The 128,096-nt window shown below is 38.6% G+C and overlaps 5 protein-coding genes across 5 annotated transcripts; 3 read left to right on the top strand and 2 right to left on the bottom strand.

The window, feature by feature from the left end:
• Positions 1–300: 300 nt before the first annotated feature.
• On the bottom strand, positions 301–12,885 carry LOC140151943 (uncharacterized). The gene is made up of 11 exons (XM_072174248.1): positions 12,670–12,885; positions 10,095–10,238; positions 9,498–9,632; positions 7,949–8,272; positions 7,143–7,445; positions 5,189–5,491; positions 4,366–4,686; positions 2,740–2,777; positions 2,179–2,324; positions 1,547–1,712; positions 301–863 (listed from the first exon to the last, which is right to left on the bottom strand). Exons 1-11 carry the CDS (start codon positions 12,728–12,730, stop codon positions 663–665), a joined length of 2,142 nt encoding a protein of 713 aa, XP_072030349.1. The 5' UTR covers positions 12,731–12,885; the 3' UTR covers positions 301–662.
• A 5,153-nt stretch (positions 12,886–18,038) lies between these two features.
• On the top strand, positions 18,039–20,913 carry LOC140151944 (uncharacterized). Its single transcript, XM_072174249.1, has 3 exons — positions 18,039–18,995; positions 19,605–19,845; positions 20,692–20,913. The coding sequence occupies exons 1-3, from the start codon at positions 18,104–18,106 to the stop codon at positions 20,888–20,890; spliced, it is 1,332 nt and encodes a 443-aa protein (XP_072030350.1). The 5' UTR covers positions 18,039–18,103; the 3' UTR covers positions 20,891–20,913.
• A 416-nt stretch (positions 20,914–21,329) lies between these two features.
• Positions 21,330–23,171, top strand: LOC140152348 (uncharacterized). Its single transcript, XM_072174652.1, has 2 exons — positions 21,330–21,579; positions 21,723–23,171. The coding sequence occupies exons 1-2, from the start codon at positions 21,330–21,332 to the stop codon at positions 22,334–22,336; spliced, it is 864 nt and encodes a 287-aa protein (XP_072030753.1). The 3' UTR covers positions 22,337–23,171.
• Positions 23,172–30,215: 7,044 nt separating this feature from the next.
• Positions 30,216–52,156, top strand: LOC140153595 (uncharacterized). The gene is made up of 8 exons (XM_072176378.1): positions 30,216–30,448; positions 39,174–39,506; positions 40,294–40,425; positions 42,336–42,578; positions 43,338–43,369; positions 44,324–44,475; positions 48,140–48,323; positions 50,223–52,156. The coding sequence occupies exons 1-8, from the start codon at positions 30,376–30,378 to the stop codon at positions 50,427–50,429; spliced, it is 1,356 nt and encodes a 451-aa protein (XP_072032479.1). The 5' UTR covers positions 30,216–30,375; the 3' UTR covers positions 50,430–52,156.
• A 1,370-nt stretch (positions 52,157–53,526) lies between these two features.
• LOC140153596 (ATP-dependent RNA helicase TDRD9-like) lies at positions 53,527–116,191 on the bottom strand. Its single transcript, XM_072176379.1, has 37 exons — positions 115,899–116,191; positions 109,145–109,266; positions 100,195–100,343; positions 99,801–100,022; positions 97,642–97,764; positions 95,765–95,845; positions 94,900–95,070; positions 93,422–93,525; positions 92,945–93,003; positions 92,657–92,714; positions 92,183–92,325; positions 90,589–90,693; positions 89,601–89,698; positions 87,628–87,759; positions 86,638–86,800; positions 86,365–86,428; positions 85,667–85,778; positions 84,760–84,813; positions 82,955–83,071; positions 80,474–80,581; positions 78,992–79,092; positions 78,223–78,324; positions 76,820–76,951; positions 74,218–74,299; positions 71,637–71,744; positions 71,090–71,221; positions 69,666–69,755; positions 68,713–68,838; positions 67,584–67,715; positions 66,307–66,432; positions 65,592–65,662; positions 63,642–63,848; positions 63,076–63,214; positions 62,013–62,119; positions 59,746–59,812; positions 58,744–58,913; positions 53,527–57,377 (listed from the first exon to the last, which is right to left on the bottom strand). Exons 1-37 carry the CDS (start codon positions 116,087–116,089, stop codon positions 57,200–57,202), a joined length of 4,446 nt encoding a protein of 1,481 aa, XP_072032480.1. The 5' UTR covers positions 116,090–116,191; the 3' UTR covers positions 53,527–57,199.
• Positions 116,192–128,096: the final 11,905 nt, after the last annotated feature.

The following is a 128,096-nucleotide window of genomic DNA, read 5'->3' on the forward strand; positions in this document are numbered from 1 at the left end:
GTGTATGTTGGTGGGATGAAAAGCCGACGATCAATTGAAAATTTTGACGTTTCGTATTGAAGATATGGAATTTTTTCCCAAAACACAAAAAAAAATTAGGTCTTTTTGGGAAAATAATCCATATCTTCAATATGAAAGGTCAAAATTTTCAATTGATCGTCGGCTTTTCCTCCTAGCTACATACACTATTATATATCATTAGATTTATCAAATTTACTTCGAGGACTGTTATTATATATCAAAATATGAAAAATATCAAATTTTTATAATTTGTCATAAAATTTGTATTATATCGTGAATTTCAAAAATGAAAATTATTTGATATCAGAAAGACATTCTTCGCATTCAGAATGCAATTCGATATGTCTGATGTGCTCTCATGTCCCACAAAAATACTGTCGAAACGCTCAAACAACACTTTTGTAAAACGTCTTGTTGTTTTTGAGTTATATTGTAAAGAGGGCTCAAACAACACTTTTGTAAAATGTACATAGGTCATTAACAACAATAAATCAAGTAAGTTTTCAAAGTATATGATTTGTAGAATGAACTTTTGCAAAACATAAAAGCGTTATTTGTCAATAATATATTGATTTAGATAATGAAAATCGTAAAATGATAGAGAGTGGAATTCTGCTTGGAACGGAGTATTTGTCTGCAAACTACACGCCGCCTCTACAAGAATAAATGTGGACTTGTTTCCACTGCATTGGTATGTTGTTCGTACCCATTGCTCCAGCTGCTTGGATATTATATATCAAAGCCGACACGGTGCGTCTTTCTTTAAAGCATTCACACAGTACTCCTGCACAGGAATCGGTTTTGCATTCTTCGTTGAAAGCCCATTGGATTCGATTGTTGATCTGCAATGGAATGACAAGCAAACAAGAAAAATACATAATACTAAAAGTATTCTTCATCTTGTAACGCAAGGGGATGTGGATGATTTCGATTTTACCATCATTCAGGAAGTACGCTCTCTCAACACGTGATATTCAAAATTCCCGCGCCGAAAATTTCCAGTGCAATGACGTCCCAGCAATACAATGAAGGCTGACAACAATTGAGCACAAGTAACTATGACGTCATTGCACTAGACAATTTCGGCGCGGGAATTTTGAACATCGCGTGTTGAGAGCCGGCTGTTTTTATTCAATTTTATGGTCAATATGAGTTTATTTTAAACAAAACCATGTGACCATGTGATAATTATTTTTCTAACATATAAGTCATAATGTTGTAATTGCCGGAGATATCTTTTATCATCACCTGTACGGCGAATAGATGAGTTGACCTCGATGTTACTAACAAACGCAAGGGACTGCCAATAATTATATCGATATGCTTGAGCGAACTGCGTACAACCACTACATTGTTAAATTCGCCGTAGAAGTGATGATATAACAGGATTAACTACCATAGCAATAGGTGAATACAATTTTTAAATATATTGCCCTGCACTACAACCCACTACAAGCAGGTTGCACTCATCACCTATGTATGTCTGCAATCAATGATTTATTACAATACCGCTGTTTTCATTTACCTCGACAAGTTGACCAACATATCCAGCATGATTCATATCGTTCTCACTGACGGTAACAAGCATAGTGGACTTCGGGAAAGAACTCTCGCAGATTCTTGAAGTTGCACGTCGACGTCGACGTTGTACATCTCTGGCTATGTCTTCCTCGACAAAGAGATCAGAGTACCTGTACAAAGTACATGACATGGAAATTTAATGTGATTATATCAAATATTGTAGCATGTCATGAACAAACTACACCCTTAGAACACTGGGTAAGAAACCAGTTGGTTAAGATTTTTCACCCAACGTTGTGGTAAATTTTACCTCACATCGGGTCAGTAATTTATCCAATATTGGGCAAAATTTTACCCAATATTTGGTAAAAAACTTACCCAACCGCTGGGTGCCATATGAATGAATGAATGAATGAATGAATGAATGAATGAATGAATTAATTAATTAATTAATTAATTAATTAATTAATTAATTAATTAATTAATTAATTAATTAATTAATTAATTAATTAATTTATTTATTTATTTATTTATTTATTTATTTATTTATTTATTTATTTATTTATTTATTTATTTATTTATTTATTTATTTATTTATTTATTTATTTATTTAATTAATTATCAATCAACTTGTACCTCTCTAGTCCTTGGAGTATGGCTCTTTGTTCCGGCGTTAATTCAGGTATGATTTCACGGCTGTAAATCTCCGGTTCACGAAATCTCTCGCTATCAAGCAAAGTATCTGCTTGTAATTGTTCGAAGTTTTCCATGAACTTCTGCCACTGTAATATAATTTTTTTAAATCACAGTCATCTCCTTATCATTCTCATGTACCCACATCTAAACCTGGTTTTCTCATAATGTCCGAGGCCTGAGTCCCGGTGCTGCGTGCAAAACCACATACTTTTGAGAACTATGTAGTTTTGTATATGAAAATTTACATACTTTTCCAAAAGTATGTGTAATATGTATCAATCAATCAATCAATCAATCAATCAATCAATAAATGGTTTTGCTTGTGCTATAGTACATACTATTGGACTTCCCCGGCCCCTTCCCCGCCAGGCGACAAAATAAAACAAGCACGTGCTATTAGTTTTCTGATTTCGCACTGTATGCGGTTGAACAATTTCAATAACAAATACATGTTGCTGTTGCTCTTATTTACAGTTTATTTTTTACGGGATAGTGATTTACCTGCTCAGGTGATAGCGACAGTGACTCTGGCTCTCCGGCTGAAAAAGAAAACCACCTGTTAGTTTAGCTTAGTTTTGTGTGCTATCAAGTTCATATTGGCCCACCCACAATGGAAGACCATGGAAGACTCATCTGACCATGTTCTACAATAGATGAGTTGACCTCAATGTTTATCAACAAAGGCAAGGGACTGGTATGTTTGAGTGAACTGCATATACAGCCACTACACTGTCCGTTCATACTACGCCACAATTGTTTGCGGTGCGGTGCGGTGCGTTGCCGATATATCGATTACTTTTTTTTTTTTTGAACACAACTCGTCGCATTTCCAAGTTAAAAATGCAGTTAATTTTATTGCGATACCGCAATGCAGTATTTTTCAAAACGATGCAGTGCGGTAACGCACCGCACCACAAAGCAATTGCATCGTAGAATGAACCAAAGATACTCAATACGGACCTTTATTGTGATGTGGCGGGAGTTTTAAAGGGCAGGTCTATTGCAAAAACAACATCATATCATTGGCAAGCTAATATTATGAGGACAATGAAAATTACTCTTTTTTTGAGAAAATAAGACGTTTAAAATTGATATTCCGCAAAAACCAACTTAAGCGGTGACTATTTCCATGCTTCGAACGAGACAGATTTGGCCTAGAAAAACGGTGATGTCATAAAATGAGATGTGCCCGCTGTGAGAAAAGGGACTATAAACGCTCTCAATGAACAGAATGTATACTGTTGTTGTTCACAGAAAAAAACTCCAAATTAAGTATTACAAATTTAATGGTTTTTAAACATATGGATAAAACCAGCCGCTTCTTTTTTTTTTAAATATATATTAGTAAATAATTGTGATATTACAATTCATATGTATATCAATATCATGAGAAATATTAGGCCTAAAAAATAAATACATAATTTGAGCTAGAATTTCATCTGAGACTAGCATATAAACCGTGTTAAGTCCACAAACTCGTGTATCTGATTTCCTTGTATATTGCAATGCTATAGTTTCAGTTGGATGAAATATTACAAAGCAAACGCATAGTAACAATACTGTGTGAGCTTTGTTCCGAAATGAGAACAATAGTCTGCATATTGTTATGCAGCATTGTTATGGTAAATGATAGTACAACTCATTGTTGCTAATGTCAAACTTGTCAAAGTGATTGTGATTGTATGATGACAGCATGATATAGTGTTCGCTTCATTTACCTACGTCATCAGCCAAACGGGGGCAGAACACGTACGCTTCAACGGGGGAAGAACACGTACGAGGCTGAACTTTACCCACACAATTTCTCCTTTTTCAGGAGAAATACGCATAAAAAAATTGCAACAAGTGTCAACTTGTAATGTAATAATTATTCTCTTCGAATAGAGATAAACTTGTTTTTGCAATAGACCTGCCCTTTAAAACCACTGGTCCTGAACAAAATACTGCCAGGTAATGACGTTACAGGTCAACTCATTTATAAGTTGCCGATTACCACCGTCAGCTGCTGCTGGAACCGCCTCCCGAAGACAATCAAAATCCCCGTCAAAACCATTGCTTTTAATGGGTGAAAGGGTTAAAAACACTTGCTCATGGGAAGAAAACTGTGAGCACACAGACACAACTTACCAGATGGAGTAACAATTTCAGTAGGAATTTCCAATTGTGCGATTTGTTGATTTCCACTCGCTGTCTCGGCAATCACAGCTATATTCACGGAGTACATTGTACCAGCAGCAAGATTGTTGAATGTATAGGAAGCACCTGGTTGAGCATTGATAACCATTGATACAGACGACCCTGTTACAGTGTCTGTAAGAGTAACTAAATAACCAACAAGCATTCGACCCTCTGGATCATTCGGTACGGTTGATGGCTGATCGCCAGGAAAGGTAATCCGAAAAGAGCTGCCTGTTATTCTATCTATTACAGGGGCTATCGTTACCATGGCTACAGGAGAAAAGAAGCAAACCATGGGTGTACAGTTAATGGAAAGTAGTCATTACTTTTGAAAGAAGTTGTATGGATCAAGCCACTGCCTTCTGATGGTCAGGTAATTAAGCACAATATGCCCTGATGTATTGCCTTTTTCATATTTTCAGAAACAATAAGGTTTTGTTGTTTCTTTCCTTCTTTTTTTTCTTCTCCTGTTTTTTTCTTTCTATCTTTCTTTCAAACTTTCTTTATTTCTTACTTTTATTTCAATTTTTTTTCTTTCTTTCATTCTTTCTTTCTTTCTTTTCTTTTTTCTTTCTTTCTTTTCTTTCAGACATCAATTATATTCAGATATTAGATTTTTTGAACCAATTGCTCACTTCTTATATTTTCTATAATATCGTCCTTCACAATCACCGTTGAATACTACCAATTCGTCAGCTTAATTTGCCGATGCTACAAAGGTATTTTTTGCAAGTTAATTAGAAGCGGTAGTCATTAAGTGCAAAACTCCTACCTGGTGTGCAAATATTTTGATTACTGTAACCAACTGACATGACTTCCTGAGCTCCAGAAATTGTACCTCTGAACTCCACTCTGAAGCAAGATCCTGGTACCAGACTTCTCAGTGTATCTGAAGCTCCTTGAGTAGCACTAATCACCGCGGTTGTCACGGGTATATCAGAACCAATAGGATATGCAATGAGGAAGTATGAAGTTACTGGACCACCTGGCAATACCGGTGCTGGTCCTGGGAAAGTAATTCGTGCCGAAGTACTCATAATTTCGTCAATCACCGGTTGAACTACAACAGGTGGTACTGAAAATTGCAAAACATTTTGAAATGTAAAAAATAATATGCTTATATATATTTTGCTGAAATATATTATTTGGTTAGTTAACATGGTTGGAATGCAACTATATCAAAATAAAGTTTATAGTTTGAAATATATAACTAGATTAAAAAGTATAGGTATTTGGTCAAAATAATTTCGTTGATAGTTGACCAAATACCTCATACTTTTTAATATAATTGACATTTTTCAAACTGTATACTTTATTTTGATACACCCTGTATATAGATGGGTCATAAAGAGTGTGTATAGCAGTGTTGTTATCTGGAACAACAACCTAATCAATCAATCAATAAATCAATCAATCAATCAATCAATCAATCAATCAATCAATCAATCAATCAATCAATGTTCAACAGCGCACATTAACTCAAAGATTACTGCTGATAAGCATAAAAGTGGCTCTTCAGGAGCTGCCTTTGAATAACTCAAATTGAAGCACATCAATCAGATGGAAATTGTCCGTGAAGTCACGGCTTTCTTTGTTATACAAGTGCGAAAATTTTGTAATCAATGCGTTGTTTAATGGGAAGCCAGTGGAGTTCATTTGCGAGTTCTGAAGTGATGGAGTTAATTGCGTTTCCTGAAAATCAGTCTTGCTGATGTGCGCTGCGCATTTTGAAGTGTCTTCCGTAGATGAAAGTTGGCAGTTTTATATAATTTTTAATTCCGTCAATCCTTGGATTGAACGGGAAATGTTAAATGTATAAGCCCCTTGTAAATTGTACAAACTTTTAAATATCGACCAAATAATTATTCGAAAACAGTCGATCAATTGGACTTCCAAGAATATGGAGCAAGCAGGATATTGGACTGGAAGCATGTGACCTTGGAACTGTACATTAGGACAGGAGCATATGGAGAGCTGTCGTGGTTTGGGGGAAATAAGCGAGAAATAAACAAGATATGTTTCTATTTGCTTCGCACATGTCGAACCAATAGCGCACTTATTTCCTTTTCTTTTCTAATCACATCAATCACAATGACGGTTGAAATTCTTTTCAAATCAATTTTTAAGCTTAAAGGGGCATTTCGTGATCCACAGCCTCATCCCCCCACTTTTCTCAAAAAAAGTTGAGATTTTTATATCACTGGAAATTAATTAATTAGATTAATTCGTTTTGCAAAGATATCGTGAAATTTGAATTTCGTTCTGGTGCACCAGAACGAAATTACAACGCATTGTCTATGGAGCAGTGTAATACACATAATCATGCATAACTCGCAAACGCAAAATCGGAATCAACTGAAATTTTGGGGATAGGTTTTTTCGTGGATATCTACTGAAAAATGTCATAAAAAGAGGATGCTAGGATCACGAAACACTCCTTTAATTTGACCGATGCTACAAAGGTGTTTTCGGCAAGTGAATTAGAAGCACGAAAAACAGTGGCATGATCGACGGGAATTATATAAATATAGGTTCGAATTTCAAACAGCCTAATCGCGAAACTCCCGTGGCCGAGTGGTTAAGGCACAGGTCTCGTAAACCTGAAATCCTGGGTTCGATTCACAGGCAAGATCACTTTTTCTGCTTGTCTCCTTTATTATTTGTGACGGCGAACCTGATAAAAAAAATGAATTAGAAGCATTAGTCATGAAATGTAAAACTCTTACCTGGTGTGCAAATAGTTTGATCACTGTAACCAACTGGCATGAGTTCTTGGTCTCCAGGAAGTGCTCCACTGAACACCACTCTGAAGCAAGACCCTGGTGTGAGACCACTCAGTGTATCTGAAGCTCCTTGAGCAGCGCTAATCAGCCTGGTTGTCACGACTGTATTAGAATCAGGAGGATATGCAATGGTGAAGTATAAAGCCACTGGACCATCTGGCAATACCGGTACTGGTCCTGGGAAAGTAATTCGTGCCGAAGTACTCATAATTTCGTCAATCACCGGTTGAGCTGTAACAGGTGGCACTGTAAATTGCAAAACAAGTTGACATGTAGGAAATATAATGAATATATAAATATGAGGCTAATAAAAAAAAGAATCAGAAGCAGTGGCGTATATTTCTTGGCGACTGAAATTGTGAATTGTTGACCCCATTGTGTGTGTGTGTGGGGGGGGGGGTCAAAAACAAACCATTTCTACGCACGTATTTGTGGCCATATTAATGCTTCAATATTGCCAAATTTGGTTCATTGTCATAGAAGGCAAAATAAACAAGAGGGATGAAGCAATTTGCAAATTTTTGCAACATATTATATCAGTATAAAAACATTTTTTGAATGGTTGACCAAAAAATTTTTTAACCAGCGGCGATTCTGCACACTGTCAATCATATTCGCCATCTATTTGTTATCAAAATCCAATTTAACTGCAAACACCAAAAATACTAAGAATGAAGTGAGAGTTCAACTTTCACAAACAAAAACAAAAATCTGAACGACGGAGATCAATATTATTAGTAAGAACTCACCACCGGCAGAAGTGTTAAATGTTTGTGAAGGAAGATCAACATTAAATGGCTGTGGTTGTTCACCGGTCCTTCTAGATACAACATAATCTGTGTCAATTGCGTAGGTAGTGCCAGGAGTAAGCCCAGATATGACGTAACTGCCAGCAGTTGCTGGCACATCATCAAAAGCCAATGGTTGAGATCCGTCAGCGGGGTTGAGAGTGACATTGTAGTTTGTAATCACAGCATCTGCATTCCCTTGGAATACTGGTGGAGGTTGATTCCAAGTGAGGCGTACAGAATTGTGTGTAATTAGATCTAGTGTAGGTTGTGGTATTTGGTTAGCTGTAAATAAGATGAATTTGTGAAGCTTTGTGATGATGATGAGGACAAAGCAAAAAATAGATTTTAAATGAGCAAAGTTACTACTCGGAGCGGGGACACTCCACACTAAGATGAACATTATGTGCAGTCCTAAAAATTAGTGAATTTTAATGCCTCTATATGGCCTTTCGATACTTTATAACATTTATATTTCTCATTTATGGGGGAACCATCTTGAAAAATGGTATACACCTTGGATTTTAAATGGGCTCTTGTTTTTCCTAATAAGTGATTCAAAGGGAGGGCAACTGCACATTTTGATGCTTGCATCATGCAGTTATTGTTGCCTACATGTATGCACACAACACAGGGACACTCACAATAGGCAATTGACCCCTACTGGTAGCGCTGTATCGTAGATATAGGAGATGAACTAGTTAGCGTCATATATAAAAAAGTATAACAGCTATGATTTTAGTACTTGCTTTATGTTTCAATTACTTATTCTTTTCAAAATATCTGAATTTTCAACATGGTACAAACTTTAATAACGGGGGACCATACATTTGTATGAGAAAGAAATCCTACCATCCAAACTGCCGTGTTATTCCAATGCACATTTTGCTTCACCGGGCCGCCCTGGCTTGGTCGCATTTGGAAGAAAGGTGTCACGAAACCGTAATAGGTACAAATTTAGTACTTTCAGTCAATTAAGTATGGTTTATTCTCTACATGTCAATCTTTAAATCATTGGCATAGTCCTTATAACGGGGGACAGCCTTGATGAGTAAATGACAGCAAACCAGTGAAAAATACCCCAAAACTCGGTCAGTGGAGCTCCGCCCGTACATGTCAATAGCGTCATTATCGATTGGATTAGTCGACCGTTGCGGATAATTCGATCGCTCATTGGATTAATATTATCACGTGGTAATAAATTTGCATTGGGCAATCGATTACTATAATGGTTTAGTACTGCATATCTCGGTTTAATCTTCACTACGCGGGTTTATGGCTGGAAAGGTCACGGTGAATTTGCCGTGGACATAACTGCACTATGGTATGACCAATTTGATCCTTTGTAACATTTATATTTGGTCATTTAATGGCTGTCATCCTAAATATGACAGCCATCTTGGATTTTGAATTAGAAGTCAAATGGTGCGTCCCTAACTTACCCACACTGAAGTTGGAACATAGATTTTAAAAGGAACAGAGGCCCCTATCCGGGATTTCGTAAACTCACTGTTTTGTGATTGACAGTATTGGTCACTGATACCAGAGAGACAGTCGCAGTTAATTCCTCCAGATGCTCCACTACTTTGTACTATGGTGCATATTCCTAGGCTGTAACAAAGGTCCTCATCACAAGGTGTTCCAACTAAAACAAAAAATGGTGCAGTTATTGCAGTTCTGATCTGCTCTTATCTTTTCTTTCCTCTCTGCAACTCTGCAAAAATGGCTGTAAAGACTACCCCCGATGTATAATTAGGCATACAATATTGAATGTTTATGAGTAAAATGGTAAGAATATATTCCCGCTGAGTTGAATTGAACAGTTCACATTTTAAGGACAACGAAATCAATTGAAATATTTTAAATGTTTATTTTACACCCGCGCGTGGAAGTTAACGCATCCGGGAACAAACACGAGTGGAAATTAGCGTTTTTCGTTGTGATGATAGACCCTACCCTCTATTTTCTTTCCTCGCTGTGATTTTCCAGGGTTATCTTGTGGTCCGGACACCCAGGGCTCTGGTATTTTCCTGCAACGGAACTACGTAGGAAAAACGTCTGACGTTTACGCTCCTAGGTTGAAGTATAATAATCCCATGTTACTCACCCTCACAAGAGTCTTCATCTCGACTGTTCAAACAGTCGATAATACCGTCACATACCCACGGGAGAGGTACACAGTCTTCATAAGATTCATCAGCGGGGGCTACAGCACATCTAAACCTCAACGCTATAAACCCATCACTGCAAACTGAAAAGATAAAAGGACAAAACAATGAAGATTTCTTTATACGTAGATGCGAAGTGAGATAACAAAGAGGTTGCGATTTCCAAACGTGCTATCAAACGCCCGTACATCTATTCAAAATCACTCTCATTCGATTTTGTATAGATCTACGGGCCGGGCGTTCAGATACGTACGTTTGTAGTGGCGTTGATTTCTTTTTTACATGGGGGATGAGGCTGGGAAAGGAAAAATTTCTTGAAGTATTTTGAATGCAGCACCTTTTAGCGACAGAATAAGTGTATGATAGAAATGCGCGCAAAAAACAAATTGGCATATTGAAGCTACACTGGTGAAATATGCTACAAAAGTGGAATAAATTCGAGCGAAGCGTGAAAAAAAAGGGCAATATTTAGGCTGAAATGGCCAAATATGCGGTTAATTTGGCATGATTTGGTCAGAAAACCACATACAGGATTCAACAGGAGGGTGATTGTATGGCTCATCCCCTCTATCAAAATATTGGGGTGATTTATTCCCCCCAGATCTATGCCTATGTACGTTTGGTACATAGGCATAGTACCAAAGGTCAAAATTTTCAATTGATCGTCGGCTTTTCATCCCACCTACATACACTTTAAGTATAAATCATCAGATTTATAAAGTTTACTTCGAGTACTGTTAAATATCAAAATATCAATTTTTAATCATTTGCCATAAAATGTGTATTGCATTGCGAATTTCAAAAAAATCAAAATTATTTGATATCAGAAGCACATTCTTCGTATTCAGAATGCAATTCGATATGTTTGATGTGCTCTAATGTCCTACAATAAATACTGTCCAAACGTTCATACCCCACCCCTTAACATCAAAGTATCACCGCAAACATGTCAACTACTGAGTGATTTACTGTGATTAAGGTCGTTGGGCATGTCATTGATAAAAAGCAGAACCAATGGGACCAATGATCAGACCTTGTGGAACGCCAGATGATATAACATGAGTTGAAAAAATGGAAATATTTACAGAAATACATTGGGCAGGGTACGTTTGGTAAGATATAATTGAAATTAGCTATTTACATCATCGTTAATACCCAATGAGTCCAACTTCTGAATAAGCAACTTATAGTTAACCATGTCGATCGTTTAATGTCAATCATTTTAAGAAGAGCAAGTGCAAGTGGATTGATCATTTCAAAAAGCAGATTAACCATAATTTTAAGTTCCTTCATTAAGGGAAGGGGTATGAACGTTTGGACAGTATTTATTGTGGGACATTAGAGCACATCAGACATATCGAATTGCATTCTGAATACGAAGAATGTCCTTCTGATATCAAATAATTTTGATTTTTTTGAAATTCGCAATGTTATACACATTTTATGGCAAATCATTAAAAATTGATATTTTTGATATTTAACAGTACTTGAAGTAAACTTTATAAATATGACGATTTATACTTAAAGTGTATGTAGGTGGGATGAAAAGCCGACGATCAATTGAAAATTTTGACCTTTCGTATTGAAGATATGAACTTTTGGGGAAAAATCCATATCTTCAATATAAAAGGTCAAAATTTTCAATTGATCGTCGGCTTTTCCTCCCAGCTACATACACTTTAAGAATATATCATTAGATTTATAAAATTTATTTCGAGGACTGTTATATATCAAAAATTTGAAAAATATCAAATTTTAATAATTTGTCATAAAATTTGTATTATATCGTGAATTTCAAAAATGAAAATTATTTGATATCAGAAAGACATGCTTCGTATTCAGAATGCAATTTGATACGTTTGAGGTGCTCTCATGTCCCACAAAAAATACTGTCGAAACGCAATAAACGCTCATTCTAGATCCCTGAAGTAATTTGGAGCGAACAGGTAAAATATGCACTGGCCAAAAGTATTGCAACATCGCCGGCTGAAAAAATGAAGAATTCGCCAATAAGTTGAAAATTCATGCAAGATCTTGTCGATTTTACAATACGTACGTTCAAACCCATAGTTTAAGGGTAGACGAGGTATTGTTGGTCGAAGCAACCTAAAAATCGATTTTCATTATCTAGATCAATATATTATTGAAAATTAACACCTTGATGTTTTGATGTTCTACAAATCGTATACTCTGCAAACTTGCTTAATTGTTGTTAATTAGTTATGTACGTTTTACAAAAGTGTTGTTGATTCAGCCCTCTTCACAACGTAACTCAAGAACCGCAGCACCTATAAAAGTATATCTGTGATATTTTAATTCTTCTACACGCTCGCTATGAATTGAGCAATGCAGTTTTGCCAAAGCTCACTACCATTCGTAAGATGCTGTGAACTACCAAATCACAACAGTTTAAAATAATTAATAACCTTAACCCCGATGCTGGTGGATTTTTAGTTTCGTTTTTGATAATCAATATTTTCTGTTAGTTGTGATTACAAATAAATATTTACTTACCAGCTGCTGATGTTTTTGTAATTACGGTTGCCAAAACCAAGACAAGAATTCTGCCGTCCATACTGATAGCTCAAAGTGTGATATTGGTGCAGGAGAATTACAGTATTTGGTGCTGGGTGAAAAATCAACACCTAGCCATGCACTCACTAGCCCGAACTTGAATTATATATAGAATCAAAGTGCATTTATACTTCAGTCGCTAGCGGTACATAATGCCAAAAAGTCAATCCTGATCCCGATCAGTGTTTACGCAGAGGCTATATGTCTCATTTTTGGCCCAGTGAAAATAATATTTAGCCCACACAAATTTGGAATGCTGTATTACAATTAGTCAATTTCAGGAGTTACTGAGCCAAAATTGGGCCAATTTGTGGAGAAAATGCTTCATTCGGTGCACCCAATTTCCAGAGAGAGTAAACACTGATCCCGATACGACCATTCATGTCGCTTTTGCACGGTGTGATGCAGATGATTGACCAAAAGTCAACAAATCGTCGCTGTCGACTGAACTATCAGCTTTATGAGTTTGGTTCACCAATTTTACCACGTTTGCAAAAATATGACTGAGAGCAATGGAATGAAATCCATTTACTTATATTTCGATTTGGCTAATTAGCTACGAATAGCCCTTACTAGGAATACTACGCAAAAACTATTATCTATTCCGGCTCCCGTGACACCTCATTAATTCCCAGGTCATTTGTATCCTAGATAACTTGAATATCGGAACAAATAAGCCTAACAAGTCTGAAATATGTGCACCTATTATACCACCCATACAAAATGCTTTATAGTTGAATCGCAAAATCTAAATGTCATAAGTCGTGAACTTTTCAAATTTACCAGAATTTAAGTTAAAACCATCCATTTCAAAAAAGCTGCATGCCAAATGATATAGGCTATTTAATATACACTTTATTCTATTCGCCCATTGGACGGTTCCGCTATACAAGGAGATCCTCGAACTGGCAAAAGACATGAAAAGAAGAATCTCGTAACTTTACAATTTTTTTTACCTTTCATGTATGCTGCCAGATATAAGGCTCTCCTTGGATCCTCGGCTGAATTGTGCACCATTAATGGATTTCCCACATCCGATCTTTTTAATGATCGTACTCCCTATGTCTAACCCGTTTAACCGGGCTATTCCAATTGAAATCCACTACCCCTGTGGAAGATTTTGGAAATCTTCCACAAGGAAAATATGTTTTTTAAATGTAAATGGTCAGAGTTAATAATTTTGAAGCCCATTCTTCCACTCTATTATGGCTTTACCTATATCTTTCACAACTGGAGTGGGTATTTCAAATGAAAGTTTATTGACTATTCTATTGACTCATACTCCCTCTGTGGAAGATTTTAGCTAAATATTCCACAGGGGTAGTGTGGATTTCAAATGGAATCGCCCACTATGAGTCAAATTCATACATTCTTTGTTCTATTCCAGTGGTTCTATATTATGTAGTCAGCGGTTGCTTGTCATTACATATTGTTTGAGAGCCCTGAAAACATGCAACTGAGTGCACATTAACTCCTTCCACGCGGGTATCGACTGCAGACGACAAGTTTCAAATTTTCTTTAAAAATGCAAAAATTTCAGAATTGTACATTTTAATGACCATATTTTGGAATAGGCATGAAAAATGCATTAGAATGAGTACAAACAAGCCTAGTACCGTATTGGTTTGGTGGTTAGTGACTAGTGAGATAGCTCTTGATATTTTGAAAAAATATCTCAAAACTGTTGCAGATCTGTTATGTTGCAGCCTATGGGTTAAGCTACCATACGGTATACATTGAATCCATTATTTTCAAGTAAAATTATCACGGATTTGAGAGCACTATCACTCACCTGACATTGGGGATATCGTAGGCTGTTCAATCCATATTTCAAACCGTGGTGTGAAATGCGAGTGTGGGAAAGTTTGAATGTTTCAATATTTTTTGAAGGTCCTTATTCATGGTGTTAGTTATTTTAGTGCGTAATATTAAAACCTGGGATTTATACTATTCTCAATTATAGCATATCCCAGTGGGCACACCTGACGTTGTATCAACGTTAATACAACGTCGCAAACTTAACCTGTGCCCACTTGGTATGGCTAAAACCTGGAAGTTGTGCTATCTTTAGGAGATAGTATATGACTAAAGCATGAAAGTTTTGCTATCATCATGGCTAAATCTGAATTTGTGATATCTTCAATATGGCTACAACCTGGAATTTGTGTTATCTTTAGTAGATAGCATAATGGTTAAAACCTGGACGTTGTATTATATCTTCAGTATGTAGCATATTGGTTTAAACCTCAATTTTTGATAACTACAGTGGACAGCACGTGGCTAAAATTGTTTTACCCTATTGCTATGGTAGTTAATTTGATTATTACAACACTTCTATAGCACACTCCATTGTGTGACTGTGTAATGCTTATTATCTGATTTTCACGGTATACGCGGTATTGGATCCGTTATCAGCATGACGACGAAGACCAAAATAAATCCCTCTTTCGGAATGACTGGGCACTTGTGGCGTAACCCAAAATATCTCCTTTGTTCAGTGGCTGAATATATAAATATAATATCTTCGCTATGACTCCAAATTGGCTGACTCCAATTCAATTTTGTGAATAGCCCAACAGGGATTTTACATTATGCAATACAATGGTCACATAATTTGAGCCATATGGGGATTTCCAAGATCCAAATATAGATATGATTGAATTTGTTTTTCTGGTCAAAACAGAATTCCTCCAGTAATGTTATTATATACACTAACTCTTGTATGATTACTTAAAAGGGGGTTCCCATCTCTCATGATATAGCTTTAAATTGTAAACAAAGTTAAATGATCACTAAATTACTCAGGGTTCAATTACACGTGACTATTTGTTTTCATCAAGGTTCTTCAGCGGTCTGCCGAATTGACGCTGTTATAGCGTAATCACGGAAGTTGGGTTCTGATTGGCTAATTGAATCACGACATCAACATATCGGCATCTGATTCACCGATCAAGATGCGTAACGTGTGACCTAGTTATTTTTACGCGATAATCTGGAAGAACAGTTGGACATTACTGAAGGACCTTGCCGAATATAGTATAGAACCCAACTGACGTTCTCATTCGCAAACAAATATTGTAGATTGCCACCTTTTGGCGTTCGGACGAAATATGTGTCGCGTCACTTTGTGTTTTCTGCGGATAAACGAGTGTTAATCGTTTTATCTTACCTTCAAACTCTGTCGACTGTAGTTGCACTTGTGAGGTCTATCTCTGAAACAACCTCGTCCAGTGTTGGTTTAGATCGTTTTTCATTGTAACATTTTCCTACATCGTCTGCCAGTAAAACAAAAAATTACAAATTGGTGGTTTTTCAAACGTCGAAAGGAAATACGTGTAAATCGAAGTGGAGTAAATTACCAAATATCCATCAAGTTGGACATATTTGGAATAGAAAAAATGGAGTTGGAGTCTTGTCTTGTCATGTAGGTGTACTCTCCCACGCCCCAAAGTCCGAGCTATCTGGACAGGATCCTGGAACCTAGGATTGATTGCAGATATCAGAACCGGGGATGGTCCCCCCTCTCTTTTCGAATAGCTCTAACACTTAACGTGCACAGGGTTTGACTCTTCCTGAACACGGGACCAACGGCTTTACGTGACGAAGCACATACACTACCTATATCTACACGTGATAAGCAGTGTATGGGGGCGAGAAGAAATTCTTCAATTAAATTCTGAAATTAAATAACTGAACTTAATTGAATGATTCCCGACCATATAGGAACTTTTAGGGAGGGAAGAGAATTTTCACCTAAGGCAAGCCCAAGGCTCGAACCCTCGATGAAGGACTTATAGTAATGTTAGAAAACTTGTTTGAAACAAAGGAATAATGAAAGAACGCAAAAATCAACCTTGATTTAAGTTAAAGTCGGTTTCAGATCTCTGTCTTTATTGCGCACGGGTATCGCAGTAAAAGACTCCTACAAATAAAACAATTGTTGCGATTCACTTCATTTTTAATACAAGCAAGGAAACATATTATTTTCGATGGTCTATATGAGTGCTGAGCATTGACTCTATTTTAATTGGGCAAGATCAAAGGCCCTAGATACAAAATCTGTTCTATGGGTGTGGGGCAATGACAGTCACTTCCAAACTGTCAAATGAGCTGGATGGCTGCTATACCAGGCTGTTGAGGTCAATGCCTAATGTCCACTGACTGGAAACAGCATACAACAAACAAAGAGCTGTATGGTGACCTTCCAATGTTTAATATCAGACAAGATCAGGGAAAGAAGGACTCGGTTTGCTGGTCACTGCTATAGAAGCAAGACAGAGCCTGTATCTAAACTGGTGCACTGGATTCCGAAGCATGGGAAAAGAAAACAAGGACGGCCTGCCCTAACATATGTCGACTTTCTAAGACACGACACCGGCAGTAGGAAACGAATTTGGAGAAAACCTTCTGTTAATAAAATACTATGCTGAGCCACCAGCCTGGGTGGCTCACGCTCCAGTAATTTCAGATGTTTGAGCTAAGTAATACATCAAAGAATGTCTTCCAATTCATGAAAACAAATAGATAATCAGCTTATCGGATTAAAAGCTTAGAAGGAAGGTCTTGTTGCTCAGCGAGTGTTTGTAATTATCAGAATGTTTTCTCCAAATTCATTCTCTAATGGGACTGACATGACAACAGCAATGCAAGACATGATAAGGGACGCACCATTAGATATTATCGGGGGGGGCTAGGGAGTTTGGGTAAGGCAGAAATTTTTTTTTTTTTGTCGTCGAAGGCGGCGAAATTTTTTTTTTTCGCTGCCTTTGGAGGCAAAATTTTTTTTTTCGCCGCCTTCGTCGGCAAAGTTGTCTTTTTTTCAATTTTAATGTATACCTTTATACAGAGCTGGGTAGGGGAATTTTTTTTTTTTTTTTTCATCAGTGAGGCAAATTTTTTTTTTTTACTCATCAGTGAGGCAAATTTTTTTTTTTTACTCATCAGTGAGGCAAAACTTTTTTTTCAAAAACTCCCTAGCCCCCCCTGATAATATCTAATGGTGCGTCCCTAACAGCAATGCAAGACATGAAGATATGGAGGGCCATCACAGTTCGAGGAGACACTTCTCGACATAAGCAAGTATTTAAAGCAAGATACAAAATCTACTATTTTGCACTGTACACACGATTTTGTATCCATAGGGTCTTTGAAATTGCTCAATAAAAATTGAACGTGTGAGCCGCATTATAGGCCTAGTTTCATTTCGGAAGATGAGCGTCATCGATGTTTCCGCTGAGAATACCCGCTATAATAGATCATCCTGTATTGCTATATGCCTATTGTAGACTACTTAGTATCATAGACTAGACCAACATAGAATCGTGCATAGATCAATGAAAACTATTATTTTTAAATTCTCTCAATTAAAAAGCCAATGGCAGTTATAAAACAATGTAATCTACAATTGCATGAGGTAGTCGGACGTGGGGGCTTTGGACTCGTACATCGAGCAACATTGCGAGACGAAAGAGACGGAAAAAGCCACGAGGTTGCTGTGAAAAATCTTTTCTCATCAACAGATGAAACAGAATTACAAATGTTGACAAAACTTCGGCATCCGTATATTATCAGACTACTAGGTTATGTAAAAGAACCTTCTAAAACAATTAAAGGTGGAGATGACTTTATGCTTGTTCTTGAATTCGGTTCTGGTGGTTCTTTGAGATCATACTTGGATAGAAATGACAGTGAATGTCCAGTTTCTGTTCAACTGCTATTTGACTGGATGAAGCAAGCTACTTTACCTATTCAGTTTCTCAACGAAAGGAATGTCCAGCATCGTGACATTAAGTCTCCAAACTACATCATCGCAGAAGGAATGATTCTAAAGCTGTCTGATTTCGGCACAGCAAAAGAAGTGAAAGGAACCCGCACAACTGGTTACGTCGGTACTCGACGGTGGGCGGCTCCAGAGTATATCAAAGATAGTCATCTGTCGACTAGAAACGACATCTATCCACTTGGTTTGGTGTTCTGGGAGATGATGACGAGAGAGATCCCATTCCATCAATACAGTGATAAAATGGAATATCAGTTGATGCAGGCAATCTGTGAGAAAAAAGAGAGACCTATCATCCCTGCATTCTGCCCGCAAGAACTGGCAGATTTGTTGAAACGTTGTTGGGAGGAAGATAGAAATAAGAGACCCACTCTTGATGAAATACTTGAGGTCATTGATTCTGTTGGCAAATCGATGGACGGATCTGCTTCCAAAATGAAACCAGACACCGTGAACGCTGCTACACAAACGATCGACAAATATGCGGGTAAGCTGGGTTTCAAATCAAGTTGCAAGACTTCATTGATACTTAATTTCATGATATCTTATATAGAGGGTAACCATTATTCAGTGGCGTAGCTAAGGGACATGGACAATGAGCAGTGCGGGGCCCTTTTAACATCTCCTTTATCAACCTTATCATTAACCATTTCACTTTCGCTTTTGCTTAGGGCCCCTGCATATGCTGAACCCTCGGGCCCCGTGGACTTTGTCCACCCTGTCCATCCGCTTGATAAGAGCCCAAGACCTCTTTTGGAAGCATCCTGGCTACATGTAAAGATATGACTCTGTGTACACGGGAGCGACGTTTTTACATCCCAAATTTGACTCAATCCGTGTCATATTTGACGATATTCTGGTGTTTTTTTAGTGTAGATAGAGTGTAAGTCTATCAGAGGTCCGGTTTTAATCCCTACATAATTATGTTAACGACAATTTGTTAAACTAAGTTACCACCACCGGGCGTTGTACCCGGGACCTCATGCACTAGTCGTGTATCCTAACAAATGCGTCACTCTCTTCCTAGCCTTCATTTCGCATTCAAGAATATTTTGTAACATTTTATTTCGTTAACTTTTGTTACTTTATTTTTCAGACAAGCAGATCAGTGCACAAGAACACAGCAGGTGTTTCATCTGCAAGAGTCCTCCAACAGACGCAAGAGCACTTGATTGTCTTCATGAGTTCTGTCTTGAGTGCCTTCGAGAATGGATGGACTCCGGCAATGGAAATGGTGCTGTTGAACTGATGTGTCCGAATTGCCGCAAACACACTCATCTTACATCCAAAGGAGTTGACGGCTTACCAAACTATGTGCATCTAATTGAGGACAAATTGTAAGACTTATCAACAAACGTTTATAATGTCGGATATATAAAAGATATGACGTTTTAATAACATTCAGAAAACATTATTGCAAACGTGATACAAGCTGGGGTCTATCTTCCAGCAGTAAAGTCTATCTGAATTTTGATGATTTTTACGATCCTCTGGATGTGCAAATCACTGAATGTTTCCATGTAAATAATGTAATGCTGGTTTCATACTTTTTGCCGCTTGCCGCTGAGCGGCATGACGCTTCATCATGCCGCTTGTACTTTTCTATAAGCGGAGCGGCACACCGCTGAGCGGCAGCGGCATGACTCTGAAAGTCACTCTTGCCGCTCAGCACCGCTCCAATCGTATTTTGTTCTCATACGTCAGAGTGGCATATACGACATATGTTCTCATACGTCAGAGTTGACTTGAATTCAACTCCCAGCGGTGCTGCCGCCGCGGTAGAGCGGTGGAGTGATCTATATATCGGCTTGCCGCTGGTCACCGCTAGCGTTTTTGGTGAGATTGCGCAGTGTAGTAAAATCATCTTCAGAGCGGCAAAGCGGCAAGCGGCAGAAAAGTATGAAACCAGCATAAGACGTGACAATGGGATCTAGGAAAGCACGTCTTGATTTGGTGTCTTCTGATAAGAAATGTCTTGCTGGAAGACACGTGGGCTATGTTTCAATAATTATTGAGCATAAATGCATTCCCTTAGCCGTTTATATTTTTTCCAAGTTTTGTATTGTTGAAGGAACTTAAAGACATGCATGTCTGTTTGCAAGACGCTAAATTGTCAAAAGCTTACCAAGACACCCCTGGTATAGTTACATCTCTGTGACATCCACTTTCTTATTTTAATATAGGAAGAACGTCCATATAAGCAGGTTGCAGACAGCAGCAGCAAGTTCTTCTGGCATAAACGACTCCTTTGTTTTACTAGCAGACGTTGTAGGAAAATGTTACAAAGAAAAACGTTCTAAACCAACACTGGACGAGGTTCTTTCAGAAATAAACCTCAAAGTGCAACTACAGTCGAGAGAGTTTGAAGGTAAGATAAAATAATCAACACTCGTTTATCCGCAGAAACGTGCTACCTTCCTCTCTACAGCCTTACTCACTCACATTTGACTTTTTCCCACAATAAAAAACACCTTCTTGTTTTTACTTTTGTTTTGTTCAAGTAAAAGAAGAAGATGACGATAAGTGTCCTGGGACTCCTGGGCAGAAAACAATCCCTGCTGACAAGACTACAGAGAAGGTAACGGAGAAGGTAGGCATACCGAAAGTAGACACTGCCGTAGATTCACCAGCATCTAGCACAAACCTTCGCATTATTCAAACAAACCAAACGTTTAGCAAAAGCAAAGCTCTACAACGTGCCATCGCAGATGTTGACAAATTGTACAAAGACGTCGCGGTCGAAGTGTCAGGAATGCAGGTTCTGATCCATGGAGCAATCGAACTAGAAACCAAAGTTGTGGAAACTATGGTACGGAACAGGATGTCAGACACTGCTGACAAAGCTACTCCTTCGACTATGAAAAACAGACCCGTTGGACGAAGAAATGGGAGACTAACACGTGGTAACATATTGAAAACTCAAGAACACGGTCACTCGAAATCTGTCGACGATGGAAGACCTTTGTCGCGAAGATTTTCTCATGATGATGAAGGCAGAAGTACAGAAGAAAGATCAGCAGCTGATTATAAAAGATCCCCATCAGTTGCAGCTAATTTCCTCGGTACAAAAGGTAGGCTCTTTGCATATTATTAATACGTGCCAGTGCAGGTGTATCAATGGTCAGAGTCTTATCATTCCAATGCAATCTTTTGTCTCGAAAAAATTTTTATCGACTTACATAATAATTCAGTGTTTTTTCTATTTTAATTTCAGAACCTCTTGTGTTTAAAAGTGAAATACTTTCAAATAGGTCGGTACATCCACGTGACAAAATGAGCGACGCTAAATCGGAGGGAGAGAATCGTACTAACACTCAAGCCCCAGATCGTTGGAGTTCCGCCAACATGGCCAAGTTCCAAGGTACCCGTGGTAGATCAATGAAGAAAACACACAGGTCCAAGAGACCCCGAAGCCTTGACAGAAACATGAACGATATTCCACTTACGGTTCGTGAAGGTGGTTTTGGCAGTGGTCATAGGATCAGATATTTAGAAGATGTGTCTGTACAGAAAACACAGTCAAAAAGTCGTAGCAGATGTGGTCCATTTGTACTCGCTCAACAGCAGGAAATTGCCACTGAAGAACTACGACCTGATGCCGGACTCACTTTTGCAAGAGTTCCTGTCATCAGTCCACGCACTCTCCAGATGCAGAAAATTGTCGGTGCAAGTTCGTACAATTCTGGAGACTACCAACCACTGAACAAGATTACAAACCCGGGATCCGTGAAAATCACAAGACGCTCTCATCATGCCCTGAAATGGAGGCTTTTACCAGACGTTTATGACAGGAAGAATGATTGTACACTGCCGGAAAACACAAAGTGACGCGACACATTTGTCGAGATTCAGAACTTGTCCGAACACCAAATACCAATGAGAACGTCAATGGGGTTTTATAGCCTACTAATCAGCAAGGCCCTTCAGTGGTGTCCGACTGCTCTTCCTGATTGTCGCGTAAAAAAGAATTAGGTCACACATGAGGTGTCGATGTGATGATGTCGTGATTCAATTAGCCAATCAGAACCCCAATTCCGTGTTTACGCTATACCAGCGCCAAATCGGCAGACCGCTGAAGAACCTTGCTGAAAACTATGGTAGATTCTAGTCATGTGCAATTGTGATGTGTCCTGAGTTACTGAGTAATTTAATTTGATCATTTAATTTTGTTTACACTATTTCATGTGAGATGGGAACTCACAAGTAATCATGCCAGAGTTTGTGTATAATGATATTTCTGAGGGAATTCCGTTTTGAACAGAAAAGAAAAACAAATTCAATCCTACATATTTGTGGATCTTGGAAATCCACCCATATGGCTCAATGCGACCATCATGACCATTGTATTGCATAATATAGAAAATCCATGTCGGGCTATAATAAGGTGAATGTTACAGCACGAATTGGAAGCTGCAATTTTTCAGTTTTACAAGTTTGGTGTAAAAGGTAAAAGCAAGAGGTTTTCGTGGCAGATTTCAATAAGCATGAAGCATGCTGCATGTGATCTATGTATGAATGTAGTGCAGCAAATGTGTTTACAAAGTTGAATACTTGGAGTCGATGGAGAGCTATTCTTGAAGTGCAACAAGTGAATAGTGAAAGTAACGTCATTTTGAGTGTCGTCATTGCCAAAGGATTTATATTGTTGTTGAATTACAAAGTTGGAGCACAGTGTCGTCACATGATTGAGTGCAACAGTATACAAATATTGACTGCTATGAGGGGCACAGTTAAAATTATAGGCCCGAGGTGATGTCAAAACCATGACTATGCCCGAAGCGAAGCTGAGGGCATAGTCATGGTTTTGACATCACCGAGATTCTTGTCATCTGTTTGGTTAAAACTTAGCATCGGTTTTGGGAAGAGAAATTAAAAGTTTCAATGCGAACGGCACAGATTACAATCTGCGATCATTTCAGTGGGATTAGTGAGTTTCAGTGTGATTATTGAAATGACCTTGGACACTAATCACACTGAAACTCACTAATCCCACTGAAATGATCAAATTTTCAGTGAGTGTTTCAGTGATTATTTTAGTTGTTATTACAGCCTCCGTTTTTTCAGCATGTTCAGTGTTCATTTCAGATGTCAGTGCTTTTTTTCAGTGATTTGATTTCATTCGCCACTTGCACGGTTCCGCCATTATGCACTATGTGCGGGAGAGCCTCGAACTGGCAGCATACATGAATGGGAATTGAACCAGTCATATAACATTCTGTGTAAGGTTACGTAATTCTTCCTTTCATGTATGCTGCCAGTTCGAGGCTCTCCCGCATATAGTGCATAATGGCGGAACCGTGCAAGTGGCGAATAGTGATTAAAAGCTTGAAATAGTAATTTCCAGTAACTAAATAGCGCCACCAATTTGGTCATAAATAGATGCATTTTATATCCGAGAAAGCTATAAAAAATGCTGTAAAATTGAATAATTTTGTAAAAGAGGTGAAATTAAAGTTTAAAATACAAAAAGGTGGCGACAGCGTCGGCTTTCCCTGTGTATTACCCTGCACTAACATGGCGTCCAATGGCGTCTCCCGGGCGGGGCCATTTTGGAAAAGTAAAGACAAATGCTGCTGCCACCACGATAGTACTAAAAAGCTACGTAAAAAATATGCGTAGTGCTGTGGAGACTTACTTTAACATGACGTCACGAATATGCTAATTAAAGAAAAATGCTGCTGCCATCTACGTCCACATGTTGCAAGCGTGACGATCGCCTGGCCTCACGTCGACGAACGGAGTTTCAAGTCCATCGCACTACGTGCTCTATATACTTAGTCCATGATAATTACATGAAGGATCGACCCAATTATCAGCCTATGATTGATCTCTTGAGTACAGTCGCTTCTAGTATGGATGACTCTGCATCTCTTCAATGACACCACCATCAAGTGTTAAGTTCTCTCTTTCTCTCATCGTTCCTTTCATCTGATATAATCTAGATTTTGGTCTTCTTGGTGTTCAGCAGTAGTCCCCTCTTTTCTCTTGCTGTTTTTTACTGCTCTCAGAAAGTCCAGTGGCTCTTTTCTGGTGTCGTCTGCGTACCTCAAATTTGTAATTCGCTGACCACCAATCTTCACATCTCCTTGGAATTCTCCTAGCGCTTCTCTCATTATTCTTTCAGCATGGATGTTGAAAAGCTGAGGGGACAAGATGCAACCTTGTCTATACCTCTTCTAATTTTGAACCACTCGGTTAGGAAGACACTTCTCTCTCATAATGTTCCAAATGTCTTGATGGTAAACATAGTAAAATGCCTTACTGTAGTCAGTGAAACACAAGTACAGTGGTACAGAGTGTCACCTGCACTTGTCAATGATGTTCCTGATATTAACAATATGGTCTTTAAAGCCTCTTCCAGCTCTAAATCCTGCTTGTTCCTGGACAATCTCACTCTCCAGCCCCGGTCTCCAGTTTCTTTGTCATCATCCAATTGATTATTTTCAAATGAACTTTGCTGCCGTGGTAATGAAGCTAATGGTTCGGTGATTAATGTCTCCTTGCACCAATCGCTGGGCCATTCCAATTGCCTCCATATCTTATCACACAAATTTTTCCAAATGATGTTTACTCCTTCCTCTCTATAGATGCCTTCCATAGCTCTACAGCAATCTCGTCAACACCTGGTGATTTCCCGTTTCTGAGTTGTTTGATTGCCTACCTTACTCCACTCTTCAAGATGGTGGCTCAATCTCTGTCTCCATGGGTCGTTTGTTTCTTGGAGCTGCCTCAGTCTTTTGATCATAAAGCTGGTTGCAGTATTCAGCCCATCTTGATGTTGGTGCGTTCAGTGAGCGTTGTGCCATTTGCATCAACATGGGATCTAACTGAAAACTTTGCGTGGGTTCCTTGACCAATGCAAATATACTTTCGTTCTTTGAGTGTTCCCAGTTTCTACATCTCTTCGCACTTTTGTCCACAAAATCTCGCTGGTCTTTTATTATGGACTTCTCCACTTCTTTGTGATGTTTTCGCCACTCAACGGTTTCCTGAGCTTCCTCTCTTGCTGGCTTCCTGTCTCTTATTCGCCAAATTCAGCGACCTCTGGGATATCCACGTTTGTTTCCATCTCTTTCTCTTTGGGACGGTTTCCTTCCCACAATTCGTTTGGTGTCTGTTCCTAATTTGCTTCTCTCAGCAGTATCTGGAACTTGTTCCTCACAGAGATACAGTGAATTGTTCTGGCACATTACCCACATCATACCTGACTGGTGGTGCCTCCTTCGAGTTTTCTCTTTCTATCGGCTGACTTCATTGTCCATGATTCTGAACCATATGATGCTATTGTGAAGGAAGTGACTTGACCGTGAATCAGGAACCGCATTTCGTGCCATTGTCGGTTATTCCTTCATGTAATTTTACACGAAATTAGGGTTAGGGTTAAGGTTAGGGTTAGTTTAGGGTTAGGGTTAGTTTAGGGTTAGGGTTAGTTTAGGGTTAGGATTAGGGTTATGATTAGGGTTATGATTAGGATTATGCTTAGGGTTAGGATTAGGGTTAGAGTTAGGATTAGATTACACGAAATAATTACATGAAGGATCGACCCAATTATCAGCCAATGATTGATCTCTTGGGTACATGGAGTTGCTTCTAGTATGGATGACTCTGCACCTCTTCAATGACACCACCATCAAGTGTGAAGTTCTCTCTTTCTCTCATCTTTCCTTTCATCTGATATAATCATGATTTTGGTCTTCTTGGTGTTCCGTAGTAGTCCCCTCTTTTCTCTTGCTGTTTTTTTTACTGCTCTCAGAAAGTCCAGTGGCTCTTAGTTCTGGTGTCGTCTGCGTACCTCAAATTTGTAATTCGCTGGCCACCAATCTTCACATCTCCTTGGAACTCTCCTAGCGCTTCTCTCATTATTCTTTCAGCATGGATGTTGAAAAGCTGAGGGGACAAGATGCAACCTTGTCTGACACCTCTTCTAATTTTGTAGTCAGTGAAACACAAGTACAGTGGTACAGAGTGTCACCTGCACTTGTCAATGATGTTCCTGATATTAACAATATGGTCTCTAAAACCTCTTCCAGCTCTAAATCCTGCTTGTTCCTGGACAATCTCACTCTCCAGCCCCGGTCTCCAGCTTCTTTGTCATCATCCGATTGATTATTTTCAAAAGAACTTTGCTGCCGTGGTAATGAAGCTAATGGTTCGGTGATTAATGTCTCCTTGCACCAATCGCTGGGCCATTCCAATTGCCTCCATATCTTATCACACAAATTTTTCCAAATGATGTTTACTCCTTCCTCTCTATAGATGCCTTCCATAGCTCTACAGCAATCTCGTCAACACCTGGTGATTTACCGTTTCTGAGTTGTTTGATTGCCTACCTCACTCCAATCTTCAAGGTGGTGGCTCAACTTCTGTCTCCATGGGTCGTTTGTTTCTTGGAGCTGCCTCAGTCTTTTGATCCTAAAGTTGGTTGCAGTATTCAACCCATCTTGATGTTGGTGCTTTCAGTGAGCGTTGTGCCATTTGCATCAACATCGGATCTAACTGAAAACTTTGCGTAAGTTCCTTCACCAATGCAAATACTTTCTTTCTTTGAGTTTTCCCAGGTTCTCCATCTCTTCGCACTTTTGTCCACAAAATCTCGCTGGTCTTCTATTACGGACTTCTCCACTTCTTTGTGATGTTTTCGCCACTCAACGGTTTCCTGAGCTTCCTCTCTTGCTGGCTTCCTGTCTCTTATTCGCCAAATTCAGCGACCTCTGGGATATCCACGTTTGTTTCCATCTCTTTCTCTTTGGGACGGTTTCCGTAGCTGCAGGAAACACAGCTTCTTTCATTCATTCCCACAATTCGTTTGGTGTCTGTTCCTAATTTGCTTCTCTCAGCAGTATCTGGAACTTGTTCCTCACAGAGAGACAGTGATTTGTTCTGGCACATTGCCCACATCATACCTGACTGGTGGTGCCTCCTTCGAGTTTCAGTCTTATTGTTATATGCAACAAGCATTCGGTGGTCGCTTCCACAGTTTGCACCTGGTTATGTCAGGACACTATACAATGATGATCGCCATCTGCGTCGTATGAGGATGAAATCTCTTTGATTTCTCACCTTGCCGCCAAGACCCATCAAGATTCATAGTCTGCGTGAATGCTGCTGACTAACGTTTTGCCGATTGTGGTCATTTGCTTTTATTCCTCTCTCCCAAACCGATTTTTCCTGTCTCCCATCAAAAAAGGATGTTTTTGCTAGAGATTTTATCCAATGTGTCCTATGGTTTCATCAGATGACTTGGATGTTGGTGCGTACACCTGTGTATTATTGTCGTGTTTAATGTGTGACCTTGTAGCCTGAAGGCAATGATCCTGTTGCTGATTGGGTTGAAACCTATAAAAGATTTGGCTGTTGTTTTGTCTATACACCAATCCGAGAGCGTTTACTGTATTTGGCCCTCTATTGACGGCAACACAGATGTACCAGAGCGGGAGATTTAATTCGTAATTCAATACTCATGCCTGTGTGTATTGAATATCACTGTTGTGTACAATTCCCGGGTAGACCTACAATTCTGTATAACACACAATAAATAATGGATGGAACCCCCGACCTCGGGACACCGCAGTTTTACGTCGGGGACACCGCAGTAATGGCGAAGTCAGATAGGTGTATAGTTACACTAACTCCATGCTCTCTCTTTCCATCCACTCCCCTTACCCGAGTACACAACCGTGTAGCCATCGTCGGTAGTAGAGAGACATTGGTGTAGCCACCATATTTCTGAAATGCCAAGAACACTGATGTCTTGCTTTTCCATACGAGTTGTGACGAACTGGACCCATTATGAGCTGGATAAGTAACATTCCTATAAATCAGTGTATTTTATTGAATCTAGATGATTGTCCATTCATGTTTATGTACGAGAATATTATCAAATCATACAAACAGATGAAGAGGTTTACGCATCATACACTGGAACATGGAAACATTAAAACATTGACAAACTAGCGCATGAGATCAAATTCATGATGCTTAATCGGTATTCTTAATATAGCAATATACAGGGGGAAAGAAGAATTACGCATCGCACAATCATACTTAGCTTTTCATTAAAGATTTAGGTTTTGTTAACTTAAACAAACAGTGTGTTGTGTCTTTCCGACTCGTAACACAATCCACTGAAGATACACACTTAAAAATACGGGGTCAAATATGCACCGGCTAAAAATAAATTGACCCTGTTTCATTGCAAACAACCACTTTTTTCCAATAGTGGTTGTTTGCAATTAAACGGGGTCAATTTATTTTTAGTCGGTGCATATTTGACCCCGCATTTTTAAGAGTGTATTTTTTTATTTCAATCTTAGTCATGTGCTATCTTATTATACTTTTTTGATGGCATGCACTATCTATCACGGATTCAGATGTAAGAAAATTCCAAGTTTTAATCAGATCATGCTATCTAGCATGTCATCTATCTACTGAAGATAGCACAAATTCAGATTTAGCCATTATGCTATCTACTGAAGATACCACAATTCCAGCTTTTTACCATATGCTATCTACTGCAGATAGCACAACTTTCATGTTTTTTTCCATATGCTATCTACTGAAGATAGGACAAATTCTAGGTTTTAGCCTCATGCTATCTACTGAAGATAGCACAACTTCCATGTTTTTTCCATATGTTATATACTGAAGATAGCACAACTTCCATGTTTTTCCATATGCTATCTACTGAAGATAGGACAAATTCTATAGTTTAGCCACATGCTATCTACTGAAGATAGTACAACTTCCAAGTTTTAGCTATATAATTGAGAATCTCAGGATTTAATATTACGCAATAAAATTACTAAAACCATGAATAAATAAAAAATATTGAAACATTCAAACTTTCCTATACTCGCATATCACACCACGGTTTGAAATATAGATTGAACATCCCACGATATCCCCAATGTCAGGTGAGTGAAAAGTGCTCTCAAATCCGATAATTTTACTTGAAAATAATGGATTCACTGTTCGTACTTGATATGGAAGCTTTTTAGACCCATTCAGTGATCCCAGCGCAAGTGTAAAAAAATTAAAATTGTTTATAATTGCTTAAAAAGTCATTCAAATTGTCATTATGTATTTTTGAAATGAAACATTTGGCAAAAAAACAAACGAAGAAAACAGCAGTATTGACGAAGTTGACATGTAGTTAATTTATATACTGTCAGTATGTAAATTACAGATTCATATAAATACACGGCTTTCGGCCGAACTATAAATGCTGTGCATTCAGTTGCATGTTTGCAGGGGCCATGTGGATTGTGGAAGCCAATTACCAAACAACTTGAGGGCTCCCGGCTCTCTCTACCTGAGACGAATATAACTTACTTGTCTCACGGTGACCGGTCGCGGTCTCAGCTTTATGCTTCTGCAACTGACAGGCAACCACTGATCCAGGGACGGTGAATCTGATCTACTACTGGAATATTAAAAGAATTTTTATTGTGCTAATATTATTTGGCACGCAAACATTTTGAAATGAAAGAACAATAATCAACTCTTGTCTGGGCACAAAGCAATTTTCTTGTAAAATATGAGTACATTGTATCAGGGCTTCTTCATAGTTGTAACTTAAAGCCGGATTTGAAAATTACATTGCATTTTGACATCCGTGTATTTTGCAATTCAACTAAATAATGAATGCATTTCTGTGTGACAGCGGGTCATATGCACCTGTAGTTCCCCGTTTGCCTATTATTCGCAACCATCCATCCAAATCTACCAGTTTGGCTGGGACAATGGCATGGCAGTTTGATTCTAAAGCTCAAGTTCAAGGATTATTACATGCATTCAGTACCATTACCCAGTGTGGTTTGTCTAGTACGTTTTTCTCTAGCATGCACTTGTACTGATGTACGTTCAGTATGGGTAGCAAACTTATTATCGGTTTGTTTTTGGCAACCGTAATTACCATGATTACCCAGGTATCTGCAAGGGGTAAGTGGGTTATTATTTTTATTATTCAGTGACGGGTTACTGTTGTTGCCCGTCTTGCCGTTGTTATTACTGTTGTACAGTAGTGCACTCAGAACGTCATTTTATTAGGCACCGTGTCGATTAGACTATGCCACAGTCGATTTTTGATAAATAAAAATATGTTTTTATATAATTAGTGACAGTAAAAGTTTAATACACCTATGCCTATGTTATTGAATGCAACATATCTTGGCATAATTATACTGGCTCACTTCAATTCTGAACAGCTCTGGACTTTGGAATCTACCAGTTTATTGATCGCGAAAACCCGAGTAAAAATCACTTGGGAAAATAACAAACAGAGAGGGAGAGTGAGTACGGTGACTGAAAAAGTCATAATTATGTGAAAATTTATCAATTGTACACAAATTAACACAAATCAGTTTTCTGCCTATGATGAATAGCAAAAGTGTGCAAGTGGACTCAGTGGCGTAGCTGGGATTTTTTCCAGGGGAAGGGCAAGCCTGTATGGGGCGGGGACCCAAATCCACCAAACAAACATTTTGCCGCCCCTTCCTCAAAAAGGTTGACCCAATTTTTTTTCGGTGGTTTGAAAAGTGAAGAGCAAAAAAGAAAAAAAAGGAATACGAGGGATGGCGACTTCATTTTGATATGATATAGTTCCATTTTTTAACAAAATTTTAAAAGTGTTCAAATTATACCCGCACCTTATATCGTTGGCCTATGGATTCTCTCTTTCTCTTTCTTTTTGCCCTTTTTTCCATCTCTCTCACGCCTTTATTATTTTGCCCTGCGCTAGGGGGGGGGGGCAATGGGGCGGGCCCAAATAGGTATTGCCAGGGGGGCAAGTGCCCCCCCCCCCCCGCCAGCTACACCACTGAGTGGACTACGGAGATGTTTACGCGCCAATCGAATTCGGTGATGAAATGAGCGAAATAATGTGACGTTTTGTGAGCTACACCTTTTCAATTTAAAATAAATTTCCTCGGTCAAATAAAAAGCAATAATCACAAGAAAACCATAATGCTTGATACCATGTTTTTCTTTTTAAATCCTGGTGTTAAACTCAGGTGTGAAATTAAGTCATCTAGTGTAAGAGTTTCGATTTGACAACCAGTGAGCTCTTTTCTTTTGGGAGGGGGAGGGGTCAACTTCTTAGCTTTTCAAAGTAACATAATTTGCTCATAACTTGCACATCATACGCGCCTATATATCACAGTTTTGTCAGAATTTCGATTTTGATTGCAACATTTTTCACTTCCAACTCCCAATTTGTTCAGTGATCCCAGCGCAAGTGTAAAAAAAAATAAAATTGTTTATAATTGCTTAAAAGTGAAGTATAAGTCATTCAAATTGATTTTGATATTTTTGAAATGAAACATGCTATCTACTAAAAAAACAGCAGTATTGACGCAGACTAATTTATATACTGTCAGTATGTAAATTACAGATTCATATAAATACACGGCTTGCGGGCGAACTAATGCTGTGCATTCAGTTGCATGTTTGCAGGGGCCAGGTGGAAGCCAATTACCAAACAACTTGAGGGCTCCCGGCTCTCTCTACCTGAGACGAATATAACTTATTGGTCTCACGGTGACCGGTCGCGGTCTCAGCTTTATACTTCTGCAATTGACAGGCAACCACTGATCCCGGGACCGTTAATCTGATCTACTACTGGAATAAAGAATGTTCGGTGTGAAATTAAGTCATCTAGTGTAAGATTTTCAATTTGACAACCAGTGAGCTCTTTTCTTTTGGGAGGGGGAGGGGGTCAACTTCTTAGCTTTTCAAAGTAACATAATTTGCTCATAACTTGCACATCATACGCGCCTATATATCACAGTTTTGTCAGAATTTCGATTTTGATTGCACCATTTTTCACTTCCGACTCCCAATTTGTTCAGTGATTCAAAGTAACATAATTTGCTCATAACTTGCACATCATACGCGCCTATATATCACAGTTTTGTCAGAATTTCGACTCCCAATTTGTTCAAATCAATGGAGATTTGGTTGTATCCTTACACTTGGGAAAAATTGCAATTTCAAAACAAAACGGTATTTGGGTAAATTTTATTTTTTAGATAGATGCACTATTTAATCCTGCACATTATGACACCACATTGATTCCAATGTGACCTCAACAGTGCTCAAGAAGTAAGTTACAAGCATTTGATTAGACGAAGGTCCCGTTTTAAAAGTGACAAACTGGCATATACAAGACGTAAAAAGATTCCAACAAGCGCAACAAAGAGACCACACAGTTTCTTCGATGAAGCTTTATTTAAATCAGTTTCTATTTCAGTTTTTACTTCTCTGTACTTTTCATAACTTTCATATTTTATTTGTCAGTTCTTTTGTTTCGGTTTTCTTTTGTTCTTTTTGTTAAAAAGGCACGCATGCATTAGCCATTCACCACTCTCAAACCAGATGTCTAGTCCGTGGATTTTTGAATAGGCCAGTTTGTCACTTTTAAAACGGGAATTTCATCTAATCAAATGCTTGTAACTTTGCTCCTTAAAGTCACATTGGATTCAATGGGGTGGCATAATGTGCCGGATTAAACAAATAAATTTACTCAAATGGTTTAGTTTTAAAATTAGGATTTTTTTCAACATATTCAAATGTAAGGATACTTTTTGGCGCAGTATTATTCGAAGTATTGAATTAGTCATTATGGCAGTTGCAAGTGAAAAATGGTGAAATCAAAAGGGATATTATGACAAAACTATAATAGGCTATATAGACCCATACGATGTGCCTTATAGAGTTGGGAAAAATCTTTCTTTAGCGAATTATATTAGTTTGAAACAGTTAACAACACGCTCAAGGGCAGTTCAGGTATATCAAAACAAAAATCTTACGCCAAAAGACACAATTTCATGCCTCATTTTAACAACAGGATTTCTTTAAAGTATATCCAAGCACTGTGGTTTTAACTGACATAACTGAAAAAACAATACTATTGTTGTTTTTACTTGACCGATAAAATCAATTGTATAAAGCAATTATATCGATCGTCGATCGACTATGCATATTAATACAATAGAGGGTGGGTAGTAGAGTTCTGAGTGAGCGTATGCCCAGCAAACACAAACAAGGTTTTAAAACGTGGTTTTGGTCAAAACGTTTTTAAACGTTATTAAAATAACATTTGTCGGTTTATGAACACGTTTTTAAAAAACACTACAACATTGAAAATGGAAATATTTTGCACGTAGGCTTACTTACGGAACTGGCTTATTAGTCCGGGTCCGGGATAACATCAAGGCTGTTGTTGACAAGGCTGTTGTCGACAATATTGTCGACAAAGCAATTTTGATTGTCGACAAACATGGAACAATTGTTGACAAAAACTAGTCACTTAAACATTAGCGATATGCTTAAAATCGCCATTATTTACCCCACTAATAACGGCGTCAGTCTTTTATCTCATTCGTGAGTGTTCAGTGCAGATTATTCTGATGATGCGTATAATATGGGTATATGGTAATATTTTGGTGTCAATAAATGATGCACAATGTGGTCTCTGAACTTGATAATTTGACTATATTGATCTATTGCTTTGTCGACGTCGGGTCTTGAAATTTGGCCATTGTTGACAATGTAAATACTTAATTCTACTCGTTGGTCGCCGCTTCCGCGGCGACCTCGAGCTGTCGCGGCTTCGCCGCTCCCACTCCCTCGGCAAAAATCGTGAGTCGTCTTTGACAAAGACTACTAGTTAACATTAGGTTTTATTGTATTTTGGGTTAGGATTAGGGGTACGATAAGGGTTAGCATTAGGGTTAGTGTTACTGTTAGGCACATGTTAAGTATTGGAATTAGAGTTATGGTTGGGTTTAGGGTAACGATTTTATGATGTTTGGGTTAGGGATTAGGTTATATGTTAGGGTTAGCGTGAAGTTTGGGTTAGGGATTAGGATATGTGTTAAGCGCGCTTCAGACTCCGAGTATTGTACGTACAATATTGTATGTACAATATGTACGTTATTTAATCTATTGCCATTCTATTTCCAGTAATGTTTAAGTTCTACCGAATGTTTGATGACGAAAAATCGATAATATGTTGCATACAATATCTAGCAGAAATATATTATCGATTTTGCGTCATCAAACATTCGTTAGAACTTAAACATTACTGGAAATAGAATGGCAATAGATTAAATAACGTACATATTGTACATACAATATTGTACGTACAATAAAAAAGTCTATATACTGCTTTAGGGTTTAGACTTATATAGGGTGAAGTTTGGGTTAGGGATTAGGTTATATGTTAGGGTTAGCGTGAAGTTTGGGTTAGGGATTAGGTTATATGTTAGGGTTAGCGTGAAGTTTGGGTTAGGGATTAGGTTATATGTTAGGGTTAGCGTGAAGTTTGGGTTAGGGATTACGTTATATGTTAGGGTTAGGGTGAAGTTTGGGTTAGGATTTAGGTTATATGTTAGGGTCCGGGTGAAGTTTATGGTTAGGGTAAGGGTTTCGGACTAATGACACTTCGGGCCATCTACCTGTACTATATTTAGCTCATCTTTTTCCACTTTTAGCCATTTAAAAACTGCAGTGTATTATCCATTGATGATATAGAAAATTGGGCCAATAATCGTATTTATATCCCGGGATTTATATATTTATATATTTTGTAGTTACAACAAGAGTAAACTTGGATGAAACCATCACTATACAGGTAAAGTGTTCAACTAAAAAGGAGCAGAAATATATTTAAATGTAGTAAAGTTTGGCAATTAATCCATCACAGATCTGAATTGAGTGATGGATTAATTACCAAAATTCACTACATTTAAATATATTTTGTGGATATTTAATTTAAAGCTGAAACTATACCAAAACGAAATTGGCGGGTCTTTCCCTCCTTGAGGCAGAAATGGCATCCTTCATAGCAAGCCTTATGTTTTCCTTTATAGACCCCATACTTTTCCTCTCGAGTGTCATCTTTACTTGTCTCAATATTTGAGCGAAAACATCGCGGATAGTGTCGCAGCGACAGGGGGGGCACGTGCCCTAGCGCGCCCTCTTATAAGGGGGTAAGGCGCCGAATTGACTAATTCAGCATCGATTCTGCGTCCCATCCAAGCGATGAAAATCAATTTTGAAAGACCGAAATTCACTGAACTTCATTATATCCAAAATAAACTTCGTGGTATTTGTGATTATTTCAAGAATAGGGAGGGGAATTATATTAGGCAGGCCCCGGTCGCCACAACCCCTAGTATAGCTACGCCACTGAACATCGCTAGGTCACGCTTCCCCTCAGATTTTGCCTAAAAGCTTCGATTTGGCATGCGCAAAACATTATTATTATACAATAATGTGCTCAAAATCACCTAACTTTTTTTTTTGTACGTGTGGAGAGATTTCAACGTTTTGTTACCTCGATCATAGATTTTAGCTCCGGGCCGATCTATTGTATTCTTCTTTTGGAATTTGTCTCTTTTATATCACTGACCGTGAATGTGCAGCGATCCTTGGCCTTAGCATATCTGGCATAGCATTCCCAGCAAAAACAAAACATTTTTGACATAAAATGTTGCTAACGTTTTTCTATTATACTCAACATTTAAAGTGATGTTCGGTCAAATTTGAACTTTGTTATTCTTTGTTACAAAATAAAGTAACATTAGTACTGACTGCCAGGAAGATTGTCTTTCAATTTTAAGCTGAAATAATAAGCTGAGGTGCGGCGAAAGACACTTATATGCCTAACCGCTTAACGATATGGTGTTCTGTGGAGTACCAATTCTCGTATATTGACTGTACTATCGTTCCGGTCTACACCACGCAATAAGCTGATTTGGGACATAACAACAAATATGCCCAAAAATCAGGTTTGAACACAATTTTAATTGTGTTCAAAAAACCAAGTTAATTTTAATGGATCATATAGATAATATATGGCTTTGAAATGTTTTACAACCCATTTTCAAAGCTATTTCGCCTATTGATATATTTCAATCTTTTAACGATTGATGATAGCAATCAATCTAAAATAGATTGAAAAATAGATTAAAATGGTTTTTGGTTTGATTCTAACTCTTTTTGTAGACTTATTTCACTGTCCAATCATGTGTACAATGTACTGCCATGTCTGCCAAATGGCATGTGGTGGATATATTATCTAACTTTTTTAGAGTGAATATTTTCTATCTTTTTTTTCCAATTGGAAAGCATTTGTCCCTAATTCAGGACGGCAAAAGATTGAAAAACAATGAAAACTAATCCTTTCTACTGAGAGTTCAATCGAAAAGATTTGCCCTAACTTTAATCACTAAAAAATTGAGAATCACTCCTTTTGAAAAAAAAAAAAAAATCAAATCACACGACTGAATAATACAGTCGAAAACGATTTGTCCCTAATTCGGTTTGGCAAAAGATTAAAAATTCAATCTTTTAGATTGAATATTCAATCGGGCAATTTAAAATGCTGCGTGCATGATCCGTACCAAGAAACGTTATAAACGTAAAAGAAATCCCAAAGTTAAAAAATATGATCATCTTTGTTCAAACTTGGTCCTACATGTATTATGAACAGTCTTATTTCGTATTTAATAAATTCATATTTTCGCGCTCCTGTTCTTTTCTACTAAAGTATAAAGTTTGTTTATCCTAATTTAATTTTAACATTAGACGTGAGGACCGTTAATATAGAGAGTTTGTGAAATGAAGTTTGAAAATTTACTTCAACTTCCACGGCAACTGCACATATATCGCTCAATTTTACTTCAACGCAAACGTCTGATTTTAGGTCAACAAATAACGCAATTCAATATTATAGCAAGGCAAATGTGGTAAATCTGTTGGAAACTTTTTTGACCGAAGTGTTCCTTGCAATACTTTTTTCAAATTTTATGTCATTAAATGAAAGAGCACACTTAACATATATTGGCCTAATACCGGTACTACTAGCTACATTAGAATGAACAATGGCCAATTCTCAATTGCAAATCTTGTGCAAAACGTTACTAACTATTTTCGCCCGTTTTGCCATTTGTAAATTATTATCATCAAGGAACTATGACTTTGCTAAAAAGCGCTTACAAATTGATATGAAACAGCACACTGAATTTGATATAATTCACATGCTTTGCATGCATGACAAGCAGTAAATTCGCTGTCATGAACGGGCCTAAACCAAACATATCAGGAGATGAGACCGGCAGAAATTCTCCCAGTGACATTTTCCCAATATGAAATTTAAGTAAAATTAAGTTTGGCAGAGGCGGGGTTCGAACTCACGGCGCACCGCTTTGGATACTCTATGAGCCTAGCGCCTTAGACCGCTCGGCCACTTGTCTTGTTGGTATCCATTTGAAACTTATTTGAACATATAATCGCAACTTCAACATAGGCCTACCACGTGACAAGCAAAGGCAGAAAACGTACCATATTTTGGAATTTTATTTGCCTAAAAACATTAATTAAGAAATAAAGGGTAATGCATGATCCTTTACACGAAAATAATGTGTCCGAGGCAGTAAAAACGTAAATAATGGGTGAGGCGCAGCCGAACCCATTATTTAAACGTTTTTACTGCCGAGGACACATTATTTGCGTGTAAAGGATACCGGTAATGCTGCACCCTTTATTTCTATTCTATTACCACAAAATAGTGTGATTTAAAGAGAAAATATCAAATTTTTTGCCCAAATATTTCAAGTTGTTTACCTCAAGGTGGAGCGCATGTACGCGTAGCCAAAGCGTATGCACATTCCAATAACACAACCTAACATTCCATTCTCCCCTACGGGCAGGTATGCACATACAATAACACACCCCTGACATTCCATTCTCCCTACATAAGCAGGTGTGCTGTGCGCTCTGCTGTGCGCTGTGATGATAGAAGAACATAAAGTTCGTTGCCCTTGACACTTTATCGCTAATTAATGGTCTGTCACGTGACGCGTTTCAACAAATCACAGTGCGCGATTTTGAATAATGGGTCGTGGGGGTAATAGAATGTGTATTATAGCGCTCAATTGTTGTTAACTGCGTGTTCTACATACAAAAATCCGACAATAAACATGATAAATGGGCGCCTATATGGCCGGACAATACATTATATCGATTTTGACACGTGCTCGTGTGTCAGTACATTTCCATGGTCATACTATATAGAAACCTACCATTTTTCTTGTATACACGTTCGATGTTTTTATCAATCATATAAAAAAATCCACATTAGACCCCAAATGTTTTTTCAGGAAATAAAAGATTAGATTACCATAAAAACGAATCAGTAATCTTTGGTGGGGTCTAATGTAATTTTTACATAGAATTTTCAACGTTTTTTCTATCCTTATTCTTGCCCAATTAAAAAAATATTTAGGCGTATATAAAATTGAAATAAAATTCTCTGCCTCTTAAATGACATCAAATGCGGGGGGTATCACGAATCGTTATATATGATGTGCAGTAAATATTCATATATTCTTTTATACATAGGATGCTTCAACCTTGATACAAAAAATATTTCATTGAAAACCCTCTCACTCGGCTATTTAAAAAAGGTAACCACGCTTCCCTAGAATGTGCAATAAATTAGCATTAAAAGTTTTCTTATTTGAGCAGCATTCTAGAAACTCTTGCCGTTTGGCGAAAAGAGGAGTAGGTACGTCTCGTCCAATATTTTATAACTCATAGCTCGACCAATAAATATGGGCTCAACCGATCCAATTTTATATCATAATTTTGTTTCTTTCAGTGACGATACAGTATTGTCCTACATCTGATATCATAGCATATGCGGGGAGTAGGGACTCTGCAAGTGTGACTTGGGAGATACCTAGAGCATATTCTGATCGACCAGGTGTGCCGCCATTTTGGACTCACGAAAATGCGCTGTATTTTGATACTCACGGGCGACAGCGGAAACTCCCCAAAAGTAGTGGGCTATTCCATACTGGGACGTATCGGGCTTCTCCTACTCAATATGTAGTCCAGTATGTATGGTGTGACGAGCCATTGCTAACAGGATGTGCAGGAGGCAGCTGTTGTGCGTGGTGCACATTTAACTTTCGTGTTCAAGGTGGATCCAGTAAGTATATAGGTTAAATTAAATTAAAAACAAACAAACAAACAAACAAAACAAACGAAAAAACAAAACAACAACAAAACTGAAAACCCGATGATATCGGTGTCCGTGAGTGATGAATGAGAATACGGTCTGCGGAGAGATTATTTTGACTGTCCCACTCCTTCTGAAGTTTGCCCTAACTTAACAATTAGAAATCATTATATACGGCAGCCTTGACTTCATCTTCCCACGTCACGTGTCCTTCTGAAAGCAATAATCATAGGCCCTAAGTCTGACGTTTCTCAAGCGTGTTTCCCCTTCGTTGAGTTTTCGGTTGTGCCGATCTGTGATTGTGCCCAGCATATATTCGGTTATTGTGCGGCTTAAAAAAGTTCGCGGCGTGCGGCTTTGGTGTCGCTGCGGAAAACACTGCAGCAGATTTGTCCAAATGTGTCTGTCGCAACGGTTAAACGCACATAAAAGGCGTCAAACCCAGGGTCAAACTAGCAAAGTAAGTAGGCGCGAACCCGCACTCTTCTGGATTCAAGACCCATTTACTGTAGGCCTATGTACTTCAGAATCAGTGTCTTTTTACATTGGGTTTTAAATTGTCACATAATGTACTAAGTCTCCCACGGGATCTTTCATAATGACTATAAAACTACTGCATTGTAGAAATACACTACCAGAGGTGACAGTTAATTCAAATTAATTAAGTTTTTATTGTTATTTTTTATTATTAATCGTTAAAATATAATATTATAGCTTTTATCATTAGTGTTATTGCTGCTGTTGTTATCATTTACAGACCCTGCAGATCCGTGTTTAACCGCACCATGTTTGAACGGGGGCGCGTGTAATGGTTTTGCAGCTACAGAAGGCAGGGATCGTGCATACACCTGCACATGCCCAAGCAGATATACAGGAGACAATTGTCAGAGTAAGTTGCCTTTACTCTTCTCGTCTCTAGTCACTATCACTAGGATCCACAACATGCTAATTAAGGCACAGATCTTTAACCACAATACATTTGTACATTCATTGAATGACCTTTGAAAATTTGGGTACGAAAACTCATACTCTGTAACTTGAGGTCAAATTTGCACTATGATTGTTTGAGGTTATTGAACTTTGCTACGGGATGAGGCCATTGTGGTCCATAGTGTATATACAGCTTCCTCCTAGTATCAGAGCTTGTCAATACCACCATCACCTAGGTTCAATCCAAGCGTATCGGGGTCTGGCAGGACTGATAGTCTCACAGAGTCGTTTTATAATGACGCGAGTATGGATCAATGGTAAAACCCATCATTGAAAAGTTTGTCCTTGTTGGATCGAAGTAGACCGGGGGATCGGAGTCTCGGAGAGCGTGTGGGCTGGGTTCAAATTGATTAAAACAAGGGAGGGCCTGTCAGATCAGCACCAAATTAGGCTATGTAGGCTTATTATGTAGCCTGTATACACATACGTATTTCAATTATAGCCTTAGCGCTTTTTACCAATCTCAAAAGCGCAGCAGCTGTTTATTGTGGATATCAATATTGGTTCACTTCCACCAAGAATCGGCTGCTTCATACAGCGTCAACGACGTGCATCTGTACTTAGATTGGGAATATGCAAACAGTGCCAGAATATATTGGGACATACAGGGGTTATCACTTCCTCCAAGAATTGACTGCTTCAGACAGGGTCAACGGCGCACATCTGTACTTAGATTGGGAATATCCAACCAATACCAGAATGTATTGGGACATACAGGGGTTATCACTTCCTCCAAGAATCGGCTGCTTCAGACAGGGTCAACGGCGCACATCTGTACTTAGATTGTGAATATACAAACAATAGCAGAATGTATTGGGACATACTGGGGTTATCACTTCCTCCAAGAATTAGCTGCTTCAGACAAGGTCAACAGCGCACATCTGTACTTAGATTGGTAATAGGTACCAGAATGTATTGGGACATACAGGGTTATCACTTCCTCCAAGAATCGGCTGCTTCAGACAAGGTCAACAGCGCACATCTGTACTTAGATTGGGAATAAGTACCAGAATGCATTGGGACATACAGGGGTTATCACTTACTCCAAGAATCGGCTGCCTCAGATAGGGTCAACGGCGCACATCTGTACTGACTTAGATTGGGAATATGCAAACAATAGCAGAATGTATTGGGACATACAGGGGTTATCACTTCCTCCAAGAATTAGCTGCTTCAGACAAGGTCAACAGCGCATATCTGTACTTAGATTGGTAATAGGTACCAGAATGTATTGGGACATACAGGGTTATCACTTCCTCCAAGAATCGGCTGCCTCAGACAGGGTCAACGGCACACATCTGTACTTAGATTGGGAATATGCAAACAATAGCAGAATGTATTGGGACATACAGGGGTTATCACTTCCTCCAAGAATCGGCTGCTTCAGACAGGGTCAACAGCGCACATCTGTACTTAGATTGGGAATAAGTACCAGAATGTATTGGGACATACAGGGGTTATCACTTCCTCCAAGCATCGGCTGCCTCAGATAGGATCAACGGCGCACATCTGTACTTAGATTGGGAATATACAAATAATACCAGAATGTATTGGATATACAGGGGTTATCACTTCCTCCAAGAATCGGCTGCCTCAGACAGGGTCAACGACGCACATCTGTACTTAGATTGGAAATATCCAAACAGTGCCAGAATGTATTGGGACATACAGGGTTATCACAAAATCATTATTATCATTGTCAAAATCTTGCACTGTAGTGTTCATTACGTAAAACATGTTACTGCCCTCTCGGGAAAACATTGCAATTGATCATTTTTTCTAGTTTTTTTATTTTGTTTATCTTTCAAGCTCTTAAATCGGATACAGTACCACCTACACTGTCGTGTCCACCAGATCAAACCGCCATGAGTGAAATAGCAAACGAGCCATATAGAGTGGAATATCCTAGTGCCACGTCTAGCCCAGGTGTTACGATTACTTACAACAATCCATCTGGAAATTATTTTCCCTACGGTACGACTACGGTGTACGTGACGGGCGTAGATATTAACGGCAATGTCGGAAGGTGTACATTCAGAGTAATTGTAACAGGTATAATTTTGCTCATTTTGTTCTTGCCACTGATGACAGAATAATTGGGCTATTCCATTTGAAATCAACACTCCCCCTGCGGAAGATTTTGGAACTATTTTCCACAAGGGTAGTATGAATTTTAAATGGAATGACTGACATTGACAGCTCGATTTGAAACTCACCTCCTCTCTGTGGAAGATTCATGGTGTATGAAATGCAAATGGAGCTCACTTATGTGTTGTTCATTCCATTTGATATTCATACTCCACATGTGGAAGATCTTCTACAGGGCATAGTGAAGATTTTAAATGGAACAGCCCATTATGAAATTGATTTGGATTGTAAAACCATCAACATTCAATATTTTGAGTTTGACAATATAATTAATATTATTTTAGTGAATACACACAACAACATTTTAATATCGTCACCATGGTTGGTATAAGTCAAATAGAAGTCATAACTTCAAGTGCAAAGACTTGGCAAAAGTCTAAGTATTTTCAATCTTGAGAACAGGCTAATATCATGTTAATCGATAATTAGTTATAATTAGAGAATAGCAAATATTAATATAGAATGCACAGACTAAATTAATCATTGCACAAGTTTTTGGGTATGATTGTCTAGCACTAAAACACCCTAAAATGCAATGTTCTTTCAGTTTTTGACCCTCATTCTCAAAAAATCTTGAAACATTTGAGCCTAAATATCTATAAAAGCCTAATATCTAAACCCTTATCAACTTATGAATTAACGAGTGGTTTTCTTTTTTTTCAGCCGGAGAGTCAGTGAGCCTATCACCTGGACAGGTAAGTGTATCCTAGATGAACTGTAAATAAGACGGATACATGGTTATGCTTCGATATTCGAAAGGTTCATTACTCGAATTTACGGTAAGGTACGTTATTCAAGGACCGTTATTCGAAGGGTCATTACTTCAATTTACAACAAGGTTTGTTATTCGAAGGATCATTACTCCAAAGGTGCATAATTCCGAAGGGTCATTACTCCGAATTTAAAATAAGGTTCGTTATTCTGAAGGGTCATTACTCTGAATTTAAAACAAGGCACATTATTCTGAAGGGTCATTGCTCCAAACTTAAAATAAGGCTAGTTATACCGAAATTAAAACGAGGCTTGTTTTTCGACTCGATTTTGTTTTTACGGCGAACACCTCCACAACATTCAACATACCACATGTCCGTTTTAACTACTTTTTTGTTATATTCCAAGGTGTCAATTATCTATTCACAATGTTTAGCAGCACAAAAAAAATTGATATTTACATTTTGTTGCTATTTCAAAGGGGGTCAATGTCAGTCCCCCGTGTTGTTGAACAAAATATGTTCCCTTTGACGGACCAATGATAAAGTTTCCATGCAATTTTTAAGGGTGTTTTTAGGCTCAAAATGTGTTAACTACCTGCCAAAAAAACAAACATTTATAGCCCCTGCCCCCCATAATGCCAGACCCCCCCCCCATTTGGTCCACCCAAAGAAGTCACATAAATGTCACAAACTTTGATGGTAGGGTAGGGGGATGGGCGATGTATGACTGGGATGGGCTACTGGGGATTGGGATGGTACTATCTGACTTTTTTCCATCAGGTTTAAACTTTTTTTCTCAAGGTTAATCTAGGCTATATGGTTTTAGGGCAGGGTGTAAGGGCAGGGTTGGAGAATGTGGAAAATTATGGGGTGAATATTAAATGGAACGAATAAATGGTTATGTAAACAGTCCCATTTTTTACAATCATTTTACAGATGAATGAATTTATGGATAATTATGGTGACCTACTAAATGATGTACCGATGAGTAACGGAATGTTTGATAATGAGAGCATAGCGGAACCGCAGATTTACGGCCGCCAAATCCTTGGATTAACACAGGTGCAACAGAACCTGCTCCTACAGAGGTAAATTTGTAAGGAATATTTTTTTAACACGCTGGATTTTTCTTAAGATATTCCGATATTCAGTGGCGGCACTACGGGGGCAAAATATTATTCTTGCCACCCCTGAAATTCACTTGCCCCCCCCCCCCAAAAAAAATTCCTGGTGCCGCCACTGCCGATATTTTGACAGACTGGTACAAGAGGGATAATTTATATTGAAAAATAAAGGGGTCAAAAGGTGACACAGTACCGGGGGCTGCATTGATGTGTGCAAGGGGTCCCTTTTGGTGACATGTGATAAAAAAGAGACGTCTTTATCAGACAAAATAGTTGCTAGGATGACAGAATTGAACAAAAACAAGGTCTTAAAGGAGTAGCATTCTCTTTTTGTGACATTTTTCAGTAGATATCCACGAAAAAAACTTATTCCCAAAATTTCAGAGATTCCGATTTTGCGTTTGCAAGTTATGCATGATTGTGTGTATTATACTGCTCCATAGGCCACTGTTGTAAGTTCGTTCTGGTATACCAGCATACCTGCCAACATTGAAAACCTAGAAAACAGAGCATACTGCAGTTACTGTCCGCTTTTCCTATACACAATACACAGTGCTCTTTCCCATTGACGCGTGACCTCTACAAATAGCCCTACGTTAAAAGTATGGGGATATGACTAGTTAACGTCGCTGTGTGAAAAATAACCGGCCAATATTAAAAGTACTCTTCTAAAGTTCTAGAAAATATAGTTTTTAACATGTCCTAAATTTTTAGCTAATTTAGATGTTTGGAAATATTCGTACTTTGGTGTTTTAGTTAATGTTATAGGTAATAGTACATTGCCTAGTTAACGCCGGTGTGTGAAAAATAACCAGCCAATATTAAAAGTACTCTTCTAAAATTCTAGACAATATAGTTTTGTAACCAGGGCTCGAAAAAATGTTAATTTCGCGGGAAGCAAGCTAAATTTCCCACAATTTATAGCATGTTTTTATATACAAAAAAGACACAATTTCCCTCCAAACACCAACATTTCCTGGGAATGAGCTTCCCCAATTCCCCACTTTTTCGAGCCATGTTTGTAACATGTCCTAAATTTTTAGCTAATTTAGGTGTTTGGAGAGGGTCGCACTTTTGTGTTTTAGGAGGATATGTAAACGACAGATAACACCAAAAATATGAAGAAATTATTTCCAAACCGTGTTAAGTCAACAATCATTATGTTGCTCATTTTCAAGAATGCTGGTTTACAAAAAGCAGGCAATTGTCTCATTTCGTGAACAAAGGTACACATACCATTGTTTCCTTTATAATCGGTTACCCAACTGAAGCTATAATACCAGCTTTATTGCGATATCGCACATGAAAACAGACACTTGTGCACAACCAGAGAAGATCCGATTTAATCAGTAGAGCTGTTTCAATGAGTGTTATCTTGGTTTAATAGCTTTTAATGGGGTTAAGTCCTGCAAAGGTCGAGATGAATTCTACTGTAGACATGACTGCATCATGGTGCATGGCGAACGTAGGGCGCGAAGTGCCCGTAGTATTGCCTCTGACGGCGGGGGTCCAGGGGCCCGCTTAAAGGCCCCTGGTGGGGTCCAGGGGCAAAGCCCTGGTGGGGGTTGAGGGGGGCGAAGCCCCCCAAAGCTGGAGGGTTTCTACACTGTAAAAACCCTTCACAGAAGACACATTTTATAGAAAAACAACAATAAAGAACAAGGTGAAAATGAAGCCCTAGGCTTTTATACACTTTGAGGAGGGATTTATACTCCATATCTAGCAACAATTTCAACACATATTTGATGAATACAACCTTTGAAAAAATGTGAAAAAACATTCTGGGACCTGTTAGCTCTGTTTTTACAACTTTGAAAAATATGCTTCCTTCACACAGAAAATCAGTGTGCTTTCAAAAATGCAGTTTCCTATACTTTTGTACATAACGATCATTCGTTGAAGCGATTTTTTGGCTTTATAACAAGGCCTACGTGACTGATAGGACATTGATATGATGCACAATACAAAGGTGAAAATTTGTATTGGGACCTGTTAGCTCTGTTTTTACAACTTTGAAAAATATGCTTCCTTCACACAGAAAATGTGCTTTTAAAAATGCAGTTTCCTATACTTTTGTACATAACGATCATTCGTTGAAGCGATTTTTTGGCTTTATAACAAGGCCTATGTGACTGATACATGTAGGACATTGATATGATGCACAATACAAAGGTGAAAATTTTTTTTTAAATCAATTTTTTCTTAATTTTTAAAGTTTTTACATAACGCCTACGTGACTGATAGGACACTGATATGATGCACAATACAAAGTTAAAAATTCAGAAAAAAAGTTTTTGTTGACTTTGGAGAACCACTAGACGTATTCTGAAGTGCTAGGATCATTCACAGTTAATTCACAGTTAATTTGAAAAAAAATTAGTTTGTTATCCTTAATATGGAAACCACTAACTAATGTTTACCTCTTCATCTATCACATTATTATACATGCATTGGTTTTCCATGCATTTATAATAATGTGCTAGATGAAGAGGTAAACATTAGTTAGTGGTTTGCATATTAAGGATAGGAAACTGTAATTTTTTTGTAATTTTTTTCAACTGTTTTCAAATTAACTGTGAATGATCCTAGCACTTCAGAATAGGTCCAGTGGTTCTCCAAAGTCGCTGAAAACTTTGGAAAAGAAATAAAATTAAAATTAAAAAAAAAAAAAAAAAAAAAAAAAAAAAAAAAAACTCGGAAATCGGAGTAACTCTGCGAAAATCGGAGTAGTTGGCAGGTATGTACCAGAACGAAATTCAAATTTGACGATATTTAATCTGTAAGAAATTTTTTGGTACATAAACATTATTTAGCCAGAGCTTTCCAGTGGTATAAAAATCTCAACTTTTTTTGAGAAAAGTGGGGGATGAGGCTGTGGATCACGAAAATGCCCTTTTAAATGATGTATGATGTTTTTATGAAAAAATACAAGATCTGGTTAAAGGCGCTATATAAAACACCGATATTTTTTTTTTATAAAGAGCACAGCAGGTGTGACGCTGTGTGATGATACAGCAAAAAACCCTTTTACTTCAGCAAGCATAGTGAAGGACCAAACAAATATAAAAGCAACAATTACACATTTTGGCAACAGGTATAATTTCAAGTTTTGAAGATACACATTTTTTAGGGGGGGAAACAAATGTGTATCTTCAATACCAAAGGTTAAAATTTTCAAATGAGGCTCGGCTTTTCCTCCCAGCTACATACACTTTAAGTACATATCATATGAGATTTATAAAGTTTACTATTCGAGGAAAAGTCAAAAATATAGATTTTTAATAATTTGCCATAAAATTTGTATTATATCGCGAATTACAAAAAAATCAAAATGATTTGATACTATCAGGACATTACTCGTATTCAGAATGCAATTTGATGTGTCCGATGTGCTCTTAGGTCCCACAAAAATACTGTCCATACGTTGCTATCCGATCCCTTAACATCATTATTTCTGTTTAAAATGACCAGAAAACCTTCCTGGCAGTTGTTGCTAATATTACGTCATAATTATTGGCAAAGATTAAAAAAACAAATGAAAATTTGACCTAAATGGTAAAATGGTTTTAATTGACACATAAGTGTTTTGATCTAAATCACACTGCACTGTCCATATCTTGTTGTACAGGTATCCTGATCTCTTTGTACAAGAACATATAGCGATACCAAGAGATAGGCAACGACGTCAAACTCCCGGTCAACCTCCAGTTCCATCCAGAATCTGCGAGAGCTATTTCCCGCCGACCACTATGCTCGTCACCATCAGTGGTACAGACTCGAATCATGCTGGATATGTTGGTCAGCTTGCCAGGGTAAATGCAATAAGGGACGAAATCAAAACTCGACTGGCGGTTGACTGCCGCTTCCGTCCGGTTGCTATTGTTCTAGACAATGGTAACCGGACGGAACCGGGCGGTCGAGTTTTGATTTCATCCTAACTTTTTCCTGCTCATTCCAAGAAATCACTGATAAAGGGTGTTTGTTTTTGAACCACCTGATCTTCTGGCATGAAATTTGGAGAAATCATTCCCAAAGTTAGTCCATGCATCAGATACGATGAACCATCTTGGTTTTCCTTTTGCTGCGCAGAATTAGCTTAGCACAGAAATCTTTTATTTGAAGGATTATACAGCTTTATTACATAAGCTGATGATACACCCATAATCTAAGGATATAGTTTGGATTAATGGATTCCCGTAATCTCCCGTAAGCATCGTGCAAATCATGTTAAATTTACTGCATTTATATAGTGCAGTTCAACAGCATCATTATTTTTGGGAAAAGCCTGGGGGGAAAGGTATAGTTAAACTTTTACACAGGGGTCAAGTTCAAATTTGCTCTGACCTGGTAAAAAGAATACTTGTGCGTTCCTCTAATTTTAAGGATTCAAAAAGTATAGTTTAACCCAAGATGTACGCTTATAGAGTTATGCGCAAAGAGGTAATATTGTCATTATATCTAATTTTGGTTCAACTTGTGGCATAAATGAAAACTGAAAACTGATTTAGCTGAGAATAAGCTAAATCGCTATTGTAACTTCCGTTTTTTTAGGACACTTTGCCCTTTGACCTATCTGGAAAATTCAGAAAAATTCGGGTTTTGTGCGTACAAAATATAATTTAAAACGTGTTACTAGAATAAAAACAAACTTAAAAAACATTATTATTAAATGAATGAATTATTTTAATATTTTTAATGATAACATTATGACAATAATAAATAAATTATTAATAATTGCAGCAATTTTCCCGATAGGTCAAAGGACAAAGTGTCCTAAAACTGCAAAAACTGTCCCACAATGCATTGCAAACTTCCAATGCCGATTGGGCTTATTGTCTCAAATTATTTGTCTTTCCATGATAAATTTTCACAGAATGGGGTCAAAGGTTTCAAGCAAGGGTCGACCTATTTCGTTCTGTGGGTACCTAAATCGGTCAGAACTGACGGCACATGATCATTAGAGTTTATACTATCATGATTATTAAAGTATTTTGTGCTCTTGATATTTCGAGGGTTGAGAGCCAGAAAGCGTCATCTCACAATCACCTGCTCCAACAAAATGAGCATAAAATCACCAGGGCACTATAGAAAATACAGTCCATTAAGGGGGTACTACACACCTGTGGTAAATGTGTGACTATTTTTGCATTTTTCTCAAAAATAATAACACACTGGTAACAAAAGTTATGTATATTATTGGGGCAAGGAATCCAATTACTACACTGAAATTTCAGTGACTCAAGACAAGCGGTTCAATATATGATAGGAAATGAGGTACATTCTAGCGGTACCTCTTTTCTTATTATAAATAACGAACCGCTTGTCTTGGGTCACTGAAATTCCAGTGTAGTAATTGGATTCCTTGCCCTATAATATACATAAGTTTTGTTACCATTGGGTTATTAGTTTTTGAGAAAAGTGCAAAAATAGACACAAATTTATCGAGGGGTGTAGTACCCCCTTAATCATGACAAAATTTAATAAAACCCCAGACATTGTACAGGAAATACTGATTTTGAAGACCAAAGCAAGGGGCCAACATAATGCACCAACATGACGATGCGCGAGATTTTACTAATTTTCCAGCTTTTTTCGTGACATTTACTACCTAGGCGTGAGACCGTGAGAAAGTGATACAATGCACAATGCGTGAGAGTTGACAGCCCTGATTATGCTCCAATTAAATTGTCTTGTTTGCTTGTCATTTGCAGGCCAACGACCGAATCCAATGGGCTTTCAACGAGGAATGTGCGCTGCCCTACTGTACTGGTGTAAACCAGATGTGCAGTTGCTTTAAAGAAAGACGTACCGTGTCGGCTTTGATATACAATATCCAAGCAGCTGGAGCAATGGGCTCCAGCAATGTACCACTTCAGTGGAAGCAGGTCCACATTTATTCTTGTAGGGGAGGGTTGTAATTTGAAGATGTTCTTTTAAAACTCTTTTAAAAATTAATGTGTATATAAGGTGATAAATACCTTTTGGAATCTGCTTGGTTTTGGAAACATAATAAGTAACCTACCTCAGAAGTCCATTCTTAATAAATACTAAATAGAAACCTTAAGGGGGTACAACACCCCTGTGGTAAATGTGTGACTATTTTTGCATTTTTCTCAAAAAATAATAACACACTGGTAACAAAAGTTATGTATATTATTGGGGCAAGGAATCTAATTACTACACTGGAATTTCAGTGACTCAAGACAAAGTTTGTACTCTATAACATTATTTATTTAAGGCTTTTGTTTGTGTACTTTAAGATGTTTTTATTTTTACTTTGTAAGCACTACGAGCTTGTCATAAGGAACAGCGCACCAAAAGTTTTCTGTTATGTTATGTTAGTTCAGTATATATGATAGGAAATGAGGTACATCCTAGCGATACCTGATTTCTTATCATAAATAACGAACCGCTTGTCTTGGGTTACTGAAATTCCAGTGTAATAAGTGGATTCCTTGCCCCTATAATATACATAACTTTTGTTACCACTGTGTTATTAGTTTTTGAGAAAAATGCTAAAATAGACACAAATTTATCGAGGGGTGTAGTACCCCCTTAAGCAATGTACAATTTACAGTGATTTTAACATTCTGTTTACAAATGTCCTTCAACACCAGACATGTTTCACACATCCCACAATGACCTATTCATTGATGAAATTCTCCTGTGTGCATTCAAATGCATTCACACAAGGAGTATGACCCAATGGAACAGTGCATGATAGGATTGGGATACTAGAATATAAAATAAGGTCTCTAGACAGCTACAACTGTGTTTCATATTTTCCTGCTGCTTGCCGCTCTGACGACGATTTTGCTTTACTGCGCAGTCGCACTAGAAATGCAAGTAAAATGGCAACGGCAAACCAAAATGAGAAAAATAAATAGTTTGTCTGTGTAGCACCAGTTCCGCACGGCCCTGCACCGGCTGAACTAGGCTACGTGCCCACTTTATGCCGTTGTCACGACACTCGCATTGTACGCTCACGATATTGAGCATTGCGACTGCGCAAAGCAAATTCCACTTTTCCGTGCAAAAACAGGTCATTTTTGCCTGATGATCGCTGTGTTAAAGCGTGCGTGAAAGCAATCGATGTTGCAATAAGGAGCACAACATGGTAAAAACGTTTTTTAATCAGGTAGTTTATCAAAAGTTGGTTCTGATTGTTTTTTTTAATCAAAAGTTTTGGTAGAAACTGTCCATACCATTACATAGAGGTGGAACAAGAACGACTGCCATCCACTGGAAATATATTATTATCTTTATGATGGCAAATTTGGTGAAAAATTTAGTTTATTTTAAGGCAAAATATTTTGGGGGGCAATTTTGATCCACTACTCTTGAGGGAAAGTAGTCAATTCAAAAACCATGGCAGCAGATTTTATTCCTGTTCAACATGGCACACAAAAAGCAAACATTCACCATAGACATTTACCATGTTGCATACTGTGGAGTGTACTAGCATAGTGCTCTTTGCAAACAGCCTGGATACTGGTAAAAAGTGAAGATAATAGTAATTAGTATATAGTATATAATTATGTGAAACTGGATTTATTGTGGTGTACGTAGGAGCACACTATATATCTATCGAACAATTTTGTCCTCTTATTTTTTAAATAAAATTATACCCAGAGTCGCTTGTTAACACTCTTTTAAACTTGAGTTATTGCTTATCTATGTCTATGTAGTATCTGCACTGTGCTTTACCTTAAAGGCCCTATCAGTGATTTGCTTATCCGGACAATCATAAAAATCATCAAAATTCAGATTTTGGTACCCCTTTAATGACCTTTGACCCCAAATCTGTGGAAACCCCATAGGCCCCGGCTATACTATAGCCAATGCCAATGTCCAAGTCCCACTACTTTACCATGTTATCTGTAGAGAAGAAGTATTTATTTGTAAAAATCACATTTTCAGCCAAAATTACTCAATCATGATGTTTGACCCCAAATGAGACATGTCAAATGTGCTTCATTACATCTTCTCTGGTCTGAGGTAGTAAAGCTTTTGCCCAAGTTTAGCCACAATCAGTCAAATAATGAAGCAGATAGAGCAAAGTATAATAAAAAAAAAACCTTTTAAAGGGTTAAGCAGCGCCAAGGATTTATCATTTAAATATTGGTCCAATGCAAAACCCACCCATATACCAAAATCGCTGAAACGGTACCCTAAAATCGTGGAACATCCCCGTATACCTCCAACCAGGGAGACTCCCCCCACGTATATTTTGTATCGTGTATGATCATGAGAATAATTGAATATTTCCGGTAACCCACTTGCTTTTCATTGTGTTTATAACACTTTTTTTAATCAAAGTTTTTTACTCCCGTCCTCTATCAAAGTACAATCATGACATGAACTGGCGGCACGATAAAATAACATTTTCAACCTAGTTTTTGACCCCATCGTCTCCATCTAGCAAGATGAGCACCCCTATACATCAATCATCGAGATTGAAGAATGCTTTGCCAATCAATAACCAAGGAACACCAAGAAAGTTAAAAAGTCTAATGGTTTTTAAAACAATTATAGACATTTTAAATGTTTGGGAGAAGAAAATGAAACCAGCAAAGTTTTCTTGCACATGCATGCATGCAGACACATTGCTTATCTTGTTGTATAACAACCTTGACCATACACAGCAGGAGCCCATTAAGGTTGCTAGAAGAGGAAAGAAACAGGGACACAGCTAGCCTTTTAGTGGTGGGGTGGGACAAAGCCATATTATTGTCCCCACTTGTCAATTTTTTGCCCCACTGTGGGGAAGGGGGACAAAGCCACATTTTCGCTACTTTTGTCAATTTTTTGTATCATTTTAATGACACTTTACTGTTTGCCACACCCATTTTATCCCTGAAAAATGTCTGGGTGAAGGCAATTTCTATTTGCCATCCCCAAACTCCCCTAGGCTATGCCACTGGAAAATAAGAAAGAAACCACTGCAAAACAATAGTCCAGCCGAATTACCAGCTGTTGTAACATATACAGCGCACAATGACAAGCAAAATACTATTGAGCTTTTTCTCTCAATGCATTTAATCTGCAAATATTTGGTGAAAAGAACAGAGAAACCCTTTCCACATGAACATTCAAAACATAACTGTAAAAAAATGACTTGAAGAGTTATCAAAATATAGCACTTTTTAAAACTGTACATATAAAGTTAATTTGTACACGTCACTTTTCTTACATCTACATCTACATCATGATTCTAGTTAAACACAGAAAAAACTAAAAGAAAATCATCACAAATTAGTTGACCAGCTTTGTAACTTGGTTAGTTTTTTCTACCTTTACCAACAAATAATATTAACTCGCATATCGTATTGTCTGTAATAAAAGTCCTGATGTGTTGCATTATTCCATAAGGGGGGCGTTTATGAGAAGTTGATTTTCAGTGAGAAAAGCTTCAAAAATTGGGCTTAAATTCCCCATGGTGCTCCTGTAGAAAGGAGGGATTTAAAACTATACTAATACTACTGCCCACAGAATTGCGGGGAACCTGATATTTTTGACGGTAAATACAATGAAATTACATCCATAAGTGCATCATCATGCAAGAAACTGATGAACTTAGTGAAATTCTACCATAATCAAGCAATGAACTGGATAGAAGTTTGAGTCATAATAGGTTTTGTACATGCAATTTAGCGTCAGTCACCAACATGTTTTAAGCTGACTCACACGATTTGGCATGGAAATTTTTGCATTTTTGTCCATTTTTCATCAAAAAATTAGGGGTGGGGGTGGAGCGTTTATTAGAGGGGGAGCATTTATTACAGACAATACGGTATTACCTCAACTTGTGTATTTGACAAATATAAACATAATGGACAATTCTATTTGAAATCTACCATACCCCTGTGGAAGATTTAAAAAAAAGGCTTTTTCAAATTGAAATTACCCAGTTGTATATTCTATTTGAAACTCATACTCCCTCTGTAGAAGATGGGCTAAATCTACCACATGTAGAATGGGCTATTCCATTTAATACCCACACTACCCCCGTGGAAGATTTAGCTATAGTCTTGCACAGAGGGAGTCTGAGTTTCAAATATATAATAGACAATTGGGTAACTTCCATTTGAAATACTCACTCCAGGTGTATTAACTCTGAGCAATTACATTTGAAAAACATACTCCCCCTGTGGAAGATATTTTACAAATCTTCCACAGGGTGTCACAGTGTGGATTTTAATTGTAATAGCCCAATGTGGAATTCAAATGAATAGACCAATACTTCATTGTAAGTACCCTACTGATCCGGATATACAGTCCATACTCAAACAAAATCCCAACAATTTGGCAAAACTTCCAAATAAATTCTTTTTAAATCCATCCCATTTATCAATGCAGTACAAATCTTCTGCGCTTATGTGAAGAAAAACTTAAAAACAAGTAATTTAGCAATGCTAACTCCAAGTGGTAACTTTTCTTTCTTTTTTTTCTTACAAAATAATAAGGAATAAAAGGACCATGGATTTTTTTGTTTTTATGAACATTTACATGGATAGCTATTAAACACATCTGCATTCTCCATTATCTCACATTATCTGATTATAGAAGAGATGTATGATTCCAAATCAGCGTAACTTCATAAGTTTCAACTCGAAAATAAGCATATGTGACTGCTTACTATCGAGCGCTTTTGAAAACATGAAATTGTACCGAAGTGAGGTGCTTTACCAACTGAGCTACTGGGGTTCAGACACACATTTGCAAGTTTACTTGTTCGTATATAACTATGCGTATCGATGATTTGCTCAAAACCCTTTATACTTTTGTGCATGGGGCTCTTCATGTTTGCATGTTTGAAAAGTGCTCGATAGTAAGCACATATGCTAACTATCAAGTTTTTACGGTAGTTTGAAAAGCAGTAAGCCTTTACTTGGCTCATTAATGTACCATTAGTTGAAAAATATTGAATGTTGAAAATATTCCTTATCTTTAATATATATAATGTTCTGAAAATATGTTGCGTGTCAATCACTAAACAAAACTGGAAAGTCGGACTTCAACTTCCAAATAATACTTTCAACCAACTGGTATTATTTCACGGTCAGATAAAAAACGCAACTTATTATCTTCCAAGTGGCTGACATCTAAGTTAATATTTTGTGAGTCTCTGTGAGTTGCTAGGATCCACATCTACACCAATGAAGATACATGACTCAGCAAATAATTATCAAGCACGAATCACATGGTTTTATTGAAAACAAACTCATGTTGACCCAAATAAAAACAGCTGTCTCTCAACACGCGATATTCAAATGGTTATTTGTGCTCAATTGTCGTCAGCCTTCAGAGTATTACCAGGATGTCATTGCCCTAGACCATTTCTGCGCCCGGGAATTTCGAATATGGCGTGTTGAGAGACGGATGTTTTTATTCATTTTTATGGTCAACAAGAGTTTGTTTTAAATAAAACCATGTGATTCGTACTTGATAATTATTTTTCTTACATATAAGGAATAAAGTTGTGATAGCTTTAAATTTGGTCCTTGTTTTGCTTGATCAAGTCATACATTTCAAAGCTAACCTATATACTACAATAATATCTATCATACTCACACACAGATTACAAAAGTATACAATAGTTGATGTATAAGTGAAGAGTTGTTGAATTCATTCAGACCTGGACGATTTCAAGGTCACATCTGTGACATCAAGTTTTGAAATGTGTCTTCAAGTCCCTAGGCGTGTTTCATCTTGTTTTTGCACAGCTCAGTGCTTACATGTCCCTTTCCAGCCAGGTTTCCACAGATCTCAACAGAAAAAATACACCATGGATGATTAGCATCCAAGCACCAGGTTACACATTATATCATACTTGAAAGTGATATACAGGCACCATTAACCATAAATATTTCAAACTAGGTCAGGATGTGCATTGCGGTACGTGTCACCTTGGTCTGGGGTGGACATTTTATAAATGAATTTAGAAGAGCAGCAACGACACCACTTGCATTACATTCTAGATGTTAAATCTACATCATATGCAAAATTTGAGGGAAAATTTTATTTTAGGGCCATTTGTCTATAACTGGTCTTTACATGTAGCCCTATGGAGAGAGTGCCCGTTGAGGGCGCTATAACCCTCATTTTAAGAACAAAAATGTGATTTTAAAAAAACTGACCCGTGCGAATTTTCTAAAATTTTCAGAGTATGTAGTATGAACATGTAGAAATATAATCAAGTAGTTGCCCTACCCGCTTTTCTCCGAAAAAATAAAAAGTCCTATACCTCAATGATAATGAAACTTACCCACTCATTTACCTAACACAGTATCCCGCTAGGTGGACCAACTCATTACACAAACAAAGGTTTAAGCTTTATACTGAATATTCCAATCATTTGTGTGCTTTTTCAAGAATTAGAATAACTCATATAACACTTCGAGGTACAACAACTTTTCATCGGTTCAGCATCGGCATGATATGGGAAACGCCAAGCATCCAGTGTCGTAATCGCCTCCTCCGTTTCACTTGCCTTGCGTCATATTTCAAAGCATGGTATTACTCGGACCAAGACTCCACCAAAACCAATAAATAATACTATCTAACTGCAGCATACCTCTCAAAGTTGCACATCTTCATTCTGCTTTACCTGTTACTGTCTACTTCAGTTGAGCCAAGACACTTGACCTTTGGCATATGACCCCAGTTCTCTCATCTCCAGGTTCTTCTAGTAGTACTTGTAAGGCCTATTATGCTTTGCTACATAGTTGTCCCTAGCTATGGCAAGGTCTTGTTCTCTGGCCCTGTGTCCTTCTTCATTCAAGTGATTTAACAAGTCCAATGGAATGTAACATACCACATTGCATAGAGGGCACACTGCTGATCTCTCAAATGGCACTGTGGACCTGTGGACAAAAGCAACATTACGTCAAATGTACAGATTGGTAAGATGCCATGGCGGGATTTGGGAGGGGGGATTGGGGCAAAGTGAATTTCAGGAGCGGGGGAAAATCAACAAATGTTCAGAATGGTAAGATGCCATGGTGGCGCCAGAAATTTTTTCGGGGGGAGGGGAGGTACATGGGGCGAAATCAACAGATTTTGTGAAAAATTGCTGCAAGAAGTGGAAATGTTTGTAATTTTGAGCTTTGACAAATTGACAACATGCCTTGCATTGTCACTCACAATTATAATTCACAATCTACACATGTCAGAGATGCCAACATTAACATCCAGAAAATCAGGAGGATTCAAACAAAAAATAAGAAGGTTTTCAAAATTACATGCAACTTCAATGGCACATAATTTGCCAGAAATAGGGAGGTTGCCAAATTTGGGTGTCAAAATGGACAAAAATGTTTACAAAAATAGGGAGCCACACTCTAAAATAGGGTTGGCATCTCTGATATGTTTGTATCCATAACTTCAAGATTAATCTTTGAAAAGGACATGTACCAAAAACAGACTTCACACCCCTAAACCTATAATTGATGGTTTCTAATTTGTGCAAACATAATAATAATCAGTAATAATAAAGTATATTGATGCCATCTAAAAGAAGAGGCTCATGGCTCATATTGACACACCAGAGAATATCGACTGCTCACAGTGCCAGGAGTGGGCAAGTGCTATAGCTGCCATGTGTTAATAGCTGCCAATGGTTCACAGTCTAACTATTGTAATTGTAATACATTAAGATTTCAAACTTCACAAAAATACATCATACGAAAACGTTTTAAAGCAAAAATACCAGTAATGTGACATAAAATTCCACTACAGCTACACCTTATGGGGTACTACACCCTGTGGTAAATTTGTGACTATTTTTGCATTTTTCTCAAAAATAATAACACACTGGTAACAAAAGTTATGTATATTATTGGGGCAAGGGATCCAATTACTACACTGAAATTTCAGTAACTCAAGACAAGCGGTTCAGTATATATGATAGGAAATGAGGTACATCCTAGCGGTACCTTATTTCTTATCATAAATAACGAACCGCTTGTCTTGGGTCACTGAAATTCCAGTGTAGTAATTGGATTCCTTGCCCCTATAATACATAACTTTTGTTACCAGTGTGTTATTAGTTTTGAGAAAATGCAAAAATAGACACAAATTTATCGAGGGGTGTAGTACCCCTTAATGCAACAAAGTTCCAATTCCACTATTAATATTATGGTGTCTGTATCATCAAGTGAACAGGTGTAGAGAAACCTGTTGAACCACCACCTGTTGAGGGGCTTATCCATTGCGTGACTGCATACATACCTGGTAGCTTTGGCATAGAGGTTTTCAATTAGAGCTTGTTGTTCCTTGATGCTGTCTATGGCTCTGTTACAACTCTCTCTTACAGCCACACAGTTGTGATACTCATACAGCATGGGGAATTCCTTAGCTTTGTCCCTCAAGTCATGATGCAGAATGTCCTCAGGATCCACCTGTTACCATTCAAAGAAAACATTGACAAACCAATCAATGGGTGTGTCCAGTAAACTCACACACAGGGGGTGTAGACTCATTCACGTAACCCAATTTGAAATTCACACCCCCTATGTGGGAGATTAAGGTCATGTCTTCCATAGGGGCTGTATGGATTCCAACCGGAACAGCTAGTCCACCATTCAGGAAACCCCATTTGAAATTCACACTCCCTATGTGGGAGATTAAGGTCATGTCTTCCATAGGGGCTGTATGGATTCCAACCGGAATAGCTAGTCCACCATTCAGGAAACCCCATTTGAAATTCACACTCCCTATGTGGGAGATTAAGGTTATGTCTTCCATAGAGGGTGTATGGATTTCAACTGGAATAGCCCATTTTGGAGCAGACGACACTGAATGAGTGACCCCATTTGAAATCTACACTCCCTATGTGGGAGATTAAGGTCATGTCTTCCATAGGGGCTGTATGGATTCCAACTGCAATAGCCCAATGGTTGACAGCAGATATTGTTTTTGCATTTTGCAATCACTTGCATTGTGGTTGAAATGTTCATCTTTATTTGTGACACAGATCGGATAGCAACGTTTGCACAGTATTTTCTGTAGGACATGAGCACATCAGACATATTGAATTGCCTTCTGAATATGAGGAATGTTCTTCTGATATCAAATAATTCAGATTTTTTTGAAATTTGCGATATAATACATATTTTATACATGATTCATTGAGTTATGGTTAAGATGACACATCTATTAATAATACCTGCAGACAATGCAAGTAGCTTCTTAATTTTAAGATATAAGTATTGCAATAACATATCAACATACCATGTCCCAGATGAACGGTCTGTGGTAATCCTTAGGTTCTATATTCTCTCGCTGTTTAAGCATTAAGCTGAAGACAAAAGGCAAACAAGTTATTGACATAAAATACCAGCAAATTTCGCGACACCATCTGTGGTGAGCGTATCTAGCCATTCTATCAATCAAGTCAATCATGAACTCTGATCAATCAATTGACAGTTAGCATTCAAGCATCTGCATTTAGTTAATGTTAGCAACTATTTTTAAACTGTTGCGATTTGGTAGTTCACATCGTCATGCGAATAATAGTGAGCTTTGGCAAAATTTGCATTGATCATTTCACAGCGAGTTAGTGTGTAGAAGAATTCAAGTATCACATATATACTTTTGTTGGACCTGTGGTTCTTGAGTTATGTTGTAAAGAGGGCTGAAACAACAACACTTTTGTAAAACGTACATAACTCATTAACAACAATAAATCAAGCAAGTATATGATTTGTAGAATGAACTTAAATCAAGCAAGTATATGATTTGTAGAATGAACTTTTGCAAAACATCAAAGTGTTATTTTTCAATAATATATTGATTTTGATAATGAAAATCAATTTTTGTTTTGGCTGCTTCGACCAACAATACATTATGTACCCTTAAAGTCAGGGATGCCAGTCTTCCGGATATTTCCGGAAATCCGGACCGCGCGTATTTTTTTACAAAATTTCCGGCCGCAAAAAAAAATATCCGGTTGGAAGGAAAAAGAAAATACCGTCGTGTCCGCCCGGCTCTGAAAGAAATAAAATAAAATATACTGCCCTCTTTTGTCAAGTATTTGTCAACTAATCACTCTCATGCTCAAGAGCACGTGCCCGTATGCATGGTACAATACGCAGTGTTTGTAGCTGTACACCTCTAGGGATGAGACGGAAACACGAAAAATGTGACTTGTTGTGGCTGCAAATTCGGAAGCCTTGATCGTATGAACGCATGCGTTTTGTTTTGACAATAAAATATTAATAAACTTTAAACTTTAAACTTGCGTGTGTGGTATTGAATTACGGGCCGAATTACGATCGGATTTGCTTTTTATCTTGCGATCAATCTTCACAATGGAAGTGGATAGGAAAGCTACCAGGAAACCATAAGTAAGTTGTAATTTTAGCTGTATATTTGTAAATCATTTGCTTTAATTTTTAATCTGTTGACATGTAACTTCCCCCTAAAAATAGCCTCCCCTTTGGTGTAAAATGTGCAGAAACTGTCTGGCTTCGGGGGGCTTCGCCCCCTCGACCCCCACCAGGGGCTTTGCCCCTGGACCCCACCAGGGGCCCTTAAGCGGGCCCCTGGACCCCACGCCGTGAGGGGCGAGAGCTCCACTCGCTACGCTCGCTCCGCTTCGCCTTTAGTATTTTATGGAATATTATTTTCCTTCCCAACTTCAGGAGGCAACTGGCATCCCTGTAAAATAAAGTCATGTCGATGCCATCGGAAAAAGTGACTTATCTAGGGACAATCACTGGTAGTGGCTTCACAATCACTTCCAAAATTTTCCAGGTATGATACAGGTATGGTGATAGGATCACAATTTATATTGCAGTCAATGTTGGCATTTTTGTACGTACAGACAATAACTGACCATTGAATGGATCCGAGCTTCGTTTCATTTCAGCTTTACTATTTTTCTTTTTGTCCATTTTTCATTTGCAAATAATTACTAATGACAAAATTATTGACTCCTTCACTTTTAAGCTAAATATGTTCCTTTTTCAAATATGTTTATGCTTTTGTATGGATCACTAATAGTACAAAGAGCTTCAAAGAACAAGGGAGTAGTGCTCACTGTAGACACACTGGTTAAGGTCTTTGTCGTTGGTGTGAGAGGTCCCGAGTTCAAAATCTCAGCAGAATGCCCCCCCCTTAAATCAAATCAAATCCCCTGGACTCATTTGGAAAAGGCATGGAAGATGACCAAGGAGTAGTGTGGCACACTGGTTAAGGTCTTTGCCGTTGGTGTCAGAGGTCCAGAGTTCAAAATATCTACAGGACCCCCTATAAAATCAAATCTCCTTGGCTCATCTGGAAAATGTGTGGCAGATGCCCCATGATAAGGACCTTGTACAGTCTGTACCGATCAGGGTAACGGCCAATGGTCACTTACACTGGCCTGTCCTGTAAAAAAAACCTACACGCTACCTACGACAACCCTTTCACCTAGTCACTTGATCTGATTGTTTTTGTTAACATTATCTTCCCGATTTTGGCTGTTAATGCCTAAACAGTCTCAAAGCGACACTTACTCTAGCATCTTGTGGCGAACCTCCTTCTGTATGTTATTAATACCCAATGGTCCCCAGCTTTCATCAGATCCGATAGCTATGTTGATAGCCTGACGAACACCATTGATCTGTCAAAGTAACATGATGAATACAGTCTTCAGAAAATTTATAATGGATATCCTCAAGCACATCATTTTTTTTATGCCATCTTTAATGGCAACTCCTTTTTTTATGGCATTTGCCATGTTATTTGAACTAAAGCAAGCACTGAACAAAAAGCTTCAATGTCCACAAGTGTAAATTTGTTGTAGATCCTTAGAAAATCATAAAATATATGCCAAATATGAGCAAACTTACACCAAAATGTGTAAATGACATCATTTTAGGATATTATGTAAAAGATCTGGTGTGCTTGTTGCCCATGGATGCAAAAACAAATCGCTTGCATTTTGATCTGTGATGTGTTAGCTATCGCATATTTCAAATGTGTCAAGTACCAGATTTTGAAATGAAAAGTTTTAAAAAAGAGCTTCAGTACAATTTAAAAAAAAAAACCTACATTGGTGATCTATAATATCGAGAGTTGAGAACCAGAAAGCCTACTCACAAAAGAATCCTTTGTGAGTTAAGGCCTTCTGGCTCTCAACCCTCAATATGTTCAAAAGAGATATATTAATATTGCCCCATCACCAAACAACTGAAATCACTCCATAAATTGCGTAGATTTTGGAATACATGTAACTTGTTCTTTGAAGGAATCAGTACATGTATTTCAATGGCAAGGTGTAATGTGCCCAGTGTCTTCTAAAAAGCCTCTCTTCCTAACTAAAGTCTGTCCAGTATAAGATGGGACATGAGCTTTGGAAAAGTACACGGGTCCCCCGGGTACAAAGATCAAATGTGTACAAAACTTTTGGAAAATGTGTGGTAGCTTTAGTGATTGTTGCCACAACTTGAACATATCCTTCTCTGGAACAAAATTATTGACATTTAAGTGAAAAAAGAACTGGGTCATGTGCCATCTTATACTGGACAGACTATAGTGCATCTTTTGGGACTTTTTGACAAGAGAATTTATTTTTACCTTTGCTATGTCATCAGCTGTAATCTTTGTGTCAAAGGTCAGTTCCATGTCATGATCTGGTAACATTGGTGTTTGATCATCAGGATTCAGACCCAGTCCACAGAGGGCACCGGTCAAGCGCTGCTTATCAGTATCAGTTCTGGGAAGAAGTAAAACAGATTATAATGCATTATCCTCGATCCTGCTGAGCTTCCGCTATTCACAATGCAAGTACAGAAATTATATGCATGAAGCATACAACCATGAAGGATGTTAACCGTTTGGGCTTATCCACTATCATAGGCTTAGGAAGATTTTCAACATTTGGGGGGCTGAAACTTGAAAAAAATTTGTGGGGCCAGACTGGGGGGGGGGGGGCGCAGTCAGAAAATTTTGCAAAATATAGGTCACAAAGACCCCTTTTCCCACTATTTTATCACAATTTTTTGGATTATTGGGGGGCTGAAGGTATTCCACACCAAAATTATTGAGGGGCTGAGTCCCCTCAAGCCCCCCGTTCCTAAGCCTATGACTATCAACAGTAGCCCTTTGATTTGTGTACCACATGGAACGCAACAACCACATACCTCAATTCCATAGCAGGAGTGAATATCATAGCTGTTAAAGCAGGCAAATCAGGTATGTTAGGCATGATGGTAGTATCTCTTGCTAGCAATGTATTGCCAGCATTGTTGACACCCACGTGAGAGGCAATCATCAGCCTCTGATGACGGTCTTCTGGTTCACTGTGTAGTGCCACTGAGTTGACGCTATCACGCTCAACACGAGTTGTCCTGTTAACACAGAAAGAGCAAAAAATGGTGATTACAGCCTAAAACATAAACATAGAATCAATTTCAACTCTCAAATCTTGGTTAGTTACTCCTTCAAGTAATTATACACGAAATTAGGGTTAGGGTTAGTTTAGGGTTAGGATTAGGGTTAGGATTAGGGTTAGGATTAGCTTACACGAAATAATTACTTGAAGGATCGACCCAAATCTTCCTCTGTTCTCGCGGTTACAGTAAACCTAAATATAATTCTACTATCTGTATTTTATTATGTTTAATTTATTTGTGCCATGACCATCTAACTAAGTGAGGGCTTTTATTTTTGGATGTGTTTATTAGATCCACCTGCTAGGTGCTAATAGAGCTGAAAATCATGCGAGCCATCGATGAGCAGCGGAGCCGAAGGCAAGGTGTGCAAAGGGGGTCCATGGGGGAGAGCCCCTGGCGGGGGTTCATCCCCCTCACAAAATTTTTTTTGCTCTTTTATGACAAATTATCATCATCCAATTCCGGAAATTTTTTTTTTTTTTTTTTTACATTTCCGGATTTTTTTTTTTTGGCCCCATTTCCAGAAGTCTTACATCTCTGTGCTAATTGGTGAATACAGTTAACTAGATGTGTGATGTTGCTTGAGTGCTGACAAAATTCACAACATGAACACCTAATAGACCTTTTCAAATCAAGATTGGAAAACCACAGTATTTATTCAGTAACCTAGAGGGTCATTGGTGCACAATGAATCAAGCGGAATCACATACCCTTTTGAGTGAAAATACAACGTATTTAGCCAAAATCAACATGAGTCATCACAGAGAAATATTTTCTAAAGGTATTGAACTAACACTTCCAATATTTGGCACTTCACAATGTGACAGTAAAAGAAAGAAAAATGCAGATGTTTGTCATCTGCGGCACATTTGATTTGGTCTTTGTGTGGTCTTCGCAACATAAATATCCATCTCTTGCACAAGTCATACCCAACGCTTGACCGTGTCTTTCACACACAGATTTGTGTTCAGACGTAACAATTGCGTTTGCGTCGATGACCCAGAATTGTAAACAGGGTCATCCATAACAAACTTCAATTTGAAAAGGTCTATAGGCTGAATCACTTTCATTACTTCTTTTAACCAAAAACTGATGATCTTCATGCATCATTTGGATTTGACAGTGTTTACAACTGTGAGTTTTCAACTGCAAGTGTGATTTCAATTCTTCTAGGAATCAAATACCGTATTTCGTCAAATAAACGCCCCCAGGGACGTTACATTTTCCCAAGGGGGGTTTATTCAAGGTCAATTTTAGAACGATAATTCCTGTTAAAATCATTAGGTAAACTTAAAACTCACGCTAAAATGACGAACTATGAACTAGAAACACTGACTTCTGGTTCACTTCCGGGTTTCCAATCTAGATTTTCGCCAAAAGTGACGCTATTATCGACCATGTGGGCAACTTGGTAAGCTTACTACACAATATCGGCATTTTTGAAATATCTTGGTTGAAAAAAGTGGTGGGGGTGTTTATTTGAGAGGGGCGACTATTTGACGAAATACAGTAGGCATTTTGATCAATTAAAAAAAATTTTGATGAGAAACAGTCAAGATGGTTTGTTTACTTACTTTATTCTGCCAATTCTTGTCATACTGAATTTGATTTTAATTCTTCTTGGAATCAAAAAGGCATTTTGATCAATTTATAAAAAAGAAATTGATGATAAATGGTGAAGAAGGTTTGTTTACTTACTTGATTCTGCCAATTCTGGTCATACTGAAGAAGCTCATCTCATATGGGTTAAATGGCCCATGCAGGAATATCTAGGAAATAATAAAAAATGAATAATCATGAACAGGTGAAGAACTTCTGGTTGGAAGCACCTGACGTTTCTTGAATATCTTAAGTACCATAACCACTCGGGTATGAGCCCACCCCTCTAAATGGCAGACTTCACTTCAAAAATGGGGGTGAGTTTATAACCGGGGACAGGGGTTGGTACTTGAATTTTTTGAATTTTAAAAAAAGAACGATCATCCCCATTTGTATATCATGAGTACCCGATGTATCAGTATTTCTGATTATCTATGTCAATGTTTTTCAATTATAAGTAATAACTGATATTCTTTTATATTTGTTCTTAAATGTGAGAAAAAAGTATTGATTTGATTCAAGAACTTATAACTGGGCTTATACCTGCGAGTGCACCCTTGTTCCCAGAATGTTTTGACAAATTGGGGGTGGGCTTATAGCCGAAGGTGTACAAAATACCCCATTTGAAATTCACACCCCCTGTGTGAAAGATTAAAGTCAAGTCTTCATGGGGGTGTATGTATATCAAATGGAACAGCCGATTTATGGATATGGAATGGCTAAAACTGTTGAATTGGGTTGGAATTCCAAAATCTTCAAGGAGGGGTATGGTTTTCAACGGGAACAGCCCAATGCTATACTGCACACCCCTTACCTTGCCCCTTCTCCTCTTCTTGTTTCCTTGTATACTGTCAGGTGAGGTGGGTAAGTCGGACAGTTCCTGGAATCCTGGATCTACATACTGATTGGCTGATGCCACCTGTCTTTGCTGATGATTGACCTGAAAACAGAATGGCACACAAATTAGACACACCTCTTTACACATACACACAGGGGTGACAAAATTACGATCCTGGAAAGCGGAGTGAGCAAAGGCGCAAAACAAAATGCAAAAAAAAAATGCAAAAAGTTCAAACCTGCTTGCGACCTGCCTGCACACATGCATCCCAGTATAGTAAAAAAGTAGTGGCTGCGTAGGTTTGAATAATGATAAGTAAAAGAGTCCAAGAGCAGAAATATTTGGTGTCAAACCACATTTGTATAAATTTATTTAGCGTAGCAAAATTAAACACAATTTTCGGTCATAGACCTTTGTCAAGTGGACCCTTTGTCATAGACCCTTGACAAAGGTCTATGACCGAAAATTCGTGTTTAATTTTGCTACGCAAATAAATTTATACAAATGTGGTTTGACACCAAATATTTCTGCTCTTGGACTCTTTTACTTATGCATCCCAGTATATACAGATGCACCCACACACACAAAAACTCACAAACACATGGATCAATTATTGGAACCTCATTCCAGGCCCATACACAGGATATATTTTTTGGGGTATGGTACGGTAAAAAGTGGACCTAAACTCCCTTAAGGTGGTACTACATCCCTGGCCAATTTTGTGCCTATTTTTGCATTTTCCTCAAAAATTATAGCACATTGGTCACAAGTAAGATATGTATATCATAGGGGCAAGGACCACAACTACTGCACTGGAAATTTTATTTCAGCACAGACAATAGTTGTGGAGTTACAGTAAAAAAAATAATAAGGGAAAACCAATATTTGATCAATAAATCAATAACTACTTGTCTTGAGTCACTGAAATTCCAGTGTAGTACTGGATTCTTTGCCCCTATAATATACATAACTTTTGTTACCAGTGTTTTATTATCGTAGTTTTTGAGAAAAATGCAAAAATAGTCACAAATTTATCAAGGGGTGTAGTACCACCTTAAATATTGCCCTTTTTTGAGGACTTTATGAACGCCTTATCACCATAAAGTGGATACTTTGTCAATTTTTCTTCCACTCGTGATGAGATACTTTTCGCTTGTGGGGTCCATGATTTATTCCCCACAAAGATTTTTTTCTCAGATATCCATGCCCACACTTCTTCATGAATATGCTAATGCCTACACACACACCCCTACCTTAGACACATAAGGTTCCTCAGCAAATTCAGCTATACGCTTATCGACCATCCACTGATTAACCTTCGCAGGTGGTTCATGAGCCAAATCATACAGATCCACTCTCAGCACACCGCCAACAATGGAGAACAACTACACAGTAAAAACAAATAGATGAAGTACAGAGATGTAAGTAGGTGTTTAAAAAAACCCTGAAATGGTGCAAACGAAGCGAGCAAGCTGAACGCTTGATAATGATTAAAAAAATTTTGTGCTCTTTTTGTGATGAAATATCATCATCCACTTCCCGGAAATGTAAAAAAAAAAATCTATTTTCTGGAAAAATCCGGATTCCGGATCCAGATCTAAAAAACCCAAAAATGGAAATAGCAGTATTCCCCATTATGTACACTTAACCGACATTACATGCCCAATTGTTTTGTCCAATAACAGCATCATGCAATTGCATAATATTCTGGACTTTGGAATTTTAAGTATATCTCAATCAATATTACTTGGTATGTGCAGGGTGTCCTAAAGCCTTATATCATATCAAGATCTTATTTGATGAAATGAAGAAAACATACACTAAATCATTTTATGTTAACAGTCAAATTGTATACTGTGTGTGAAATTGTAACTTAAATGGTATTTTAAAAAAATTTAAGAAGGCCCCAGTGGAAAGCAGTGCTTTGTTGTGCTTAATAGCTGGCAATATACTGAACATTCCATTTCAACTGGCGTAAAGGTACTTCAATTAACATTGCTGTAAACAATACAAAGAATTTCACCCATTCTGGCTGTGATTAAAAATATGATTTGTGCACCAAATGAATTATTTTGGAGTGTAATTCAGGGGTGTGAGAGGCCACAGACCAAAAGCGAGGAAAATCACTAAAAACAGTGTAAAATCAGGCTAAAAACGCGAGATATGGGCTGAAAAGAAAAGAAAAACGCGTAAATTTTGGCAACAAAAAAAGAGGAAATCAGCTGAAAAGAGGAACTCTCACATCCCTGGTAATTAGAGTAATCCAGCCCCCCCTCACCATAACCTGGTGTGTTTTTTTGGGGGGGGGGGTGGAGAAGACTATATTAAGCAATTACACCCATTTTACTTAAAGACATTACAATTTGCACATTAATTCCTTACCTTAATAGAAAAATTGTTCCGATTCAGAGCTATGTCTATGAGTGACTGTTTAGCTTCTGGAGTCCATTGACTTTTACCAGGTATACGAAGGAATGACTTGATACCGCACAGTACACATTCAAAGGCCTATCAATAGGAAACAAGAAAATCACAGCTCAAATTACAGACAATTCAACTCTGAACCACAAACTGTCTGTCATGGCAGAGATACAATTTGGTTGGATATGTGTATCAATTAACATCATCTACAAAAAATGAGATACAGAAGTATTACAGCCCCAGGATGCTTTATGATGGGGGTAAAGTGAGGCGAGGAATGAAGCTGTCAATCGAGTCTTATGGTTCATGATGCTGACAACTGTTGAACCAAGTATGCTAGACCTTTGGTGTTTTCAGTATATGATAGCCTAATGTTTATATAAGGTAATAATTATAGTAGCTCAATTTTCAAAAATAACTCAGTTGGCCCCCAATGGACCAGATCGTGTCACATTTATGTTCTTTTGATGATAAAGTAAGTAGTCAACTATCGCCACGTCATAGTCCAAAGTGGCAACTACTGCTGGGCTGTTCCATTTAAAACCTACACTACCTCTGTGGAAGATTTAAGAAATGTCTTCCACAGAGGGAGTATGAATTTCAAATGGAATGAACACATTAGCAGCTCCGTTTGAAACTCGCCCTTTCTCAGAGGGTATATGAAATTCTAATGGAGCTGCCTAAGATGTTCATTCCATTTGAAATTCATACTCCCCCCCATGGTAGATATTTCCAAAAGATTCTACAGGGGGAAGGTGAGTTTCAAATGGAATATCCCAATAGTCATGAGGCTATGACTACAGTCGACTTATTCATACAACCCCAGTACAATGGGTCGCAATATATGCCACTAATGAGGAGAGTGCAAGTAACGAAAGCAGGGAAAAGTGACAGAGAGATGAAGGGAGGCTTACTTGGAAAGGTATGTTGAGGTATTTCTCTGGCAACTTGTAGAGACATGAGACTGGTACAACTTCCACATTACCATAGTCTAAGTAGAACACCTGCAATGAGAGCGCAAAATTGGCCATTCCATTTAAAATCCACACTAACCCTGTGGAAGATTTTGAAAATATCTTCTACAGGGGGAGTATGAATTTCAAATGGAATGAACACATTAGGCAGCTCCATTTGAATTTCATACACCCTCTGAGAACAAGTTGGAATCTTCCACAGAGGGAGGGTGAGTTTCAAATAAAGTTGGATAATGTGCTAATTCCATTTGAAATTCATACTCCCCCTGTGGAAGATATTTCCAAAATCTTCCATGGGGGTGTACTTTAAATGGATTAGAACAATTAACAACTACCATATTCTCTCTAATTTTTACCCCCCCCCCCTCTAATAAATGCCCCCTCATAATTTTTTTCTCAAAGAAATGCACAAATTGCCAAGCAAGCGTAAAGAATCTGATAGGAACTTTTGCACAGTATTTTTTGTGGGACATAAGAGCGCATCTGACACATCAAATTGCATTCTGAATATGAGGAATGTCCTTCTGATATCACATAATTTTTTGGGGCTCTTTTTAAGACGAAATATCATCATCCAATTCCGACAATTTCACATTTCCGGAATTTATTTTTGTGGGGTAAATTTCAGGAATTCCGGCTATTTTCAAAAGATTTACATCCCTGATGTGCATCTTGATGACAACGTATTCTGCTTTATATTCGCAAGGAATTAACAAAATGGTCTCTTGATTTTCAACTGAAGATGTGTACAGTACAATTTTATATCATTATGATACATAAAGTAACGCTTAGAGGTTAATGACTGTGCATCAGTTGTTTTGAGGGTATTGTGAAATATCTAAACATTGTGATTTGGAACCGAGGAATATCCCGAGGGGCACAGCCCCGAGGGATATTCCGAGGTACAAAGCACAATGTTTAGATATTTCACAATACCAGAAAAATAACTGATGCGAAGTCATTAACCTCATTCATAACTGTCACTTTATACTTTTTAAAATTCAATTTATGTCACATTTTCTTCTTTTAATTTGAAAGCAGAACACAATTTTAACTTTATCTGTCGTTTTCCCTGTAAAAAATCGAATAGCCCATTAAGGAAATACCGCTAGCGACCAATCACACTAGCACGCAATCATACGATGTCCAAATACGGCGGCCAGCGTCCGCTTAAATTGTTCGAACGCGTAACGCGTCACGTAACGCGGTCATTGTAGAGCGTGCACTTTTAGCTACGCCACGAGACGCGGTCATTATACTTTTTCAATGACCTGCATTTGCGTCCGCGTATTTAAAAGTTTAAATCTGTGATTGGATCGCACTTGCTGCGTATATTAATGAGGTTATGAATGCATTATAAATACCTCAACATGTTCCCTGTTCTTTTCACTAGTAGTTTCTATCCTGGCTCGGTAGTACTTCAACTCCTCATCATCCCCAGGTTCTTTGTAGGGTGCTAGAACAAACAGGCCTTCCTCAGGTCTCCTGTTCAGTGGCTGTATCAATGCAACAAAAGTGAAATGTTAATACTTCTTTCCAAGGCGGTAGCTATCGCTGAGACAAAAACAACAATGTTCAAATGTAAGTTCGTAAAAGTTTAAACTGACTTTCAGTACCTTTTGTTGGCCATTGGTGACTTAAACTTAGAACCATAGCATAGTGTAATTCAGGATGGCGAGTTGCAATATTTCCTAACAGGCAAGCTTGTGTTGAGTTTGAGCATTCAGGATACTGTTCATGTTCATATGATCATTTTCATGCAAGTAATATTTCACACATGAAAATGTAAAACACTGTCATGCTTTATTTCGTTAATGTCAAATTTTTACTGAAGAAACAGTGCATATCTACACAGAAATCTGCACAGAAAATGTATATTGTATCAGTACCACTCTTGTTGGGTTTACTCACATAGCGTTTGAAGCTTTCATCTTGGTCTATGTCCTTCATCAGGTTCGCCAGTATCTCATGGGTGGTTGGATTATTGTATTGAGCATAGAATCGATTCCCATCCACCACCTGCAAAATGAATCAAAATACAAGGTTCAGTTGTGTGCTCATGCTGATTTGAATCCAATCAGTACCTGCTGCTTTGGCTACTTCAACCTGCTACAGATGCGAAATATATGGCCCGCCGTATTTGCTGGTTCTGAATTTGCAAGTTATGAAAGAGGTGACCTCTAGACTCTAAAAAATGTTGACTTCGTACACATGACCTTTGATATCCCCAATAAATTTGATCCAATTTGGGTTACAATCGGCCAAGCGGTTGAAGAAGAAATAGCTACCCATTTTCTGAGTTGATCTCAATGACCTTTGACTTCATACATGTGACCTTTGACATCCCTAATAAATTCCTGAAGTCATATAATTAAAGACAGAGATAAAAACAATTTATCGCGTCTGATGTCACTGTCAATTACGATCCTTGATTGGTTTACACAGGTTAATCAGCGCGTAAAAGGAAGACCGATCTATCTGGTGCTGATCGGAGAAAAGGAATAGCAGCAAATGGCGAAAAAGTTCATACTTTTACAAGACAAAAACCAGCTTTTCTAGGCATTGTGGACATGGTGCCTTCACCAAAGAAAGTTTCCTACTATAAAGACCTAACTTTTGAGATGGTTTGCATGTCGAAAGGTGCAAAATCAACAATAAGGCGCCCGGTTATAAATCCGCTGTTCAGCAAGTCATCATCACGACACTTGTAAACAAACCGTGCTCGAGTTTGATTGACAGGTGACGTCAGACGCGATAAATTGTCTTTATCTTTGTCTTTCATTATAGTCTACCTAAGATTTGATTTGGGTAACAATCACCTAAAGGGTTGAAGAGGAAATAGAGAGGTAATGTTGGGTTGACATTTTTGTCACACACGTTGCCTGTCTTGAACCCATTCGACATGGACAATAAGTGTTGACTTACCTCATATATTTGTGAATATTCTCAATCATCCAGGTAGACAAATAAAGTTAAAAAAAATTAAATATCAAACTGTTCATCTGGACTTGCTGTTTTGAGTTGGCTACAGTATCACGTCTTATCCGAGACGCATCGTCAGGCCTAATGGGCTGATGCAGCCATAAAACGTGTTCCAAAACGATTCTCCCGTGATGTCACTCCGTCCGAGTTATGTGTCAACATTTCAGCGCCAGCCCATGAGGCCTGACGGTGCGTCTCGGATGAGACGTGATACTGTAGCCAACTCAAAACGTAAGTCCAGAGAAGTATTATTACTCTTTGAAGGTGTCTTGGGAAGTATTTCTTGAACTGCATATCTCCTTGTCTTGGGTAGGCATCAATCAATTCTCTGAGGTCTCTGAACTTAGGACTAGACTCTGGTGGGTTAAACCGGTTTTAAGGGCCCAACTGTCCCGCTTCCCTCAGATGACAAAATTGGACAAATCACCTTGTTGCAGTCTAACCTTACAAACGAACAAAACCAGCTTGTTACACTAGCAAGTGCCACACCGTTGCAACGGTCCACCCGGGGTGATGTAAGGCAGCAGGCAGGACTAGTGTATAGCTATGAAAAGTGTCGTTGAGGAATATTTATAAGTGTCACTTGGCATATTTAGCTCTGAGTGTCTTGTGCTGGTTCGTCTTCTTTTTCTTCACATGGAGACAGTTTCCAGCTTTGAATCAGGTCTATCTGTCGGAATGCTTTGCTCTGACGGCATAACCATATCACATAGCTGGTTCTGAGAAGCCACATCCATGATGTTACGTTTCTTTCCACTTGTACTCCAAGAGCAGCAATGCATTTTGTCAGCAATGTGTTGTAAATACCTCTGCTTCCAATTTCAATTGGGAAGTAGTGCGTACACCATCCCCTATTTTCGTAGTCGGCTACAAGATCTTGGTATTTACTTTTCTTTCTTGCATTGGCATTTGACTGGTTTTCTTCCATTGGGACTGTAAGCTCAATGATGATAACTGTTTTGGTCCTTTCAGAATAGATTGTAATATCAGGACGTTTGCAGTCTCTGTGATTATGGGAGGAAATACTACTTGCTTATGTTCCTCATCCATCAGAAATTCCCAGTCATTGGCCTTCTGTAAGAGGTTTGTTGGATCTCTTTTTGGAAGAGGCAGTGATGGATTCCGGTAGGTTACACCATCTGCAGTGCCGAATTTGATAGTAGTCATATAGTTGGTATCTTCTGGAGGGGTGTACGACTTCTGATTTGCCTCTTCAATGAAGGGCATTATGCCATTTGCTACAGCTTTCAGTGTCTGATCATGTCTCCAGTTGTACCTACCTACCACTCTGCAGAGAATAGTTACATCCATTTAAGATATGGAATAGAGTGCAGTTATTATGATGACATAAATGGCAGGATCCAAGGTTGGCCTTTCCCCAGAGTCTCAAATTAGCTGGTGATGGAAGTTGGTCGTGGATGGCATTGACATGGAAAGATAGGAGCTCTGGTGTCCATACATAAAGGAGCTTCTTCCAAGTTTGATATTTAATTTTACTTTGTTGACTTACCTCAGTAACCATGATGTCAATCCAATCAGTACCTGCCTCTGGCAAGTCAACCTGCTTCCCTTCTGATACTGCACTGCCCAGTCTATGAAGTAACAAATAACATTATACCATTATACTGTAGTGACGCTAGAGCCGGAAGTTCTCCATTTTACGGAAAATGAAGAAATCTCACCAAATTCCAAGTAGAAAACAGAAAATGGACTTTTGCAACATAAATTTAAGTTTATTTGGGCCTAATTTCCAAAATGCACAAACTGATTAAATAATTCACTGAAATTTACTTCAGATTTATCATTACTTGCCTTTAGGGGTCATATTTGTGACCCGCAGTGACGCTTAGATTATACTGTAGTGACGCTTAGAGCCGGAAGTTCTCCATTTTACGGAAAATGAAGAAATCTCACCAAATTCCAAGTAGAAAACAGAAAATGGACTTTTGCAACATAAATTTAAGTTTATTTGGGCCTAATTTCCAAAATGCACAAACTGATTAAATAATTCACTGAAATTTACTTCAGATTTATCATTACTTGCCTTTAGGGGTCATATTTGTGACCCGGCAGCACAAACGAGCCGTAAATTCCCTAAATTGTATTCTGAGTTATGGTGTAAAATGTGTACGAAGGTCGTATTCATCGGTCACGTAAGCTGGCGCGACATCTGTCTTATTTGGATAGTCACAACACCAATCAATAATCCTATTGAAGTGGATAATAAGCTTCTACCTTAGATGGCTATAGAACTTTTAATAGCTCTGGTCTTTGTTTGCTTTTGCTAAATCCTTTTCAAGTGGTGGGTTATTTGTATAGGTATGCATAACCAACAATTAACTATGAGAGAACCTTCTTAAACCTCGTTGACTTGGGGATTATTTGAAATGACCGCCAATTATGACTGTTTGATATTTATTGCCAGCAATGTGGAAAAAGAGACACACATAGAAACCAAAAAAGCTATAATTTTGTTGAAGGAGCAAAGTTTAACTAACCATAACTCCGCTTCTGGATATCGTTTGAAGTCAAATGATATACCATTTTTAAGTTTATGATGTTTATTTTTTAAACACGAAATAAAACAAAATTGACCGGGGGAGGAATTTACGGCTCATTCGCCGTGGACGGTCACATTTGTAGTTTCATGACTTTTTTTGGCTACATCGCCCATTTCGTGAGTGGATCGCCATGTTGGATTTAGTGTTTCTAGATAGAAACATTGGTTTTCAGTGTTTTTAAAAATCGGGTTTTCAGTGTTTTTAAAATTCGGATTTCCCTAGAATAGGTAAATTTCTATGGTTATTTTAAGAAAATGGAAAACAACATGGAATTCAACATTTACAAAACAGAGAATATGGGTCTCTAAGTAAAGCCTTCAACAAGTTTCTTTTGGGTGAGGCATGCATCAAGTGTATTTGTTACTGGGCATTTACTTGATTTAATTTGTAATAGGTGAAAATTCCTTTTTATTATGGTGTGCATCAATAAAGTCCCAATTATGCTTGCATAGATTCACACAAAAAATGTGTGTCAGTCATACATTACACAAAGTGCACTGTGCTGTGTCTTACTGCAAATGAATCCATGTTGTTACGAGTCTCGCCTATTACCTGTTGAAGTATAAATATAATCCATTCTGGACTCAGAATGTACTGAAGCTTACATCTCACCATATTTGGCTGTTGTAATTTTGTTGGGGGAAAAATGTCAAAAATCTGTGTGTACTACATGAAACAGAAAGATGCCACATTTTGGGACTCAGAATCTTACATTACACTAGCTTCCAGAAAAGAACTGCAGTCTCTCACATGATTGATATGTACGAACTGTTAATGAGCAACATAGTTTCACTTATACAAACCTGAAACCGAGGTTTTGTAAAAAAACGTGGAAAAACGTAAATTTAGATTTGAAAGCTTAACACTAGCGATGTCACACAGAGCAAGTAAATCGGCGCTGCTATTCTGCAACATGTAAAAATTTGCTCTCACAGAATTGCTCTAATTCCATTAATACTTGAAATATTTTGCTGTAATATCATGCCAGCATAGATAAAAGTAATACTTTTACTTTTAATTCTCTGGCCTGTAGTCCCGAATCTCTTTCCAGAATGTTGTTTTGGTTGCATCTGAAATCCATCTTGACAAAACTAATTTGCACTCGAATCACATTTCTGCAGCGAGTGAGAAATGCCACGATTTTCCACAAGGCTGATATTACTACATGACACAATGACTCAAGTTTATCATTGGGTATGTGGTATATAGAACTAGTAATGTCAGCAATTAGTAATTGAACTAATTAATATCTAATATTCCAGACAAGAAATTTCTTTTAAAAGAGACATCACAGTGCAGATTTTTTAACACATCAAAACAAAACGTGGATTCCACGTTTTCGGCAACTGAAAAATGCGGAAATGTTTCAGGTCTGCTTATAATCATGCAATCAGATTATTGGTCTGTTGTTATGATTAATCTAATCAGAATTCCACATCCATGTTTACGCTGTGTACGTGCATCACAAGCAAGTGAGGGCCATTCTTCTCTGGAAGCTTGTCAAGTAGTTAGTGCCAGCTCATACATCAGAATAAGTGAATTTTTCTTTACCTGATAGACTTGAGCTGACCTGGTTGGTCCCTTCCTTTGGCCTCAAAGCGTTTCTCTCTAGCCTCCAGCGCCCTCTGGATCTCATCATCATCTACTTCATACACCTCCAGACATAGGGGGAGTCTTAATTGCCTGTAGACAACAAATAAATACAAGTAATAACATATTGTAAAGGCTGTATCAAAAATGGTAAGATTTCACTTTTGTATGAATCCTTTTATGTCTAATTTAACTACTTGAGGAAGAGAAAGGCTTTTTGCATTAAGGTTTCTCTTTGGTATGGATCCTTTTATGTGTGGTTTTGTTACATAGCTCTAAGTGTGATGTACATGCACAACACAACTGTAAATGACTCAGAATAAATCATGTTTTATATGCAAAATGTCAACCAGTCGAATATGATGGCATATAATTACACACCTTATGCTTGACATACTGCAAATAACTCTGTCCAGTACAGGGTTTATTTTGTCGCTAGGCAGGAAAAACCTCCCATGTGTTTTTGGCTCCTGAACATGTTTAAACTAAAACTGTCAACAGTTTATATAGAAGGTTTTGCTTTAAACATGTTCAGGGGCCAATGATACATAGAAAGTTTTTCCTGCACAATTACGATTGTTTTTGCAAAATCCTCATGGAGACTTTTTGAAAAAGATTAAATCCAGGCAAGGAAAAGGTAGACACAACTTCAATGTCACAAGTTTTTGACTCCATAAGTTTACTTGCCAAATCAGGAAAAACATTAACCCCCTGGACACCACTGGTCATCTAGCAGCATTTCTGATTGGTTGATAACTTGAAATGCTCATTTCAATTGCCAATTATGACTAGGCTTTAAACTAATTATGACCAAGCTTGCATTTGCAGATAATCTTATTAATGCCCTCCTTGATTGGTTCAAAATTGGACACAATATTCATTTTGGCCAATTGGCAGGTAGGGTTAACAGTGTATATACACCAGAACACTTTATTTGCCTTTTTCTTACGGCTATAAAAGTGCCAACATAGTACTGTATCAATTCTGATAACATTTCAGACTTTCAGGGTAGGTCTGTTTATTTAATGTAAGATCACATACTAGATCTAAAACCTGTAGGAGTCACTGTTGTGAGTTAGGTAATCAAATACGGCCAAAAATTGACAAAATATTGACAAATTTAGCTTTATACATTTTGAGAGAGGAAATAATGTTTGTTTCCTAGATCTATAACATAAATGTGTAGCATACACATTACTTGTTTGGTGGAAAATTCATATTTCATGATATAATACTTGTCTTTTTTACATTAAAGATTTTAAAATTCTGTCAAATTCAAGGATTAGCATGTGTTCCTCACGGACCAACCTGGGTAAACAAACAAACAAACAAACAAACACTTGCGACATTCTACATAATCCTACCTCATTTTAACAGCTGTGTAGACGGCTGGCAACACTGTGCTTCCTTCACGACCAATGTCGGTTCTGGCTAGGTTGTGAGGTCTCTCAAATTCTAAGTAAGCCCTGCATACACACACACGCAATGTTTCCAATTATATGTGAGGCACTTAATAAGTATTTAGTTTGACTAAATCAGCAATATGCTGTTCTTCCATGGGAATATGTTTAAAGGAATTATAAGGAATAAACTTGCAAAAATCGTATTTTTGGCAAACCATAACTTGGTACAGATTAGTCATCTTGTTGATCAAAACAATTTTTCTTCAATTATATTATAGGAAAATAATAAGGATAGTAAAAAAATAAATCCAGTTATCACATAGCACCCAGCATTAGAAGGTTAAGTCTGGTAGCACAAAACACAATGTTGTACATGTATAATAACAAATAAGAGAGCACGATGGCTAAGCGGAACGGGCTCTGACTAATAATCGGAAGGTTGCAAGTTCGAACCCCGGCGACACTATCGTGCCAAGCCCTTGAGTAAGGTACTTTATCTCGATTACTCTTCTCCACAAATGGGTACGGCATTCTTAAATGCTGGGAAGGTAACAGACTCGCTGTGGAGGAGGTGTGATGATCCCCCCACAGCAACATTCCACAGTGGAGTCTGGTCTAATCGCTAACGAAAGAGAGATGGGCACTCCGTCCTGTAAAATACAGGTTCGACTCCTTTATTTGCCTTACAAATTACTATTTATCACATAACCAATTAAGATTGCTGACTTACTTGGAACCTTCAAATATGACATATTTTCCTTTGCCACATTTGTAGAACAAAGCTGCAATGGGCATCCTGTACATCTCTGGATTCGGTGGCAAATTCTTCACCTATAAGCAGAAATAAATCAATTGAATATATATTATCAAAGACAGAGATAAAAAAAGATTTTATCACGTCTGACGTCATCTGTCAATCAAATTCGTGGTTTGTTTACAAGTGTCATGATCATGACTTGCTGAACGTGGCGGTATAACCAAGCGCCTTATTGTTAATTTTGCACCTTCAAACACACAAACCATCTCAAAAGTTAGGTCTTTATAGTAGGAAACTTTCTTTCGCGAAGGCACCATGTCAACAACGCCTAGAAATGTTACTTTTTGCCTTGTAAAAGTACGTAATTTTTCGCCATTTACTGCTATTCCTTTTCTCCGATCGGCACCACATGAATCGGCCTTCCTTTTACGCGCTATTAGCCAATCAAGGATCATAATCGACAGTAACGTCAGACGCGATAAAATCTTTTTTATCTCTAGTCTTTGATAATAGCACACATTTCTTTGTATTATTTGATGCCATACCACGGCAAACACAGAAAGTAGACAATGATTACGAGACATAATAAGAAAAGTCTGCATCTTGTTCACACATCACAACATTGGGCTATTCCATTTAAAATCCACACTACCCCTGTGGAAGATTTAGTTTTCAACAGAGGGAGTATGAATTTTGAATAGAATAGACAATTGGGTAACTTCCATTTGAAATACTCACTCCAGTTGTGGAAGATATAGGTAAAGCCATAATACAGAGGGAGTATAGGTTTCAAAGTGATTAATCCTGACCAATTACATTTGAAAAACATGCTCCCCCTGTGGAAGATATTTCCCAAATCTTCCACAGGGGTAGAGTGGATTTTAACTGGAATAGCCCATTAGACCTGCCAACCTTAAAGATCACAAACTGTATTCTGAAACCCCAAAAGTTGTATTTTTCGTTTAAAAAACACATTTTCTAAAAAAATCAAGCGTTTACGAGCTTACGTACAATGTTATACGATCCACTGTAAGTGTGAGCGATGCTGAAAATGCACACTACAAATTGCACATTGTGCATGATTGATTTTCTCCTTTCTGAAACCAATGGATGAAAGTCAGGATCAGAATGAATTTCCATTTCCATTTCACCGAATACTCTGGTTTGAAGGATTTTATTTGGAACTTTAAGGTGACAAAGTCAAAGCCATATTTAAAAATTCCATGCTCAAACTGATCATGACACTATCATCTTCGCTGGCAGCCGCTGCTTATGTGTTTTAGAGTCTACACTCGTAGCCATTTTGAAATGGGATTTAAAAACAAATTTGGTCAATGGTCAAAACCGTTATTTTCTTTTTGAAAAAACGTATGCCTGTTGTACTAGATAGTAGATAATGAAAAAGCTACATTGGCGACCATACATACTGAATTGGCTACACATTGGTAAGCTTACCATGACAGTAGTGCAAGGATCTTTGCCATTCAGTTGCCTGAGAGCGTCTGCTTCATCTGGAGGACTGCCGGTGAAATAGTTGGGATAGAAGGCACCTGCTAATACCATCTGAAATCAATCAAGTCAGGTTGATCAAATCTTGTGTGAATTTTTATTGAATTTTTTCAAAAACAAATGATGTTACCATAGGATTTCTGTTTGCATTTCTTTTCCAAAAATCAGGGTTGATGATTTAAATTTTTTTTAAATCGGTTTTTATTTTATTTAAATCGGATTTTTTTTAAATTTAAATAAATTTTTTCAATTTTTTTCTTCTTCAAAATCGGCAAAAAAAACCCTGTTGAATTCTGCACCTTGAAGATGAATTTATAGCAATAGATAAATTGTAAGACATAGAGGTATTGTAATTGTATCCAGAAATTATCATTAGAAATGAAGTAACACAGTCAATTTAAGAAAGAAATTAACTTAGTTTATAAAATATGGTAAAAAATAAAAAAGTTTGATATAAGTCAAAGATTTTTTTAAAAACAATCATGTGATTTAAATTGTGATCTGCATGGTTTTAATCAAACAACCCTGCCAAAAATATATAGTTTTATATCTCTCAGACATAAACTTACGAAATAATGAAGTGGGAAAAGGTCCATGTTCTCTCCCATTACTTTGCTCTTGTGGTGAACCCACAGAATTAGAGAAGGAGAACCCAGACTCCCTATACCGCCACATACATTAGCTCTGTCAGCTACAGGGAGAAAATTGGGGTAGTCGTGTCCTTGCTGACGGTACGCGGACACAAATAAAAGCAATTCTGCATCTCAACTGAAGCATCTTGGTATCGCGTACAGGGCGCATCAAGTACGTCTATCAAATGCCCCCATCATCCAAGTCGCGCTTGTATGACAACAATAAACCCAATCGCCATTCTAACTTCCGGTTTTTGAGAGCAGTTTTGGGACACTATGACCTCTGACATATCGGGAAAATTGATGTAATCATTAAAAATACTAAATAATTAATTTATGAAATACTAATATTTTTTATATTTGTTTTAATTATTGTAAAACATTTTAAATTATATTTTGTACGTACAAAAACCCAATATTTCTGAATTTTCTGAAAGGTCAAAGGACAAAGTGTCCCAAAACTGCAAAAACTTTCCTACAATGCATTGCAACTTCCAATGCCGATTTGGCTTATTGTCTCAAGTGCATTCAGAAGGAAACCGAATACCCCTAATTTTTGCTCCTGTCTGTTTCAAGATGGCGGTTGAGTCCAGGCTCTCATTCTATAATTCTGTGGGTGAACCAAATATAGCCAAACATAGAAACATCACCTTTATGTGTCTTGAGCACATGAATAAATCTAATTCACATTCCTAGTGATGTTCAAATTGGGCTATTCCATTTAAAATCCACACTACCCCTGTGGAAGATTTAGCTAAAATCTTCCACAGAGGGAGTATGAGTTTCAAATAGAATAGACAGTTAGGTAACTACCATTTGAAATACTCACTCCAGGTGTGGAAAATACAGGTCAAGCCATAATACAGAGTATGAGTTTCAAAATGATTAACCCTGACCAATTACATTTGAAAAACATACTCCCCCTTTGAATGTTATTTCCAAAATCTTCCACAGGGGTAGTGTGGATTTCAAATGGAATAGCCCATTGCATCAGTTTGCCAATTCTCATTTCACTTTCAGAATCCGGGCCTGTTTGGCACGTCTGCTCTGTAAGTGTTGTCTGTTTTATTAATCCCCTTCAGTTTGGTTCTGCGAGGAGTGGTGACTGATTATGCCCAAAATTTCAGCCTGTTGCTGACTCAAACTGGGATGAATGGAAATAAATGCCTCAACAGACTGAGAACTGGTACGGGCCGATGCAAATTGACTCTCAAAAAGTGGGGTTATCTAAACACCGAAGATGTGACCTGCGTATGTGGAACAAAACCACAAACCATGGAGCAGCTTTTGCGATGTCCTGTATTGGGGCAAGAATACAAAGCTGAGGACCTTGCAGAGAACAATGATATTGCTAAGAGTTGTGTCCAGCTTTGGCTGAAACACAGTATCTAGCGTGTGTGGACATGATAGGAAGAAGCTCAATTTGGTAATGCTGAATTATGCTGGTTTCATAATTTCCTGCCGCTTGCCGCTTTGACAATGATTTTGCTCCACTGCGCAATCGCATCAAAAACGCTAGTGGTGACCAGCGGCAAGCTAATATATCGATCACTCCGCCGCTTTGCCCAAGGAGTTGAATTGAGGTCAACTCGGAGCGGTGCCGCTCTGACGTATGAGAACAAAATACAATTTTGGAGCAGTGCAGAGCGATAACATTGGATTTCAGAATCATGCTGCTGCCGCTCAGCGGCGTGCTGCTCCGCTTGCAGAAAAGTGCAAGCGGCATGATGAAGCGTCATGCCGCGGCAAGCGGCAGAAAGTATGAAACCAGAATAAAGTTGTAGTACTAGTGTACCTTGAGTATGAATAGATCATATTCCTCATCTCTCCTGGGTCTATTATTGGTGCCTCTTGGTAGTCTGATGTTGAATTTAGCCAGACGATCACCTAATTCTTCCACTTGCGCTGACACCTGTAACAATGCACAGATGATTACAAAATATATGGCAAAAAAAATAATAGATGAATACAATTCACATATGAGACAGAGAAAAGAGTGCTAAAACATCTTATGTCTTGGAAAATCATGATTTAAAATCATGATGAGTCAAAAAACTTTCCTACCAATTCCTGACACAATATTTCATTTATATTATTAAAAGCGTAAACTTTTCTTCAGTGAATAGGTAGGGAAACTATTTTGCAAAGGTTTTATACCCAATATATGGCTGATAACAAAATAATTTGTTGCTGATTTCTGACATGATTTTGTAAGAATTACTAACTAACAATATAAAAACCAGTAATTCAAAATCAGCTAAATCCAGAAGGGATTAAAATCCACTTTCTTGCCAAATTCAGTTATGTATAGAAGATGGGAAAAGAGTTACAATATACACATTTAATCTTTGTTCCACATTTGTAGCATGTTTGGGTCTGCAGCTACGGCCCTCAGTATTTTCAGGAAATATTTGTAAAGTTGAATATGATCCACTATTTTTAAGCCAAAATGGTGGAAATGTACTTTTTATCTTGGTACAACATTGATAGGAATGTTCTTTCTTGATCAAATGAAATCAAGAAAACGTAAAATTAAATGGGATTATTGTTTCAAAAATTGCACACAAACAAAATTGGTGTTGTTTCAAAACATGTGCAAAATTGTTCCTATTGACAGTTTTCTCACAAAATACCAAACATTTATAATTCAAAAAGGTAAGAGGTATTTAAATGTAGTTTTCTGTTTTCAGTGTAATTTGATATTGTCTTTCACATGCACCTTACTTTGAAATAAAGATTTTTGGGCAAAGTGAATCACTGAAAATTGGTCAAAAGTGTTAATTTTTTTCCAAAAGGGATTAAATCCACCTGTGTCCAAAAATAAAGAAATACATAAAACACAGTGAAAATAAAATAATGAAACATAATGAGACATAATTTTTAAAAATACTGATTTTCTAAAAACTATACAAAATAGATTTAAAGGCCCATTCAGTGATTTGCTCATCCGGAGGATTGTATCTTTGTTAGGGTCATGTATTTTATACTGGGCACCTAAAAAGGGTGGCTCTGTTGCATTCTTACTCATCAAGACATATTTACGTGCATGTAGCTTGTTTATTTGATATTTATTATGAGCTTGTCTAGTACTATTTTGTTCCTTAGACATTGGCCTTTCAATTTCTGAAACAAAAATGTATGATTTTCATTTGTACTAATTACTGTAACTCGTTAAGTCTAATTAGTCAGGGGTGGCTCATGTGGTGGAGGATCATGTGGTGGAGGATCACAATGCTGTACAAGGGTGATCCTCCGCCACATGATCTTCAATAAACATTATTGATGGATTTCTATTTTCTACTTCTACATATCATGTTTAGCATTCATTGCCTCAGTATTAATGACATAATGAGACATTTTACATGAATCTGTAATTTCTATACTACTTTAAGTAGAGAAATGAACTTTGTCAATACGGCTGTTTTCTGGCCAGATTTTGAGTAGCAAAACTACCCAACGACAATTTTTACGACTATTCATTCACTATTAGGCAATGTATAAACAATTCGAATATTTAACACCTTCGGCGGGATTACTGAATAGGCCTTTAATCCCTTTTGGAAACAAACTCTTCATTTGTCGTGTTATGTTACATCTTACCTCTCTTATGGTATTGATCTGAATCATATTGGCTTCACCCCACTTCTTCTCACTCTGTGAAAGCAAAGAAAAATACATTATCAGCAACCAATATGAGAAACACACACTGTATATTTTAAAGTTTGATTGTGGAAAATAAAGTTGTATATGGACAATATTTGATTCCACCATCATATCAGTCCATTTGCATTTTACCCATTGCAAACACAATGTACTTAGCAACCTACAGCTTTTGAGTTTAAGCTGATATTATTATACTCAGTTATCTGTGTCGATGGCTCAGTTGGTTAGAGCACTGTGCTAGTATTATCACCAGTTCGAATCCAGTCAGATGCACTGGTTTCATTATTTCAATGTTCATGTGCGCTGTGGGTCAAGATTATAAAATTTGTTCACCATGTGAGCTGCATACCACAACTTTAAAGAAAACACTTTTAAAAGCATGACATACACACATTTAAGTTGCTAAAAGTAAAAAACAAACTCTCAATTTTACAGCCAAAAGATTCTTGACAAGAAAGCGTTGTAAAATTATTTTGTCTTTCAAAGCTAACTGTAGTCACATAAAGAAATTTGTTTATTGATAGCTTCATGCTCATGATTATTTCCTTTTGAAATATTTTACAATGGGCTATCCACACTCCCCCTGTGGTAGAATTTGGAAATATCTTCCACAGAGGGAGCATTGATTTCAAATGGAATTAGCACATTAGGCAGCCCCATTTGAAATTCGCCATCCCTCTGTCAAAGATGCAGGTTGAATCTTTCTCAGAGGGTGTATGAAATTCAAATGGAGCTACCAAATGTGCTGATTCCATTTAAAATTCATACTCCCTCTGTGGAAGATATTTCCAAAATCTTCCGCAGGGGTAGTGTGGATATCAAATGGAATAGCCCAATGTCTTACAATCTTAGTGCGTCTAAACTCTCCACTGTTCCTGCCTTGCTCCCATCTCTGGTATGCATTGAGGATGGCAATGCAATCACTGAAGCTGTTATTGGTCCATTTCATCTTGGATCTATAGGAAAGTAATCAACATCAATGAGAACACGGGTGAGAATAATCAAATAGGTAGAAGGGTTTAAAAAAACCAGTAATGATAAAAATCAGATACCTTACTTCTACTGTCAAGACAAAACATGAGTCTACAATAATTAAAAACTGTGTATTAAAGGAGTATTTCATGATCCTAGCATCCTCTTTTTATTACATTTTCAGTAGATATCCACAAATAAGGCTTATTCCCAAAATTTCAGTTGATTCTGATTTTTTGTTTGCGAGTTATGCATGATTATAGTGCATTACACTGCTCCATGTTGTAATTTCGTTCTCGTATACCAGAACGCAATTCAAATAATTTTGACGATATGTTTGCTAAACAAATTAATCTGCAAGAAACTTTTTGTACATAAACATTATGTAGCCATTGCTTTCCAGTGGTATAAAAACCTCAACTTTTTTTTGAGAAAAGTGGGGAAATGAGGCTGTGGATCACAAAATGCCCTTTTAAATTTAAATAAGGTTGGTCATTTGGTTTGGTTTAAATCAACACCTTGCATATTACTGACATGAATCAGTTAATGATTCTTGGACGTATGACTTACTTGTAAGCCTCCAGTTGTTCTCGGTATGGTCTGGCAAAGAAACTCTTCAATGAAAGTGCAGCCCCTGTTGAAGATAGTAAAGTAAAGATCACAAAACAATTGAATGGCAGCCATGTTGGTGGAACACTCGAACAGGCAAGTATTTCTGAATGACAACTGAATCACTTGTTCGAATCATTGAAACAATTGTTAAAATAACATGCAATAACACCATATGGCCCTATTGATGACAGAAGCAATCAATGTGGCTATATTAACCATATAATCACTTACCAATGATAAGGCACTCTTTAAGGCATCCAAAGACGTAGCCAAGACAAAGCAATTTGCCCACACGAATGTCAACAGGTAGAGAGGCTAGAACTTTACCAACAAAGGTCAAATCTCCATCATGAGGATTAACTATACCACCACGTAGAGTTGACAGAGCACCAACCTGGATTAAGAGATGGAACAACAACAAAACATGTGTGCACGCTTAAATTGTGGAACAAAGTAAGTCACCAAAATAGGGGAATAAAATTCACACTACCTCTGTGGAAGATTAATCTAAAGTCTCCCACAGAGGGTGTATGAGTTTTGAATTAAATAGAAAATTGGGTAACTTCCATTTGAATACTTGCTCCAGCTGTGGAAGATATAGGTTAAGCCATAATACAGAGGGAGTATGGGTTTCAAAATGATTAACCCTAACCAATAACATTTGAAAAACATACTCCCTCTGTGGAGGATGTGGATTTCAACTAGAATAACCCAATCCAAATCCTTGTGTGCACTTTGGGTACCTGCTATGAAACAATAATCAATTATATTGTTTGATATTTATATTTAGTACACCAGTTTTCACAGAACTACAACATTTCCTGCCTGCGGTGAGCATACATAGCGTAAACATGCAAATGGGACTCTGATCGGCTGATGCAATCCGATGACAATCATTACACAATTGTAACACCAGACCGGTAGTCTGATTGGTCGATTGACGTATCAAAGCTGTGTTCGGTGCTTATGAAGCATTACAAATGTCACTCAATAACCTGCATGTTAATAAGAGCAAGGCAGTACTATTTTTCTCTGGAAGATAGTGTAACATATCATACAACTCTACATTTCTCTTTTCTAATGGTAATTTGTGTTAACTCCTCTTCCATAATTATTGACTATCACGGTACAAATAAGCATCTACTTTGAATGTACAAAACAGGGCAAAGTTATTAGTAAGTTCCATTTCCCACGTTGATCCACCTGATGTTTGCAACTCACCTCTTTAAGAAGCAGTATTGTCCTAGCAATGTTGTCTAGTTTAGGAGGCTGTAGAGCCAAGGCAAGGATTGCTTTAGGCTCACCGAGATCAAGCACCTTGACTTGTAGAATCAGTTGTTCTAGTGGTGCACGCTGTGATGTAAGAAGACACAAGAAGCAATGAAACAAGTTAATTGAAACAAATTAATTGAAACAATTCAAGGGCATGAGATTAATAAACAACAACGATGGGCTACTTCATTTGATATCCACAATGGGTTATTCCAGTTGAAATCCATACACCCCCTATGGAAGGCATGACCTTAATCTTGCACACAGGGAGTGTGAATTTCAAATGGAGTCACCCATTCAGCGTTGTGTTGTCTGCTCCAAAATGGGTTAGTATTCTAGTTGAAATCCATACACCCCCTATGGAAGACATGACCTTAATTTTACATACAGGGAGTATGAATTTCAAATTGGGATTCCTGAATGGGTGACTCCACTTGAAATCTACAGCCTCTGTGTGGGAGATTCAAGTTATGTCTTCCATAGGGGGTGTATGGATTTCAACTGGAATAACTCATTTTGGAGCAGACGACACTGTATGGGTAGTCCCATTTGAAATTCATCCACCCTGTGTGAGAGATTAAAGTCATGTCTTCCATAGGGGGTGTATGGATTTCAAACGGAATAGCACATTCCTTCTGTAGAAAACTACATTGCTATTTCAATTCCATTTGAATCAACAGTAAAATAACTGCCTTTGTTACACCAAACTGCAACTAAATACTGTGGACAATTTTAATATTCAGTCAGATTCTGTGTAATTTTTCCCTGCCTAGGCCAACTTTGTTTTCAAATCTTCTAAACAGTTTTCTGCTGAAAATTCATGGATCTTAAATGGCTTAAACTTGGATAGAATTTTTAAAATAGCACCACAAAAAAGCTTCCACAAATAGGTCGATCCTTCATGTAATTATTTTGTGTAAGCTAATCCTAACCCTAACCTTACGCTTAATCCTGAGCCTAATCCAAACACTAACCCTAATGTAACCCTAATTTCATGTAAAATTACATGAAGGAATAACCCACAAATAGCTGAGCAAAATAAGGTTGCAATATATTCCAATTCATTATAGGTTAATAAATGTGTATCACTTGTTGGGAGTGAAATTGTACAAAATAATACACAAGTACTGAGATGTTGATGCGTCTAATGCACGAGCCCCGAAGGGGGGAGTACATTCGACACATCAACATCTCAGTACAAGTGCATTATTTTGTACAATTTCTCGAGCAACAAGTGATACGCATTTATTAACCTATTTCATACACTAGAAAAAAATCCTGTGATTTTTGCATTTTGATAACAAAATTGTCACTAAAAATTTGGAAAATGCAGGCAAATATAAATACAACAACCCGCAAGTAAAATGAACGCGTCCGAAAGCACTTCGCATACTACGCGAGTCTTGGCGCTTCCGATGCAATTGTACAACATTTATGCACTGCTAGTAATTTACTAACGGAGGCTCTGATTGGTTCTCACTATCTAGGAGTGTATGAATAGCCAACAATTGTGCAATTACACAGAGTAATGACCTATTTTTAGTGAATGATGACATGATAAAATCTATAGCAGCATAAAACTTGTGTGTGTAATGACAAACAAACATCCCCCCACAAAAATGGTAATGACATTCTCAATTCAGATAAATCCAATACCGTAAAAACTCGATAGTTAGCATACATGCTTACTATCGAGCGCTTTTGAAAACATGAAATTGAAGTCTAGCGCTTTACCAAGTGAGCTAATGGGGTTGAGACACACATTTGCAGGTTTACTTGTTTGTATAAAACTATGTGTATAGATGATCTGCTCAAAACCCTCTACACTTTTGTAGATGGGACTCTTCATGTTTGCATGCTTAAAAAGCGCTCGATAGTAAGCACATATGCTAACTATCGAGTTTTTATGGCAGGTAACTTACCAACATTTCTGGTATTCCATACTCGTCAATATTGAACTCATAGAAGTCTTTACAACATAGTCTGTACACCTTGCCTTCTGACACACGACCAGCACGACCTGCCACAAGAAACAACAGAAGTTACTTCTTTTGAGATAATACTTCCGCAACTGTCAACTTACAACATTAGTCAATGATGAGGTTTATAAATGTCACTGTAACAGAACATGTCTTCATAAATTTGAATCCTCTGGACCAAAATCCTTACACCGGACTCTTCTTGTCAGTTACATTTAAGCAATTGGGACATTCTATTACCTAGAAGATTAAGTTATAACAAAGGCTTTGACTAAGAATATGCTTTTGCACAACAAAAGTGGCTATGCGTATGTTGTTTTGCATAACAATTCCCTTTGATTTGGTGTAGTAGTGCTTCATGCAATATGATTATGTAGAATTGAGACTAAAATGAAGTAAAATTAGTCAATGGGTTTTTTTTTTTCATATTCAATACTGTGGATATGCTTAGATCTTAACCCTATGAGAACTACCTGCCTATTGGCCAAAAAGAAGTTTTCAGTATCAATTGGCCCAATCAGCAACATTGTTAGAGTAATTTCACCACACAAAAAAAATAGGGTGAATTATTAACAAAGCTCTATTCTGATTGGTGATTAAAGTGAAGATATCATGTAATTGACCAATCAGAGGCAATGTTAGATCGGCAAGGTAGTGCTCAGGGGATTAACATGTGCTATATACATTTGTGACAGTGTACTGCGAGTCCTCGAGATTGAGTCACTTTTCGCAAAACGAAAAAGCTATCTCAAACGCCAATACTACTCATTCACTCGATCAAATCTTGTTGATTATAAACAAATTCCTCACAAACTTGTCACATCAAGCTTGTATCAAATCAATGTCACAAATGATAACTCACATGAATTACAGCAACTAAGTAAGACAGTTAACTGTGCATGTAAGAATTGCACATCAACAGCCAGCTTACCTTTACGTTGTACTGCATTGGCTTTAGATGCCCAGTTAAGCTTGAGGCTCATAAAGTTGGTCTCTGGATCACAGATCATACACTTTGTCAGCATAAAGTCAATAACTGGTGAAGATAAAACCATTAGAAGTCATTCTAGGTCATTAGACACACATTCTCTGCACATGCTATGATTGTGTTATATATCACATACAATACAGTTGCTTCCTTCAGAACAAATTCATCAGGATCGTTCATAAATCACTAGTTAGCAAATGTTCTCAGTACAGATCCAAATAAGTAAAATTAGGTACTCACTAGAAATATTTTGATTCCTATCAGGAATCTTTTACAGGAATCTTTTAAGATTCCTGATAGGAATCGAAATATTTCTAGTGAGTACCTAATTTTACTTATTTGGATCTGTACTGAGAACATTTGCTAATCAGTTGTTTCCTTGTTTATTGACTGCTCAGTGCCAATAGTGGGTTAGTGCAATAGCTGCCATGTGTAGATGAGTACACTACAGGGTGTCCCAGAAAAAATTACCGGGCGAATGAATTTGGACGTAAGTCGAGAAATATACATTAGAATCCAGAAATCGGTTGACTGATTGCAAAGAAATGAGCGATTACATAACGCATGCGTCAATTCACTTCATTCCAAGTTTGAAAGAAATATCATTCAACACATTGCGCACTACATGTATATGGGGTTCATATTTTGTTCTGTGAAATCCTTTTCGTTCTTTTTAAACAATCTGTTTCTTGCAAAACATTTAAGTAGGTTTGTTCATATTTGAAAACCTGCACGACATTTAAAATGAAAGCTTGCATGTAAAATGATGCTCGCTACTTGTAAATCTCTTTTTCGTTAATGCTGATATAAATGTTGCATAAAGAATTATTGCATAAAATAATTCCAGCTGGCTTTAAATATTTCTCAAACACACTCAAAGTTTTTGGAATATTTCGTAGAAATTGTAATGCAAAGTTTAAATCTTTTAAAACTTCAACATTAATGTTGCATGGTATCAAAATCTCATGTACACTGTAAGCACTTGATCATTGTCATTCTTGGCTCAAATGTTCTTTTAAAAGTTAAAATATAACATATTTGCACAACCTAATTAAAGTTGGAAAGCTTCCAATTGCAGAAATCAAAGTTTTCTCGGACAAACTGTTACTCATCTTCAGTGAAAGCATGACTATCATAACACCGTCGGATTATAAAATAAATAATGTGGACTAAAGTTAATGAGATACACAAACTTTAGGAAGCGATGAGCGAGTAAGAAAAAAGCGCTTGTGATCAAACTTGGAATGAACTTAACTGATGCGCGCATTATGTAATCGTTAATTTCTTCGCAACCAGTCAACCGAATCAAATAAAATTTCCCTCGTGATGCACAATAAAATAGGCTATGCGCTACATTTTAAATTGTTTGATTCTGATGTCTACTTCTCGACTTACGGTCAATTTTATTCACTCGGTAATTTTTTCTGGGACACCCTGTATACTGTGTGTAAATTGCCAAATTTGTCACAGGGCAGCTATTCCACTTATCCACTTCTGACACTGAGCAGTCGATTTTACAGAAGGCAGAGATTCTTACCATACTTGATATCAGCTACTGTTATAGAGCTTTCAGCTATGTTGGTTGACAGGATAATCTTACGGAATCCAGGCTGAGGCTTTACAAACACACTGCGCTGCTCTTGCACTGTGATGGTGGAATGAAGGGGGAGAATCCACAGTCTGCAAGGTATGCAACATAAAATGATTAGTATTGAAGTACCAATGTTACAGAGTTTATGACAATGGATATATAAGATAAAAAATTGACCAATGGTGGGAAATCGTATGTGTGATATGTGTTAAAGTAAATTTAGAGGTACACATTCCTGACAATTTGGGTAAATCTGGTCCTATTTTGAATCTCCTCCCTACAGAATGACTAGACCTATGTACCATTAAACATATCCAGAGTAGTGTAGCCATGTTTTCGAACCAGCGGGGGGGGACACAAACTGAATCTCATTTAGACCTGTCATTTTTTAGTATGTACCACAAAACAAACATTTCCTACCTGTGTGATGTTCTATCTCCAATCAGCAGCTCATCTAGATTCTGAATCTCATTTAGACCTGTAATAAGCAAGTACCACAAAGCAAACATTTAGTAACAATTAAAACAAGATGTAAGCAATTAATGCCACTCAAATTTGCAGCAACTTTTTATGTTATGCACTCAAAAGGTACACCAGCCAAGCAAATAGTACAATTTAAAATATGCACAATTTTAGATTCAACCACTAATTTTGTGCAGGAGCATCGCCAAATAATACAACAAGATATTTGATCAATATTTATCTTACCAGGAAGAAAAATTAGAACTGTTCCTCGGTCTGGAGCAAAGCCTGTGTCTTCATCAATTCTACGATATTAAAGGTTAACAAATTTAAATATACTTAATATCTGTGTAGGACAAACAGGTATTATTCATTTTATACAAAAGTTTGTTGAGTTCAATGCGAGGTCAATTTAGGTAACTCATCATCTCTTTTTATGTAATATGAACACATAGTGAGATACTGTGAACCACTGATTGGCCCGTGTGGTTTTTTTTCTTTTATAGTGCTTGGGTGGCTATATAAGTTCTTAGCCTGTGTCACTCCTCATGGGCTATTGTTCACGCTAGCATTTTATAAAAAATACAAATGGTACTCCAGTGTTTTATGTAGTAATTTACAATTCATGTATGTAAAAGTAATGCTTCCCGACTTCCTTTATTTTCAATAAGTTTTGTTAAAATGTAATAAAATGTTAAAACGTATATTAAATGTATTACTCACCCTTGTTCTATTTCCTCCAGCTCATCAAAGTATAAGATGAGTTTTCTTGCAAGATTGTATGCTTCATTGCATATCTCTGGTTCATCAAGTTTCAACTTGGGTAGCTGAATAAAAATAAGGATAAAGATTATTATCATGGTAACAGGGTATTAAGCTCATATTGCGAGGGCACCCATTTGCAAAGCAATTTGGCTAAATCATGATAGGGCACCAAGGCAATCACATGCTAAAGAATATGTCCAAAGTCACACATTTTGAGGAGCACCAAGGCAAAGGTATGGGCACTGAGGCAAGGGCGCCCAAGGCAAAGGCACATGGCACCCAAGGCAAAGGCATGGAGCTCCCAAGGCAAGGCATGGGCACCCAAGGCAAAGCCATGGGGCATCAAGGCAAGGGCACAAGGCACCCAAGGCAAAAGCATGGGGCACCCAAGGCAAAGGCATGAGGCACCCAAGGCAAAGACATGGGGCACCCAAGGCAAAGGCACATGGTACCCAAGGCAAAGGCATGGAGCACCCAAGGCAAGGCATGGGACCAGGAGGCAGAGGCAAAGGCACATGGCACCCAAGGCAAATGGTCTTACGTGTATTGGATTGTTTTGATCCCTGCGATACCGATGATGATGATGACCATACCGGGTACTACTCATTTGAAGGGGCACCAAGGTAAAGGCATAGGGCACCTAAGGCAAATTGCCTTGGGTTATAATGGTCCCTTCGGTACTGCTGATGATGATAGCCGTACCAGGTACTACATATTTGAAGTGTCACCATGGTAAAGGCAAGGATCACCCGAAAGCAATTGCCTCATGTGTCTTGGGTTATATTGGTACCTGTGAAACGGGGCACAGTGTCATTGCTCCGATATCTTCATGGCAGAAATCGCCATGGTAGGTTGAATCCACAGCCACGCTTGGCCATTTTGTTTGAGACGCATAATGAGCCGAGGGACATCCGACTAAGGCTACTGACAATAGCATGGTAATTGACCTCTCTGTGTGTGAGTGAGCATGTATACGCCATAATGAGGTCAATGGTCATCTGCTTTTAGACTGTATCCACGACTGAGTGCAGCTAGCCTACGCTGCGCTATAGTTTGGCACATATAAAATCAGAATATTTTTGTCAGTTTTTGAGTTCAAGGCGCAAGCTTCTTTCTCAAGACACAAGCTAACGACTATCATATCCGTTGAACACATATATTCAAGTGCAAGGAACAAAATCTGGTTCTTTAGACTAAATAAATTACGGGAGATATTCATCATTTTCTACCCCGGTATCCAAAGATTTATTGTCTGAATATCAAACTGTGCATAGCACATTCACGTGTATTGATCCCGGGTATTCATTTCAGTGTCTCTGCTGTATAATGTAATTATTAACCGGGCGATGTCGGTGTGCGGGGTTACCCCGAATGGGTGTCTCCATTTAAAATCTACATTCTACACTCCCTGTGTGGGAGATGTAATTACAACTCACCTTTGGTGTATGAACCCCAAACTTGGGAAAGTCTTCTGCATAATACTCCTTGACATCGTAGCAGATTCCAGACACATTGACGATGGGAGGGTCTACCAACTCACCGCCAATATTCATAGCAAAATACTGGGCAAACATACTGGTATCAAAGGTGGCTGACATCAAGATTACCTGCAAGACAATGAAATGGTGAAAAGGGATGATTATTATCTGCCAGTTTTAAGTGCAATGAGATTTGATTCTTGAATGCTGTACATTTAACTTCACATCATAAACACAAAAGACAATTTTGAACAAGATTTTCCAATATCTTTGCCAATGATTCTTGATCAGGGTTAAGCATGTAATGGACAGAACTAGGGTTATGTTTAGGATATGTATGAAGATTGTAATATGGTTCACACTAGGGACATGATTAGGGGTTGTCTTAGGAAAACGGGAGGAGTCATATCTTGGGGCATTTAACAAAAACCCTGCAGTGTACACTATAAGATTCTTATTGTAGCTGCCTGCACAGACACACCATCGCCAAGGCACCTGATTGGTGCACACAAAGTACCTTCATAGCACCGATGCTGCTACTGCATAGGACCCACCAGCAGTCATACTGCAGTGGTACTACAATGGTACTGCACAGTACCAAGCAAGTACCTTGGCAACGGTGTGCCTCTGCATGCAGTCCCAATAGGATTCTTGTAATGTACTTCTTAATATTAATGTACTTCTTAATATTACTATTAATCTATATTGCAAATGCCACCAGGTCATGCGCCCCGCTAACCCGCCTTCAAGTTAGGATTAGGTGCAAGTGAATAATTCTGATTATTTCATTGGGGATTCTTGCCGTCTTTCTTTATAACCTTACCCTAACATGTCTGGAGTTAGTTCTCTGAAGCTTGCGTACCACCAGCAAAGCAAAGTCCATTTCCTGGTCTCTTTCATGTACCTATTATAAATAAAAAAAGGAATTCATGTTATTGGCACGTTTAAGGGGAAATATATCAAAAGGAACTCCTTAAATGCGTAGTCTAAAAGATTGATCTCAATTCTATCTGATAGTATACAAATATTAACTGTCTATGAGTGTGATGGTCGAAATATAATCACTTGGTGAAAGATGGATTGTTCCATTCCACAAGCCGGAACGGTAAGTGGAATGGAATGGAACAATACATCTTTCACCAAGTGATTATATTTCGACCATTACACAAATTTAAGATAGTTAATATTTGTTTTATATCACTCATACATAAATTCTATTACTCAAAAACACTATTTAAGATAGGGAATACATTTTTTCATCAACATAACATTATGTTTTGCCGTGACATAATTCACAATTTGCTGTCCACCCCATAACTAAATTGGCGAGTCTGAGAGTCAGCACACGGCCTGGCACAGGAGCACTACGGTGCAGCACTATGATGGTAAAAACTATCACACGGAAAGGGTGATGATAAAAATGATAAATGGTAATCAACCAATGAACTGTCGAGAATTAATGTATAAGTGATATAATTATGCCATCACATATATTTGACAGAATTGAGCTATTCTAGTTAAAATCCATACACATCCTATGGAAGACATGACCTTAATCTTTCACACAGGAATGTGTGACTCCCTGTGCGGAAGATTAAGGGTATCGTGTCTTCCATCGTAGGGTATATGAATTTCAACTGGAATGGCCCATTGTTCTTCTCTCAAATGTGACATTATTCAAATGTTACATAACAACCATTTGATTTGCTTTGTTTGGTTTTAACAACACTGGATAACCCAAGAAAGCCTCTTTTGACGCTTGTTTGCATTGGGGTCCATCAGAGAACTGAAACGGACTGTAACAGTCAGGGGATAACACCCTACTATACACAAAACTGATTATGAGCTACATGTACAGGTATAGCTGTTGTACACTGAACCAATGCCTAAATATCCCCTCCAAAGGAAGGAATTCTCTCATGGTTCATTGTTGTCATATAAGTTACTCACCTCAGTCAGAGGATAACACCCTACTATACACAAAACTGATTATGAGCTACATGTACAGGTATAGCTGTTGTACACTGAACCAATGCCTAAATATCCCCTCCAAAGGAAGGAATTCTCTCATGGTTCATTGTTGTCATATAAGTTACTCACCTCAGTCAGAGGATAACACCCTACTATACACAAAACTGATTATGAGCTACATGTACAGGTATAGCTGTTGTACACTGAACCAATGCCTAAATATCCCCTCCAAAGGAATGAATTCTCTCATGGTTCATTGTTGTCATATAAGTTACTCACCTCAGTCAGAGGATAACACCCTACTATACACAAAACTGATTATGAGCTACATGTACAGGTATAGCTGTTGTACATTGGACCAATGCCTAAATATCCCCTCCAAAGGAAGGAATTCTCTCATGGTTCATTGTTGTCATATAAGTTACTCACCTCAGTCAGAGGATAACACCCTACTATACACAAAACTGATTATGAGCTACATGTACAGGTATAGCTGTTGTACACTGGACCAATGCCTAAATATCCCCTCCAAAGGAAGGAATTCTCTCATGGTTCATTGTTGTCATATAAGTTACTCACCTCAGTCAGAGGATAACACCCTACTATACACAAAACTGATTATATGCTACATGTACAGGTATAGCTGTTGTACATTGGACCAATACCTAAACATCCCCTCCGAAGGAAGGAAGTCTCTCATGGTTCATCGTTGTCATATAAGTTACTCACCTCATCTAAGATGATATGTGTGTACTCATTCAGATTTCTGGTTGAGATCAGCTTTCTTAGCAATATACCTGTTGTCATATAAGTTAGTCTGGTATCATCAGTTGCACAGCGGTCCATGCCAACCTAATTGTGCAATATATCAAATAATTGACAATGTTAAACATGTTCCTTTACAGCCAATAGAATCAAACTATGTGTAGCAATTAAGCAATATTTTCAATACTTTCATATCTCTTCATGTATGCTACATACCCTAAATCGGTCAGAGCTTGATTTAAACTTCCCAAAATATGATTTTTTCATGTGATTGAAAACACTGTACTCCCTATTCCAGAAAAATACAGAACTAATTTTTTTTGGATTAAAAAATATTAACCTGTTTTGCCAAATGAAACATATCTAAATCCTAATACTGGCAATAAAAGTCTAATTTTAATATTTTTGCAATTTCAGGTAAAATGGTCCAAAAAGTAGCATTCAAAATCTTGAGTATAGGCTAAGAGTTAGCTCATAATTGTAATATTGTATGTTATTTTTGCTAATTGGTTATGAAAAAGATTGGAGAATGTGTTTTCCAAAAATTAGAATGCATAATTTGAAATTAGTCTTTGTTCAAGTCTTTGGGCCTGATTGTCACAGAATACGAAAAAGGTCGAAAACACCCTAAAAATGCATGTTTTTGGCCCTTATTTCCAAAAATTGACCAAACATTAAAATGTGACTTTTATTGCCAATTAGGACTACCTAAAGGATTAGGATTAAGCTATGTTTCATTTGGCAAAACCGGATATTATTTTTTTAATCCAAAAAAATTAGTTCTGTATTTTTCTGGAATGGGGAGTAAACTGTGGAAGAATGTAAATGCTTCTTTTACCCATAAATCATAATGAATTTGCAACTAATTACATACTTCAGTGAATTACATACCCTTGGAGAACCTACAGTTAATAACACCATCACTGTCAAGATCAGCTTCTTGATTCAGTTTAGTTCAGCCAAGCCAGAAAACACACAGGTACCAGAATCTTGCAAACCAATATTGAATGAATGTGATTAATATACAAACCGTTTCTTTCCCTTTATGGTTTATAATATAAAAACACTGTAACATTGCTTAAAATAGGGTGTATCCCTAGGCCAAATCCTAGTTTTAAATGTCCTTAAGTCACTCTCTCAATTGACTTGTTCAAACTCAAGTTTGTCATTTTGTCAATCCTTTTGAAAAACAGAAATGCAAGCATCCGCTGTTCATCTGAACTTTTGAATGCTTAATCTTTGAGCTCCAACCTGCGAAAAAACTACCTGACAAGGCCCCTTAGAATATCCAAGGGCCTAAATTATGCTTGAAAAATTTGGCTCATTTTAAGCTCTGCACTGTAAAAAGTACAGATAAAAGAAACAAACTGTCTGTGTTCACAGACAGACTGGAGTGCCCATCTATCTTTCTTAGCAACTTGGGCCAGACTCCTCCATGACAAGGACCCTTAGAATATCCAAGGGCCTTAATTATTCTTGAAAAATTTGGCTCCTTTGAAGCTCTGCACTGTACAAAGTACAGATAAAAGAAACAAACCTGTGTTAACCGACTGGAGTGCCCATCTATCTTTCTGAGCAACTTGGGCCAGACTCCTCCATATAATTTGTGCTGCGGTAAATCGCTGTGGTACACCTCCACAGCAAATTTGTTACATTCCCATCATTGAATAAAGTCGGTACCCAATTGTACACCTGGTTGAGTAGAGGTAATAGCGGTGAAGAGTCTTGCCTAAGTGCGCAACACGATAACGTGGCGGTGATTAGAACCCACGACCTTGAGCTAACTCTCGATTATGAGGCATAGTCTTAAGCTGGTTTCATACTTTCTGCGGCTTGCCGCTGAGCGTCGTGACGCTTCATCCTGCCCCTTGTACTTGTCTGCAAGCGGAGCGGCATGACTCTGAAAGGCATCACTTTCGAGTTGACTTGAATTCAACTCCCAGTGATGCTGCCTCTTGGGCAAAGTGGTGGAGTGATCAATATATCGGCTTGCCGCTGGTCACCGGTGCGACTGCGCAGTGAAGCAAAATCATCTTCAGAGCAGCAAGCGGCAGGAAAGTATGAAATCAGCATTAGACCGCTGCGCCACCGTGCCACTCTACTAAGCTCTGCCCTTTACTAACCTGGTAACCCACAAGACTTCCAATTTGCCATCGCCTCTCTTCACACACCCTCCTAGCGATACTGATAGCAGCAATACGTCTGGGCTGTGTCACTATGATGTTACAATGCTTGTTCTCAGCAACATGATGGTCCAAGATGTACTGCGCTACCTGAGTGGTTTTACCACTGCCTGTTTGACCCTGGATGATTGTCACTTGGTTGGTGTCTATTGTATTGGTTATCTGTGTAAATATAAATATAGGAACAATGGCTTAGTAAACAATTAAAAATTAAAAAATCTTTTGAAAAATTAATGCTTTTGACAAAGGTTTTGCTGGAAAATATTTTTTTTCCGATTTCTAAAAAAAAAAAAAAAAAATGAAAAAAAAAAATGAAAAAGAAAAGAATCAATACTGACCTGTTCCTGTACGATGTTATTGGCAAGCCTTCGTTGTATGTATGCTCAAAGTTGTAGTTCTGATAGACCTGTACAGCCAACTCAGGAGGAGTAGCACCAACTGTCATAGTCAGCTGACTAACAGCTTCACTAACGCTTTCCAAATCTAAAATAAAACCACAGCAATTACATTAATGGTTTACCATTAAGACTCAACGTACAAATTGCATGGGGGTGACAGACGATGCATGATGAAATCAACTTTTTGATTAATTAAATGTATGTAAATAGTCCCAAACAAAAATGTTTGGTAGACTCATAACCGGTGCGATCTTACCTTTCCGATGTTGATTAAGATACTTCTTGCATCGATCCCGAGAAGCGGAAAAAACCAATAGTCATTTTGTCCCACATAAATGAATAAATAACAAAACCCCGATCCCCGGTGGACTCACCCAAAAGGTGACGTCACACCATATGATCGCCCTTATCCGACTTGGGATCCCCTACTCGGACCAAACTTGTAGGGGTGGCGGGGTCGGGATAATCAACATCGGAAAGGTAAGATCGCACGGTTATGAGTCTACCAAACATTTTTGTTTGGGACTAGACTCAGTACACCGGTCGATCTTACCGTTCCGATGTTGATTAAGATACTTCTTGCATCAACATCTGAAAGATCGATCTAGCAAGTAACCGACGGATGGAGGTACAAGATTGGTCAGCATCTGATCAGGGATCGGGAGCGGGTAACGATGGTTTTCGCGAGGTCAGAAAATATTTTCCCCCAACGGTCGGGAAACAAAAAAGACCACGCGATCACAGACATAAACCTCCTTACTTAATAAGTTTGGTGGTTAAGAATAGCGACACTGGTTCTTACCATGCTGAGTATTCTGTATAGTCTGAAAACCTGGTACCCGTACACCACCGTATTATGATCGCCCGAACAATGTCCCGGTAAACCTCCGCCCGTCTCTGATTACTAACGTAAACGGAAGTATCGTAGAGAAGGGCGAAGGTGGCTTCCGGGACACCGCCTGCTAGATCTCCTCAAGGGACCACCGAACGGTATACCCAAGATGATGAGATAGCTCGTGTCGAGTGGGTCGTGGGGCGCGAAACCTTCGCGATCCCCGGACCCCACCAACACCTGGACCAGCCATTGCGACAGCGGCTGGACCGAAAACTCTGTAAGGGTGATGAATGCGGTCGTGAGTCCTCGCAAGGCTTGTGTTCGGAAGAAATAGTGCTGCAGCGCCTTATCGGACACCCCAGCCTATCTTTGGCTTCAGCCGAACCTTGCCCAACCCTGGGGATTGGAGAGGGACGAATGTCGGTATGCACCGCGCCCGTTCAGTAGTCACGAGAACAGAGCCAAACAGTGTCGCTCCAGTGTTTGTGAACACGGAAGCTAACCTCGAGACCGTGTGCAACTCAGCACCGCCGTCCCGAAGCCAACGCCAAACCGGAAAGCCATCTTGAGAGTTACGTATTTAAGCGGCGCTTTTGACGGAAGGTCAAAAGGGTGACCCTTAAAGTAATCTAAGACTGTGCTGGGATCCCTAGGAGGATCACTTTCCGTTTTGGTAGACACTCGTTGAACATACCGTCGAGGCGTAGACTAATAAGGTAACCATCGGCTATGATAGTCGACCCGTCTCGAAACCTCGGTGAATGGAGAGGACAGCTGACTTATAGCTGGCCCCAGTGGCCCGCTGAAGTCTTGCTTGGAACTTTTCTGTCAGAAACTCCGGAACTAGCAGCACAGAGGCTCTAGCGGAGAGCTATTTGTCTCATTGCACCAAGCGTAGTATGGAGCCAGACTCTGGCTATACGTGCACGGAGGAGGTAGACTTCCGTCTAGCCCGGCGATAGAAAAACAGCTTCTGATGAAAAGTATCCCTCCGCTGCGTGTTCCTGGTAAGGGCCATGCAGCTAACTGCAGGTGCTCTAGTGATAGACTGGTACCTCCGCTCCGGGCATCCGGAGTAGATCTGGTACTGGGAGTGCCAGCGGCCTTGCCGCTAGCAGAATGACAATGCAGTCTTCCCACCCGATCTTGGCCACCACCCTCATGAGTAGTGAGATCGGAGGGACTGCATAAGCTGTCATCCCTCCCCAGTCTATGGACAGAGCGTCCACGGTGAATGCTTGGGGGTCCGCGACCCTTGAGCAGTACACCGGCAGTGGATGATTGCGATGAGATGCGAACAGATCTTTCGAGGGGTGTGTACATCCCCTTGAAGATCGTCTGAGCGACCTGCGAGCAAGGGACCATTCTGCTGGTCCCGACACCCTTCCTCGTGACAGATAGTGCGCGAGGATGCTGGTGACGCCAGCGATGTGTATCGCTCTCATCGTAATCTGCCTGAACTTGCACCACCCTATCAGGTGTCGTGCATGCAGGCTCAATCGTGGTGGCCCGGAGTCCCCTTGTCTGTTGGGGTAGGCTACCACGGTTGTGCTATCCGTCAGGACAACGGTATGTGATTCCACGATCACCTCCTCGTGGCGAGGAGGTTGATGTGAAACTCTGTCTCTATGGCCACCATAGGCCCGAGACGGAGTCTCCGTGGATGTGGACCCCCCAGCCCCGTTTTGACGCTATGGTTGTCACTACGTGACATACCGGGGTGCAGAAACCTGACACCCTGGGTCAAATTGGGCTGATGGGTCCACCACCAGAGTTCCTCTCGCGCGATCTCCGACAACGGAACCGCGAGGGATATTGGTGATTTACTGGGCCTGCAAGCAGGCTAGAAGGTGTAGTTGGGTAAGCCTAACGTAGAAAGCGGCAGTACAGTACGAGGTCTACCATACTGGCCATTAGGCCTACCACCTTCATCCATGCCACAGCGGGTTTTGCCCGAGACTCGCCAAGAGTCAGGCACACCGCACCATGTTCGCCACCCGCTCGGGTGAGAGCACCGCGAACCCCTCCGTGAGGGTGATCCGGGCCCCTACAAATAGTGGTGTCTGCGTCGGGACCACGCTGGACTTTTTGAGCTGATCAAAAATCCAGGGTCCCGCACCCTACGGACTATCAACCCCATGAGACCCGTAGTCTTCAGTGGAGTGCGTCCGTATATGAGCCAAACGTCCAGGTAGCAACTGATGTTGACACCCCTGTGCTTCAGGTGCGCTGCCACCGCTCTGACCAAGAGTGTTAAACACCCTGGGAGAGATGGACAGGCGGATGGCGGTATCAAAACTGGTAATTTTGATCCTGTACCTAGAAGCGCAGATGCCTCCGATCTTGAGAGGCGATTGGCATATGCAGATAGGCGTCCGAGAGATCTAGCGATGCTGTTCCCATGCCCCTGATGGGGCAGGCTAGCACCGGCGAGAGTCCCCATTCTGAACCTTTTGGGCCTGAAGAACGTGTTCAACAGCCTGCGGTTCCGGATGGGGCTCCCGTCGCCGTCTTCCTTGGAGCCAATGGCTCCAAGATCACCCGTAGAACGGGGGTAGACAGGACAATCGCCCGCTTCGTGAGAAGCTGTGTGATCCCTGTCAGTAGTGCCCGACGCTGGGGCCGTCTGACGGTACTACTGTGGACCTCTGAAATGTGCAGACGAATGTGGGGAGACTGGGTTGCCAGTCTGTAACCCCCACTCACCACTGACCATACCCAGGCGCTCAGAGAGATGGTTTCCCACCTCTGGGTGAAAGCCATAAGCGGTCGCCCACTGGGAGATCCCCTGTGGAAAAACCGCTGAGCCCCCAGGAATGCTCTGCCTAGCTTCCCTTGGAAGAGCGCTTGCTCTTCTTCGGGGCTTGCCAGCTGATCCTGTGCTACCCTTGCGCCTCCCAGAAATGGGTGCTGCAGAGGTAGTGGGCTCGGGTACTGTTGGTGGTGCACGGCCTGCTGAAGTCGGAGCTCCTACCCATGGTAAGGGCAGTTTCCGACCTCTTCAGAGTGCTCCCGTTGGTAGCTTATTTGCACGGTCCCCCACCGTGGCGCAGAAGCATCCAAAGAGACAAAGGACCCTGCCTTTCCATCGCGCTGGGCGATTGGAGTGGCAGGCCCCTCCCCGGCGCTGAGTGGACACCCTATGGGCTAGGCCCATGGAGCTCTCGTTGAGGCTAGCTGTTAGCACCGCTAATAGGCTCACCTCATGGAAGAGCTCAGATGTTGTCTGGCGTGATACGCTTGAGCGACATCTGGGTCCCTCTCGGATCCCCTCAGGTAGGTCCCGTGGTCCTCCAGCGTTACACGCAGAGGAAGCGTGCAAGCACGCGGCGTCATAGCTCTACTGAGCTCGACAGCCCTCGATATCTACCCGTGAGGTTTGCCGGGAATGAGAGTGCAGGCGTCCCCAGTGAGGAAGCAGCAGCTGAGCATCCTACTGAAAGGATCCCTGGTCCTCCTCCATGGACTCCCCTTAGGGGTGTCCGGAGGAAGATCAGTGTTGTTGCTCCCCTCGCGGGGCAGCGGGGAAGGAGACTGTAGTGATGTCACTACGGACTCAGCTTCCGACTCCTTTCCCTCGCCCACAGTATCCGTATCATGCTCCGATGATGACGGTAACTGAGGACGGGCATCTGAAAACGGGTAAGAAGGCATAACCACTGTGTGGCTCGCCGACTACCTGCCAGCAGAAGAGGGAGTACTCCCGCAAGACCCTGAGGTATCCGCCATGGCACCACTGGGTCCGCATGCTCTCGCAGCCGTCGTCCTAGCGCTAGCAGCACGGGCCTACCCTGATCAAGATCTGGGTTAGCTCCATGCCGGCTGGCCTGGTCAACAGCTGATGTTGGTACTGCGTGGCCATCGCTAGGCGACACCTGCCACGGTGCTAGGCCGTGGAAGAAACACCCTGCGGCGGGTACCACGGGGCATACCCAGCCGGCAGCTGACCCTGAAAGGATCCGCCACCAGGGTAACCCCATGGTACTGCAGTACCAGCACCGCCTCCCCCCCCCCCTTGTTGCCACAGAGACTGTGGCGACTAAAGCGGAGTGCTGCGGTACCGGTGCGGTATCAGCGTGGGTACCCGTGAGGTTCCCAACTGTGGACCGCTGTACCCTCGCCACACTGCGTTCCCTGTTTGGGGGATCAAGCTGTGTGCTGGCGTGGTACCGCGCTGTACTAGCGTAGGTGCCCGTGAGGGCTCCGGCTGTGTACCACTGTACCCATGCCTCACTGCGTTCCCCCGCAAGGGGATCAAGCCGTGTATGGGTACCCGCTATACCGGCTGTCCCTTGGCTAGAGGGAGCTTGCCTAGTACCACGGGTAGCTGAGCGTCCATACCCCCGACCACTTCCCTCGCCACCTGAATAGGCAGCGCCAATCAATGGAGCTATGCCCTGTTGATTTGACAGTGATCGATCAAGAGAGGGTAATTGACCCATTGACGGTAATGGATCACCCACGCTCCGCTGGCTCTCGAGGACATAAGTGGGTTGTTGATCAGCTAGGCTGTTCAAGCTACTTACTGTACCCTCTAGAGCTTCGCCCAAGGTCGCTGTGTGTGGCGGACCACTCACGGCAGCTATGGGCGGGTGCATAGCGGCTACCACTGAAGTCAAGCCGTAGCTCGCCTTTGCAGCTGCCACCGAATGCACCTGGGTCGCTGTCCCGTGAGAGACTGCATGAGCCCAACCCCTGAATAATCGCCAGCCAGTCCCTGTGGACAGCCAGCAGCTATTCTAGGGCCCAGGGTATCACTCGGCGGTCCCGCCATGGAACGCTGCCGTGTGACAACCCCAGTTGGTTCTGCTAAGACTACACCCACAGCGTTAGCCGCGTATCGTCTCTGCTGAACCCATGCATGCTAGGGTTCAACCCAGGCAAGCCCGGGTACCCTTGCATGCTGCCCGTCGCTGGCTACTACTGTGGCTGTTTGAGCCTGTAGATATGCCTGCAACAGACGGGTGTCCTCCTGCTAAAAACCCGTGAGGATTTTCGCTAGAGGACTGGTATCCTCCTGCTACAAACCCGCTAGGGTTATCGCTGGTGGTTACCGCTCTGCTGCCTGCTACTTTGCTCCGACGTATAGTCAGTGCTTTCGCTGGCTGCTGAGCCTTTGGACGCTTAGCAGTCCCGAAGGAACCGCCTGCTTGTCCGGGGACCGGAGCCCCCTTACCAGTGCCCTTGGTAGATTTCTTCTTCGTCTTATGGCGATGACGGAGCCTATCCCAATCGTCAAGCTGGAACTCGGAGAGTCCTAAGCAAAAGAAAGACATCTAGAAGATCGTGAGCACTCCCTGTGGGTGAAACAGAGCGGGTGTGGGTCCCGCTCCGTCACCAGGGAAGGGCAAGCCCGACAGGGCCGAGGCGAAGCGAGGAGAAAAGGGAGGGGGGCTACCCCCCCAACACGCCGACTCAAGCCCAGTAAGCAAACCTGAGCACGGAGGCTGGTCGCTAACGTTAGTGGTAAAAGTAAGGACTGGCTAACTTTATTACTAAAATGTCAGACGGGTGCCTACCAACTCCCACCGTATGAATATCTGATTAACTCGGCTTTATTGGACGGTAATGAAGACATAACGATAGAGTAATCACCCTAACATAGCAACAATAACCTACCGTACATGAAATACAATGTGTATGTACAAACATCTATTGTAACTTACAGGCTGCAATGGTTGTTTTACGTGGGAAACAAAATGAATGGCGCCAACGAGCGGCCATTTTGAATTGCTCGTGTGTCCCGTATATAAACGGAGGCACGATATGTAGCTAAGTTTTGGATCGCTTTTTTGTCACTTTTTCGCCAGAAAATGCCGTCAAAACTATCCTCAGCCGATCAATACCGGTTTGGTTTTACCTAAGGTGTGAAACTACAACCAGTATATCTCGCCTTTGGTCGAGAAATTGATACACAGTGCTATGAACAATCGATAGGCACGCCTGTGTCAGTCGGAGACCAAGGAGGATAAGGGACGATCATATGGTGTGACGTCACCTTTTGGGTGAGTCCACCGGGGATCGGGGGTTTTGTTATTTATTCATTTATGTGGGACAAAATGACTATTGGTTTTTTCCGCATCTCGGGATCGATGCAAGAAGTATCTTAATCAACATCGAAACGGTAAGATCGACCGTGTACTGAGTCTGTAAATGTATATTAAAGAGGAAGCCTCACCAGACAGGTCAGAAATTCGCAACCAAGTGCCAGAATCCTTTTGGATTCTCCCAGTGGAATTTTGCAAGAATCCATGGATTCTCGCCATATAAGTTTGTATGATAAATTGAAATGTTTACGAGAATCCATTTAGATTCTTGCAATTTTGTTGACGAGAATCTTTGCGAGAATGGATTCTCGGATTCTCACCGAATTTCTGACCCTGCCAGAGCAGTACTTCTGGGGTGAACCAAACCTGTCTGGTTATCAAATTAAGGGTTTCGCTGAATCTGACTGGTGCTAATTGATGCAATAACATTAAAACATCAATTAGCACCTGTCAAATTAAGAGAAAACCTTGTCACTGATTAATTTGATAACCAGGCAGGTTTGGTTCAACCCAGAAGAACTGCTCTGGCAGGGCATCCTCTTTAAAGGTGGATGGTCCAATAGTAACACATGGTGTTTTCAACCACAATGAGGCCCATCATCCAATCATATTTATTCTAAGTTTTGGGTTCAATTTGCTCCAGTGATTTGGATTCTAGGAAAAATGTGTATGGCAGTGGCCCATGGGACAATACACAACTTTTGAGGTGGTACATGTAACCAAACTATAATGTTTTTGTTCATAGGCCTATTAAATGAAACATATATATTTCAGGCCTAAATTTTCACTGGGGATTATCGAAAAATATTACATTGTAAGCATTCACTATGCCCTTTTGCCACAGGGTGGCAGTGTAGCACTAGCAGCAGTTTATTATGCAGGTTACATAAAATTGTTATGCAAGTTACATAAAATCTACCAAAAAAACCTAAACAACATAAGGCCAAAAAAATAAATTGTTTGCTTTCAGCAGTTGGGTCGGTCGGTCGGGAAAAGGTTTTTTTTTCGTATATCTTTTTTTCTTTCAAGTACCAAAAGTATCATGTAAAGTACTTGTTTTTATGTACTGTAATGTAAAGTACTATAATGTAAAGTACTTGTTTTTATGTAAAACACTCACTGACCACAGAATTTCCACCAAAGACAAATTCAAGGTAAACCCTACTTTATTTGACATGTTCCATGTCTGGTAGACTTAAAATACCATACTGCATTTTAAAGTTCAACAGTGTTTTAATTGTGTAACGATTAGGATGATATACGAAATATTGGACAGTCAGCCACATACGACTGGACAGTCAGCCACATACGACTGGACAGAGGGAAACATGCAGGAAATGATATTTTACAACATTTCTTTTATATCTTCAGTTTTTCAGATGAAAAGTTCATGGTATTTTTGGGAAAATTGTAAAAAAAAAGTTATATGATTGGGACTGCTGAGACTGACAAGCAAACAACTTTCTTTTTTTTTTTTGGCCTAAAGAAAGCAGCAAGTTTAAAAAGCCCCCACCTTGGCTCACTTTTTGAAACACAGTCCCATTTATCATATTATCAATAACATGATGCATTTATAGGTAAAATGAACGCATATTACTTGAAGGAGGGAGTGCATTAGATGCATCAACATCAGCGCAAGTGCATTATTTTGTCTAATTTCTCGAGCAACAAGTAATACGCGTTCATTAACCTATTTCATACACGAGAAGAAAAACAACACATGATTTTTGATGTTTTTATAACGTTTATTTTTTTTTCACTAAAAATGTTGAAAAATAGAAACAAATATAAATGCATCAACCCGCCTTAAAATGAATCAATCCTACGCTGAACACTATGCGTAGTACGCTGGAGTGCACAATATACACAATCAATGCATGTTTCGTATTTTTCTAACCGCTTTTCTGATTGGCTGCTTTGATATAGGAGTGTATGAATTCATTACGGACTTTTTACGGTACATGTATATGGTACAATAATTGTTGATATTCCAGTTTTACTCACCAGACATGTTGCTGTGAATATTTGTGTCTTGTGTATCCGTAGGATCTTGCAACATATCTTGCTCCCATCTCTGCCGATATATGGTGGCATATTCTGTCTGCTGAGCGAGGTCATGCCTGGGCCTGAAATGAAAAAAAAACAACCAAAAAAACATCATATTGTAGCCAACTACATGTACTCATACAGTTACAGACATGCATGTCAGACTCAGTCATGCATTATACAATAATACCCAATCTGGGTATGTTATGCACACGTAGGATGCTGTGGCGTAACTAGGGTTGGTAGCGCCAGGGACAAGAAACAAAATTGGCGCCCCTACCCCCCCCCACCTAAGAATATCTTAGACGCGGGCAGTGGTGTAGCTAGGGGTTGTGGCGCCCAGGGTTAAAGATAACTTGTGCGCGAATTTTTTTTTGACAAATAAGGCCTACCACTAATTAATTTTGGTTATTAGAAATTGAATATCGGTCTTCAAATGTTATTTTCAATTGATTTTGTGTCGCGGGAAAATTTTGACTTTCATCGCTTGGAGGGGCGCAGAATCGATGCTGAATTGGTCTATTTGGCGCCCCCCTAAGGGTGGCGCCCGGGGCATGTTTCCCCCCCCCTTGTGCATGCCAAATTTTTGGGATCCCAATTTACAAACCTTAAAATGGTCTATATTATATATACCTGTTGCGAGCGCAGCGAGCAGGAAAATTTGCATATTTAAGCGTTTCCGTACTGTCTTCCTGAGCCTTTTTAGAGCGTTTTATTTAAAAGGCGCCCCATGAATGTGTGCCAAAAATCCATACATTGAGCTATATATAGAGTTGTTTTGGTACCATAGTCTAATTCCAATTGAATGAACACAGCTTTCAACAGCTCTGTTCTCTATCAAACCGCGATCGTATATCGCGTATTTCAAACTACAACACAAACACACGTCCTTGGATACAATAATGTATGTCTGGTTCCATACAGCAATACGCAGTATTGCTGTCTGGTAAGCAGGTACGAATAATTCCGCGTGAATTGAGACGTCAGAGCAGGTCAAACACAGAGGACTAGCCTACATCCCGTATCCTACTATCACTCAAACAAGCAAATCTCTTCACAAATTCACTCACCTTGCGATCCTACATCATCAGTTGAAACAAACATCTAAGTTTCCAAAAACAACTTTGTCATTCCTCAAAACTACAAGTAACTTGATTAATTAAAATCCTACTATTACCCGTTATTGACAATTTTGTTTGATTTATGGGTTATTCCTTCATGTAATTTTACACGAAATTAGGGTTAGGGTTAGGGTTAGAGTTAGGGTTAGTTTAGGGTTAGGATTAGGGTTCGGATTAGGGTTAGGATTAGGGTTATGATTATGATTAGGGTTAGGGTTAGGGTTAGGATTAGGGTTAGAGTTAGGATTAGATTACACGAAATAATTACATGAAGGATCGACCGATTTATGTGAACCAAAAGAACGCACGAGTCGAGTTCAGTTGACCAAAATGGTCCACCGGGACTGTGAAATGCGACATTTTCGATGTTTGTACCGGGGAATTTCAGACACGGAGACTCCGCGGAGATTTCTACAAATTCGTCCAAAGGTAACCAAAGGGTTGGGGATCGCATTTTTAACTATCACTAGATGTTTCGGAATTGAGGTCGGCCGTCGGCTAAAAAGTAGAACGTTTCGGGACTGTAATTGGTGTAGATGTCACATTTTTGAACAGTGAACGATAAGTGACCAATTTGACGTTCAGCACAAGTGTTTAGGCTTTAGCCTTACTCAGTCAGAGCGACAATAATGCTAACCAATCACGAGTGCGTTGGCATGGATCACTTCCGCGTTACTCACGCACAGTCGCACACACTGGACTGGAGCAAAAAACGTCACGCTATTGAAAGCTGCGTTCATTCAATTGGAATTCCTACTATGAGTATAGACTATAGTAAAGTTTCTTAATCATGTTAATGCTCAGTGATACTGATACCAAATTTGTAGATGTTCCTGGAAAAAACCTAAAAAGTGTTGTCTTCCCTACCACCATGACCACTAGACAGTGACTAGACTAGCTCGTTCACGTAGCGTTTTCGTTGTCCCACTGGCCTACTACAACGCTACGTAATATAGTATAGGCCCAAACCGGGGCAGCGCCGTGGGTCTTTACGTCATGCGCAACCGATTTATTCAAACCTCATGCTCACCTCCTGCCTTGCTCCAGTAGTTATTTCATATATTTTTTATAAGTCATCCATGGCCTTTAAAGAAAGTAATTCCTCTTAGAAGCAGAAATTAAGTTATATTAGCTCGGTTATATCTTGCACTGTCACGTACATTCAATTTTGTCAAATTACTTCCTGGTTTTGAGTTTAGGGTTGGGCGATATCGCAAAAAGATCGTACATTTTTGTTTTTATGGGGGTTTTTTCGGTTTTTTTAGCCGATTAAATTGAAATCATGTATAAATATTTACTGTTTTCTTTTTATTATTATTATTATTATTATTATTATTATCATCATCATATCTTTATTTAGGCTTTACTTTTAATTATGTGAATATTTGTGCATTTTCTTTTCTTCTTAATTTTGTTTTCCCATTTTATAAATCTATTTATGAGGAAGCAGTGTTTTTATTACTATGATTTATAAACTGTTATTGATTTATGTTTATGTGTTAATTTATTTTGGATTAAATAAATTAGACCAAGTAAAATAAAAAACAAATAATTATGAGCCCCCGGGTTAAATTTCCAAACGGCCCGCCAAAAATCCCCCCATCGCGGCCTGCCAAAAATCGCTTGCCCCCCCCCCCCTCGGGACGCAAAAAAATCTTTGCTCCCCCCACCCTTTGAACATGCCAAATTTTTGGGATCCCAATTTGCAAACCTTAAATGGTCTAGAATTAGGTATGTTGCGAGTGTAGCGTGCAGGAAACTTTGCATATTAAAGCGGTTTGCATATTAAAGCGTTTCCGTACTGTCTTCCCCAACTGTTTTTTTTTCACAATTTTCAGACCTCCCCAGGGCTCATAATTGTTGCACAGCCCTTATTTTGTTATTTTGAGAGTTAGATTCCCTCATATCATCAGGCCCGTGCATGCAGGATTTCATTTGGGGGGCTGATTTTGAAAAAGTGGATTTTTTCCCAAGGCGGGGTGGGGGCGATTTTGTACAGAGTACATGTACCATAGATGACATTAAACAAATTATGGGTAATGTGCTATCTCCAACTTGAGAGGGGGAACCAGTGGTCTCACGGCAGGGGGGACTTTTCCCTTGGCAAAAAATTGCCTATTTGGTACCCCTCCCCTAGTATGCAAGGAAAAAAGAGAAAAAAAGGAGGGAGATAGAGGAAAAAGAGAGGAGAGGGAGAGAGAGAGAGAGAGAGAGAGAGAGAGGGGGGAGAGGAGGAAAGAGATGTGGGGAATCCATATGATATGCAGTACCATCGATTATTATCAATAAGCCTGGCAAAATTGATTTTTCATCAAATTTACCCCAACTTTTCATGCACTGTCGAGGACAAAATTTGGCCAAAAACAACCACTTTTTTGTGGTTTTCAATGACAAGAATTTCAAACACCCCTTTTCAATGACACTTAATATTTACATAAACTTATCGCCGCTTTTTCCCAAGTACCCTTTTATCCAAATTTCATGGACAGTGCAAATTATACCCCTATTTTGATGATATCACGGTCAAAACAGTTAATGACTTGAACGTGAAATCCATAAGCGTAAATCAAACCAATTTTTGAAGTTGCTGATCAAATCTCGACAGAGAATTTATGCCAATACAACATTTTAAAAATTTGACCTCAGATGACCCCTGGTAACCCCCAAATGACCTTACCAAAATATGATTCTAAATGGTGACTGTATCCACCAAGTTTCATGCCCATGTGACAGTTTTTAATAATTTGACCTCCAATGACCTCTGGTGACCCCGATATGACCTTCAAAAAATTTGGCTCTAAATGTTGACTGTACCCACCATGTTTCATGCCCATATGACAGTTTTTAATAATTTGACCTCCAATGACCTCTGGTGACCCCGAAATGACCTTCAAAAATTTGGCTCTAAATGTTGACTGTATTAACCAAGTCTCATGCCCATATGACAGTTTTTACTCATTTGACCTCGGATGACCTCTGGTGACCCGAAAATGACCTCTCAAAATTTTGGCTCTAAATGTTGACTCTACACTTGATGCCCATGCATATGATAATTTTTACCAATTTGACCTCAGGTGACCAAAATTGTTTGGCCAAATAATAATTGCCCTTGTTAAACAAACTGGGACATCCCCATACCCCACCCCCATTTAACATGTGCTTAATATCTGTATCGTCCAAGCATCCTCATCTTCAATGCAACGTTCACTATTTATCACATTGGAATTATATTGCATGTTGAAAAATGTAGGCCAAGGGTTGATTTTCTTGACGGCATAACATGCGGCATGAGAAAATAAATCTTGGAATATGATCCTGAAATCTGTCAGGTTAGTTATTTTAATTTTTGTTTTACAAAATGACAAAATGAACAACTTCCTCAACGTTTATAAATTGATTTATTTGGACAATTAACAGTCTTTTATTCATACTTGATAGTGGTTTATCGTTGAGTGTCTAGGACAAAAAAATAATACACAATTTTTCGCCTAGGCCTACATCATTTTTAGCATTTAGTTAACTTTTTATTACTTGTCTTTTTAATACTGAGCTTTAGGAGGATTAGTTCGACAACAACACCGATTTAATGAGCGTTATACCGTTTTGGTGGGTTTATATGCTACTATTTGTGTGGATGGTTTTTTGGCGCTTTAATTTTTTACACAAAATAGTTCAGTGGTTTCACTAGTTGTAGGCATACCGGTACTTAATATTAAGAGTCGTGCTGCACGCTGTTTTCATAAATAATACTTGTGCATAGGCCTATATCGCGATAAATATTTTATTAATCAGTTAAGGGGTGGTGCAATAATTATGTGTACCCGGGGTGAATTCTCAAAATGGTCTGCCAAAATCGCTTGTTCCCTTTGGCCTTGCCAAAAACCTTTGCCCCCCTTTCGACGTGCCAAAAAACTTTGCCCCCCCTTTGACGTGCCAAAAATCTTTGCCCCCCCCTTACACATGCAAGATTTTGGGGAACCCAAATTTAAAACCTTAAATTGTCTTAACATATAATGCGAGCGCAGCGAGCAGGAAATTTTGCATGATTTGAACGTGTTCGTAACGTTTTCCTACGCCTTTTTAGGGCGTAACATAGAAACGGTGCCCAAAATATCTTGCCAAAATTGCTTGCCCCCCTTCGACCTGCCAAAAATCGCTTGACCCCCCTTCGACCTGCCAAAAATGCTTGCCCCCCTTTTGGCCTGCCAAAAATCTTTGCCCCCCTATAATTCACCCCGGGGTACACATAATTATTGCACCACCCCTAATGGAACTAAAGTCGGCCGGGGGAAAAGAAGTTCATCACGGTCAGAATTTCGACACGATTCTTGAAAATATTTAATTTTTCCAAAAGTGGCATAATTTTTTTTGCGGCACCAAAAAAGAGGGACGGGCGGTAACCGAAAACCGAATTTAATTTTTGTTAGGCCAAAAAAAAAAAAAACAACACCCAAAACCAAAAATATCACAGTCAAAAATACTTAACCCACATAGAAAAAATAAACAAACTATATATAAAGAATATAAATATAATAATTACAAAAGGGAATATATCTTAATATTAAAATCCTAAAGCAATTTTAAATTAGATTAAAAGGATAAACTTGAGTGGCTATACGTGACTTGACTGTGCATGCCTGAGTGTGAATGAAACAAAGCATATATACGATATCGCCCAGGGGTGTCCTTGGGAAATTCCATTCTTCTGCGCATGCGTGATAGCACTATTAATGCAAAAATTTTACCGATGAATTTGAACAATTTAGTGCCTGTGATTATCGTTAAAATACTACGGATTTAGACATAAGGGGTGGTGCAATAATTATGTGTACCCGGGGTGAATTCTCAAAATGGTCTGCCAAAATCGCTTGTTCTTTGGCCGTGCCAAAAATCTTTGCCCCCTCTTCGACGTGCCAAAAACCTTTGCCCCCCCCCTTTGACGTGCAAAAATCTTTGCCCCCCTTACACATGCAAGATTTTGGGGAACCCAAATTTAAAACCTTAAATTGTCTTAACACATAATGCGAGCGCAGCGAGCAGGAAATTTTGCATATTTGAACGTGTTCGTAGCTTTTTCCTACACCTTTTTAGGGCATAATATAGAAACGGTGCCCAAAATATACCGGTATGTGCCAAACTTCCTTGCCCCCCCTTTCAACCTGAAAAAAATCGATTGATTCCCCCCCCCCTTCGACCTGCCAAAAAATGCTTGCCCCCCCTTTTGGCCTGCCAAAAATCTTTGCCCCCCTATAATTCACCCCGGGGTACACATAATTATTGCACCACCCCTAATGAGATTTTAAAACGTAGCTCTAAATATTCATATGATGGAGGAGACTACATGAGACCGTGGAATAAGCCATAGCAAGTAAGTAAAAGAAAATGGGGACATTTGTTTGCAGTCAATTATCCCTTCCAATCGGAACGTAGTCCTTCTCTGACGATAATAAACGTAGATTGCCTGGCGATCGGAGTGTTATCGTCAGAGCACCTCGGACTATGACTAGACTAGTAGTAAACATGGTTTAGTTTAATACAAATTCATGTTTTACTTTCATTAGGTCTCAAAAGTTAAGTTCATGTGAACTCACCCAATTTTTGGTGGCAACACGAACGTTGACTGTTGTTTACGTCTCGCCTCTTCATCCCCACGGCCAGCGTATGGAAGTCCGCGAGACGAGGTGCGCGGTACGGTCTTTACAGGCTCACATTTCGGCTTTCCTCCTATCCGAAACCAGCTGTCAATCTGCTCAAACGTTAACTCACTTGTTAGCCTGTCCATTATCAATGATTTCTACTCGCTTCTTTGATCAAATCTGCATATTTTTGGATATTTTTACCACAGCACAATCGGCGTGCACATCAATGTTTTTCTCCAGGTTTTTGCCCGTTAACCTTTGACCTTGCTTTGACCCCAACCATTTAACTTTGTAGTCTCGTTTCCAGTCGTTTTCTAAGCAGTACATCCCAATCTGGATTTATTACTTTTAAAGGTGGCTGTGTACTCTCAGACATGCATGTAGTAAAAGTGCAATAACTTTGTAATTATTCGCGCAAAACATATAAAAGTATACATTTTTATGAAGGCAAGACATCAATAAATCTTAATATCAATACAGATTTGGGGTAAAACAACAATTTTGAAGAAAATCACAAAAAGTGAGTTTTTGGCAATATTTGTTAGGTACATCATAACAAAAAACACTCTTTCCAAAATATTTTATTTTGTTTTTAGCTCAATCTTGAGGCTCAATTCCAAAAACGGTTTTTTTATTTCTTTGATATTGGCCTTATTTTTTGAGATATTGACCATATAAGGCATCAAAATGAACTTTTTAAAATTCAAAAACGCCTATTTGCACAAAATGATGCCCAAAATCGGAAATAGACCAAAATATAAAAAATGAGAAAACCGTTTCTTGAGTCGATCATGCTTTTTACGATGATCATATTTGCTTACCTATAGATGCTGTATTTATTGAGTTATCGTGTACCTAAATCGTCATTTTACCGAGAAAATAAACATTGAAATAATGGCCGTTGAAGTTTAAAGTGGTCACATTTTGCACTTTCATCGAATCTCACAGGAGAATGCGACAGTTTTCGTTTTTGTAACTTATATTACGTGAACATCGGGTAAATCCACAGCCCCTTGAGAAGTTTGAGCGAAATCCATTCATAACTTGATATTTAAATCGGGCGAAAGAACTTGAACAACCCCACATTTTAGCAGCTAAAACGGAGCCATTTGACCACTAGGTTTTTGTGAAATCAGTGCTTCCGTGGTGTTTCCATAAGATGCGCCACGATGCAGATAAGCGTCAGCGTATTTGTGCGTTAACAAATTGCGCGATACGCAACGCGATGAGTTGTTGTGCCAAGCGTGTACCTTGCTGGTACAACAATGAGTTATTTTCCTTTTCACGTGCAAACCCGAGTGGAATAGTGAAATAAAATCCTTATAATATTACAGTTTGAGTTTACAAATCTGGATTTTCATTCCTTGTATTTATAAAAAACATAACAAGGTACAAACATATCATGAAAACTCAATTTTGAGAAAGAAACAATGGCTAGAGTACACAGCCGCATTAAATTCACAAAGTGACTTTCTGTGAAAGTGGTTGCAAGACTAAAGTGCAATGCAAATAAATTCATAATGAGGTGTGTAGAAAAAATGAATGAAGACATATTTAATAATAACACTGGTTTTGATACCATGAACATTTTTGTCAGTGTTATAAAGAATACTTTAAAAGCTCACAGAGAACTCTCAGACAATATCCTCACCAAAAGATCTCTTCAGTGAAAATTTTATAGGCCTACTGTTTTTAAATTTCCCACAGAGACATATAATTTTTGCCTTCAAATTTCTAACTAGACCTGTCACAAGATGCTATAGTGGGAATTCCAATTGAATGAACGCAGCTTTCAATAGCATGACGAATATTTGCGTACACTCTGCGATATACGCCAGCGTGTGCAACTGTGCGTGAGTAACGAGGAGGTGAATCTAACCATGCCAACGCACTTGTGATTGGTTAGCATTGTATCCAAGGTCGTGCGTCGCGTTGTAGTTTGAAATACGCGATATATGATCGCGGTTGGATCGAGTACAGCTATTGAAAGCTGTGTTCATTCACTTGGAATTCCCACTATAGTAGAGCCCATACTAATATCACCCTTTACACTGTGAACGAACCCCAGAATACAGACCCCGCACACCGTCGACGTCCTATACGATAAATATAAATTTAATACTCCGTTGGTGAGCGACGGGCGAGTGGTAGTGAGCGACAGGCGAGTGGTATTTCACTGAACGCAAGAAAAGGAGTTCTATCTGATTGGCTAGCAATCGATCGCTTAGGTCGCTCAGTAGTCAACTACAAACTCATGCATTCAATTCGATTGAAATCGATTATTCTATTATTGACGAAGATAAAGAGCGTGATAGTGTGTCAATAATGTACATTGTATTGCACCTGGCTTTACCAGCATTCCTTTATAAAATAATTTTCTCAAAGAGTTGAATATTATCAAAATTTTTACCCAGGATTTCAAATTTTTACCCGCAAATTGCAGTTAAACATATCCACAGCAAAATACCGGTCCTCACTAATTAGTACATTTAATTTCCAGTTAGTACATTTAAACGAAACCTGTGATTTACGTGACAACAAATAAAATTTTCTTACAATAGAAATATCATATGGGATACTGATATGGTAGGCCGCAACCGCCACAACGTGGAGCTGCTACGCGTAGCTGACTTTTTGTTCCGTGGAGCCAAATTGACCAATCATGTTAGAGTTTTTCATTACTCGGAGGTAAAACTGACCAATCAAGTACGACTTACTCATTACGTGAAGCGAATTTAGTCATTAAGAATTTGCCAGACGAGCTTCACGTAGTTGCAAGATATCCTCGGTCACGATAGTTATGATTCAAAAAGTAATTTATGAAAAGTACGAACCGACTTATTATTAAGATGGACATGCACTCACAAGAAACTCATACAGTATTGTACACAACTATATAGCTAGGCAGAGTGGTGGTAAACCATGCACACAATTCAGGCTGATTTGTACATCTTATGCCAAGTGGCCTGCGAATTCGACCTTCAGCAAACCAGTTCGGATTTACTTTATATACTAGTAGTAGGCCATACATACTGTAGTTACGATACTGCCCGTTTTCCTATACACAATACTCAGTGCGCTCACCATTGACGCGTGACCTAGTGTATGTTAGAAGTATTATGCCATTGCCTATATGACGTCACTGTGTAAAAAATAACCAGTCAATATTTAAAGTATTCTCTGAAATTCTAGAAAATATAGTTTTGTAACATTTCCTAAATTTTTAGCTAATTTAGGTGTTTGGAAATATTGGTACTTTTGTGTTTTAGGAAGGATATGTAAACGACAGATAACACCAACAAATATGAACAAATTATTTCTAAACCGTGTTAAGTCTGCAAACCATTATGCTTCTCATTTTCAAGAACGCTGGTTAACAATAAGCAGACTATTGTCTCATTTCGTAAACAAAAGCCCAGACAGTATTGTTACCTTGCGTTCGCTTTATAATCATTCACCCAACTGAAACTATAATACCAGCTCATTGTTCATTGCACAGGTAAAACAGACACAAGTGCAGTGTGTATTTAACCAGAGAAGATCTGATGTAACATAGTTGAGCTGTTTTCATTGAGTGTTATCTTGGTTTAGTAGCTTTTAATGGGGTTTAAGTCCTTCAAAGGTCGTGGTGAATTCTACTGTAGACATGACTGCATCATGATTATTTTAAAGTCAACAACATTCAACAATATGATCACCGTGATAGTATGACAGTATCAGTACCGTGGGTGTCAGTGATCCTGGCCTGACACAGTAGACAAACAAACAAACACGCCACACACATGGCACATGCATGCAAGGTAACATTGACTATACACTAATCAAACAATGGTATTGATCCTGTACAACTGTTTGTGGTTTATTTACATTCGATTCATTTAAAATCCACATAGTAAACATTAATTTTGGCAAGAGTTTTCTCTCTCTGGAACGATGATGCATCAACTGGCTCCGCGTAATGAAAAGATCTAACATGATTGGTCAATTTAGCTCCGCGAAGCGAAAAGTAAGCTACGCGTAGCAGCTCCACGTTGTGGCGGTTACGGCCAGCCATATACTGATCATGCGAAAATCGTAAAACATAGAATAGAAACAGTGTGGCCGGCTCTCAAAATCTCAAATTGTATGCATAGCCTGAGTCGCACGGCCTATCTCAAACAAAATAGCTCAAAATCACCATGCGTAGTTGTTGAAAAACGTGAGGATTTATCGTACTACCACGGCAATTTTTAACACGAAGATATAGGGATGTCGACGGTGTGCCCCGTTTAGCATCATCATCACAGACCCTCACTTATAGTCACTGTGGTACGGTCTTTGCAGGGGAGATTGAACCCCCAATAAGTTGATTGAACCCCCAAATAAGTTGGTTGAACCCCCAAATAAGTTGTTTTGTGAACTCCACCCCCAAAAGAAAGTTTCAACTCCCTTAAAAATCAGCCCCAAAGAAAATTTCAACCCTTTAAATATCCATAACTTTTCTCCCGATAGATCCAGATCCAGCCAGCTTTTTGTTCCTTCATCATGTTCATCAAATAACCAAACTTTGGTGACATTGGGGGGCAAAGACTTTTGGTAAACTGCAAGGGGGGTGGGCCATTTTGGCAGGTCGAGAGGGGGGCAAGCAATTTTGGCACATATTTATGGGGCACCTTTTAAATAACACATTCTAAAAAGGCTTAGGAAAACACTACAGAAACGTTAAAATATGCAAAATTTCCTGCTCGCTACGCTCCCATCACATATCTAGACCATTTAAAGTTTGTAAATTGGGAACCCAAAATTTGACATGTGCAAAGGGGTGGCAAAGATTTTTGGCAGGCCGAGGGGGTGGAAGCAATTTTGGCGGGCCAAGAGGGGGGGGCAATTAGAAAATTTTACCCCCCCGAGACTCGTAATTATTGCACAGCCCCTTAGTGACGAAGGAGCACAAATTGGCAGGAACCAAGGCTAATACAAGAATGGGACCAATGTAGGTCTGTGAAGAAAGAATCTGTGTTTAGGGTTACAAGCCACAAAATCACAGAAACCTCAGAAATTCAGGCATGAGAATGATCATACATGAAAAAACCTGAAGTGTTTGAAAAAAAACCCTGAAAAAGTGTATGAAATTGGGCTAAAAAACCAAAAACGGGCTGAAATTAAAAGAAAGTGCGGAAATTTAGACAACAAAAAAGCCTGAATTCAGGTTTAAACCTGAAAATTCTCATGCCCAGAAATTTGAGTCACCCACAAGGGTAATTATTTTTCAACCAATTCAGCAACCCTCCAAACAGTATAAGACCATATTTCCACACACTGGTAAAGTGGAAATATTTGTCCTGGAAATTTAAAAAAAATTATCAGGAAAAACTCAGGCCATTTTGATTTTTTATAAAATGCCGGGGATGCTGGGAAACCTGGATATTGGTTGGTTAGCATGCGTCACTTGCTATTGCTTTATCGCATTGGTTGTTTTTGCCAGGATTCGGCTGTTCCATCTCACACCCTCTGACACAAATGGGACACTTACCGTTGTAAATCAAATCAATGAAAACTTTGGCTAATCGGCAGGTAGTTCTCATGGGGTTAAAAAATACCTCTTGGTGAAACAATTAAAAAGTTTTGATTTCTTTTCAAGGTAATAAACTCTGAATAATTACAAAAGAAAAGACAAATTGGTATTCTGTATGCCAAGAACCAATAGGGATTTCTTGAGGGTGTCCCCTTTGACAGGTGAGAAATGGGTAAGTGCAATAGATGGAACAACCCCAACCGAAAGAATACATCCCTAGTGTTAGTGCTTTATGCAAGTCAACACGGAGCCAAATAAACGACACAAAACAAGCTGATGTAACTATTCACTTATCCATACATACATGATATGGTTTTATTGGCAAAGTCCAACAGTTTACTTGCAGTGAATAGACTCACCTAGATGCACTTTATCTTCTGCCACTATACAATTTTACAAATGTTGATATTTTACTTTTTATTACTTTTATAAATATGACATGCTTAGTAAGTATGTGTACAATTGTCAGTATCAGTGATGACTTCTGTTTTTTTTATAAAGGGAGAAAAAATTAATACACGATGTGAGATAACTAGCCCACTGACTTCATGCGCCATTTTCTTAAAAACAATTAAAAACTGACAAATATACAATAAAGAAAAAAATGGGCCTCATGTAAATCAAATGAATATAGTTACGTCATGAAACGGATCATAAAGTCACATAATACTACACACCTGCGTATCCAATTTAATAACATTATAAAATGGAATCATGAAATGGTGCCTGTTCATACTCTGCATACTTTCCATTCATCTTTTATCCAAATTAACTCTTAAATCACCATGTCGTGTAACGGAATTCCACTTTGGGAGTCATTATCTATAAACAGTGGCGTAACTAGGGTTGGTAGCGCCCGGGGCAAGAAACAAAATTGGTGCCCCCAATTCTTGAAACAATTATGCGCAGAGTGTGCTAAATTTTGGGCAAATAAGGCCTACCATTAATTAATATTGGTTACTAGAAGTTGAATATCGGTCTTAAAATGTTCTTTCAATTGATTTTGTGCTGAAATGTGCGCTAAGTGCGCAAATTTTTTGACTTTCATCGCTTGGAGGGGCACAGAATCGATGCTGAATTGGTCAATTTGGCGCCCCGGGCACGTTGCCCCCCCCCCTGGTTACACCACTGTCTACAAAATGTCAACTCATACTGTGGGTTGCAGTTGAATCATCCTGACGAAATCTTCACTCAATTTTCAAATCAAACTGGTTAACTTCCATTGTTTTACTGAAACCGTGTTCATTCTCTGAATGGATACACACAGAGAATGTGAAAATCATTGGGCTTATAAACGAGGAGTATATCTGTATCATGGCAATTCATCCAGAGCTTGAACATGGTGTAGTCATACACAATAGAAGTGAAAAAATGTGCAATATTTTCACTTGGGAAATTTAATTTAAGTCAATCATGATTCAAAACGAACCCGTCTTGTGTCTCTTACACATGTCATACATTTTTAAGAAAGAAAATGATGCATGGAATTCAACTATAGTTCGTACATGTATACCTTCCTTGAGTCAGTAAAGTGAAATCAAATTTTGAGATTTTCACAAATACTGTTAATTTTTGCAGTAATCTGTTATCCTAGTTGGTTACCTTGCATCATTTCCTTTCTAAAAATGTATACTTCTCATTACATTTAGAGATACAATAAAAAGCAATATCCAAATTACTGACTTGAAGAAGGTATACAGACTATAGCATAACAGATTCCTGCACAAATTGACAGTTTTTGAGAAAATCTCAATTTGATTTTACTTTACTGACTCGAGGAAGGTACATGGACTATATCAGGTGAGGTCCAAGCATTTATGTTATGTGTTTGGACATTAATGATGTATTGGAATGGGTTACAGTCACATAGTAGCACATACTTGTCCTCCCATGTGAAGGCAGCTCTTTCCCTCTCTTTAATTTCAGTGGTTTTAAAGCCACACACCTCTGTATCACATTCAGATTTAATAATACATTCCACCAAGTTACTGTCCTGAACATTCTTGACCTCTAATGGGTCCGTTTGCACAAAACAAGTTAGAACAGGTCTAACTTTAGACCTAGTATAACTATGGAGGTTAGATCTTTGATCTTTTCTTTTCCTCCTTTACTCCAAGCAAAGTCCAAAAATTAAACTGCACGCATCTAATATTAAGCTGCATGTGTTTATACTTAACATGATCTACAATATTATAAAATCAGATATGTAAATACCAAAAGGGTCCTTCTCCATAGGACTAATCTCCATAGTTAGACCAGGTCTAAAGTTAGAGCTAGTGCATTTGCTTGTCTTGACTATTTCCAAAAGAAATTTGGAATACAAGCTTTCAAAAAGATTCCGCACAAAAGTTCACGTTTGGAATTAATAATTTCATAGATGAGGATTAAACACTATAGAAAACTAATGTGTCTGAATATTGCCCTGATCCCACTACATATATCACCCTTTCTCCCTACATGTTGCACCCTCACTCTACACTGATACAAGCAGTCACCATAACAACTAAGCCAAGCAACCCTAGTACAATTATATAACTCTCACTGAGTTCATTTGTTAACTCAAATTTGCATACGTGATAATAAACTTGTAAAAACAAAACTATACAACCTGTAGTGTGAATTTTATTTCATACAAAGACTATATTACAAAAAAAATATCGGAACAAGCAGCATGAGATAATAGAAATGTACAATGGCGTCTAATTGCTATATATCACGAGTGGCCAACCATTCCGACTCTATGAGAAGCCTAACAAGTTTATGCACCCTTACGGACATAATCATGCATACCATTTCCGAATTGTTCAGAGTTATGTGCCGTGCGTATAGTCTACGTCTTACGTATACATGTGTGTATATCATACGAGCATAAATGCGCAAAGTGATCAACAATTACGCTAATTGGCTGATTACCAATCAATGTTCAATCACTCTCCATGATGGCGATCATCAAGCGCATAGAAGGTGTAAAGACCTCGCCTCTCTGATGCGCTCTAAGATCGCCATCACGTACCCAGAACTCTGACGAATTAGGAAATATACTTCAGCGAAGCCTAAAATTATTGGCCACCCCTGCATTATAAACAACGTTAAGTATCACTTACATTCCAGGTGTGTTTAACGGATAGCTATGTTTTATTTAAGTTTGAACAATAATCTCTGACCATAGCATCTATCATAATATAAGTCATGCTATCAGAAATATATTACAACCTTTATAATTCACTCATACCCAACAACTTGGAGTTTCAATCATACGCCTCTTTTACATACTTCCTTCATGATGCCTGTCCTGTATCACAAAATTAACCCCATGAGAACTACCTGCCGATTAGCCAAAAACAAGTTTTCATTATCAATTGGACCAAACACCAACATTGTTTGAATAATTTCACCACACAAAAAAATTGGGGTGACTTATTTACAAAGCTCTATTCTGATTGGTGAATAAAATGAAGATATCATGTAATTGACCAATCAGAGGCAATGTTAGATCGGCAGGTAGTGCTCAGGGGTTAAGTAAATTACCTATAAGAACACGTTCAGGTGGTATACATGTATGTCCACGTTACTGTTGCACGGCATTTGAAATGCACATTGGCTTAATAGTAACAAAGTCATAAACCTAAACAATATCAAAATTAAACAGTGCGATATATTCGTATCTAATCAAACTCGAGACAGGATTTATCTACTTTTTTGTTCTTCAAAATGAATCCACGCTGCTTAGCTGCTGATGTTGGAGGGGTTCTCTACAGATTCTTTTCAAGCTTATCAAAAATAATATTTCTGTAATATTTATAGATTTTTTTTCTCTCCAAAATTGGAAATACACTTAGCAATTTCACAATATTATTGTCTGTCAGTTATATTTATATGAATTCCGAATCTAGTTTTATAAGTATGCAAAACATCAAATATAGCAAAAAAGTTGCAATGATAATGCAAATTTGACCTGGCATATATCACAATATTTTTTTCTTGTACACATTAAACACAGTAGGGAAAAACCAAAATACAAAAGACCAGACTTGATCATCAATTATTCATTATGCATGGTTTTCATTTAAAATGTTACTATATAACAATACAAGGTTTAAAATCTCCATATCTATGACTGCATTACACGATTTCTCCTAACTATCCTACTGGTCGCCGATTAATCAGCGACAATTTGCACGCAAACTTGTTAAATTTCAACCAACAAAAAATAGACACTATAATGATAGTTTAATAAATCAGTTTCGGAGCAAAACATTCATATTTTTTTGCACCGCTTAAGTCCCTTGTCTGATATATCATCTCCATCAACCTTTTTGACCCCAAACAGGGATATTACAGAAATAATAGGCACTCTCAGGGTGTTTGTTATAATAATACATATAATTACAATATTTAACATCAAATCTACATCAACATTATTTGATATTTGTGGTGCATATTTTTTTACGATCTGAGTACAATTATCAGAACTTGTGTTATCTCACCACTAACTGCTGATATTTTTTATTTGTTACCCCAAAAAAAAAAAAAAAAATGGGGAGAAAAAAAATCATTCACACCAAAATATATCTACACTGCTTTGATAAGACCTCATATCAACCATCCAACCCTGCATACAAAATTCTATATTTTCTCTTTTGTTTATCAGTTTGTTTTGCACACTAAAACATTAACAACACTAGATACACAACCAGTTTTGTCCTCGTACATTACTCGGAATAATAAGATATTAAGCTTATCAAAAATCATGACACAGAAATCAATTTTTATGTACTTGATTTTATCAAATAACCATACTATGTTTACTTACACTCAAATTTTAATACACTGATGCCGTTATTTGTGGAGCTTCCTACTGGTATAAAAAAAAATATGACAGTTTGACCAGTAATAGATACCCCTCAGTCCAACAGTTATGATTTGGGATTGTTTCCCAAATGAGACGGTTTTAGAGAGTAGCTGTACAGACATTGATGAAGAGAGGCTATTCCAGTTGAAATCCATACACCCCTATGGAACACATGACTTAATCTTCCACACAGGGAATGTGAATTTCAACTGGAAGAGCCCAATTCCACCTTTTTGTAACAGGCATAACATATGCTGCCTATTGTCATCTATACAAACAAGGCTCCAGCCTTAGTCAAATGGGCTATGCCAATTGAAATCCACACTACCCCTGCTGAAGATTTTGTAAAATATCTTCCACAGGTGGAGAATGTTTTTCAAATGTAATTGGTCGGGGTTAATCATTTTGAAACCCATACTCCCCTGTATTATGGCTGTACATATATCTTTCACAACTGGATTGAGTATTTCAAATGGATGTATCCCAACTGTCTATTCTATTCGAAACTTACACTCCCTCTGTAAGATTTTACCTAAATCTTCCACAAGGGTAGTGTGGATTTCAAATGCAATAGCCCAATACATTCTACCTTGGGATTATTACGAATTCTAAATAGAACCAAGTAATAAAGTTTGCCATTTGTATTTATGTATACAATTTTTTTTTAAGGTTGGTCTGAACCCTGGAATTATGGAAACTTTCGGGCCTCATAACTGCTAAATTGTTGGTGCAAAGTATACATATTTAGAATGGCAAAGACTTGATAAGTTCATCTGTGAGGTCAAATTTGGGCCAAAATGCCATTTTTGGCCCAAAATCTAAAATAACGGTTTTGGCCCACTTCTTTTTAGTGCAACATAACAAAAAAATTCTTGACCAAAAATTTTTTTTCATTAATTTTTAAAAACTAGATAAAAATATCTAGGAGCCGTTTTTTCATTTTTTTGAATTTCGACCAACTTCGAGAAATTTGCACCAAAAATGGTCAAAAAATGCTGAATTTTCAAAAAAATCATAAAAAAGCCAGATTTTCGCCCAAATTTCAAATATTTTTTGGGAAGTCTTTGCCATTCTAAATATGTATACTTTTATATACTTTACACCAACAATTTAGCAGTTATGAGGCCCGAAAGTTTCCATAATTCCAGGGTTCAGATCAACCTTAAACAAAATAGATAGGTGGCCTATATATTCACTGCCAGGGCAGTCAGCTCAAAAAAAGTGTACCTTCAAAGCTGAATTAACACTTCATCTGACAAGTGATGAGAGGTTATGTTTTGACCAATGATGTGGATTGTTCTTTCCAAGGCAATTAGAAACAATCTATTCCATTGGTTAAGATTTCAGCCCCTCATCACTATTAACGAAGTATTAAGTCAGCTTGAGGGATATACGTCTGCTTTATTGGCACCAATGTATTCTCTCAGATATATATGATAATAAAAAAATTATTCAAAATGTTTTGAATACAGACAAACATTCTTTTTTTGTAAACTTTGCATGCAAACCTCGTACTTTGATACAAATATTCAGTCATTGGTGCAAGTATCAAATAACACTTATAATTGACCATTTTCACTCTCCAAAATGTTAAACACTGTAATTGAAACTACACTATCACACAATAGTGTGCAAGTCACTACTGAGACTTGTATACCTGCAAGATTTGGTGTCACTACACATGCTTGAAGCATGAGCAGCGGGACTGTGCCACGTAGCATACAAAGTGGCATCGGGCATGAGC

This window comes from Amphiura filiformis, chromosome 5 (genome assembly GCF_039555335.1).
Source record: "Amphiura filiformis chromosome 5, Afil_fr2py, whole genome shotgun sequence".
NCBI lineage: Eukaryota > Metazoa > Echinodermata > Ophiuroidea > Amphilepidida > Amphiuridae > Amphiura > Amphiura filiformis.

Coding starts and splice junctions, on each gene's coding strand:
- LOC140151943 (XM_072174248.1), bottom strand. CDS start 12,730: ATGGACGGCAGAATTCTTGTCTTGGTTTTGGCAACCGTAATTACAAAA. Junction 5,492..7,142: donor TCAAACTATTTGCACACCAG/GTAAGAGTTTTA, acceptor TGCAATTTTCAG/TACCACCTGTTGTAGTTCAA. Junction 2,325..2,739: donor TGTCGCTATCACCTGAGCAG/GTAAATCACTAT, acceptor ATTATATTACAG/TGGCAGAAGTTCATGGAAAA.
- LOC140151944 (XM_072174249.1), top strand. CDS start 18,104: ATGGCAGTTATAAAACAATGTAATCTACAATTGCATGAGGTAGTCGGA. Junction 18,996..19,604: donor AACGATCGACAAATATGCGG/GTAAGCTGGGTT, acceptor TTTATTTTTCAG/ACAAGCAGATCAGTGCACAA. Junction 19,846..20,691: donor CATCTAATTGAGGACAAATT/GTAAGACTTATC, acceptor ATTTTAATATAG/GAAGAACGTCCATATAAGCA.
- LOC140152348 (XM_072174652.1), top strand. CDS start 21,330: ATGTCAGACACTGCTGACAAAGCTACTCCTTCGACTATGAAAAACAGA. Junction 21,580..21,722: donor TAATTTCCTCGGTACAAAAG/GTAGGCTCTTTG, acceptor TTTTAATTTCAG/AACCTCTTGTGTTTAAAAGT.
- LOC140153595 (XM_072176378.1), top strand. CDS start 30,376: ATGGGTAGCAAACTTATTATCGGTTTGTTTTTGGCAACCGTAATTACC. Junction 44,476..48,139: donor CAGAACCTGCTCCTACAGAG/GTAAATTTGTAA, acceptor CTTGTTGTACAG/GTATCCTGATCTCTTTGTAC. Junction 48,324..50,222: donor ATGTTGGTCAGCTTGCCAGG/GTAAATGCAATA, acceptor TGTCATTTGCAG/GCCAACGACCGAATCCAATG.
- LOC140153596 (XM_072176379.1), bottom strand. CDS start 116,089: ATGGACAGGCTAACAAGTGAGTTAACGTTTGAGCAGATTGACAGCTGG. Junction 92,326..92,656: donor GGAGATAGAACATCACACAG/GTAGGAAATGTT, acceptor CATACCTTGCAG/ACTGTGGATTCTCCCCCTTC. Junction 71,222..71,636: donor ATGAAAGCTTCAAACGCTAT/GTGAGTAAACCC, acceptor GCATTGATACAG/CCACTGAACAGGAGACCTGA.